We start from the raw sequence: 144,179 nt of genomic DNA, 5'->3' as shown, positions 1-144,179 counted from the left end.
GACCTGCCAGCTGACTGTGGACATATGAGTGAGCGCAGTCAACACCACGTGGGGCAGAGATGAGCCATCCCAAATGAGCCCTGCCTAAAGTGCCAACTCAAAGACTCATGAGTGAATAAATAGCTGTTGTTTTAAGCCACTAAAACATGGGATGGTCTATTATGCAACAATAGACAGCTGAGCCAAGATTTGAACGCCAAGGATGTCTGACTCTGAACCTCTTCTGGGCCCAAAGCTGTGACCCATCAAACCCTAATTTGATGCTCCATAACTGGTTTTGGTCCTGCTTGCTCCTCTCCTAGTTCCAGCTCTAGGCCTTCTGATTTTCCTTTGCCCCCTCCCCCCACTCCCCTTGGACTGTCTGCCTTACATTCTTTCTCTTTGGGTCCCAGTTCCCCTTCAAGACTGCCCTTTCTGCTCTTCTTTGAGCTATCTTCCCGGTAATCTTGGTGTGGGGCTCAAGTTCTGGTCCTCCCTTGACTCTCTAGGCCAGTGTTTCTTACATTTTAGTGTGCTTAAAAATCTTCAGAGGATTTTGTCAAAATGCAGATTCTGGTCCTGGTGGTCTGGAATGGGACCTGAGATTCTGCATTTCTAATAAGCCCCTAGATGATGCTGAGGCTGCTTGCCCAGGATCACATTTTGAGTAGCAAGGTTATTCTGTGAAGCAACTATCCCCCTGCTCCCTCGTTCATATCAACAATGATCATAACTGATGGGGGTCGTGGCCGGACTCTTCAGCCGAACAGGGAGCCTCAGCTGTGCACTGATCAATGATCTTCATGCCTGCACAGAGAGGAATCTGAGGTCACGTGCTGCTATGAACTCATCATGCTTAACCCAGGGAACAACATAACAGAGAGGAAAGGCTAAATGATAAAGATTCCATTTTTGAGGCATGCATTCAGTAATACAATAAGTATTTACCAAACACTTATGCTAAGCACTATGTGGTAGTATCTATGTGGGGAACCTCAGGACACCCTCTTTTGGGGGCCTGGATCCCCTAAGCAAATACCATTTTATAAGGAAACTTTCTTTCTCAAGTCACCAGACAGTCCACCGAATTAGATGAAGCCTGCGGACTTTAAATATAATGCTGGTTGATGCAAATTTGACTGTAATACAGCAATTTGGGCTTAGGAGCCAATGTTGTGTTTGAAATGTCAGAGAGTGGTTAGCACTTACCTGCCTATATGTGGAAGAATGACACATCTTAAAAAATGTGTGCCTGGGCAGACCACCCCTGTCTTAATAAGAGCAGGGAGGCACAAAGGTAACCTCGTGAATAAGGCCAGATACTTGTCTTATTTGATCTGAGCCCCGGCAGTCTTTGCTTAGGGAATACAGGCCCCCAAAAGAGGATGCCCCAGGGCTCCCTAGACAGATACCACCACCTACTGCTTGGCATAGTTACTTGGAAAAAGTTTGTTGTATTATTGAATGAATGTGTTGAAAACTATCTTTTATCCCTTTTTCTCTTTTACCTTCTGAGGCCTCCTACAACAAGTGCTGTCTCTCCCCTAAGTTGATGAAGGAACTAGTTTCCCTGGGGACCAGTCAGATGCAAGAACAACCCCACCCTCCTCTGACATCAACGTCATGCCCTGGCCTGGAATGGTGAAGAACTATAATTCTTACTTCTCTCTCCAGTCAGGGATCCACCTCCTTTCTTTCCCCCTGTGCCTCAAGAAGAGCAGAGTGAGATTACATCTTGCCTTGTTTTACCCATTCCTGGGTTTGCAGTGCAAAGGCCTACCTCTGGAACTGTAAACTTAACCTTTAGCTAGCCTAACACAGGTAGGCAATGAAGAAGCAGTGGTGTGAGACAGACACAGTCCCTCCCTTCTCGATGACCTAGTGAGAGATGCAGAAAAGTACCTGGGAACTAAAGATAAACACACCACAATGGGGAACATACCGTGTTACCGTAGCAGTGCTTAGGAAGGACAACCACCCTAGTCTTGGGGATGGAGGGGATGGTTGGGACAGGAAAGGCTTGCTTAGGAAGTTGTCACCTAAGGTGGGTATTAAAGAATGAGTAGCATCAATCTAAGCAAAAAGGAAGGGAAGGGTGGTAAGAACATCCTGAAAGAGAAAAGCCATTGTCTAAAAGAAGCTTGAGCAAATTGTTGAATCAAACTCAAATCCAAGTGGCAATGCAATACGATACGTGGACAGAAGCTCAGTAGCTTGGTCTCGGCTGAAGATGGATTTGAGGAAGTCCCTGGGGCCTTTTTAGTTTAAACTAGGTATACCTTGGGCCGGGCCGGTGGCGCAGTGGTTAAGTTCGCACGTTCCGCTTCTTGGCGGCCCGAGGTTCACCAGTTCAGATCCCGGGTGCGGATATGGCACCGCTTGGCACACCATGCTGTGGTAGGTGTCCCACATATAAAGTAGAGGAAGATGGGCATGGATGTTAGCTCAGGGCCAGGATTCCTCAGCAAAAAGAGGAGGACTGGCAGTAGTTAGCTCAGGGCTAATCTTCCTCAAAAAAAAAATTAAAAAATAAAAAAAAAATAAACTAGGTATACCTTATCATTGTTTATAGAAAAGAAATAGAATGCAAAACATGCTGTTTCTTAGTATTTGGAGCATGCTCCATTCTTTACAACTGCGCTCACTCCCAGAAAGTGAAGGCCACACTGGAAAGCTTCCCTGGGGAATACGTGATAGTGGACAAAGCTGGGCTGGTGTTTACCTTCGCTTCACCTGCAAAGAAAGGATTTGCTAAGACAATGAATAGAGCAACTGAAAGCAGGGCATGGACTCAATCTACTTCAAGGACATATTTTATTCAGCATTTTGTAACTACACTATATGCAAATGATGTTATGCATTAAATTAAAAATCAGCCTCACCTAGTCATCAGAGCAAGCAGTGGCTTAACATCTACTGGGAAACATTCAGCCATTATAAAAATAAATTTGAATTCAATTATACAATGCAGCGTTTCCTAAGTATTTCTATTAAAACTTTGTATGAATTCAGCCTACCTCCTTCTAACTCATCTGACCGGTGAGTTTCACCAAATTTGATGGATGCTGAATTGCCCGTGATGACTTATATTCTTCTTAGCCTTGCGTATGGAAGGTTTCTAATTTTTCTGATATTATCAGTTTAAGCCAGACTATAACAGTCAATCAAAATAAGCTCATTTATTAATACAAAACTTAGGCCCAGCCTCTTTACCTAATTGTCCTATGGAGAATTTATTAGTAGAACAATTTTTTTTAAATGTTCAGCAAAAGGTATCAAGAAATCATAAAATGTTGAGCTTGACAGTAGCTCAGACATTTTTTAAACTTGAAGCCCTCTTTTTACACTGAAATAATTAATATCTAGAGAAATGAACTCATCTCCCATAAATTCACAATTCTTAGTCAAAATATCAGTATTGGTTCCCCTTGTCTCGTCTGCAACTCTGAAATTTCAAAGGCTCTTAAAAACAAAAGTTGTTTGTTTTTTAAGTTTAGTGCCAAAACGTATTTAATAGCAAAACCTGGCCTAGGCCTACATGAGGCTATGTATCCCTCTTAATATGAATATTCATACATGAATACATTCATGCATACATTCATTCATGAATATTCATATATTTCACTGAAGAAACACAAATGCGTTTGATTATGGAAAGTTTTCCAAGCTTTCGATGGAGTGCAAATGCAGCATAGAGCCTTTCTACAATCTGAAGAATTCTGGATTATAAAACATATCTGGTCTCAAAGATTTTGGATAAGGTATTATGTATTCCTAACAATAGGTATTAATTATTGAGCATTTGCTTTGCACCAGATACTGTCCTAAGATTTTAGATGCATTTTCACAATCTTAATCTGACACATTCCACTCTGACCTCACCTCCTATCTTTCCAGTTCACTCTTTCTAGTACGCCAGTTCCTCCAGTCCTTCCAACCCGTGGGGCTCTCCAATCCACTGGTCCTTCCCTGCATTTTACTTGAGGATCTGTCTTTTCCCCTCGCCCGGCTTAAACTCTTTGGTCAATTATCATGCCGTCACTACTCATTTCATCACTCCTGAAATCCCTTACCACTCTTGCTTTGTCACACTTACTTAGCAAAACCACAACCCTGGCAAAACCCAACTCTTTGCCTGTACCGGAATGATTGAACATATCTGATGAAAAACTCAACTGTGCTGACCGGCCTCATTTTGAGCTCATGATCATTAACCCTTCAGTGGGCCCTTAATGCTGCCTGACATTTATAGTATGTTCCTCCAGACCATTCACTCTCCTATTCTCCTAGAGAACAAGTTCATACTTTCTTCTCCCCCCTCACTCTCAGCTGATTACTCTGCTTCCTACTTCTCTAAGAAATTTGAGAGAACCAGAAGAAAACTTCCACAGACTCCCACAACCACATCTACCCCCCTACCAGCAACTGCACCCACATCCTCTGCCTTCCTGCCTGTTACCATACAAGAACTCGCTGTGTGTCCTCTGAGAGCTGATCCCTCGCACATACTCAAGCACATCCCTCCAGTAACTTTTTCTCCTCTTTCCTGCACCATCAATATGCACTCAACTGGATCATTCACGCAACTGGATCATCAGCACACAAACCTGCAATTATTTCTCCCATAGCCACCTCCCCTTCCTCCTACCATGACCAGTGATCTTTGAGAATATTGGTCAATTTTAATTAAAAAATTTTTTCATATAAAATAAAATATTGGTCAGACAGGCTCACCATAGCACTCCAGGTTCTGAGAATAGCCTCAAGGTCCTATGCAACTGAATCTGCAGTTACTTCTTCCCTCCATGCCACACTAGCTTCTTTGCTCTTTGCTCTCAAACATGCCTGGCACCCTCCTGCCCTCTGCCCTTTGTACTGGCTGTTCCCTTCACCTATCCACATGGCTTACTCCCTTGCCAACTTCAAATCTTTGCTCAAGCATCACCTTCTTGATGGGGCCTACCCTGTCTACCCTTGTCTACCCTGTATAAAATTGCAACCACTCCCACCCTCCCACATCCCCCAACTCTGTCTTTGGAACTCTTACCTGTACTACTATTTTCTTAGCACATAGAACTTCTAACATACCATGTATTTATGTTATTATGTTTATGGTTTTGTTTTGGTTATGATCCCATCTCCCTATCCTTGCTAGACTACAAGTGTCACAAAGACAAAATCTTTATTCTGTTCACTGATGCATCCCAAACACCAAGAACAACTCCTGGCACGCAGTAGGCATTCAGTACATGCTCATTGAATGCAATATTTTACTTAAACTTTACAATAACCTTATGACTTAGGTTTTATATTATCCTTATTTTCTGTATGAAGAAACAAGGCTGGGAGAGGTGCCCATGGTCATATCACAAGAAAGTTGACAGCTAGGAATTCAGTCTTTCTGACTCTACAGTCTGCTTGCTAAATGGCCATATCCTGTGGCCTCCCTACCTTGTGGCTGCCTCAGGGTTTGGAATAAACACGTTGAATTACATACACCATAAATAAACCACCATCCAGTGCCCCAGCATCTTACTATGTCCCCTTGGGCACACAACAGTTTGGTAGTTTTGATCTAAGGTCAAATGTTACTCAATTTACTTCCTTACTCCAGAAGACAACAGACCAAAAAGCCAGCCAAGGGCTTGGTTTTCACTCATGTATCCACTCATTCCTTCAGGGTATATTTATTGAGCACCAATGTACTGAGGCTACACCAAGGACGGTTGATCTGGATGCAGTCAGTAAGCCAAATCTCCCCCTTAAACCACCAGGAAGGAAAAAATGCCCCCATCATTTTTGGAACTAAATCCACAAATGAAAGATGATCTTTTCTTGAACTTTATCAGAATAGTGCTCCCCTCAGCCTAGAAAGAGCCTCCGGTCCCAGCCCCTAGGGCATCCAACCCGGGGAAGTAAAAGGCCTGCCAGCTGGGGCCAGATCGGGTATCTGCTCAGTTAATGGCTGATAGCTTGCTAGTTCTGAACAGCCTTGTGCTGGAATTTGGAAGGAATGTGTATAGTGCTCAATATGAAGCTCAGTTTGGCTTCAGGGACCATTTTAATTAAATTAATTATCTCTAGAAGAAACACTTAGTGCCGCTTAAGCCTCAACAATAGGTACTTGTTCTCATTTCTAATAGGAGTCGCCTTGTGCAGAGTTCTCTTGGTGAGCTGAGGACAATACCACCACCAGATATTTAAGGGAGCCCCTCCCCTCTTGTTCCCTTTCCTTCTCTTTTGCTCTCTCTGCACACACAGTGAAGGGGCTTTCAGAGAAGGACGCAGAGCCTGCAAGATGTAAATGTCTGGAATCTACATGAGTGTGCCCTACCACTTCATGGACTTTCCTAACTCATCTATGTCTTGCATTTTAGTTATGGACCCTGAGTCATACTGCCTTGCCCTGTATGGTTGGTATTTCCAGGAAAAAGGGTCCCATCTTAGTGGCCCTTGTTGTTACCCTAAAGGAAAATGTGTCACCTCTTCTCTATTATGTTCTCCCCTGCTCCATTTCCGCCTAGTGTTTCCTTGTTTGCAAGAACTCCAGGTTGATTTTTTTTAAGATAACGTATACCTGCTTCATTGCAAAAAAAGATTAGATCTGGCCCATTTGTTTCATTCTACCTAGTTTTTTAAAAAAAATTGCAGTGCAAGGAAGTAAAGTCAGTCAATATCTCCCCTGCCTCAATCTCCTCCCCTGCCCCTCACAGCCAGCCATGCCCCACAACCTTGTCACCAGAGAAGGGAGGGTGAGGGTAGGGGGTTCCCTTTAGCCTCAGATTCACTCTTCAGAGCTGTGTATTATCTTTCAGGGTGCCTCACTTTTTTGTGAGAAAGCCTTGACACTGTGGGCATTTTTTTTCATTACAATTGCAAGGGAGATGCTCAAAGCCTTTCTGTGCTGTACTAAGCCCTCCTCCCTGAGCCTTCCCTGAGTTTGATTTACCCTCAGCAGAACCGTAAATGGCCTCTATTCTTTGGTGGCTCTCCCAGTGCCCAGTGGACATGGCACACAGCAGAGAGCCCTGAAGGCAATCACTACGGTACACTGATGGACAATGGCACTATTAAGTGTCAGAGGGGCTGGTTTGCTGGAATGAGTGCAAAGTAAGGACCAGAGCTTGTCAAATTAGCTTCCCATAATAATAGTGTGCAATGATGTTGGAAGAGATGGCTAAAGCCCAGGACACAGGCTAAACAGGTCCCGTCCATCTGTGACTATCTAGTTATTATTTAGCAAGTAGGATTTGGTCTGTAGCATAACTGGTAACTCCACTATTCCGGAACTAAAGTGATAAGTAATAATGACGGTCCAGATAATTTTAAGCTTACTTTTGGTATTCTAATTCATTAATGATGAGCAATAGAGAAAAGAAGGAAAACAGATTTATTTTATCTCACATAGTTATTTAAGGGGAAAAAATTTTGTTGTAGTTAAAATCTCATGTCTAATTGTTAATGTTTTCTTTTTTTCTTGATGATCCCTTTCCAACCTATTTGGCAAAAACTGTCCTGTTGTTTTGAACAGATAGTAAAATTCCAAGTCTTTTCAACAGCATGTGTTTACAGATAACAATCAAGTGGGTAGACCATGCACAAATGACCACTTTTAAAGTTTTTGTAATCTGTCTCATTACCATCGGTTTTGTACCCTAACAATAATGACTAGAAGACTATCCCCTCCCTCAGATAAGGAAGCAGAGACGTAGTAAAAATTAACAGCAGAGAATGCGGTAACGGATTCGATTGAGACAGCCCTTAATTCATGAACTGCTAAACTTTGCTTTAGCCCTTGAGCTACCCATTTCCTAAAATTAACTATCTTAGGATACAGAAGTTTCCATAGTTGAAAACAAATTTTGAGTAGGAGAAACAAGGTGAGTTCATCACCCTCTGCTTTCCACCTGTAAATGCTGAGCAGAGTTCACTCAGTACACACACGTTCTTACACCAGGAAATACATTTGGATTAACTGAGACTAAGTTTCACTATTTCATTCACTTGAAAAATTAAAAACAAAAACAAGCTTATACAATTTCGAGACAGAAGGATTATTCTCTGGTGGGAAAAGCGAGTATTGCATTCTTGGGACTATCTTCGAAACTCTACTTTGGACAAACACAAAAGGCTAGAAACGTTTATGCTGCTTCTCTTTCCTGTGCTTTTCTTTATGGGACAGTCTGTGTGTGGTCTAAAATCATGACCTGTCAGAGATTTACATATTTTCAAAGTAGACTCAAGCCTTTGCCTCTCTTCACATCACATAATACTGTGGTTTTACCTTTTACCAGTCCCGTCAGGGAAGTAACCGGGTTTATTCAAGTAGAGTCAAGCCAGATACTCAAATGTGTGGGAGATTTTTATGACAGTGTCTCTATTTTTTGTTTTGGCCTATACTAATAACTTACTGATAAGCTTCCTCACTGATGTTTATTCAAAGACACTATTGTCCTTCTTTTCATTCTGAAGGGGTGTGGAGACTGTTATTTTTCAACAGCGGCTGGTGTAGACGAAAGGAGTGACACAGCTTCTCAAAGTAAGGAATGAGGTAATGAAGCCACGGACACACAGAGCATAGGAAAAACAAGGCACATTTTCCCAGGGTCAAATTGGTGTAGTAACACCAGTTTTATAAAAAACAAATATGGCTACAAAATTTATTTATTCAACAATGTTCATTGAGCACTTATGTGTCAGTCAACGTCTTTGGTGCTGGGAACTGAAATGGCCAAACAAGGTCCCCAATCTCATGGGATTGATGTTCTAGTAGAAGACATATCAAATGACAAAAATATGAATAAGATAAATGTAGACAGTAAAAAATATAACAAAGAAAATAAAGAGAGGGGCCAGCCTGGTGGCATAGTGGTTAAGTTCATGTGCTCTGCTTTGGTGGCCAGGGGTTCACGGGTTTGGATCCCGGGCACAGACATATGCACCACTCACCAAGTCATGCTGTGGCAGCACCCCACATAAAACAGAGGAAGATTAGCACAGAAGTTAGCTCAGGGGCAATCTTCCTCACCAAAAAAAAAAAAAAAGAAAGAAAGAAAAGAAAATAGGTAGGCAACTGACTGGGTAGAAGGGCTAATTCAGACTGACTGGTTGGGAAAGGTTTCACTGATGAAGGGACATTTGTGCTGAGACCTGGATGACAAGAGGAGTGAGTCGTTCTAGGCAGAAGGGACAGTGGATAAAAGGCTCTAAAGGAGGACTAAACTTTGCCTTTTTTTAGTAACCAAAAAAGACCATGCAGCCAGATGGGAGTGGGTGAGACTGGGTGCTGGGAGGTAGGAAATGATGTCAAAAGGTAGGCAAGGGCCAAATTATGCAGGAAGTTGGAAGAACAGTTAAGAGGCTACTGCACTAATTCAGGTAAGAATGGACAGAAGCTAATGGAAGCTTAGACAAAAGTGAAAGCAATGATATGGAGAGAAGTTAATGTCCTGAGGATGTATTTCTGAGGTAGAGTATGGGAAGCATGGGAAATGAGGAGAAATGACAACTCCTGCGTTCTTGTCTTGAATATGTGAGTGAAAGGAGCTGCCATACACTGAGATGAGGAAGAATGAAGAAAAAACAGTTTTCACAGAGGAAAAACCAGGAGTCCTCCTTTGGCCACTTTAAGTGTGAAATGCCTGTTATGCAAGTACAGAAGTGTTAAGCTGGCATCTGGAAATCCAATTTTATAGCTTAGTGGAAAGGTCAGAGCTGGCAATATAATAAATTTGCATATAGATAGTATCTAAACCACAGGATTAGATGAGATTGGGTATAAAAAGAGAAGAGCAGAAGTCAAGTCCTAGACCTGAGCCCTGGAGCACCCCAACATTCGAGGGTTAAGAGGAGGAGCTGGAGCCAATGGGTGGAGCAAGGAGCAAGAACCTGGGAGAGCATGCTCTCAGAGAAGCCAAGAAAAGACAGTGTATGAAGAGGATGGAATGGTCAACTGAGAAAATGCTTCACACACAGAGAAGTCACTACTGATTTGGCAAAGTGGAGGTGTTTGGTAAACTTGACAAGAACATTTTCAGGAGTGGGTGGGAGGGGGTAACCAAAATCTAGTTAGGGTGAGCAGAGGTAAGCTGGAAGGTGAAGACACTTTTGAGAAGCTTTCTGTGAGGTGTGAGAGAAGTGGGAGACGGGATGTGAGGTCCAGGGAGAGTTTTATTTAGTTTAAAGATAGGAGGCAAAAGAGAATGTTTGCTGATGGAAAGATCTAGTAGTAAGAGAAGGTTGGCGCTGGACATTTGAAGAGGGCAGTGAAGGTATGACAAAATAACTTTGGTGAGTAAGAGAACAAACATATTTGGGAAGCATAGGAAGATCTTTGGGCAGTAACTATTTGACACTTGTGGTAATGAACTGAAAAGAAAATTCATCAGCACTGGTTCCAGGCTTTTCTCCTGCCCCATTCAGCTGATAGGTGCAAGCACAGAGTAGGGGATGGTTGTGTCTAAAACAAGTAGAGACTCCTAGGTGACGATGACAGAGGGAGAGCAGATAGAGGAGCTGATGTAAGTACAAAGCAGCCATTGCTAAGGACAGGCTTGGATAAGTTGAACTCCTAGTGCAATACAAGATGACGTTTGATGAATAACACAGACCTGGAGTCGAGTTTTATCACTTCCTAGCAGGGCAAGTTATTTAACTTTAGCTTAAGTTAACACCTCCTCTGCAGAATAGAGCTACTAGCGTTACGTCCAGGATTTCATTATAACTTTTGTACAGTACTTCAAATAGTACTTGGCATTGAGTAACTACTCAATATATCTAAGTTTCAGTTCTGCTTTCCAAGCACTATTTCTTTTCTCTTCCTTCCTCAGTTATTCAACAACCATTTCTTCAACACTTCGTCTGTGCCAGGCATTGCACTAAGTGCTGGGGATAAAATCACAAGGCTAACAGGGACCTGCTTTCATGGTGTACCAGGGAACACATATTCTATAAACTACACTCAATAAATATTTAAGGTCAGTCATGATAAGCACTATAACGGTCGACAGTGTTACATAAAACGAAGATGTTGGAATTAGATTTTAAACTGTCTTTCAGTTCAACTTTTGTAAAAATGTTCAAAAAATCTGTTGGGAGAAATTTAACAGTCTGATTTATTCTTTTTGAGCATGAAAAATACTAACTCAAAGTCTAAAACATAAGAAAACTCTATTCACATAGAAAAGGAGTAAGAAGGGGCTGGCCCATAAGGTTGGAACAACACTATCATATTAATCTCAAAAGTAAACCAAACTGTTCATCATGCTAGGGTCAGAAAGCATTTGAATTGGGCTCAAAATTATAATTCCTTAAGAAATATTTTTGAAGCTTTAACTTTATGCCAGGCATTGTGCTAAGTGATGAAAAAAGAGAAAAGCAGCCCCTGGCATCTGGGAGCTGGCTTGTTACTATCAGCTGGCCTCAGTGTTCTCCTGTTGGACACAAACTTAATCTCGCAGGGCACTAATATCAGGCAAGGTCACTCTATGACCCTGCTGAAATGAGACAAACAGATAAGAACTCTTCATAATTTTGCCTAAGTACAGATAAAAACAAAGTCACAGTGCAAAGCACAAAATACCAAACGTGCCCCTCTCCCACCTACTATTAGTGACTACTACTTCTTTACCAATTACAGCTTTAACTTCTCTTCATCTTCCCACCTTCTAAACAAGATCCATTAAGATACCCAATAATAGAATTGCCTCACTTTCTGAGAGAATCTAAGTCCAGAGCAAACTCTTGCTTCCTTGAAATCTTCCAAATCACCTAACATGAGCCCAAATACTACAATAAGGCCTTTTCAGCACTCTGAGTGAAACACCCCCACTGATTCCCCATTGTGTGCACTCTAGTTTCAACAAGCAATAAACCCAATTTTGTTCAACTCCTTATGTGTTTCTGGTGGGTCTTGGTTGGGTGGCATTGCCAGTGGAATATATACACTATATGGTTTAATCCTCACAGTTATTTCTTGAAACAGGTCTAAATCTATTTCACAAATGAGGAAACAGAGGCACAGGGCTGTTAAGTAACATTTCCAGGGTCACACAGCTACAAAGCGGCAAAGCCAGAATTAGATTCCAGGTTTGACTCCAGAGATTCCTTGATAATGTCCCACATAATTATGCAGAATTGTCAGAAGGCTAGTCTTTCAGTTAAACAAAGGGTAAAACCATTTTCAACACCTCCATTCCTTTCATCTTACTTATTATTTGGTCTTATTGCTAAAATAGTTAAGTTCTCTAAGGAATTTTGACTCGTTAGCTTTATAGGTTAAAACAGATTAACATTGGGGCTTGTTTATTTTGGCTTATTTCAGGGTCAGAGTGAGCTTTATCAATTACAGATCTGATCAGGTCCACTCACCTTCTAAAAACTCTTCCATAGCTTCAGGTTAGAGTTAAAATTTCAGCCTGATTCACATGTCCTTTCTCCCTTTTCTGGCCTTATCTCTTGATGCTTCTCCACCATTCTTTAATTTAACAGATAGTTACTATGTACCAATCTTCCTGTTTTCCAGTCATGCAGAACCCTTCAGTTTTTGAACGCAACATATTTCTCTCTCTGCCTTTGCACACATCCATTAAGTTTTAACAGATCTTTTGAAATCACCTTAACTCTTTTGAGGACTTCATTGACCTTCCCATCCAAAACAAAATTTATTGCTCCTTTGTAGCCCCACCGCACCCTGTAATTCCCTTGATGACTGGCACTTATCATACCATATTACATCCTTATTCCTCTAGCCTCAACTCTTCACAAGCAGAGAGTTGTTACTTCCCTTGATAGCCTTTGTACTTGGCACAGTTCCTGGGCATGGGCGAAGCTTAGCACATTCTTTGAACCCTTCCTTCATCAAACCAATTTAAAGTATAACTCTATTAAGGAGAACAATTCAAATGTGTCCAGTCTCATTAGTAACATATTTCTATCTCTGTTACCTGGCACTCAAATCTACATTAATCATTCAGTAAACTGTGCATTAGCCATGAGGGTGGACAATTGGTTTGCAGACTGTTTTCCTAAGATCTTTTGTGGATTGAAAGAAAATTACGAGCTGGATTTTTTTTCTCACCCAAGAATAGAAGTTCAACAGGTCTTTAGGTTACAGCAGCATCATTTCTCAGACGTAAACCATGATTTTTTTTTGAGGAAGTCTTCATCTGCTATTCCAAGCTACTATTTACACAATTTGGGTACACACTATAATAAATCTCTTTGACAACTAATAGGAAAATAAATACTAATAACAAAAACAAAAACACCTCATGATATAATAATGACTTTGTGGAATCAAACTGAAGAGAATGGAAACTAGCAACCACTCTCTTTTAAAAAAAAAACTGAATTCTTTTTTGTTTCAGGAAAAAAGGATTAACTAACCATTTATTTAAAAAATGTTAAGGATAAAATTGGGATCAAAGAAAACGCATGCTAAAAGTGGCATTAAAATGACAATAATAAATTTTTGAAATTTGTTTTCTCTTGTTTTTAAGAGATGTCTTTGAAAGGCATTGAGTAAATAGATTTGCTGTAACAGTAAATTCTATCTTGTTTGAATTATATTTGACATTCTCTTTATTTCTATAGATTTGTATTAAAAACTTTAACATTTACATCTAGCAGTCTCAAAAAAATTCAAAGCCTTAAACTCTCTCTTGTTGAAGAAAGCAAAATATCTGTTTTGTCAAAACAAACATAAAAATAAAACTTAAATTCTGAAATCTAAACGAACGTCATTCCAAGGCAAGACTACTAAGGACTTTCTGTCTCTGGCCAACACTTTGAATTCCTTATAAACAAAAATCGATTTTCTTTTATTCCTTCTGTTTTCAGCTTAAATTACCCCAAGTGATTTTAAACATCACCCCAAAGCATACTTCGAACAAATTTCAACATACTATTTAAGTCGCAGGTTTCAGTATCGCCAGCTCCTGTACATCATTTCATCCTCCTATTTAAGTAAAAACATTCTCCAGTTGATTTTGAATGATTTAATAAATTTCATTTGTGATCTTGATACAAATTCATTCCAAGAATGCAATTTTGATAAGTAAATCAGAGTAGTTCAATGGGGAAACAAAGGAGATAACCAAGAAACCGTTCGTGTTTACCCATCCACGTTTGAAAATCTGGCATTCAAGAATCACAGTGCATTTGCAGCATAGTTATAGGGACTCCAAACTGTTTGAAGACGACAGTGTGAGAGACAACTGTCAGAGTTCAGTAATCTTGCAACATCAAAAGGCTATATTCTTCACTGACGGCTGCTTCTTCAAGAAGAGAACTCCAAACTATGTAAGTTTCTGAGAGTGCTCCAGGCATTCAATAAAAGAAAAAGCACATTCAGAAAAGTATTAAAAATTCCTGTGATTTTTAAAGTATATTCTACAGTTTTCTTTTATCAAAAATATATCTGAAGCTAATTTTTTTAAGCTGCTAAATTTTCAAACTGGAAAAGAATAAGTTCTTAAATGAGAGATTCTGATCAGAAGCCTTTCAGTCAATAAAAAACAATTTTAGATGTTGCAACTTTTCTGCAATTGAATAGTTAACACACTTTAAATTCATGATACACAATTTTACTCCCAGAAAATACCTTCTTCAATCATGGCCTAAAGCCATAATGTCATTATTACAGATGCCAATAATTAAACATAGGGCCCTTCCTATCATTTCTCAGGCACCTGCCTGTCAATTACCCTCAACTGGCAGCCTGCTGGACAGGCAGCTCCCTTGAGCACAGAGTTCTTAGTTACAACATTTAAATTCATTAGTCAGCCACTATTTCCTCTACAACTTTCAAATTTCTTGTAACTTCACAGAACTTCCCAAAGTATAACATGTTTGAAGGAATGGCAAACTGGAGTTGAATAATTCTATCTTAATTTTTAGTGAATATTAATTATCAAATATTACATTTTTATACTGTCACTCACTATCAAGATGGTTGATTTCTACCCATGTGGAGGAAGAACTAGAATGGCAAGCCTGTGGTTTACTACATAGCTGAGCAATGATCCTTAGAGTGCCTTTCATTATCCCAAAGCATTTATTACATAAGAGAACACTACATGGAGTTTATGTGCATAGATCTATAAATAATATAACGTAGGGTTCACAGAAATTAATGCTATGACATATTACAGTTACCTTACACTTTAAAATAAGAAGGTAAATTAATGGTGAGGAAACAGGATACAGTTAGCATTACATTATCGTTTGCTTGGAAAATGCAATGAGAACACACACACAAATCAGTATTTGTAGACCTGCCTTTGTAATTTAAAATGTTAATGAAATGTAAATTTTTTCAGTACAAAATTCATGAATGTTCATCTCTAGGCTGCATTGTGTTCGACCTTGTTGGAGTCCTTTTTTTATTTTATTAGTACCAAAAGTCCCTCATTGTCCATTTCTCTTCCATCTCGCCACCACCAAAGAAAATACATTTGACAATCACAATTGGAATGGTGGCAGTAAAACATAAAATAATTTTAATTTAGAAAACAACACACCCCTCGCATTTTTCTGCAACAAAATCGAGTTTTTGGGTTCCAAGCTATTTATCATGAAGAGAATGTGTTTAATCTGATGTGAAGTTGGCTACCCAGCAGTCTAGTCAGGCTGTCGAATGTTTAACTCACAGTCTGGTAGGCTGCCAGCCATTCTAAATGTTTTCACATGGACTAGCAGTAAATGATTAAATGTCTAAGTCATAGTTCTCAGTTTGGGCAGTACACAGAGATAAAATGTCATCGCTTATGGAGATAAGCGATTTTAGGTTTTTTGGTTCAACAATTTGCCTTTAGGTGCTCTAGATACTCTTTCCAGTTACAGAGAAGTAGTTTTGTTAATGTTTTCCGGATTTTTCAAATGATCACTTCTAGGATTTCTTTTAATCCCCAGATTTTCGAAAAGGAAGATTCTATTTTTAGTATTTATTGCAGGAAAGACCTCACATTTGTGAACTAGTGGTCAGTGCCTGGGGTTTTAGTCCTGGGACTGTCACTAACAATCTATGAGACAAGTGACAAACTCCTTAGGTCATTATAAGGTTAGAATGGAAAGGGAAGATGTCTTACCATAATTGAGAAAATTCTTCAAAATATACCTACTCTCCTCCCCTCCCTTCCCAATTCTAATGGGGAAGGGTACAGCCAAGTGTATTTGAAAAAACAAAAAACTCTCCAGCTGATTCTAATGCACATCTCCACTGGATACTTCTGGGGTTTCTTCCAGCTCTGAGACTGCACCTTTTTAAAATGGATGTGGGCTACGAGCAAGACTCAGTGCTGACAGAACTGGGAAAGAAGACTGTGCTTTCCCACACACGTCCTTTCTTCAAAGCTCTCGTTCCTGGTGCAGCTGAATGTTGATGGTCTTGGTAGTATTTAAAAACATGCCATGCACTTATAAACGACCTAACTCAACTTTGCTCTAAGCAGTATACAGATGAAACGGCAGTGAGACAGTCAGGGCAGAGTGGTTGATTTCTCACACTTGCATTCTTTGACAAAATTACCTTCCAGCAGGTAGTAGTAGGATACAAACAGAAGACTACGAAGAGTTGGCTTTTCAGAGTTCACAAATCTTAGAATACTTCTGGTAAATTTTACCTATCACTGAAAAATAATTCCATGAGAGTTCCTGTTACATGTGTGATGCCCAGAGTGAAACCATACTGCTTATGTTCTATGCATATGAACACAACAGATTTGCCTACCTCTTCAGGTCAGGCTTTCCAAGCATAAGAATTTTAAACCTTCAACTAATTTAAAAGTCAGTTTCAATAGATTCACTCTAATTTGAAGAAAAATAAAGCTCTCAATATGTAGTATAAAAATATTTGTTTCTCACAACCTTTCACCTATAATTAATTCTTAGCTATTTTCCTCATTCTTACAATTCTTAACTTTAGGATTATACCATGGGAGAATGGTATCATTAATATAGAAACCATTGACAAATATAGCCAGAAATATCAGTTGAAAATATAAATTCATCCCTATATTTTTCAACTTTAGTCTCTGATCTGTAGCTAATTTTAAAAGCTTTAAAAATATTATGGGATGGGGCTGGCTCGGTGGCACAGCAGTTAAGTTCGCATGTTCCGCTTCTCTGTGGCCTAGGGTTCGCCGGTTCAGATGCCGGGTGCAGACATGGCACCGCTTGGCACATCATGCTGTGGTAGGCGTTCCACATACCAAGTAGAGGAAGATGGGCATGGATGTTAGCTCAGGGCTAATCTTCCTCAAAAAAAAAAAAAATATTACAGGAAAAAAACTGCTCAGAAGTACACGTAAACCAAGATTTGGGGATATAAGACAAAAATTGTTAGTCTGGAAACTGGGATTTTATCCATGAAGCACAGTAGTTGATAGGCATCTTTTGGGGGGAAAATCTACTGAAAATGCACTATAAGTATAGGAATTAAAGATTTCCTTTTCAGATTTTTTTTTATAAATTTCCTATTTTCCACTGGTGGCAGAACGCCTCTGCAATTTAAGCTTCTTGCCCAGATCATTCAACATTAAAGGACTGATAATTTAGACTTTTATTTTGCTGAGGTAATTAATAAATTGTTTTGACAGAAACAGTCATTTTTCATCTCCAACTAATGCAGGCTTGTTCTTTTAACACTTGAGATGATTCCCTTGTGATCAATTTTTAATTTCCTCAGATTTGTGTAGCTATTTTTCCTCATAGTTTCTGTATTATTTTTGACACTTCTAACTTAAAATGTCTAAGCTTCCTCAAGTTACATCAGTGCAGTATTTGTGTTCTGATTAAAAAACAATATACCAGGCTGTGTGAACAATGTAAACCACTAAAGGGGTGTGACTGTGCCACAAAGGTAAGCCTTGGCACTTCCAGCGACTGCAGCCAAAGCAAATCACTTCACTGGCTCAAGACATGTCTAGCTGGACTCTCCTGCCACTCACAGACAGAATATTTGAGTTTTATAGTAGAAAAGTCTCTTTGGAGTTTAGAATATGATACAAAGTAAGAAGCATATAACTAAAACTTTCAATTTAATCTAGTTAACATCCTTCTCACCTAGAAAGACATACCAACAATATTTGAATATGCTAGTCCTCACAACCAAAGAACTGGTTCACTCATTGGGCTTCCTTTGAAGGACAACTTAAGGTCATAAGGTATAAAAGTCTAGCCTGTCACGCTTGAGGAAGGACTCAAATCGAGATCTAGGAGTGAGAAAGAATCATGTCTTTTCCACCTCAGAAAAACAGTTTCTCACTTTTTTAATGACCCTATATTAGTCAGTGAGGTAATCTACGATGTGCCAGCCTGGGCTCCAAAAAGTGGGTGGTCTTTACAGAGGGAGGTGCTCACTCACTCTACCTCTGGCTGGAGCCAGTTCCTGCAGCTGGACCAAAGGCAGCCCACGGACTACACTCAGCACATTTCTTCATTTCTCACTTGAGTGCCCTTCTTTAGTTCCCTTTCAACTGCCCACTTTATATCGGCTTCATTACACCACCGCTCCATTTGTAATGTAAATTGGGAAACTCGGGGAAGTTTTTCTTTTGGCCTTGTCTGCGGAAGAATACGGAGAGGTATTCAAAACGTATTAACACAAATCAATGGCACCAATAAAAGCAAAATCTCCTTAGCAACATAATCTTGATTGCAAAAGGAGAACTGAGAGCATTTAGCAGAACAGTGGCCCACATGGAATACGCATTTGTCTGGAAGAATCCAGCACAAAGCCTAAAAGAGAGATTTTGAAAAAATCCAAAATTAACTCACAGGGAACAGTTACTCTTTTTTTCAAAAGTACACAATTGGCTACATTAAATCTATCGTGTGCTTTTGGCTCAGCAACATTGTATCACACCGCTTTGCAAACTGAAATTACAACACCCTGCATGCTTCACATGAGTTACAGGGTGTTTTTTGTTTGTTTTGTTTTTTGAGGGGTTTTTTTTTCCTTCGTTGATTTCTTTAGTAAAGCAAACAAAAAAGTCTCAAGAAATATTCATCTCACACACAATGCAAAGAAAACTGAATGGCTATCTAACAATATCTAAGACTGTAGGTACAAAAGGTTAGGCTATCTTTTAGGCTTTCTGTGATGGATTCTAAGATAGTAACCGCAAGCAGTAGTAGCATTTTTACTTAGGTCTCCATTTGTGAAAAAGGAAACTTAATGCACTTCTGAGAACTCTCACATTTTTCTTGGCAGGATAAAAAAAAGCAAATGAAAGACTAGAAATTCAGAAAATAAGGAATCAATTCTTTTCTAACTATGATATTGAGATGATTCAAGAAAACAGAAATGAACCACAAACACAAAATTTCCCTCTTGGTTTTTAAAAGTTTCAAATAGAATCAATGGTCAGTCTGTATTTTAACTGTAACAATCCAGGTGAAGGTGGTAAAAGCATCTTTACTGCCTACTGCAAAAAGATGTCTTAGTGAATCATGCATGTGTGTGTGTATATGCACATGCATATATTTTTTTCCATGTATAGGAAACTATTTTTTAAATGTTTGCACTAGAATTTGGGTCAATCAATTAAAATGAAAAATAAAAGTTTGCATGACAAATAGTCACTTGATACAATGCAAGAGAAAAACTTTAAATACTGCTAAATATGTGTATTTACAGAAGTAGTGATTAGAATTATTTCTGCCTCTTTCTGAAAGCTTAAAAACCAATGCTAAACCTAAACAGGATAATGAAGAATCCTATTTAAAAGCTGTATTGGCTTTTAAAATTTAGAGACAGCTTAAATACGATCTTTGGAGAAAAAAGGTAACGCATAAGTTGTATTTTTTTCTTATTCTTTTTTCCAACTATAATGCAAGTTCATGAATACATAAAGTAAAATTATAAGTTTACTGTGCATAGTCCCTAAACTTATATTCATAATGTCAATTATTTTATTCCCAGATATTTGTACAGGCCATGTCTACAGAAGAAAATACGTGTGTACATATTCATTCATACAGTCATTTCAACAGATATTATTAGTTTGGTCAATTTTCTTTAAAGTGATTTGATCACTAAGTTCCAGACTTCCTTTTGCAACTTCACCTAAATTGGTTTAAAATTTTACGTAATATACTATGGTCTTTAAAGACCAAATGCTGTGAACTAGCCCGTATTTTAATTTTGAGCAGGGAATCATGTATTGAAGTCACATGTTACAACAGACCCACTTAAAGACAACAAAAAATCCAACTAGCGCAAGCAAGCAAAGAAAAAGTCAGAAAAATCCCCTAGTTCAAATTAGGTCTCCATTTGCTTACTAGAAAAACCTTGTCAACGAAGATTTAATTTTACAAAACTAAATATACTACAACCAACATGGGACCAAAAACCAAGCCACCTTAAATATAACCCATCTACATATTTCTTCACAGTTATGAAGGCCAACAAATTTGTATCTAACCAAAAAACCCTCATTTTAACAAAAACAGGTCATGTTTGACAATGGCTTTAATTTCTTAATAATGAAAGAAAAATATTGTATCTTTAAAATTCAACTGTATATTTTACCAAAGTTATTTTCATTTTTAAAATGTCACTAGACTACCTGAATATAACTAAAATTACCTGAAAGCATAACAGGGACCCTGATCTTGGGTCTGTATAATTGCTCACCCATCAGAAGTTTCTGATGACTTATTTCATTTGAAAACTATTCCATGCTCATTAAGGACATAGGAACAAATTCCTATAATCGCTTAGTATTTTTAATTGTTTGTCACACAAATTATAAAAGATAAATAGAATATTTTATTCAAAGGACATGACAGCAGAAGACGACTATCTAGAACAATATTTTTTCTTTTTTTAAAAAAATAATTTCCATTGCAATACATAAAGAATGTGTAAAAGGATGCATAAAGCTGTGTGCAGTTCCTGGCCATTGCATAACCTTCCCCCTTGTAAACTAAAGTGTAGGATAACAACGCAGATATTTCTCTCAGCCAACAGATTTCAGCACACTGCTTTCCAATCATGTCTGCCTTGCTTCCACGGCCAGTTTCATAAAGGGTAACTCTTCTGAGAGAACAAAGTGTCATTAGCTCCAACAAATGTAAAAAGAAATAGAGACTTAAGAAGGGCTTTAATAACTTCAGTTAAAACAGACTTCTGTTTATGAAGACTTCATGGCAATGCAATGAGATTGCTGTAATTACCTAAGTAAATAAGTTGTTACTAGAAGAGAAGGAGGAGGTCTTTTATTTAGTACAAAAGGTTTCTTGAGGGAATAGGATACTCTTTTCCTTCTAGAACATTTTTAATGTATATAGTATTTGTCAAGAAAGAATTGGAACTAAATTAAGAACTAGTAGGACAGGCAATAGGAGAGAAAAACCTGCAGTTTGAGAGTACTTTGTGGTCCAATAAAGGAGAGTAGCCAAAACACTGACCTGTTAACATCTCTTGAAGGGTGGCTGACATTATCTTAAAAAAAAAAAAAAGCAATAGATAGCTTATCTGTCAAAATTAAGACTGTCTGGTGTGGTTAGTTCATTGAACCATTTCTGAGACAAAGAGCTAGGAAAGTAATATACTATTTTTCATAAAGAGAAAAAAAGCAATCAACTCTCAAATTCAGAGCACCATGTTTATGAAGTAGAGGAAACGTTAAAAAAAAAAGGCATGATTTTGCTTAAGTATACACAATGTAACTATATTTTAAAAGATCTTATTAGAAACTGTTCTCAAGTATTATATTGAACGTTTACCTGACTTTTAAACATGCAAAGCATTATTATAAGTACATGTAAGGAGTACTCACTCTAACTCGTTAATATTAAACACAAAATTCGATAACACAAGTTTCTTCTGACATTGTAAATAAGTCAAAAAAGCTACTCAGTCACTACTATTAAACATCTAGCTACTTACTTTTATACAGGACTTAATAAATAATGGCAAAATAAATGATTAAAAAATATGAGGTAGTCATAGTATCTTCCTTTTGTGGAGATGAAAATAAAAGCAAAGAGGCCAAGTAACTTGATGATCTTGCAGAATATCAGAAATGAATTCAAAATCAGGATTAGCATTCTAAATTCCTGTTTTCAGTATTGTCTGTTAAGGCTACAATCTCTGTTGTTTCAATTTGTCATGGGGTGGGTGGGCGGGGGGGTGGAGAACATTGCTCCTGACTACAGAAACAAACACACAGAACGATATTTAGGCTTTTCTTAAATTACTATCTAAAAATCTTTGTAAATGTACAGAACAAGATAACCCAAGATTTAAAGGCAATCCCCTTCAAATCTCAACTCATATAAAATAACTCCTAAAAATAACATAAAGTTAACTATTATATCTGTGGAAAATTAAGAGTTACTTTATTTCATTTTTAAAAGAGTATTTAAATACAAACTATTATGAGATAATCAATAGTTTGGTTTAGAATTGGCCTTGAGCCTATTCTTTCTGCCCTAACAAGATATAAATCAAGTTTCTTCAGAAACGGTGGTTTGAAAAGCCTCAGATGCAACCATCCTATTACTCCCTCCCTGGAAAGTCTGGACTGATAGGGTCTGTTGGAAAGGAAAACATCAATTGTACCACTCACCAATAGGAAATTTAAGAAACTCCCTTGTAAAAATGCAAATACCACCTTAGCAGAATTGAGCGAGTCAGCTATTCATTACTTAATGTGACTGACTCACTTTAATTGCCCTTCTAAACACCTAGCCAAGAATGCAAAGGAATAACATTGTTACTGGGAGCTTTGGAGAAGGAAGAAAGAAAGGCAATTCTGAAATATGTCCATGCCTGGATGAAGACTCTGGACATCAAGAGGGCAGCAAAAGGACCCACAGCGCTTCAGTAGGATAGGAGAAGGAAAGAGGGTCCAGGACCAGATGTTGGAATTCAGTCAAAGACAGTTTAAACACACTGTACTTTTGATTTGGTACTACTGACCAACAGTTGAGCCACAGCCAATATTTACAGTGAAAAACCAGGCATGCAGCTAAAGGTTATAACTGTGAAGCAGAATACCATAAAAGTTGAAAGTCTATGTACATAATGTTATATAAAACTAGTGTAGTTTGAACTCATGCAACTGTGGGTCCAACTATACATGTTACTATTTAATACCATTCTTCTATAACCAAAGATTAATATAGATGATGTCAGTTTTATAGGGTTGGTCTGTGTCTACTAATACAAAGAAGCAATCAGAAGCTCTCTACAAATAACACTGAAAACACAACCATGGAGAAAGTTGTGGTTCTTCCCGGTTTAAAATTATTCAATTACAAAACTAGTTTTTATTGTAAGAAAAAGAAATCGTTGTTTACTACTATTCAAGGTTTGAACACTTCCTGATTTTAGGCCAAAATTACATGTTTGTATTTTAAATGAATGAGACCTAGTCATTAAAGTGGCTTAACAAAGCATCTGATGACCATTTTATATAGGTAAGGTGACCCACTTGTGAGACAGAGGCAATATCTACCTTAGAAGTTAAATGTGTGACTTCAGTTCTACTACAGTCATTAGGTTTTGGAGTATACATTTTAAGTCAGATACACAAAAGTCATGTATTAACAGGGTTTGCAAACTATATTATTTGATAAAAGAATGTTTCTACACAGGAATAGTGGACTGACTGTAAAATGCCAGTGATGTATAAACAAAGATCATAAATTATTCACTTAGCCTATGTAAAATCTATACTTTAGATTTTCTGCCGATCATACCTTTTCTTGAACAGTTTTAAAAGAACCCATGGCTCATGTCTCACAAACTTCAAACCATATAACAGGAACCGAAGAAACATTTCCTTTGGACTGATGTTCACATCACGTATGCATCTCCAACATTTCCAATTCCCAGTAACATGGGCACTTAGATTCATGATTCAAGAAAGGATAAGCCAGAGGGCTTATACTGGGGGCTACTAATGAAAACCCAAGCGCGGGAATCTAATCACTCTAGGCGTAACTGGCTTATGGTAACGCCACATATTAAGCAGTCACAGTTCTTTTCTATATATATATTAGAAATATAAGAGTGCACATTTCTAGGGAATCTCAAAGCAACTGACACATCTCTCAAAATTAGAAAAGCTTTTAAAAATTCTATACTTAACACAACTACAAAAACTATCTTACTGTTAAAATATTCTTATGGGACTAAAATAATTTTAAAATTATAATTTACGGAAGACTAATGACAAGAGAAAAAATTATGTGTAAATAGCTACAGTTCTTCCTACCAAGCTGATCAATATGGTGCTCTATAAACTTACAAAATTTCAGATACGGAACACTGTGTTGCATAGTCTACACAGTCATCACATTTTTCTGCTCTTTCTGAATCCTGAGGCTAAATCGCATTCTCCAAACAATAATCTTTCACACTGAAACTACAGAGGAATTCTAGAGTTTTTGAATAACATTACCCTTCAATTGTACTACTCTAAGAGGGTCAGACACACCGTAGACACAAGGTAAATAAAGTGAGAAGTATTTGAATTCTTTGTACTTTGAGCTCTTCATAGGAAAAGTGCTTTATGAATTCAAGTTGGTAAACGTTTTGGGGGGCAGTGAAAACAAATAATTCTCAGACCAAAAAAAAAAAATCCTAGTTTTTAAGATAGTTCCTAATGTCCAATATAGGATATAGGATATAAGATACTGGCATTCAGCTATTCAAATTTATACAGAATTACAGTACTTTGGAGAAGTACAAAGAAATACTTTAAAAAAATACAGGTATATAAATTAATGAAACTGGTATTTAAAAGATTTAATACAAGGAAAAAGGTATTATATAGTGGTACCAATTCTTAATACAAATTATTAAGCATAGTTTATATAATTTCAAAAGTTATTCACATTATTGCTCGATACCACAGTTGTATGGAACAAGTTCTAGACACACATTAAAACTTGTATAATTTCAGGCTTATAAAAACAAAAATTTACACATAGGCCATTCAGAAATTTAGAAAAGTTTTAAAATGCATGGAGATATACAACCAAAAGGAGAAAAAAGAAATGTATGTTTGTATATATTTAAAAGAAACAAGCTGATCTGATTTGAACTTATATGTCAAACTCTCAATCAAAAAAGTACATGTAATTGTACTGAAAGCAAACTAGTAGATAAAAATAGTACTAAATATGTCCTCCAATTCTTAGTAATAATCTGTTCTAACTATCAATGGGGGTATTAAACACCTGCTTATTTTTAATTCTAAGACTTTTGCTTTCTTTCAAAAACTTTTCAGAAACATATATCTGTTCCACAATTGTGTTACATTGGGAGAAATATTTTCCTTACAAATTTTTAAAAGGAGTATTTCCATATTTTTGTATAAGATTTGATAAACAATAAAAAATAACCCAAATAAGGCCATTATTATCTTGATCAAAAATACACACAGATTGTAATGCTACTATATTTTGTGATCCTGAGCTCTAGTAACCATTAGATGCATGCATACCATTCAGCAATTTGTCTATTCTAATAAAAATAATTTAATCCTGCCTTACTACCTTTGAAGACAGAAATACTTTCAAAACTTTCTGATAGGTCTTCATAATGTTACAGATATTTCTGCTGTAAACAGAGCATTGGGAACTATATGAGAAAGAATGTTAGGTTCCAAAAAGCTATTAAAGAAAACTTACTGTTTGAAAATAATAACTATGTTAAATTTTAAAAGGAAGAAAAATAATACAAAGAGTGTGCTTGCTAGAATAGATAACTAGAGTGTTACAAAGGTGTTTTTCTATATTAGGAATTAATAAATAAAGGAATGTGTACACCTTGGTGATATAATAAAAAAGGCTGGCCACTTTTTATGCTAAGTTCAAATGTATTTTTTTGATAATACAAAAAAAGTAATCCTTGAAAATCAGAATACATAACAGAAAAGAGCACAATAACTTAAGTATTAAACATCTGTATGAAATAACTGTTGCAAAGTTTGACAAAAATGCACACTTAGAACATGCGGTTATTAAAAAAAAAAACAGAAAAAAACACCACACGATTCTGTAGAACCAATGTTATGTCACCACCAGGAGAGCACCAAGCAAGGCACCATTGGAAAGACAACATACTTGGAAAGTCTCTATAAATAAAGTAAACGCTAATCTGGTCGAAAAATCGGTGTCTTTGGTAAAAATTCTATGAGGATGACCTGTAGAAGGAGAAAAAAAAAAGTTTTAAAAAGATTTAAATAGATTTTTACCATTAAAAAATTTCAGTTATATTCCATCACTTAAAACAATTTTGATATTGCCACTGACACACAGGAGAATGCATGGATGAATGAATGAGAAAATGGAGCCAGCACTTACTGAGAACTAACTATATATAATATCCAGTGTTCCATACTATATAGATCTATTTACTCTCAACAACTTTTCTATGTGGCAAGTATTATCATTCTCATTTTACAGGTGAGGAGACTGATGATCTGAGAAGTCTATCACCGCGGATTGTGGAGTCAGTATTTGAACAAAGGACTGTCTTAACTCCAAAGCTTTGCCCTTTCCACTGCACCATGTGGCTGCAGCTGACCCACTATTTACTTCTTCAGGCTTTCTCACTTTTATCTAACTCAATTCCATGGGTCTTTAGGTTCTAGACTTGCTTTCATTTTACTGTACCAGGATATGTGATCTCTAGGTAAAGGGTACTGGTCCCTTTATTTCTTTTTCTTTTCCCTTTTATTGTTGAGGAAGATTCACCTTGAGCTAATATCCATGCCAATCTTACTTTATTTTTTAGTATGCGGGCTGCCAGCACAGCATGGCCACTAACAGAGCAGTGTAGGTCCGCACCCAGGGACCAAACCTGGGCCTTGAAGTGGAGTGTGCTGAACTTAACCACTAGGCCACTGGGTTCACCCTGTTTCTTAATTTTTTTTTAAAAGCCCCTTCTTAGGTTAGCAAAATTAAAGGCTAAAATTTGTTCCAAAGGACCTTTTACTAGGAAAACCAACAGAAACAAAACATAGTAACACAGAAAGACGCAAGTTGACCACAGCTCATTTTTATTCCAAACTTAAACTGTCTTAAATTACAATCAATTCTTTCCCTTATTCCAACTCTGTATGGAATAGACGCTAAACAAATACTTATTTGATTTCCACAGTTCCCAAGTTTGGTGAACTCCTCATTCTTTTTCAGAAACTATATCTTGATATGACCTCCAGGTTTGGACACTCTTCTACATTCTGGACCAGAAACCTTCATTTTCACTCTTCATTCTCCTGGCTTTTGATCTGCCTCAATAAAGAAGAGACTTCTATATCTGGCTCAAAAATATTACTCTCCTAGATTAGCTATCACTACGCCTTAGGTGTCACCTTTGCCACTCTCCTGACCTGTTATTTGCCTATAAAATGTTGACTAGCTCCTGTCTAGCGTCTTTAGTTGAGGTAGATCCCGTTTCTCAGTTTCCTCATCTGCAGAATGGATTGGACTAGATGAGAAGATTCTTTGCAGCTCTAAAAGTTGATGATTAAAGTTTAAACTACTATGAGTCAACATTCAATAAATACTTTCATATGTCACATATGTCCCCAATCAAGCATCTTGACAATTTCAGTATAGGCATTACAATTTACAATGTATATTACATACTGCAAAATAAAGGCTATCTCTGACTATATTTGAATTATTATTAGTTTTTAAAGAATATTTCACACAAATTCTTTTCCTTCAGAAGCCACACACAGAACCTGACCACTTGTCTCGCTTCTTCTAAGTCATACTGCTCTACCATATCTGATAAAAGCAAAGTTGGTATCAAGCTGGTATTTCTTCTAGACTGTCTCCAACATTCAAAATATAATCAAGGAGACTTATTTTCCTTTAACCAACAAATGAAATTTCTGTAAGTTAAAAAAAGTTGAGGTTAGGGGCCGGCCCGGTGGCGCAACGGTTACATGTGCACATTCCGCTTTAGCAGCCCAGGGTTTGCCAGTTCAGATCCCGGGTGTGGAAATGGCACCACTTGGCACGCCATGCTGTGGTAGGCATTCCACATATAAAGTAGAGGAAGATGGGAATGGATGTTAGCTCAGGGCCAGTCTTTCTCAGCAAAAAAAAAAGGAGGGGGATTGGTAGCAGTTAGCTCAGGGCTAATCTTCAGGGGGAAAATAAAAAAGTCGAGGTCAAAGAGAAATACATGGTAAAAAGGTCCCAATTCATTAGATAAGGAAGCACTCTTTTCTTTACTATCTTAACTTCTAAAAATCATTTTCTAGAGAGTTTTTGAAATTATGTTATTCCCCCGTTCAACTCTCACAAACATACATACTCATAGAAAATTTAGAAAAAATATATTTTTTAGCAATATATATTTTATATAAATATAATATTTTTTTACTACTCTTCTGGATATCCTCTATGATGATGTGAAAAATAATATAATGGCTTTAGTAGAAGTGTTTAAAAATTCATGATAAGTTAAAGGAAACTATTTTACAAACAAAGCACATAGCTCAGAATGTTTTGGAAGGTTAGTAAATTAAATCATCTTTAGTTAATAAAAGAATGTCATAAAAATAAACATGAATATAATAAGTATATTTTATGAATGAATGACATTTATATAGTTCTATCTGTAAATAATAGCACTGGGAATAACTTTTATGTTTTCCTTTCCAAGCAAATTTAGAAATGTGCAAAATAAATAAATAAAACCATTGGTTTTAAGCTTAGTGTTTGAGTTATAAATATAGCAACTATCTTTCCACAAAATTCTTTAAATCTCCTACATATCCATCCATCCCCCAAAACACATAAACTCTTTTATCATCTGTGATGAAAATACAAGACTAGCATTTTCATAGGTCAATCTCAAAACAAGACTTTTTTGTTATAATAAGTATCAAGTGTCTTTCTCATCATCATAATTAACATGTTTGATATAATGGATAATGATAAAATCTACATTATTTGGTTCACTGAATAGAGCTATTCTATGAAAAAAGAGACATTTTAAAGATGTCTTTTATGTTCAAGACTAGAAATGGGATTTGACTGTATGATAATGAAAGAAAGGGAAAATGCTGCAGAGAAAAATCATTTTATGATAATTTCCAACTATTTAAGCACTGTTTTAATCAATCTTTAATACACACACACACACACATATATACTATCTATGATGGCTATATTGTTTCAAAGAATAGACAAAATTTATCAGAAATGATGTGCCAGGTACTTCACAAAGGCTATGACTTTAATTTTCAACGATTAACTCAACTTCCTTAGATCTTTTTCTCTTAATATAATAACCTTTACATATCTAAAATAAAACATTCAAGCTCAAAGTAGAATAAATAAAAATTCATAATTTTCTATAGTACTCTGAACTTCTGAACAGGAGAAAAATTGTTCAAGTAGATCAAGGAGTCAGTAAATTAAATCCCATACTGAATAAGTTCTAAAAGTCATTGCATACACGGGCCAATTAGATCTCTTAAAGAATAAACTCAGGATGAGCAACATCTCATCTCCTGCTTACTTTTGATAGAATTTTTGCAAAACAATATTCTAATAACACTTTGAAAGATTCTTTAAAGGCCACGGAGGTAAGGGCAGTTAAAATCTATAAAGTCTAAAGGTTTCTTAAGCTCCAACGGCTTGGCTGAAAGGTTTTCTTCCATACTTGGAAACTTGATTAGCATTATATAAAAAAGCCATATCTGACTTGCTGCGTAACCAAAGTTGTGGTTATTCTTTATACAGCATCTAAAATTTCACACTCCATCAACACATGTTCAGGCTATTTTATCTTGGCAATTAATTTATTATTTTTCAGAACACAGTGAAGCCTTGTTTTCAAGTCATTCATAACTTTATAAATCAGTCTTGCACATGAAACCATGCATCTGTGAACCGTAGAAAATCCTTGCGCTCAGGAGATTAAGCTCCTGACACCTTTGCTGATTAATAATCATGGAAAGAATAAGATCAGAAGCAAAATAAATGATCATTTAATAGAGAAACTCACAAAACAGCCCTTTAACTTACATATTCCATCATGTTATTCGTTTCACATTTCCTTTTGCTCAGTCTCCAGTGCAAGCACAGCTAGACAAGTAGGAGAGTAAAGGAAGAAAAATGAGCTCTATTTTATTGCAGCACACAGACTACCCCATTTGTCCACCTTTCATATTTTTAGTTCAACAAAAGCATCTGTTTCCATACTGTGCAATTCAGACCCCAACAGTACGAAGCTGCTCCCTGTGGTACTCACCTTGTGGTATAACCTATTGTTTTCCCATTCTAATAACTTCTCAATCGATCTTCGTGTCTGGAAGACAAATGAGAAAAAAGTTTACTCTTGACTGGTTTTAGAAAAACTTTGTTTTGCAGCTGCTTTTTGTGTGAAAAGGAGAAAGATATGAGACAGTGACTGAGTATAGGGTGGTCTAGTCTAGCACTAAATAGTAAACTGAACAGAAATAGTACTCTATTTTAACAAAGATATGGCTTTGTTTCTTAGCATTGTATCTTCTTTTTAACTGTTTCAAACTTACTAGCCTCTGATTTAAAACTATCCAAGTCTAAAAAGCTAATGTTATCTACCAAATACATACATTTAAATCCCCATTTCTTTCAAAAACATTTTTGTGATACTTAAATAGTACTAAAAGTTCTTTAATATATATTTTTAAACAGTGGGTATTTAGGTATTAATTAACAAAATGCAAATGGCCTTTAGGGTAAATTCAAAAAAGAAACAATTAAAAGTTAAAAAATCAATTAGCTATTAAATCAAACTAATTTTCACATCATACTTAAAAATAATATCCAAATTTAAAAGCTGGTTTATCTATTATTCCACAAATAAAGATTTTCAAACAGAGGCAAAACTGTATTTAAACCAACAAAAATTACAGCAAAACCAATTCTTAACTCAATACTACTGCTAAAGGAATCAACGAGAAATTTATATTTAAGATTACTTGATTTCTGCAATATATGCTATGTGGCATGAAAGGTTTCTTGCTTGGGAGTATGAATAGGAGAGGATAATTCATGATGCCAGGTGTTAGGATGAGACTAACAGAGCTGCAGGTGCAAAAAGGACAGTGTTGCCACAAGAATCAACTGCAACTTGGTGCAGCTGCAGCTTCCTTGCAAGGGAAGGAAAAAAGCATTTTAGCGCTATTAATGTGGCACAACTCTAAACAAGTACTAATAACCAAATACGAAAATTTGCATGTCAAGGAAGGATGAGCTAGGTGAAAAATTGTTATGATCAAGCTGGTTTTGAATAGTTTACTGTTACATAATAAAGTGTTTAATATTTATTTAAAGTATTTATTGTAATCTAGTTACCATATTACCTTTAGCATGTTGAACATACTAAAGACACACCACAGTCATGTAGGTGCCAATTATAATTCATAACTACCAATGACTTAGCACCACTGCCTTACATTTTCTAAGCTTATGTGATAAAAATCAGAAAATCAACTAACTCTCTGGGTAATAATACACCAATGACTAATTTATTACATTACTTTTTTTGAACAGTATTTTTGGCAAGAATTTTAAGTAAAAAAAAGTGCCCTTGTTAACAACGATCAGCAGACCTCACTTGTTTCTTTGTAAAGATAGCCTTTTAGAGGCAGCTCTCCTTTTAAATGAAAATAGGGCAGCAGTTATGGTCACACTTTTTGTTAATTTAGTTGCCAGTCAGCCCCAAATCAAAAGAAAATAAGGCTGCAGAGTGTAATTAACATTCAGTTCAGTCGTTTTGTCCCTTGTCTAGCCCCCAAGCTTTGTTAAAATTGCCATCTGAATGCTGAAGGCTGTAGGGAAATCGATTTGATTCTAATCGCACCATGAAAAGAACATGATCTAACTGCTTTCAGCCCTCCGTAAATCTGTACTAGGTCTTTAGCACAATGCAACTTCCAATTTAAAAAGCACTGAATGTCTCGTCAATGACTTTGTGAAGAAAAAAGAACAAGGAGCAGACATAAAAATTCCAATAGTTGTTTAAGCATTAAACTTCATTTGCATCACAGCGAACCTGAAAAGGGCTGACCTCTCAAACCGCCTCTCAGGTCTATGAAGTTGTAGCCTTGACAAGCTCACATTGACAGAGCTCATTGACTCTGAAAGGCTACTCTATCAATGGTGAAAAATGGCAATAGGTTCTACTCTGAGCAGGCATCTGCCTGCCCACCCGCTGCTAAACCAATGGCAAAACCGATTCAAAACCTGAATCTACCTTGTAATCTTCCTTTCTGGGACCTTTTAATAATAGATTAAGATTACTATACAATTTGAGGTTTTACTTTTACTGATGGTTTAAAAGGGGAGGGGGTGAAAGAACTAGGGCGGGAGGAACAAGCCTTCCAAGTCTGTTGTCTTATATTAATGTATAAAAATTAAAGCTTAACATTACATTCTGCAAATATTCATTACTCAAAGAAAAAAAGCGTAGTTACCACCATCATCATTTCATCACAAATTTAAACCCATGCTATATTTTAACGAGAATGGGTCTCATTATGAATGGATCTCATGTTGTATATGGTATATACACAAATGATCAATTTAGAAAATTAAAAATATTTACTTTAAATAAGACAACTACCAGTATTTGAGTAAAAGATAATTATACAGTATAAACCTTACATTCCAAAATATTTATGTAGGGATTCTGAATTTACTCTTTGCCTCTAATTAGGAGTTTAATGATAGGGCTTGGTATAATTATTGTATCTTACAATATTTAAGAATTCTAAACTAAACAAACCCTGGTATGCCATATTCTGAATAAGCACCTAAATATAAAATATTTTTACACACTTGACAGTCTGGAGTAGAAGCTATGAAACAGCACCATCTAATCTTGCTATAAGACTTCTTTCCTGCTTGACAGGTGAAAAAAAAAGCACTTGCACGTGCAGCTTAATTAATCATTGCACTTGACATCTCAATGATTTACAGTGAGGAGCAGGTGAGAACATACAAAACCAGAAAGGAACCCTTGATCTGAGTGGAACATTTCTAGCACACTAAGGTGACAAGTATATAGATTCTAGCAGTCGTTAAAAAGGAAAGAAAGAAAGAAAAGGAAAGAAAAGAAACTGTACCACAAATTATTTGTTAGTAACAACAAAAGCTCAAATTAAATGGAAAAAAAAAGCTTTAACTACTGAGAATGTTTAATATTCTGCAATTATTTTTAGTTAACAAAATCAAAATATATTTTCAAGATTAAATACAATACCTGTTTGGCAGATACTGAAAAAATACATGACACTTCAGCATTTATAAAAGCTATTTAAAAGCCTTTAAACATGAAAAGAAAGTACCTTATAAATTGGAGTCATCTAGAAATAAAGTTAAAAGCTCACGTCCACAAGGTTGTCAGATAGCTATTTCTAATGTAAGATTCAACGCTGTCAAACTCTCTAATTACTACTGGACAAGCAAACCTAACCGTATAAAAATCTGTCCTTAGTTTTTAAAAGTTACTATCAACCACCAAATTCAACATAAATTAAAGCAAACTAATATGCATCAGAAAAAAATAGTATGTATAGAGTCGTCAATACCAAATACCAAAAAGAAAAACTCATCTGTCAGTATTCTAGGCCAGTAGATTTCTAAAACGAAGTCACCTTAATTTTTTAAAAGAATTTGGCGCTTGTGAAAAGTACCAGATTGATAGTCATGGGAACTAAAAACCTTCTATTTAACTGAAAGAGCAGGGGAAAGGGCAGTGCAGGCTGCAGAGCAAGCTTCCCTACAGTGGGCCTTAATCCTCTTCAGTGCTCACATCCTGGGGGGAGAGGACAGGTTAGTGGTTCTTTACCAATGAATCCTCAGTCCTGCATAAGATGATCAACCAGAAATCTAATTTTATCATGGATTCTTATCTTTAATTAAAAGGACCAAGACCAGCAACTCACACCATGCAGGAAAAACAAGTTTTTTATGAGAATGACATCATGCCACTAACCTGACCTGGAAGAGGATAGCTCCAAGCATCTGGGCTCCCACTCATCTCCCTCATCACAGAGCTCACTTTAACTTTTTTCCCCACACATTTCTTCATTTCAACACCTTACTAATTATATTTTTCTCACTGGTGAAGTAGTTCTAATATAACCATTTAGCAATGTTAAAGCAAAAGTAAGACAGATTCAAAAACATCACTTCAATTACTAAGTAGACTTATTTATTAAACTTGAGTAACAAGTAGTAGTAACAGAAGGACAGAAATTTTGGCTTCTATTTCTATTGCCTTTGATTCCTTTTAAATTTTTGGTAGAATTGTGGAAATAAGTCAAAACATGAAAACTGCAAGAGAAGTAAAATGGCCTAGATAATTCACAAAATGGCTAATTAAATAATTATTAATCGATTAATATTATGTATGACATACCCCTATCAATTTCCAAAGAAGCATCTAAAGTAAGCTTACAACACTCAAATACATATGAAACACACAGAAATAGTAAGTTATCACAATTGAAAATTAGAGTTTCTTGAAAATTCAAATCTGACATTATGAAGAAGCATTTTTGTAATTTTTATAAATATAATTTTCTAAGAAATAAATTATTATTCTCTATAAACAATTACGCACCACTAGATATGTCTTTCAGGGCAGTGAAGACTCATCCAGAAAATCTTGAATGTATTACTTAGTTACCACTATTACTTAACAGTATATTCATTACCAATGATCATTTATTCACAATCAATTGTATGAAAAATTAGTTTTTCAAAGAAGTGGTTTTCTAGAAGTTGCTAATAAAATCAATGGAAATCTCATGGATTTTAAAGTACTTAAGGCCAAATAAAAGATGTTAAATGTGGAAGCTATAACAAAATTTCTCTGAATTTTCCCCAAAGAAATAGCAGTCTTTAGAACATAAAGATGCTAAGATACATTAACAAAATGTATAAATAGAATATCTCACTAATAACTTAAGTTCAGCTATTTAAACAAACTAAAATTTATTTGAATGGGATTTATTCATAACATCACAGAATGTGAAAGTGCAATTTTATTTTTCCTTTTCTGCTTTTTCTCCCCAAATCCCTCCAGTACACAGTTGTATATTTTAGTTGTAGGTCCTTCTAGTTGTGGCATGTGGGATGCTGCCTCAGCATGGCATGATGAGCGGTGCCAAGTCCGCAGCCAGGATCCGAAATGGCGAAACCCTGGGCTGCCAAAGCAGAGCCCTCGAATTCAACCACTAGAACTTAACCACTTGGCCACGGGGCCAGCCCCATGAAAGTGCAATTTTAAATGTTCAATTCTGGGGCCAGCCTGGTGGCGCAGCGGTTAAGTTCGCACGTTCTGCTTCAGTGGCCCCGGGTTCGAGGTTTGGATCCCGGGTGTGGACATGGCACAGCTTGGCAAGCCACGCTGTGGAAGGCATCCCACATATAATGCAGAGGAAGATGGGCATGGATGATAGCTCAGGGCCACTCTTCCTCAGCAAAAAGAGGAGGATTAGCTAATCTTCCTCAAAAAAATAAATAAATGTTCAATTTCTTATTTAAAACAAGTTTTAATGTTAAACTCGTAAGTTTACAATGAATTAAGCTTTAATTAGAATAATGCTTTGAATGCACTGATAATCTCTTTTTAACTTAAGTATTTTTTAAATATAGACTATACTTATCTTTTGACATCTGTGCAAATTCAGATTGCTAAAATAAGCGAAACAAAAATGTTCTTAGTTATAAGTCATTATAAGGAAAGCATATAGAATTTTAAATATACTTATTTTAACAAGAGAAAATTACTTGATTCACCTGTTTGTTCTGAATTAATATAAATCTTATATTGCTGTGATATGCAGAAAATTAAACAGCATATCTCAGTATTATGATACATAAAAAAATCTGGATTCACCAAAAAGACAAACTAGAATATAATGAGATTTCCTAGAAGAATTTTTAAACAAATTCCCTTCCTGTACTTAAAGGCTCCTTTTAAAAACTTTATGTGAACGTTAACTTTTAAATAATTTAGATAAACTAAAACATCCACCAAAGTATCACTAGAACAACTCTTTTAATACTGTTTTTTAAAAGTAATATTTTTAGAAGATAAGCTATACAACTGGAAACATTTTGTGTATCAAAAATAATTCTTAACTTACTACTGAGCAGTGACTTACAGGTACTAATCTTAAATAAGGTATGCTTAAACACAATTTCATCAAGAGTTTCTGACCTAGGCTGGTAGTTCTTCACTTTTTTAGGTTACTCTGACTATTTTGTGAATGATGAAAAAGGCACATATGCACAAATACACCAAACGTTGCAGACAATTTTAAGGGGGTTATCCACTAACCTCTGATAACATATCAGAAAATACTGATGTCTCAAAAAACTAATTTAAGTTTCATTTGACAGCAGAAAATTAGAAACATTGTTCATAAGACAAATGAATTTCACTAAGCTAATATAACCAAAAATATTACTATCGGCGATTTTAAAAAGCTACATAATTACAGAGGAGGAATCACTGGTTAGGACCAACATAGAAAACAAAATCACCTGCTCATGGATTATAATGGACAACTGGAGAAACAAAAAGGGGTAAGGAATAGTATCAGTCAATCCTCACTTTGGGTTGGACGCCATGCTAGGTGTCTTCCCTTTGTTACTTTATTTAATCTTCACAACAAACCTATAAGACAGCTTGTATTACTTGCATTTTATATATTAAAATCACGGCTTAGAGTGGTTAAGAAACAAAGCGACACTAGGAAATGGTGGAGCTAAGATTTGAAACCAGGATTGTATGGCCTTCGATATCATGCTCTTTCCATTATATTATAGAGCTATGAATTTGTAACTTGTTAAACAACATGTCCATGACATGCAAGGTATCTAAGCCACTAAGTAGGCTGTCAGCCTTAACAACCAACTTACTCTAAAACCAATGTTTTTCCAGCTCTAATAATCTGTGCTTCTAAGGTATGGGAGATACCCCTTCCACTCTTTTCTGCGGTCTCAATGAGATTTATCAAAAGTGTTATTTTATTTTTGTTTATATCTTGTCTTGTGCAACAAAACATGACTTGAGGTATATAGTCATGTATCACTTAACAACAGAAATACGTTTCGTTAAGCAATTTCATTGTTGTGTGAACATGATAGCGTGCACTTACACAAACCTAGACGGTATAGCCTACCACAGTTCTAGGCCATATGGTACTAATATTATGGGACCACAATCATATACGCAGTCCGTTGTTCATCAAAACATCATTATTCGGCCTATGACTGTATTTCTCCTTTATAGATTAGGTAAATAGGCTTACAGAAGTTAAATGGTTTGCCCAAGGTCACACAACCAGTAACAGTAATGATAGGATTCAAACTCAGACCCACAAACTTTAAACCCAATGCTTTTCCATTTTGGATCAGCAAGTATAATTATTTTTAACTTACATCTGAATTATGTGACATCAATTTATAAATCCTTCAATTCAAGGCACAAACATAAAATGAATGCAATGTCCTCATAAAAAGTATTGGTAACACAATTTCAAATGTGAAGAAATTTCAAACAAAATGCTGAAGAACAAGATAGAAACAATCATATCACTCTTTCCCTCCAAACATGCAAAAAATGGCCTAATTCTTTACATAAAGCAAAGGTAACTGGAGACTTACACTTCTGGGTAGGATGCAGTAGCTAGTGTCAAGCTAACACTCCTAACACAAATAGAAATAGACAAATTGAAGAAGAAAAAACTTACACTATTTGTAAAACATCAGAAAATTCCAAAAGCAACAAGGACTAGATGACATAAAATCCAGAGAAGGAAAGAGCCCTTCCTAAATCATTTGACGATTACTGGCCATTTCCTTTCTTTGTTGATTTTAAGGGTAAGCTGAGGATCAGGTCTGGTACAACCAGTGGGACTCTACTGAGGGAAGGGAAAATCAATAGAACTTCGGCAGGTTGTGCAGCGTGGCTCAATGTTTTAGAAATTAGATGTGCCCTAAAATGCAATGCCAGTTTTCCCTAGAGGCATTATTGAGTTCTGGGCAGCAGGGAAGGGTGGGGGAAGCCAAAAAGGCAGAGAAAAATTACCTAGTCTCCCAGGGTTTAGGAGACAAAATTCTGCGAGAGGGAGGAGGATCTCCAACAAACAGGATTGGTCTCCAGCCCTCAAGACACTGGAACCAGCAGGAGACGGAAGGGGAAAAAGCCAAACTCAAAATATCCTAAGGGTACAACTTTTAGGGCGGAGGAGACAAAGACCTGTCAGACCAATCAAAAGTCTAGAACGGCCATACTTGGGAAACGGAAAACCAGAGGTGGACTGAATCCTACTAAATGTGCAACCCAGCTCAATCTCTGATTAGACCAAAGTGATCATTCCCCCACCCCGACTGCCTGATAGAGGAAAGAAGGAAGCCTTGATTGTGGGAGGTTTCACCTGAAGCTCCTATTTCATTTTCTGTATAATTATCTAGCACAAAATAAAATGTAAGAGGCAGGACAATGTGATCAATAATCAAAAGGAAAAAACCCACAGAAACAGACCCACTGATAATCTAGGTGTTAGTGTCCGTGGACAGCACTTGAACTATGATTAATATGTTCAATAAAATAGAGGGACAAAATGGGTGAGAAGATGAAGAGTTTCAAAAGAGAACTGGGATCTATCATCAAATTGACATTCTAGAAGTGAAAAACAAAACAATTGAAATTAAGAACTCATTGGACAGATTAACAGAAGACTGAACACTGAAGAAAGGTAAATCTTAGCACAAACCCCACACCAATACTATGTTCTAAATATTCAGAGAGAACTGAATGCCAACCAGCCCCTGGCGAAACGCATTTTCAGAGTCTAACCCATCTTTAAAATCCCAGTGCCACCGCTGTACTTTTAAAGCTCACAGTTCAATTTATGTCAGTATTTTCTTTTATGATGAGAAGTTAGTAACATGTTTTTATTCCAATTAAAAACAAACTGTCAGTGTCATTCATACAAATGGCCATAATTTATTTAGTTTATATAAGAATCTGTTTTCTAAATTTCAAGACTAAAGTATTCTTTAAAATGAAACAGCAATAAATATATTCCTCTGGTTATGAGAAATCTTTTACATGAGATTCCTTTTCCAAAGCAATTGAAATAAGATTTCAAAGAGGTTAAACCTATTTCTTTATGCTGCATTTTATAATATGGGAAATACTGAGGCAGGAGCAAGAAACCACATACTGAACACCTTGGAGTGACATAGAAAACCCAACTCTACCTTAGGTGAGAGTCCCTGCCCCTCCTATCCTGCGCTGACCCCTCGGACAGCATTCTCAATCTAACAGTAAATACATAAGTTTCAAGGAAAGACATAATATTAGAACAAAATACTTTACCATAAATCATGTGCACTTATTTGCTAGGAAGTGAGAACCTGATAAATAATTTTTCAAAAATAGGTATGTTGATACTTACTTGTTTTTATGAAAGTAAAACAGAAGCAAAAGCAATACATCAACTTTTAGTTATCCAACTGGAATTTGTATGAAATCTGATTAAAATGTACTTTTCTCCTGCATCAACTTTACTCGCTCTACGGCATCCTTTCTTTACTGTGAGTTTGTATCTTCAAGAAACATAATTTATTTAAATCTTAGAAAAAAATAATTGGAAAGATAAATCTGCTGAAAAACTAAAAGTATTGCAAAAGCTGATATAAAATGCTTGGACATGGTTAAATCAACTGGATAAACTTAAGTAAACTACAACATCCTATGGGCCTGAATTTCCTAACTGGTAAAATAATGATCTTTTAAGTATCTTCTAAAGCTCTAAAATCCCTCTGCTTCTAGGTATAGAATCAAATTATGGTAGATAATTAAAAAATAGCTTGATTTTGTATCCTTATCAAAGAGTGAAAAAAAAAAAAGCATGAGATTTGGAACTATAAGCCTGGGATTCCAGGCACAGCTTAGCTTTGTAGACTGCGGGACCTCAAAGAGATTACTTAATTTCTGAGCCTCATTTTCCTCATCCTTAAAATAGGAATAAGATGAATGTCTAACTCTTAGAATTTAAGGAAGATTAAATAACACAGTACAAGTAAACTGACTAACAGACTCCTTGGCATACAGTAAGCACTTAATAATTATTAGATGTTATGATACTTACCACACAGGACTGTTGTTAAGATTACTTTAAAAGAGAATGTGTAGATTTCACAACATACACATATACCAAATCACCATATTGTACACCTTAAACTTATACAATGTTATATGTCAATTACATCTCAATAAAGCTGGGGAAAAAAGAGAGAACGTATGGGATAAATCTTATGTTAAATATTCTTACCAAACACACACACACAAAACAAAGAGGGAGGGAAGGAGGAAATTAGTGGAGGTGATGGGTTATGTTTATGGCACTACATATGATGACCGTTTCATGGGTGTATACTTATCTTTCAGTTCATCAAGGTGTATAACATTTAATACATACAGCTTTTTTGTATGTCAATCATACCTCAATTAACAAAAAGACAAAAAAAATCCAAAAAGAGAATGCATATAATATGCCTTGCTAATAGCAGGTGTACAATAATAATTATTCTTCTCTTCATGTGCTCCTTGGAGTCAATTATTCCACTGCATATCACTATAGATTTTACATTTTATAGCAAAATATTTTAACCTATGTAAATATCAGGAATTTAGCAATTTGGAGTGACTTGTCTTGTAAACCAAATGTCAGTATCTTAAATTACATTAAAGTAGGTGTAAAAGTCAAACATCCAAAATGATGTGAAAGGTTTTCTTAAATATAAAGTTAAGATGCTTCTAATTTAAATACACAAATGTATAATTCAAGTTTGCTTCTCCCGGTTTATATGACATAAATTTCTGTAAATCATATTTTATATTGCTAACTACTATCACTGTACATTAAAACAGCATAAAATTTCCCCCACAGCAAAGATCAGAGGTTCCTGAGAAACCTCTGTAATAAGAGCACGTGAAATTCAAGAAAAAAAAGGATTCTGAAGACTAAGAACATTATTGACCACATGAAAGCCCTTATAAACATTTTTTTATATTTACAGAAATAAAGCAAATTGAATAGCATTCTTTAAAAAAAGTTAGCATTCACTTTCTACATCTTCAGTCAATAATAATTGCTGCCATAAGAATACATTTCTTTCCTCATCCCTTGTTCACTAGAAACTTTTCAAGATTCTGCCTTCACCAAAATTTCATTAAGATGCTTTTAAGGTTTTTTTATTTATTTCATTATCTGCAATATGTTAGAGGCGTTTTTTTTCTCTTTTTCTTTTCTTCTTCTTCCCAAAACCCCCCGTCAGTACATAGCTATACATTTTAATCATAGGTCCTTCTGGCTGTGCTATGTGGGATGCTGCCTCAGCATGGCTTGATGAGTGGTGCTAGGTCTGCGCCCAGGAACCGAACCAACAAAACCCTGGGCCGCCAAAGCAGAGCAAGAGAAATTAACCACTGGGCCACAGGGCTGGCAATGAGGCATTTTTCTTTATTTAATTCTTCATCCAAATGTTCAATGTCATTCTCATTTTATGATTCAGTTTGACTACAAATGCTCAAATCCCAAACACAGAGTAATCAGAGTTCTGAAAGTTCTGGGTAACTTTTAATACTGTCATATAACTGAGTAAGTATGTTTCAAATTCCTCCCATATACAAATATTCGTAGCATTTTGATTATTATTCCCCCAGGTTCACTTTCCATTTGAGTTTCTTTAAGTCTTAACAAGGCTGCATTCTCACTCAAAAACGTCTTCTCCTGACCTCTCTCATTTGGATTTTCACCCCTTAGTGCAGCCCAACCAAAGTAACTCACAATTATCGGATTACTAAACTTGAGCTTGAAAGAAAATATATCCAGAAGTAAATCTAAGCATACAACTTAAAGTAAAAAGAAATATAGTTAGACAGGATACAGGTCTTTTTCATCAAAGTTTCAAAAACTAAATAGTAATTATCTTAAAAAAACCAGAGAAGTAAAAAAAAAAACCCTAAAACATCTATATGAAAATATTTCACTAAAATGTTAATTCTTTAGATTTGAAATAAAAATCAACACTGAGAACTTCTTTACTTAAAGCGTGGAAATAGGGATGTTTTGTAGACCTACACAGCTCAATGTTCAAAGGATTATAGATTTTCTGAGCTGGAAAGTATACCTGAGACATCAATTAGCCTCTTCTTTTCTCAGATTAAAAGAAAAAGAAAGGGGCAGGAGGGAAGAAAAACTCCAGGCTCAGGGAGGTTTTATACACCTCTCTAAAGGTCACCCAGCTTCAAAACAATGATCTTTTATACTTTATCACATTCCCTCTGCAGAAAAAAATATATGTTATTTACTCTAAAAGACAAGATCTTTTTATTTACTTAGGAATCTTGTTTTGAATAGTAAGGACCATATCTTCTGAAATGTTATGATTTTACTACTCAAGGATTTCAAAAGCCAAAGAGTACCTTCATCAATAATATTTATTGAATACAAAGTAGAAAGCGAGGCACTGGGCATGCAGTAGTTAGCAAGACAGATACTGGGAAGAATAATAATAAAATGATAATAATAGCAACTGTCATTAACTAAGCACCCACTATAGACAAAATGCTATATTAAGTACTCTACATGCGCTTGCTGTAATTCCTTTTTTTTTTGAGATACCATAGCTCTTAAGATTGCATGTGAGATGAAGTTTTTTTAAATTTTTATTGAGTTAATGATAGGTTACAATCCTGTGAAATTTCAGTTGTACATCATTGTTTGTCAGTCGTGTTGTAGGTGCACCCCTTCACCCTTTGTGCCCACCCCCAACCCCCCCTTTCCCCTGGTAGCCACTAATCTGTTCTCTTTGTCTACATTGTTAAATTCCTCATATGAGTGGAGTCATACAGAGATTGTCCTTCTCTCTGTCTGGCTTATTTCACTTAATTCCCTCAAGGTCCATCTATGCATGTTGTTGCAAATGGGACCATTTTGTTCTGTTTTACGGCTGAGTAGTATTCCATTGTATATACATACCACATCTTCTTTAGCCAATCATCTGTTGATGGGCACTTAGGTTGCTTTCACATCTTGGCTATTGTAAATAATGCTGCAATAAACATTGGGGTGCACAGGACTTTTGGAATTGCTGACTTCAAGCTCTTTGGATAGATACCCAGTAGTGGGACAGCTGGGTTGTATGGTAGTTCTGTTTTTAATTTTTTGAGGAATGTCCATACTGTTTTCCATAGTGGCTGCACCAGTTTGCATTCCCACCAGCAGTGTATGAGGGTTCCTTTTTCTCCACAACCTCTCCAACATTTGTTACTATTTGTTTTAGTTATTTTTGTCATTCTAATGGGTGTAAGGTGATATCTTAGTGTAGTTTTGATTTGCATTTCCCTGATGATCAGCGATGATGAGCATCTTTTCATGTGCCTATTGGCCATCCGTATATCTTCTTTGGAGAAATGTCTGTTCATGTCTCCTGCCCATTTTTTGATCGGGTTGTTTGATTTTTTGTTGTTGAGTTGTGTGAGTTCTTTATATATTATGGATATTAAGCCTTTGTCAGATGTATGACTTGCAAATATTTTTTCCTAGTGGGTTGTTTTTTGTTTCAATCCTGTTTTCATTCGCCTTGAAGAAGCTCTTTAGTCTGATGAAGTCCCATTTGTTTATTCTTTCTATTGTTTCCCTTTTCTGAGAAGACATGGTGTCCGAAAAGATCCTTTTAATACGGATGTCAAAGAGTGTACTGCCTACATTTTCTTCTAGAAGCCTTATGATTTCAGGTCTCACCTTTAGGTCTTTGATCCATTTTGAGTTTATTTTGGTGAATGGTGAGAAAGAATGGTCAATTTTCATTCTTTTACATGTGGCTTTCCAGTTTTCCTTGCTGTAATTCTTAAAACAACACTGCAAGGATGAGATTAACTCCACTTTAGAGAGGAAAAAACTGAGGTTTAGAGAGAGTGAAATGATCACTCAGAGTAAGTGTCACTTTCCAAACCAGGTCTTTCTAGCACCAAAGTGCAGGTTCCAGCTACCACATGTTGCAGCCTACTTCCCTATTCCTAAGTGAATACTTCTTTGATACAGGACTAAATACAAATAAGAGTATAAAAGGGATGGAAATATATACTACTTACAACAAACCCACATACAGAGCACTTTTAGAAAGCCACACAATTCTGGTCATCATTTGTAAGACAGAGATTAAAGCACTAAAAGAAGAAGGTAAGACAACTAACAAGATTAAGAAGTTGGTATATAAACAGTCTAAAACTTAGGCTTCTTCAGTCAGAAAGGATAATGGCTGAGAGCATATATTTAAAAAGTCTATAAAGTGACAAAAGTTGAGATGATATATATGTGCAAAATCTCAGAAGACTGAAAGTAATAGTTACTTTAGGATGGAAAACAAACGAAAACAAACAAACAAAAACATTACAACACAACATACAGTAAAATTTTGAAACTTGTTTCCTCAAAAACTCAGCCAGACTGAAAGCACGTACAAGTCACAGAGAATTCACTTACTTGGACATCAATTTTCTAAACTATAATACTACAGGTAAGGCACAATCAAGAAGCAAATTATAAACAAAAGTATAAACAAAAATAAGCTTTTGCAAAGCAAATGCCATAAAATTAATTTAATAAAGCTAAAGTATTTTATTTGCTTATAACCTCCTCAGCCTCTTACAAAGAACCTACTAAAAGTCTGAGGTTTCCTGTTTTATTATCTTCTAAGCACTTATCACTATTTGTAGTTACCTCATTGCTTTTTGTTTTTTAAGTCTATAAGAGGAACCACATTACCTCTGAACGGCACCTAAACAGCATCTAAAACAGTACCAAGCCCACGGTGTGGCTTCAGGAAATATTAATTGAATTCACGAATAAGTAAATTCCAGAGAATGGCACACTAGCAGCACAACAAATGGCAGTGAAAACCAGCAATTTCATAAGACACATATGCTTATCTTCCAAGAGTATCAAGTTTACTCAATAAGCCATTTTAAAACACTTTCTACTGAAACAAATATATGTTATATAATAGAATGAAAAATTCAAATCAGTGCTTGAGATATAAAACAAGGTTTCAAATATATTATGTGACTGCACAAGGCCAATTCATGTTTCTAGACCTTAAGGACACAGATTTATTGTCTTTTATTATTAGAGCTACTTCATGAAAAATATGACAAGTACTCACAAACTTAAACTTTCTCTACATCACCTAGCCAATTCTCCAAATGGACTATATGCTCTTTGAGTAGATCATTAACATACATCTTTCTATTCCCAGAACCACGCATGGTACTTATGTCAAAAAATGTTTCTATAAAAAGAAGATATTCAGACTCTCACTTTTAGCAGAGATGCAGCAATAGGCACCAGATTTACCCTCTGGCCTGAAACAAGAAAAAAGAGACATAAACATATGAAACTGTTTTCAAGACAATCGACAACAGACAATGAAAGAGAGTGATTCCTCAGAGACCAGAAACAAATGACACAGACCCTACGATTTCCCAAGCTTACTGATGTAAGAGAACTTCCAGGCCAGTGAATGGAGGGAGAGTCCAGACAAAGTCTAGGGACTCCCTGAGTTAAGGAGACAGAGCTGAGAGTCTGGGCAGACAAACGCAGCTAGAAACCACAGAACAGAGTACTAGAGAGGAGAATGTTGCACAGAGAATGAACTCTCAAGGTCTGCAGATAGTCCCTACTGAGCAGTAAGGTGAGCATCGAGCAACACATGCAGGTAAGGAAACTACCAGAGGTGGAGCAAAGAACTACTAGAAAGAATTAGAGGCAACAGTGCCCAAAGCTCACAAAGATCCAGGACAGTGCCTCTTTCCATCAGCCAGACTAGAAAACATCAGAATTCACAGGCCATTGAGTAGAGTATCTAGAAGGCTCTTGGCTCACTAGTGGGAAATAACTAGCCCTAGACTAAACGCTGCTCTGGTTCCTCAAGAAGCTGAACACAGAATTATCTTATGATCCCATACTCCTAGGTATATACCAAAAAGAACTGAAAATAAGTATCAAACAAATATATGTACACACATATTCATAGCAGCACTAGTCACCTTTTGGGGGGGGAATAGCCTAAATGTCCATCAAGAGATAAATGGATAAACAAATTGTGATATATACATACCATGGAATACTATTCAGCCATAAAAAAGAATGAAGTATTGACACATGCTAGAACATGGATGAACCTCGAAAATATTATGCTAAGTCAAAGAAGGCAAACACAAAAGGTCACACATTGTACAATTCCATTTACATGAAATATCCAGAATAGATAAACCCATAGAGACAAAACACAAACTGGTTGTTGCCAGGGGCTGGAGGGAGAGGGTAATGGAGAGAAACCACTTAATGGGTTAGGGGTTTTACTTTGGAGTGATAGAAATGTTGGAATTAGATAGAGGTGATAGCTGTACAACACTGTGAATGTACTAAATGCCAATGAATTGTTCACTTTATAATAGCTAATTTCTATTATGTGAATTTTACCTCAACAAATTATTGTTTAAAAAAATAAGGCAGAAAATAAAAATGGAAATAAAGAATTGATGGGGGGAAAAAAACAAATAGAAAAATGAAAGACTTAAATTTAGCCATATCAATAATCACAGTAAATGTAAATGGTCCAAAATCTCTAATTAAAAGGCAGAGATTGTAAGACTGAATAAAAAAGCAAGACCCAACACTGCCTATAAGAAATGAACTTTAAATAAAGGCACAAACAAGGTCAAAGTAAATAGATGGAAACAGATATGCCATGCTAATGCTGATCAAAAAAAAGTTGGAATGACTATATTAATATTAGACAAAACAGATTTCAGAGAAAAATTATTGGAGATAAAGGTCAATTTCATAAAGATAAGGACATCACTCCACAAGACATCACTCCACAGAGTAGACACAAAACCTGAAAGTTTATACACCTACTTAAAAAGTGACAAAATACATGAAACAAAAACTCTAAGAACAGACAACCCCACAATTACATAATTACAGAGATTTTAATACTCCTCTCCTGAAAATTGAGATAACTAGCAAACAGAAAATTGGTAACATTATAGAAGATTTGAACAACACTATCAACCAACTTGACCTAACTGACATTTAAAAACACTCCACCCAATAACAGATGAATATACATTCTTTTCAAGTGTACAAAAACAATTTATCAGGATAGTTCATATTCTGGGTAATAAAACAAGTCTTAATAAACTTAAAAGGATTTAAAACATATAAAGTATTTATATAACTACAATGAAATTAAATAAAAAAATCAATAACAGAAAGATCTCTACAAAATCCCCCAAGGATTTGGAAGCTAAATAAAACACTTCTAAATAATGCATTGGTCATAGAAGAAATTAAAAGAGAAATATAAAAGTAAAATGAATTGAATGAAAATTAAAACACAGCATGTCAAAATTTGGGCAATATATCTAAAGCAATACTCAAGAAGGGAATTTATAACACTAAATACCAGAAAGGTCTCAAATCAATGCCCTTTGTTTCCACCTTAAGAAACTAGAAAAAGAAGAGCAAGTTAAAGCCAAAGTAACAAGAAAGGAAATAATAAAAGTCAAACTGAAACCAATGAAACACAAAACATGAAATCAATGGAAATAATCAACGAAACCAAAAGTTGGTCTCTGAGAAGATTAATAAAATTGATAAACCTCTAGCCAGACTGGCCAGGAAAAAAAAAGAGTCAAGGGATAAATCAGTAATTTTGGAATGAAAGAGGTGATATCACTATACATTTTAGAGATAGTAAAAGAATAATTAGTGAATACTATGAACTACATGCCTATTATTCAACAACTTAGATAAAATGGACAAATTCCCTGAAAAACAGAAACTATGAAGCTCAATCAAGATAAAATAGATAACCTGAAAAGTCCCATATCTATTAAAGAAATCAAATTTGTAGTTAAAAAACTTCCAACAAAGAAAACTCCAAGCCCAGATGGCTTCACTGGTGAGTCTTCCAAAATTTAAGAAAGAAAGAATGCATATTCTGCACAAACTCTTTCAGAAAACTAAAAAAGAAAAAATACTTCCCAGCTCATTTTATGAGACTATCATCACCCTAATGCCAAAATCAGACATTATGAGCAAAGAAGACTCCAGAAAAATATACCTCATGAACACAGATGTAAAACTTCTAAAGAAACTTTTAGTCTATCAAATCCAACAAAAGTATAAAAAGAAAAACAGACATGAGCAAATAGTGCCCATCCTAGGAATGCAAGTTGGTTTAACATCCAAAAATTCAATCATTGTAATTCAATATATTTCTAAACTAAAAAGAAAAACCATACAACCATCTCTAAAAAAGCAGGAAAGGCATTTAACAAACTCCAACATCTATTTCTGATAAAACTTCTCTGAAAACTAGAATAAAACTTCAAGCTGATAAAGCACATCTACAAAAACCCTACAATTAACGTGATATGGAATGATGAAAGTTTGAATGCATTTCCCCTAAGATCAGGAGCAAGACAAGAATATCTGTTGTCACTACTTCTAATCAATGTTTTTTCTGGAGATTCAGAAAGTCAGTGTAGTGAGGCACAAAAAAGCAACAGAAAGCATCCAGATTAAAAAGAAAAAAGTAATACTGTCTTCATTGTAGACGACTGTCCATGAAAAATTTCAATAACTCTACCAAAAAGCTAATGGAAGAAACAGGTGAGTTTAGCAAAGCTATACTCTATCAAGGAAAAATAAATACTTGAAAATTGAAACATATTTACTATTTAAAATAGCATAAAAGATAAATACTTATGGATAAATCTAACAAAAGATATACTAGACAGGTACACTAAAAACTACAAAACACTGCTCAGAAAAAATTTTAAAGACTTAAGTAAATGGAGATACTGTTTCTTGGGTTAGAAGATTAAACATTTTTAAATGCTAATTTCCCCAAACTGATCCATAGATTCAACGCAATCCAAACTAAAATCCCAACAGGATTTCTTTTGTAGAAAATGATAAGCTGATTCTAAAATTCATATGGAATACAAACAACCCAGAAAAGCAAAACAACTCTGCAAAAGAAGTACAAAGTTGGAGAACTAACACTACTGAATTTTAAGACACAACTATAAAGCTACAACACTCAAAACAGTGTGGTATTGGCATCAAGACAAACAGATCAACAGAATGGAACAGAGCCAAGAAACAGATGCACATGTATTCCTACAACTGATTTCCAACAAAGGTACAAAAGCAATTCAGTGAAGAAAGAATAGTCTTTATAACAAATACTATTGGAACAATTGGATATCTATATGCAAAAAGAAAAATAACTTCAATTCATACACACTGCACCATATAAAAAATTTAACTCAAAATGAATCATAGCGCTAAATGTAAAACCTAAACCTATAAAACTTCTAGAAGAGACATAGGAAAAAAATCGTCATACCTAGGCTTAGACAGAGTTACTAGATATAACACTAATAGCACAATCCATAAAAAACCCAATGGATAAATTGGGATTTATTAAAACTAAAAACTTCTGCTCTTGAAAGCACTGTGAGGGAATGAAAATACAAACTACCTATTGGGAGAAATCTTTGCAAAGCATATACTTGTATCCAGAATACATAAAGAATTCTCAAAACTCAACAACAAGAAAACAAAAAAGGGGCAAACAGTTGGAAGAGATGATACTTCATCAAAGATACATAAATGGCAAATAAGTATAAAAGGATGCTCAACATCATTAGTCACCAGGGAAATGAAATTAAAACCATAATGATAACTCTACGCATCTATCAGAATGACTAAAATTAAAAAGATTAACCATACTAAATATCAATAAGGATGTAGCAGAAGAGACTCTATCATTTCCTGCTGGTGGGAATGTAAAATAATAGCATTATTTTGGCAAATGGTTTCTCAGTTCCTTAAAAAGTTAAACATATATGTACCACATGATAAAGCCACTCCATTCTTACGAATTTTTACTCAAGAAAAAAGAAAGTATATGTCCATAAAAAGACTTGAACAAGAATATTCACAGCAGTTTTATTTATAGAGACAAAACTGGAAAAAACACAAATGTCCATCAATAGGTGAATGGATAAACAAATGTGGTATATCCATACAAAAGAACATTATGCAGCATTAAAAGAGAATGAACTATTGACCCAACAACATGGATGAATCTCAAAAAATAATTATGAGTAAAAGAGGACAAAGAAGGATACATACTATAAGGTTCTATTTATATAAACTCTAGAAAATGGAAACTAATCTACAGCGTCAGAAAGCAGATGAGTAGTTGTTTGGAAGGGGTGGGGAAGATTACAAGGAAAACAAGGAAACTTTTGGGGGTGATGAATATGTGCACTATCTTGATGTTTACATGTATATAAAAGTTACATGTGACAAAACTCATCAAATAATACACTTTAAACATGTACAGTTTATTGTTTGTCAATTACATCTCAATAAAGCTGCTAAAATATAAATAAAAATTGTAAATACATCATTAACAAGATACACTATATTCGATGCCATAAAATAAAACTAACACATGAAAAAAACTGAAACCACATGAAATATGTTCTCTAATCACAAACTAGAAATCAGCAACAGAAAGCTGTCTGGAAAACTCCCAAATATTTGAAGATTAAACAATGCACTTTGTGATAACACATAAGTCAAATATGAAGTCTCATGGAAAATTAGAAAATATTTTTAACTCAATGAAAATAAAAACATGGCATATAAAAATTTGTATGATGTAGTCAAAGCAGTGCTTTAGAGGGACAAGTTTTGCTTTCTACGCTTATATCAGGAAGAAAGAAAGCTCTCAAATCAATGACCTCTTACTCCTACCTTAAGAAACTAAAAAAATAGTAAATTAAATCCAAAGCAAGGAGAAGAAATAATAAAAATAAGAGGAAAAATGAATGAAATTGAAAACAGGAAAACAGAAGAGAAAACCAGGACTAAAGCAAGGAGTCCACTCTCATCACTTCTATTCAACATTTTACTGGTCCTACCCAGTGAAAAAGGAGAAAAACAAATAAAATCCATGCAGATTAGAAACCAAGAAATAAAACTGTCACTATTCTCAGACAACATAGTTATCCACATAGAAAATCCCATGGAATCTATAAAAACATTCCTGGAATTTGATAAGTGAGTTTGGCAAGGTCATAGGACATGATGTCAATATACAAATATCAATTGCGTTTCTTATGTACTAGCAATGAACATTGGAAATCAAAATTTTAAAAACATACCATTAACAATATCACCAAATACAAAGAAATACATACATATAAAGCCAACAAAATACATGCATAATCTGTATGCTATGCGGAAAAACTACAACACTGATGAAAACGATCAAAGAAGACCTAAATAAATGTAAAGGCATGCCATGTTCATGGTTTGGAAGACTTGTTGTTAAGATGTCAATTTTCCCCAGATTGATCTATAGATTCAATCCCAATCAAAATTCCAGCATTTTTTTTTTTTTAGATATTGACAAGCTGATTCTAAAATTTATACGGAAAGGCAAAAAAATTAGAATAGCCAAAACAATTTCAAAAAAGAACAAGTTTGGAAGATTTGCTCTACTTGACTTTAAGACTTACTATAAAGCTCTAGTAAACAAGGCCATGTGGTATTAAAATCGAGACAGACACAAAGAGATCAAGAGAACAGAAGAGTCGAGAAATAGAGCCACATAAATATGGTCAATTGATTTTTGACAATGTACAAAGGCAATTTAATGGAGAAAGGACAGTCTTTTCAACAAATGGTGCTGGAGAACCTGGAGTCATATGCAAAAAAAATGAACTTTGACCTATATCTCAGACCTACACAAAAACTGACTCAAAATGGGTCATAGATCTAAAAGTAAAACGCAGAAGAAATGATAGGAGAAACATTTTGTGACCTTGGTGTAGGCAAAGAATTCTTAGACATGATATCAAACACACAATCCATTTTGTAAAAATTGATAAATTGGGACTCATTAAAATCAAACACTTTTGCTCTGCCAAAGACATTAAGAGAATGAAAGGACAAAAGCTAGAGACTGGAAAAATATACTTGCAAGTTACATATCTGACAAGGGACTTATATTCAGAACATATAAAGAACTCTCAAAACTCAATAACAAGAAATAACTATTGAAAAATGAGCAAAATATCTGAATAAACACTTTAAACAAAGAAGATGTACAAATGGCAAATAAGCACATTATAAGCCGCTCAATACCATTAGTCATAGGGTAATGCAAATTAAAACCACAGTTAGATGCCACCATATTTACAGAATAACTAAAATTTCTAATACTAATAATATCAAGTCCTGGCAAGGATGTTAAGCAACTGGAACTCTCATATCTTGCTAATTGAAATGTGAAATGGTATAGCCACTTTGGAAAACAATTTGAAAGTTTCTTATAAAATTAAGCATACATTTACCATAGGACCCAGCAATCCCACTCCTAAAAACAGAAAATTATGTTAAAACAAAAATATGCATAGGGATGTTTACAGTAGCTTTATTCAAAATCACCAAAAAGTGGAAACAACTCCATGTCCTTCAACTGGTGAATGGATAAACAAATTGTGATGCATCCATACAATGGAATACTACTCAGCAATAAAAAGGAATAAACTATTGACACATGAAACAAAATAGATGAATCTCAAATGCACTAGTTAAATGAAAGAAGCAAAACCAAACAGGCTACAAATACTGTGAAATTCTGTTTATATAACATTGCAGAAAAGGCAAAACTGTATGGATAGACAACAGATCAGTGGTTGCCAGGGCTTAAGAGTTGAAGAGGGGGGCCAGCCCAGTGGTGCAGCAGTTAGGTTCGCATGTTCTGCTTCGGCGGCCGGGGGTTCGCCAGTTCAGATCCTGGGTACAGACCTACACACCGCTTGTCAAGCCATACAGGTGTCCCACATAAAGTAGAGGAAGATGGGCATGGATGTTAGCTCAGGACCAGTCTTCCTCAGCAAAAAAAGAGGAGGATTGGCAGATGTTAGCTTAGGGCTTATCTTCCTCAAAAAAAAAGGGAAAAAAAAAGAGTTGAAGAGGATATGACTACAAAGAGACAGCACAAGGAAGTTTTTTGGAGTGAGAGAACTGTAATGTATCTTGATTATGGTGGTGGTTATGGAACTCTATACATTTGTCAAAAATCAGAACTGTACGCCAAAAAGAGTGACTTTTATTGGATATTAAATACTTTTCAAAAACAGGCTATGGCATTTTTCTTTAAAAAGGAAAAGGCAATTTGGAAGGTCAAATAAATAATAATAATCATAGCACATACTAAAAACAAGGTCTCCAGAATAAGACCAGGTCATAAAAAGGGGCACTCAGTTGGGGATGGGTTTCAAAGGCAAGGCAGAAATAGAGTTATCCAAACTAAACTATTGAATAATGTCAGGAAAGTGAAAACACTGAGCATATAGAGTATGCCCTTGGTCCTGATTTGTCTTAGAGTTTGAGACAATTCTAACTGAGAATTTCACATCACAAATGAGGACCAAGAGAGGTTCAGAGACTGGCAATCAGGTAGGGTTTTAGCTTTTATTTAGACTAGTACCTCTAAATCAAGGGTTCTTAACACAGAATACCAAGATAGAAATCCAGGAATCTATGAAGGTGCATGGAACAAAAATTCACCTTTATTTTCACTAACTTCTAACTGAAATTAGTATATTTCCTTAGGCTATGAATGTATGCAACTAACTGTGGTAGATTAAACAGGACCTGTATCTTTATCACTCATAGAAATCAGAGATTTTTCCTATCACATCATATTACCATGGATCCTCTGGTATCTTATTTTGTATGCATTAATAAAGAAACATTTATAAATCATATATTTGAGGTGTTTTAGTAAGTTGACAACTATATTTTACATAATTGGTTTCCTTTATAATCTTATGTATTTTATTGTATACATTTAAAATACATTAAATCTTTTAAAATACAAATAAAACATTACACTAAGAAGGGGTTCATAAGTCTCCCTAGACTACCAAAGGGGTCCATGACAAATAAAAGGTTAAAAATCCCTCCTCTGAATTATCCTGCCCCCATCTTACAAAGCACCCCTTTTTCAGGGCCTCTAATACCCTTCACAAATGCATGAAATGTCACCTCTCCATGGTTAGATAATAGTTTATACCCAAGACAGGGAAAAGCGCAGCTTTTTTCAAAACAGTAATCATATCTGTTTATGCTCACTAGATGGTAGAGTCCATATGAACATAAAAAATACATATCCAAAGACAGACCTTAGACCGAATACCACAATGTTAAACGAAATGTACTTTCTGAAACTACAGATGAGAATAGCCTAAAAAAAAAATCTATCTTATGTCTCAAATAAAAAGGAATTTAATGAAAGCATCTGAAAAATGATCTTAAAGATGTGTGGAGAAGGGCAGGAAATTTACTTTTGTTTTCTAAATCCTACATTTTGTACACATTGCAATATCTTGCTTACTCACTTATATGTAAAAAAGCAGAGGATTCCAAAACTTCAAAAAACAAACAAACAAAAAATCAGATCACAAACGTTTCTAGAGCCATAAACTCTTATGATTCCTTGGGTTAAATAACAGCAAACTGCCAACCAAGTGAGATATAGCAGTCATTTAAACAATGGAAATGCCCACACAGGAGGAGGGCGTCAGGGGATCTAAACTATAAGAGCTACAAATTCAACTGTGGATCCAGGGACAACCAGAGATTTAAAAGAAAAAAAGAAATACTATGGTCTGAAGACGATCTGGTAAGAACTATGGGAAAAAAAATACATTCTTGGAGAAAAGTAAGTATTACAAATAGTACAGTAAATATTATAAAAGTAATGCTACTACTTATCTCCTTCCTATCAATAAAATGTACTAGTTAAAAAATTCTTTGAGTAGGAATATACCTCATATTTTATAATAGGAACAGAATTTGCTTTTCCATATTTTCTTTCATTATTTGATGACAAAATGAAATGCAGCCACACAAAACCATTCATTCAGTTTCAACTTAACAGTATTTCAGGGGCCAGCACCGTGGCCGAGTGGTTAAGTTTGCACATTCCACTTCAGCAGCCCAGGGTTTCGCTGGTTCAGATCCTGGGTGCAGACATAGCACTGCTCATCAGGCCATGTTGAGGTGGCATCCCACATACCACACAACTAGAAGGACCCACAACTAAAATATACAACTATGTACTGGGGGGATTTGGGGAGAAAAAGCTAAAAAAAAAAAAAAAGAAAGAAAGAAAGATTGGCAACAGTTAGCTCAGGTGCCAATCTTAAAAAAAAACAGAGTATTTCATTTTTATACACATAATTACATAATTTTAAAAAACTTTAACAAAAATGTAATGCATTCAATCTACACTAATTTGCTACATCTCTACCCACAACTTGGAAATTTTTTATTATAAGCAGTCAAAATTATGACTCTTCAGACCATTTTTTCTGATTACAGAATCACAATGTATTCATCATAGGAAACTTGTAAAATAAAAAAAAAGTCCTCATAATCTTAACAACTAGGATTAAGCACTATAACCATTTTATTTTTTCTATGGGTACTATCTTACATATTAGTAATAATGCTATTATTAAATATTTATTAGACACTTACTTGAGTTATTAGCTAAGAGCTTTACAAACACTATGTTATTTTATCCTTACAATAATCTTCTTCAAGTAAGTAGGTGAATATTGTCACTTTACAGATATGTCAACTAGAGTGGACAGATGTTAGAAAACGTGCCTAGGGTAAGAGATAAATAGGAGACCCAAACCCAGCATTTTCAATCACTACACTATATCACCACCGATGTATATATGGAGAATGTTGTATTCCACTCTACTCTTAAGTAACTTCCTATGTCATAAAAATTATAAATATAATTTTTAGATGACTATTTAATATAACAGCATGTGGACATACCATAATTTACTTACTCACTCCTCTACTGGATCAGGTTATTTTTGTATACTATTCAAGATGGTGCAACCCAATCAACACAAAAAATAAAAACTAAATAAATGCAAGACTTGCTTGTCTACTTCTAAATTTAAATTAAAATATATAATTCAACTTACTCTTTTACTGAGGCAAATAACTGGCCACATACTGCAACCTAAAGTGCAGCAGCAACAAAGGCAGCCACAAAGTAGCCAACGGACATTAACAGGAAGGTTCTTCTTAAGACAACTGTTAACTCTGTTGATGCTGGCTTTAAATTCTTCAGGAGCTACCTAAAGAAAAATTTTAAGAAATAACAACACTGCAATATTAATGTCAATAAACATGTTTCATTAGAATACATTTTTCTCTAATTTGTTAGAAAGATTTTAGTTTTGAGGCATATATAGTACCTAAATAACTGAGAGACACTCACTTTTCCAGTTAACGAAGAAGGAAATTCAGATTCAAATTTGTTGCTCAGTCCAAATCTATTTTTAAAAAAAGAAAAATATGTTACTACACGTCATTGTTGCAAAAAATAGACCATTTAACTTAATCAAAGGTCTAGTAAATCGAGTACAACGTCATATACAAAGTAACAACGGAAGTCTGACACACAAAAACAACCAGCAATTTATGAACTGTAACAACGAACTTTGGTAGTTGAATCAAAACTTTTGTAGAAGAGGCTGAGAATACAGAAAGAAATGACTTCTTTGGGGGTATCTTCATGAGCCAAAGATTAACGTCCAATTTTGGGCACATTGTCCAATTTTGTCAAAATTACTAAGATTCTTCCGACTAAGTAACAGAAAGCTAAAATCTCTGCTGTTGATTACTCTTTAGGTCAAGAGCCTTTGTTAAGGCTCAAAGCAGTAACATGTCTAAGAATGCAAACTGATTAGTTAGCATTTTCTGAGATCAGCATATTTACACTGCTATTACAGCCAGATAATGCTAACAACACCTGGAACAATGCGATAGCTGCCCTGGCTACTTACACTTTCAAGTACCCAAGAAATTTGGTATACAGACCCCCAAAGAAATGGAACCAAGGTAGTGCATTTTAGTATCTTTAAGCTTTTAAATATCTGCAAAGATCATGAGGATTGATTGGGTACTTGATTATTTCTCTGCATAAGTTATTAGGAAAGAATAAAATGCCCATAGACACATTGGTAACGGCAGATTGTACCCTAGAAACAAAAACTGAGATACTTAAACATGACGATTTTTATTTGATCCTGGAGCCAAAATTTTTCTTCTAGTTTTATTAAGATATAATTGACATATAACACTTTATCAGCTTAAGGTGCACAACATGGTTTGATACATGTATATATTGTGAAATAGATTACCACAGTAAGTTTAGTTAACATCCATCACCCCACTAGTTAAAAATTGTTTTTCCTATAATGAGAACCCTTAAGATTTACTCTCTTAGCAACCCTTAAATACACAACACTGCACTTGAGGTAGCTGGCAGTGGTAAGAGGGATCCCTTGAGATATTCTGTATGAAACAGCTGGCCAGGTCAGCTCCATCAGTGGAGCTAAACAGGGAAATCAAATCAGGTGGGCTGTGTGAAGGCAATGAGTAGTGATGGAGACTGGCTAAGTGGAGGGATACTGTGTGTATGTGCGTGCATGTGTAGTGCCATGGGTCAGATCCAGTTGATTACTGTCACACTAGAATGCAGACCCACTTACAATTTTCTAAGAGGAGCTGGAAAACCAGATTTGTATGCAAAACTTCCCACCTTTAAAATACTGTACAAGTCAAACAAAACACTTCTGTAGGTCAGGTTGTGGTTTACATCATGATCTAGACTGACGCACATGTGGATAGTGGCATCTGAGACCATTTTATCACCATCTTAAGTACTTTCATATATTATGTAATAGCAGCATTGAAATAACATTTATCTGTCTTTATAAACAATGGATACTACTCATGAAAAAGATTACACTACTATTACTAGGTCCAAGTCCAAGTTCTTTTCACACTAAATATAAACTAGCAACCAATACTGTTTAATATAATTCTGGCATTAAGGCCATTCTCTTTTTAAGATTGGAAAACTCTGAGCTAAACCTATTTTCTGTCTATGTGCGGGCCTCAGAGTAATGCAGCTCTACTTGAAAAGCCCCTACAGATAACTGACCTCCAACCTTAAAGGTCCTTGCATGAGGAAGAGGTGTGAAGTGCTTGCTGACAGCTCTCAGTGAGGTCTCTAGATAACGTACTTCCTTTTCACCTATTTCCTTTAGGGAAGGTGCATGCCGTCCAACAACTGTTTACCAAGCATTCAACCTTCTAAACTATAAATTTCCATCTCTTGTGTTATCTCCCTTGGTCTGAAGATTTTTTCCTTCAATCAACAGTTTCCATTTCAACCACGTTTATTATTGCAATTAATCATCTCCTTCCAACTGGTCTTTGAGATTTTTTAGAGCAGCAACAACCAGATACCCCCCAGTCTCCTGAAGAGAAATGTCTTCTCCTTCCATCCCTAGCCATTAGACATTTAAAACAGATTATTTTATTGAATACCTATAGCTTGCCAGGTAATAAACTAAGTTGGAGGGAGCAGTCCAGTATGAGTTTAAACCCTAATTTCCTGTCTTCCCAGAGTCTGGATACTCCCTTATTGACTGAGCAGCTAAGTGTTAATGCTTTGCCGAGGGAGTACCACCAGCTAATTGCCCTGCTGTTCTCGCAGGTCAGGGTTTCTTTTAAGTCAGGCTAGTAGTTAGTTATTCTTCTGGGTAAGAACTGGTAGCTCCAAGAACATTGTTTAGGCATTCAGTTCCTCTTCAGTCTTACTTTTTGTTAAGTTGTATCTTAGGAACAGATAGTAATCCCTTCTCTTCCTTTATATCACCCCTAAAAGAATGTCCCAAGAAAAATCACCCAGTGACATGATTCACACTAGATATAGAGTGCTTAGCTTTCCCACCAGCGATTAACTCGGTGCTGATGATTTTTCCATCCCCCCTTGCTTGTGTTTCCCACCCACTGAACAATAATACCTGGAAGGAGTGTCAAGAAGATGCTGCTGTTGAAGGCCTTGGAGTCTCCTAGTCCACAAAAGCGAATCCCAACTGCAATTTGCTTTCCCTTGGAAAATCTCTAAACAAGACCTTTAATATTCAAATCAAGTACTTCAGGAGCATAGACAGAATGAACCTTGAAAATCAGGCACCCTTTCTTCATTTCCATTTGGAATACAGTACTTTGCTACATGGGTATTCAAACATTTGGTGTCAGCACCTTTTTGCTCTCTTAAATCCTTGAGGGCCTCAATGAGTTAAGTTCATGTGGATGATATTTAAAAATATTTTGGATTATGCATTAGAACTGAGACATCTAAAACATTTTAAAACTTTATTCATAAACGAGCCCATTATATGCTAACAAAAATAATATTTTTACGAGAAATTATTTTTCAAAACAAAAAACTTGAGTGAGGAAAGTATTGTTTCACTCTTTCACATCTCTTTCATGTCTGACAATGGAAGACAGCTGGATTCTCACCTCTCTTTTTGCATTCAATCTGTTGTGACAGGCTCTTTTGGTTGATATTTATGAGGAAAACTGGACCTTGCCAGATATGTAGTTGGAAAATTGTGTATACTCTTCTTTGATACTATACCAAAACTTGAATAAGTGGTAGTTTCTCAAGACTTTTTTACAAAGTAGGAAAGTGAAACTGTATCAATGAACTTTTACAACTCTGTTAAACTTAAATCCATTGGTATATCTTGGATTTTGAACACTTTTTTTTTTTTAACCCATACCTGATTTCATAACTTCATGCATTTATCCTTGGGAAAATATTGGCAGACTGAGTTATGCAGCTCTCTCAAATGTTAGCAGGCTTCATTGCGAGTTAACAGAATCATCATATTCATCACTGATCTCATCAAAAAAGTCTTTAAGTATTGGAAAGCTATCAAGCTCACAGTGGCAGATATAAGTTTTCCAAATTCTGATTTTCATATGAATACTGGAATTTTATTATTAATAACAAATGCTATCACTTGTTTGCCTTGAAGTGACAATCTTGCTTAATTTTTAAAAAATAAGAGGCTGAATGCTAACTAACCAGCACTATATAAACAAAAGAAAAAATGGTTCATTTAATTTGAGCTACCACCTACATCTTACAAACTAACTTCAAAGCATATTATTTTCATAGATGGCTTTTTTTCTAGCTTTGAATGTTATTGGTGGAGATAAGCAGTGGCTGTGAATTTTTATAGGTGTCTTTGGTACACATAGGCAATAAAAGCAGGAGAAGGAAAAATGTAGGGAAAAATGGGGAAGGAGAAGTAGAAGAAAAGGGGAAGAGAAGAAAAAAAAAAGAAAATGGGAATTGGCAAAGTGCTACCAACAAGTGTCTCATTTATCATTCAATACCTATTAATTGTCAGTCCATTAATGAAAGAAAATGTAGACATGTGCTATACCTATATCTATTCCTACCACTGAAAGGACCTTTTCTTGAATCATGATTAACATACTCATGGCATTAGAATTAATAAAAGATTTAAACTATTTTCAAAGAATGGCCAAGATAACAAGAAGATAAAATACATTAAACTCAACCTATTTTACTCTTACCTATAAGTTTACAAGTCTACTAGTACTTGGAGAAAAGAGAATTCACTCAAATTACAACTATTAAGCATCTTGTAAATAAGACATCATCATCACAAGGTTCTACAATAGAAGGCTTATACAGCTTAAAAAAAATTTTTTTTTGAAGAAAGAAAGCATGTACAAGGCCAATTTTTACTTTTACATAACTTGAGATAATTTTGAAAGTTCATGTAATACACCTGGTAAAGCTTTGCAGAGGGACTACAACTTTACACCTAAAGCTAAATGGAATATTGAAATAGTCTTGCTTTATCATAGCCCCCATACTTTTTCATTTCACTGTCACCTTGTTCCTACAACCCATAGCTGTAACTCAAAGTGTAAGCTACTCCAGTCTTCCTCTCATCCTCCGATTCACAATCTCCCTCTCCTGAGAGATCCTTCCCCCTCCAAACTCCTTTTAATATTTAACTTTGGAACCCCTAATCTGTTGATCTGCTACCTGGATACCTCCTTAAGTCTTGTCTTTAATTTTTTTTCTTCATTTTAACCAAAAATCCTGTTGACATGACACCTTTTCCCCAGAAAGCCTCAATTATAGCTCATTCCCTGCAGTCCATCTTCTAGAGTTCATCTTCCATGTACCCATAATATCTTACTACATTCTCTCTGGTACAGTCCTTATCATATCTTATTATAATTATGTTAACAAGCCTAACTGCCTACCCTGATAAATAATGAGTTGTTTATGGGTAGGTATGGTATCTTAATTATCTTTATACCCCAAATGTCCAGCCCAATGTCTGATAAATATTCAATAAATATTTGCTGAATAAATCATCAATTTCCAAAACAGAAGAAATATCTACATTCCACTAACTCTTCATTGCAAACTCCCACACCATTGTTCTATAGTCCTCTGATGTCCATGATTTCTGGTTATATCACATTGTTCCAAGACCCAACCACCATTTTCAGCTTCCAGGTCACTCCTCCTCTGTTGAGAGTCCATAAGACCATCCTCAGGTTCAGTAATTCACTAGGAGGACCCACAGAACTCAGCATATAGTTGTACCCATAGCTAGACTTATTAAGGCAAAAGGATACAAAACAAAATCAGCAAAGGGAAAAGGCACATGGGGAAAGATAAGAAACCAGGAGCAAGCTTGCAAGAACTCTTCTCAGTGAAGACACAAAGGACATGCTTAATTCCTCCAGCAACTAGTTTTGACAACATGTATATGATGTAGTCTAGCAGGAAAGCTCATTCGAGACTCAGTGCCCAAGGCTTTTATCGAGGACTGCTCATGTAGGCACCCTCTACTTAGCATGCACCAAAATTCCAGACTCCCAGGGAGAAAGCAAGTATTCAGTATAAACAACATTGTTTGTAGAAACAGTTTAGGCACAGTGAGCCATTCTTATCAATTCTGAAAATACTGGGAAACCTCCCAAAGTCCAAGTTCCCAGACACCAGCCAAGAGCCAACACTGCAAGCAAGGCTTTCTAAGGATAGAAACAGCAAGCCTGCTATGTTAACTCTTTTCTGCACACCTTCATACTCTGTAAGGACACAGACATTCCTGTCACAGTTTTTCTCTTCACCATGACTCTTGTCTTAATCCCAATTAGTTCAATATTCAGCACCAGAACCTAACTGGTTACCTGACCTCATCTATTCTGAGGAAATTCACCTCTATTTAATTCACCAACTCACTCACTGTGAAAGTCTGGATATTGTCACCATTTGGAATTGTACCGCCACTGAAATTTTGAACTGCAGAATTCTTCTCTTAATATTATCATGAATCATTTAATTTCTCCCATCCTTACCAAATTTGTTTTTTTGTCTCTGGTTGTAACCTACTACTTACCGCTCCTCCTTGCTTTTCTACTCCATATCAGCTCCCTATGACTCCACTTCCTTCCTTATCTGCCAGAACTACACAGTCAATCAATTGTCACCATACTCGAACAAACATCCTTTATCTTCTGCATCTTTAGAGTATCTCTCTTCAATCCAACTGAAATGTTTACTTCCCACTGCCTGGAGTTACAATAGAAACATCACATAACTATTATAAATATATTATTTCTAACTTCAGTTGGGTTAATATTATGGTAATTTTTATTCATTCCTAATCAGCTCCCTACTCCACACTTCATAGTTGTTGCTCCTCTCTCTGCTGAACCTTATCCTCACAACCCACATTTTTTGCAGATAACCATAGTTCTTAGCTTCAGCCAGAGAAAAAAGACCTTGAACATAAACTGCCCTGCCTTCTCTCCCTTTCATTTTTAGATTTACCTATGTCTTCAGTATCTTTACCATCTTTCTCAACAGAGGCAAGCTTCCCAAAGCTAACCATTTGCTCCTGGTTGCACCTCCTCCAGTTTCCTCTGCAATCCACTGTATTTCTCCTGCTCTTCTGGCTCCTTACACATAGTCTACAAATCTTCATAAGTCAACCCAGGCTGAGAATCTGAACCCATACGTCCTTCTCCCTTAATGTATGATGGCATCCATCTCTTTTCCTTCCTCATCCAATGTGTTGAAAGAGTACTCTACATTCACTATCTACCTCCCATTCATTATTCAAACTACTACAATCCAGGTTTCAATCCACATTTCTCTACTGATGAGACTGCTCTCAACAGAGCAGTTGAAAACAACTGTTTTCAGCAAGTCCTTCTTCATAAAGCATGCTTCCTCCTAGCAAAGAGCCTGAGTGTCAGAGTGAGGAAGGCCTTCTGTGGCATCGGTTACAGCAAATGCCTCCTTTGCTGTCTTTTATTTCTGCCAAAGTCTTTTTTTTTTTTTTAATTCTAGGCCAACAAAAGACTATCAGATAAAGTTTTAACAAGACCATCTCATTTTATTAAATGGATAAGAGAAGTAGCATTTCATGCTTGTTAACATAACTGAAAAATATCACTTTCAATGATTCTGATGTGACATAAATTACTTAGTTTTGATACTACCTTAGTTCTGGTTTTGGGTTTTATTTTTTAAGTTTGGCAGGAGGTGAGGTTTGTTAGCAATGAAAATGAGATATATGCTTCAGCTTAACTTGACAGCATTACAAATTACTCCTTTTATCCATTATGTTCCTTCAAGTTCAGTTTTTAAATATGGTAAAAATAATTTACTTTATTCTAAGTCAAAGTATAATTAGCCCTGAACAGTATTGGAAAGGACAAATTTCATCTTATAAAATGATAATTTGACATGCTTGAAAGAAGAGCAATGAGTAGGAAGCTGGACTTTCTTCTAACCTAATAACATAACATTCTATTAATCCAAAAAGCTGGAAGTAGCATTTAATAATTTTAAAAGATATGATTCAAGGTGGGTGGCATCTTAATTCAGTTATTTACAAAGACTAATAAATAAAATAAAACTAAAAAAATATTTTACCTTGGCAAGAAGGTCTTAAGATGGAAAATATCATGCACTGTCAGTGGAACCATACACTGTTATAACCATTCCAGAAACCAATTTGGCATTAAAAATATTTATACCTTCGTCACAGTAATTTCTCTTTTAGGAATCTAGCCTAAAAAATAATCTGGAATGTGGGTAAAAATATACATATAAATAAGTTCCCTAAAACTTTACTCACAACAGAGAAAAATAAACAAAATAGCATTATGGGAATGCTAAGTAAATTACAGTATCTTAGTAAACAGACTATTAGATAATTATTAAAAACGAAGTCTGCAAACGAGTACCAGAGAAAGTACATATAATATACTGTTAAGTAAAAAAGAAAATACAAACCGTACATATACCATGATCTCAACTGTGAAGAAAAAAAACTTACAGAATGATAGAACTTTCAAGAGTACAATTTGATAGTATGTAAAAAGAGTCGAAAAAATATTCACACCTTTTGACACAGTAATTCCACTTATAGAACTGTATCAGAAGAAAAGAATTTCAGTGCACAGATATGGTAATGAATAATCAAGTATCCTGCAATGTTATTTTGGTGAAGAAGTATTAAAGACATTCTGTTTCATTTGTTGTTTCTTAAAATAGGATCTATTTTTCAGTAGATGTATAGTAATTGCTAAGTAAATAAAAGTATTTTACAATATAGATTATCACCATCATAAATTTTCTTCTATTTGAATCTTTTATTTGGTATTAACTAGGTATTTTATATACATTTTATATAAGTAAACAGGGAGTTTTGGGTTCACCAGTCAATAGTTTTCCTGAATGCATTTCAACCTTTTCTCCAGTATTAGTCCATTTAATCCCCAGTCCTTTTTACTAACATTTTAACTTATTCTATGTTCCTTGTATCTCCTCATATTAGTATCTCTCAGAATTCACTAATGCATTGTTATTTTGAATTAAAATATGTTTTGAACTCATGGTGAATGTTGCCTTTCAAACACAGAACTGCAAGAATCTGACTGCTTCAATTTGGTTTTTTCTGCATTTATTTTCCTTGCTTCAGAGTTGCAGTGCTAGTTTTTTGGGGTTTTTTTTGTTGTTTTTTTTTAATATCCACGGCCAATCCTCTTCTTTTTTTTTTTAAGATTGGCACCTGAGCTAACAACTGTTGCCAATCTTTTTTTTTCCTTTCTGCTTTTTCTCCCCAAATCCCCCCAGTACACAGTTGTATATATTTTAGTTGTGGGTCCCTCTCATTGTGGCACGTGGGACGCCGCCTCAACATGGCCCATGATAAGTGGTGCCATGTCCGAACCCAGGATCCGAACCAGCAAAACCCTAAGCCGCTGTAGCAGAGTATGCAAACTTAACCACTCGGCCACGGGGCCAGCCCCGCAGTGTTAGTTTTAACAGTGAAAGTTTTAAAACGATAGAAATGCCCTACAATTACATTAATTATAATACATCAATTTGAAAAGATACTACACAGCTCAAATTCATGTGTACTAGAGAGAAGCCTGTTACTCTGAGTGCCTGACTAGGAGGAGCTCCTTACACTCTGGCAAATTAGACCACAAATAGTCATCTGATTTAAGAAAAGCTAATCCCTAGGCTGGCTAGCAGCATATGGGATAGCAGAGCCCAACAGTCCTACCCAACTTGGACAATATTAACTAACTCAATCTGATCCTCTTTCTTCAAGTATCTGAATAAGAGACAATAGCTGGTAACATGAAGCTTAAACTGAAACCAAGATACAATAAAGCCATGAATAAGTAGAAGCCAAGAATAAGCTGAAGCCAACAGTAAGCAGAAACTATGAGACAGGGAAAAAGCGGTCTACCAGATCATGCTTCAATAGCAGAAACTAGAACTGAAAGTAGGTAAGTCATTGCGACAGACACTAGACCAGGGAGCAAAGGACACATGCAGAAAAATGACAACTTCATCATCTGAGCTACACTATATCAAAACAATAATATTCCAGTCTCTTTGAAGCCTGGCTGTACAAATGGCAAAGCTTCCTCTCTTCCTTAGTCTTCATGCGTTCTTACAGTAAACTAGCACTGCTTAAGGCCCCCTAGGCAGTTCTGTTCTTTGAAATCCAATAGAGCCTAATATTCCATACTTTTTAAGACTCCATAATGATATTAACAAAAGTTCCCAAAAGGTCAAATGAAAAATGTAGAATACAAAATACTTTATAAGTATGGTCTCAATTTTTTTTTTTTTTTTTTTGGAGGAAGACTGGCCCTGAGCTAACATCTGTGCCATTTTCCTCTACTTTATATGTGGGACGCCTGCCACAGCATGGATTGACAAGTGGTGTGAAGGTCCACACCTGGGATCCCGACTGGCGAACCCCAGACCGCCGAAGCAGAATACGCGAACCTAACCACCGCACCACCAGCTGGCCTCTCAATTTTCTAATAAAAATATTTACATACACATAGAGAAAAACAGAAACAGTTAATCCATCAAAATATTAACAGTGTAACCGTAGGCAATAAGCTTATGGGTGATACTTCACTTTTTATATTTTCACATTTACCAAAATTTCTATAATAACATATATAGTAGTTCCCCCTTATCTACGGTTTTGCTTTCCATGGTTTCAGTTACCTGCGGTCAACTGTGGTCCGAAAATACTAAACGGGAAATTCTAGAAATAAACAATTCTTAAGTTTTAAATTTTATGCCCTTCTGAGTAGCGTGATGAAATTTCATGCCATCCCATTCTGTCCCACCCAGGACATGAATCATCCTTGTCCAGCGTATCCACGCTGCATAAGCTACCTGCTTGTTGGCCACTTAGTAGCCGACTGGGTTATTAGATCGATTGTCACAGTATCGCAGCGCTTGTGTTCAAGTAACCCTTATTTTACTTAATAATGGCCCCAAAGCACAAGAGTAACGATGCTGCAATTCAGATATGCCAAAGAGAAGCCATAAAGTGCTTCCTTCGAGTGAAAAGGTAAAAGTTCTCAATATTAAGTTGAAGGAAGGGAAAAAAAATTGTATGCTGAGGTTACTAAGATCTACAGTAACTTTTATTAGGGTATATTATTATAATTGTTCAATTTTATTATTAGTTACTGTTAATCTCCTACTGCACCTAATTTATAAATGAAACTTGGTCATAGGTATGTATGCATAGGAAAAAACATAGCATATATAGGGTTGCATACTATCTGCAGTTTCAAGGCATCCACTGCAGTCCTGGAATGTATCCCCCACAGAAAAGGGGGACTATTGTATTACTATTTTAAACTAAACAAAAGATTTCTGGAAAAATTCTTTTAATAAGGACTAGGAACAAAATACCAAATGTTGAATGGTACATATGGTAATGGTACCTGTATGGTAAACTGTATGGAGCAAACACCAAAATATTAAATGAGCTATGCCTTTTGGTGATTATAGACGGTTTATTTTTTGCTTCACTAGGAAGTACTACTTTCCAATTTTTAAATAATCTGTATATTTATCATCAGAAAAAGGATTAAACCTGAAGAAAAAAATAGATGATTAAAGAGGTTTTGTTTTTATTTTTAAGTCAGACTGAGGGAAATGAATGTGCAATTGACATGTCTCGATTTCAAGATAATTCTAGTAGTTTTAAACTATATTTTAGAGTATATTTTTAAAGATCTTTAAAGTATGTTTAAACATATATTAAGTAAATTGTAAAGAATTGAGAAATTAAAGAGAAAAAATTCTTAATACAACAGTAGAATCTCAGAATCTAAGAGCTAGAAAGGACCAAAATTATCATTCAGTCCAAATATTTCATTTTACAGATGAAGAAACTAACGCATAAGAGGCAAGTAACTCCGGTGTCATGGCTAATTAAAATGTAGGATCTAGGCTAGAGCCTTACTCTCCAGAACCCAAGCCCAGAGCAATTTCTACTACAGAACAATGCCTCTAATAACTTTCTCTGTAAGCAGAGAAAATGTTTACCTCCTTGAACTAGAAGCTTCTAAACTGAGAAAATACTTGAGAATTGGAGGAAAAAAACTTCTTTTTCCATCAAACAAATTTTAAAATTAACATATATTTAAAAAGTGAATATTCTCATGGATTTAGAAAAAAATCTATTTTTGAGCTTTTCACATTTATACCTAAAACGCCAAAATAAATAGGATTTTGTTATAAATGTTTGTGTTGATGAATAATACAGAGAACACATAAGTGTGTTGCTTTGGTTCCATAAAATAAAAAGCAATTAAGCAAACACACTCTGGAGCCAGAGTGCCCAGATTGAAATCCTGACACTGCCATTTACTAGCTGTGTCACTTTGAGCAAGTTAGTTACCTTTTCTGGGCCTCAGTTTCCCTATTTATACACCAGGGATAATAACAGTGCCTAACTCATCACACACGTTCATACACACTGTTCAAAACAGTGCATGGCATAAACCCTAAATGTTGTAAATGCTTTTATTATCATAAAACAACATAAATGTCTGCTGTGTTTTTATTATGGCTATTATCCTTCTAATAAAGTGGGCAATATCATCATTTAATATCCACTATGGATAACCTGATAAATTAGAGAACATCCAGATCTCAATGACTTCATAACGTACTCTTCAAACAGCTTAGCAAATAGAATAGCCAATGATCAAATTGGCTAATGTTAACTGTCAAAGATTTTCCGACTTTTTGCCAACCTTCTTCAAGGTCAAGGGGTGGCGTGGAAGCAACAGGGTACACAGAGAGGTGCTGGGTTCAGGAAAGTCAGGCAATATTAAAGACTTCATAGCTAATATGGGCCAGCATTAGGCCAGGAATCCACACAGGTGAAACAAAGGTTGAAAAGCACAAAGAAGTTATTGTGGTGAAGAGGGAAGAGTAACACAGTGGAGAGACAGAATACCTGAATTCTAACCCTGTTTCAGATATAAAATAGATATCTTACCTTAGGAAAGCAAATCTCCCTTCTAGTTTTATTTGCCCAAGTAAGACAACTGGCCTCTCAGGGTTATATATGGCCCAAAGGTCAAATGCTGTCCCAAAATTTTTAAGAAAAAAAAAGAAGCTGGGATGGCCTGGTGGCAGAGTGGTTAAGTTTGCATGCTCCATTTCAGTGGCCCAGGATTCGCAGGTTCAGATCCTGGACACAGACCTACACACCGCTCATCAAGCCATGCTGTGGTAGCATCCCACACACAAAACAGAGGAAGACTGGCACAGATGTTAGCTCAGGGACAACCTTCCTCAAGCAAAAAGAGGAAGATTGGCAACAGATGTTAGCTCAGGGACAATCTTCCTCACCGGAAAAAAAAAAGAAAGAAAGAAAAGAAAATTAGCAAGGTTTTCTGAGTTCACATTTTATAGATGGGACAGCTGCTACAAAACAGGAAGAAAGTTTTAAAACTTTATTCTTGTCAAAAAAGTTTGAGTTTTTTTCTCTTTGCAAGAGAAAGCTGTCAAAAGTTTATACTCTTTATCAAGTCTGGTTCATCTCACATTCTGATAGAAGAAAGTATGAAAAAAGAAAAATGTAGCACACAGTAAGGGGGAGGAGGTTGAGATTTAATTTTAAATAGGAGAGCAGGACTCATTAAGAAGATAACTGTGGGGGCCGGCCCAGTGGCGCAGCGGTTAAGTGTGCACATTCCTCTCCGGCGGCCCAGGGTTCGCTGCTTCAGATCCCAGGTGCGGACATGGAACTGGTTGGCAAGCCATGCTGTGGTAGGTGTCCCAGATATAAAGTAGAGGAAGATGGGCACAGATGTTAGCTCAGGGCCAGTCTTCCTCAGCAAAAAGAGGAGGATTGGCAGCAGTTAGGTCAGGGCTAATCTTCCTCAAAAAAACAAAAAAGAAGAAGATAAATGTGAAAGATTTGAAGGAGGTGAAGGAGCTAGCCATTTGGATATCTGGGGGGAATATGCTAGAAAGTGGAACCAGTCAGTGCAAAAGCCCTAAGCCAGGAGAGTGCCCGGAATAATTCAGAGAATGGAAAGGAGTCTATTGTGACTAGAGTGGGGTAAACAACTGAAAGAATAGTAGAAAAGAAGTCAAAGAAGTAATGACAGGCCAGATGAGATAGGGTCTTGTAGGCCATTAAAAAGGACTTACTACTCTAAAGATGGGAGCTTTGGGAAGGGTTGATGCAAAAAAAGAGACATGATCTGATTTACGTTTTAAAAAGATCACTGTGGCAGAGTACCAGGAAGACTGTAACGGTTGAGAGCAAAGGTGGAAGCAGGGAGAAGGAAAGTCTAACTACAAGGCAGAAGACAGACAATGACAACTCATGCCAGCAGTGAAGACGGTAAAAAGCAATCAGACTTTTAATATATTTTGAAGACACAACCAATAGATTGATTTCTTGACAGATTGGATGTGGTAAAAGAGAAAGAAGGACATCAAGGATATGTTACGCTTTTTTAGTCTAACCAAATAGGACGCCAGATCCGCTATCAACTGAGAAAGAGAAGGCTGCAGTTAAAACTGATTTGGGGGAAAGATTATAAATTTAGTCTTGGATATTTTGGATTCTGAGACATCCAACCTGTACAAATCTATAGACTCACAGAATTTTACCTTCCTATAGATGTGACAAGACCTATGAACATATAAACTAGAAATTTCAGATTCAAACTGAACACATGGGTTATGCAGATGGCAAATGAAGACAGCATTTATCTCCTAATGCTGAACTCTGAGCTCAATGCAATTGGCTTTTTTACTTGGGGAGGTGAAGTCACAACTACAGAAGAATTACAGACTTTAACGCATAAAAAAATCACACTTTAAATTCATCTGGCTGCCTCAACATACATCTGAGTATCAATGTGGTTCGAGGAAGAAGGGCTAGAACTGAAAGTGTACGACGTTTGCGCAGAAGATACAGAACCCCTGGAGTTGGAGACACATATATGAGTCCTAGAACAAGTCTAAAAATTTTAACTGTGTGATCAAATTCTGAACGTTTTGGTTCATCTAGCTCTGCGACTGTGTTCATAAACTAATGAAATCAAAGACTTCATTATTTAAATCATGTATTACATTCACTTCATCATAAACCTCATCACTATACACACTTCTATAATATTCTAACATTAGAATTTTATTAATTTTCAATTAAGATTATATTTTCAAGTATTAACAGATGATTACATATGTTGTTAAATAGTGAAAGTTATGTAAACGCATACTGATTAAACTTCATGCTTTTAACTTCTGATGATACAGGAATTCAACTAATCCACCTCAACTACTTCAAATTAAGGAAAAAAGATTTTGTATACCTAATTTATACATATTTTAGAATATTCTTCATACTTACATAAATCTTATGAGAAACACAATGATGATAAATTATTTTAAGAAATAATATGTGGTGGAATTGGTTTATGGTATAGACTACCAAAAACAGCAATTTCAAGTAATGTTTAGAATTGAATAGTTTAGAATAGTTCAGAAAGAAGGCTGGGGACATAGGAAATCCTTCACTGGACTAACCAAGAACTCCACTGTAACTACAAGGCAAGACCAAATAGAACAAAACAAGGAGCTCTCGCAGGAAGCATATATATGTGTGCGTGTGCATGCGTGTGCACGCGTACCCAAAAGTCCAACCAACTCTACCCTAAGAAACTTCATTTACTAGATGGTAGGATGGAAAAGAGCCTTTAAGAAGAAAAAATCAGGCCAGCCCTGTGACTGAATAGTTCAGTTCACGTGTTCCACTTCAGCGGCCCAGAGTTTCGTCATTTTGGATCCTGAGCGTGGACCAAGCACCACTCATCAGGCCATGCTGTGTCCCACATAGCACAACCAGAAGGACCTACAACTAGAATATACAACTACATACTGGGGGGGTTTTAGGAAGAATAAAAGAAAAGATGGGCAACAGATGTTAGCTCAGATCCAATCTTAAAAAAAAAAAAGAAGAAAAAATCATTTTTCCAGGTCTTTGTGAGAAAATTTCAGCCCTTGTGAAACCAATTTAGTTTTAAGTGGAAAGATGTAAAAAGCACAATCTTTTCCTCGAATCTAATGAACAAATCATTGTCAAACACCACACATCTTGTAGCTAAAGACTACCACTTTGAAGTCCTCACTTCAAACTCTATGATGTTGTGGGAAAGCCCCTCTCCACTTCTGCCACATGTCTGTTCTCTTGGCATACTAGCTGCCCTGTGGAAGCAGAACAGGAAATGCAGGCATGTCATCAAGATAGTGTCCAGTCAACAGTAAGGGCAGCCACAGTTCTTTGACCTCACCCTCTAGAAAGCCAAAACAAAAAACAAAAACAAAACAAACAAAAAAAACCCACAACTAGGGAAAGAGACAGCAAAAGCAGCCATTGCTGTGTTTTCCCATACCTCATGGAAAAGCTGTGAAATTTGACAGCTTATGGACAGAATTCTAATACCTCCTCTATCTAAAGATTATCACCCTCGACCTAGGCCACTATCATGTCTCATCTATACATGTTCCAATAGCCTACCTACCATTCTCCCATTTCACTTTAAGCCCTCTACAATCTTTCTGGACCCTTCTGAGCTCACTAACCTCATTTCCAGGCACTAAGCCCTTTGTTCACTATACTCTAACCACAATACAGAAGTATCCTCTCAGTTCCTCAGGCAGGCCAAGCTTATTTTGCTATCCTCCAGACCTGAGGTGCTTTTCACAGGACTCTTTCATCCTTCCTAAATGTTACCTTCTCGGAGAGGTTTTCCCTAATCACATTATTTTCAATCACTGCACTCTATTGGTTCTATTTCATAGCAATTTTTTCAGATATAATTTGTCTATTACCTGTAAACTCCATGAGGGCAGAGGAACTATGTGTGTTTCACTCATAACTGTATACCCAGAGCCTCACATAATACCTAGTACAAAATTTAACAAATACTTTTTAAATTACTTACCAGGAAACCTCAAGAAGACAACTGATAATGAAGGATTAAGCAAAAAATGCTCTGAGGAAACAAATTATCTTAAAATCCAACTATTAAAATTTAAGCATCTGAGGGGCCGGCTCCGTGGCTGAGTGGTTAAGTTTGCACGCTCCACTGCAGCGGCCCAGGATTCGGATCCTAGGTGCGGACATGGCACCGCTCATCAGGCCATGTTGGGGCGGCGTCCCACATCCCACAACTAGAGGGACCGGCAACTAAGATATACAACTGTGTACAAGGGGGGTTTGGGGAGATAAAGAAGAAAAAAAAAAAAAAAAAAAGATTGGCAACAGTTGTTAGCCCAGGTGCCAATCCTTAAAAAAAAAAAAAAAGAGGAAGACTGGCAACAGCGGTTAGCCCACGTGCCAATCTTTAAAAAACAAAATAAAATAAAATTTAAGCATCTGAATCCAGCACTCAGAAGCAACTTCTCTTACTTTATACAGGGTTCTAACAAGGTTGGTTGCCTCATTTCTAACCTACAGCTGACCAATTAGAAAGAAACGAAGAAGGTAAACAGGAAGCAACAAGCCACACGTGAAATTCAAAAGAAGTGCCATTTAGAGAAGACCCTCAAACCCCAAAACACCTCAATGGCCTCTAAGCACATCACTGTATACCAACCTGGTAATAACTGCTCTTGATTAAATGTTTCCTCTACTCAATCACATAATTCAATCTCAGGATCTTATTTTAAAGCAAGAAAGCATATGTCATCTTTTAGGTTGCTTTCCAAGAAAATGGTATAATTAACCAAAAAATGTGCACAAAGGGATAAACATCAAAATACGTGATAAGTGATATTTGCTGAATGGCTACTGTGGTTCCAGGTCATGAGATAAATTATTCCTGACTCTCACACTTAATCTCTGAGACAGATATCATCCCTTCTGCAGATGAGAAAACTAGAGTTCAGAAAAGTTAATGGTTAGAGTTAGGAAGTACCTGAGAGTTGAAACCAATCTGCTTGACGTCAAAGACCACACTCTTGCCAGAGCACCGTCTACTACTTTCCAAATGTGTCTGACATGAGAATCTACCTAAGCTCTTATTAAAAAGAAAAATTCCTATACTCTTCCCCTAAAGATTCTGATTGGGGATATCTGGGGTAAGAACCTAAAATGTGTATTTTTAAAAATGCCCTTAGTGATTCTGATAATCAGGCAAACTTCAGAAATCTTGTACTGGGAGTAAAGCTAGACTGCATAAACATGGAAACACTGATATGAGATATGGTTTTATAAATGGATTCCAAAACAAATTATGAAAACTCACAAAAAAGTTTTACACAAAAGATAATGAGGTACTCAGAGTAAAATACTAAGAGTCTCTGTTGCTATATGTTATATTTGAAGCTTAATTTTATTGAGAATGAAATCTTAAGTAGCTTTATAGTAGATTAGAAAGCTAAGCCAGACATAGATACAACAGAGACTTAAAAGATTCCCTTCTGAGTATACAGTTAGTTAGTCTCATATCCCAGGCCTTTAATCTATTAGGAATATAAACTCAGGTTGGAGTTCAAGAACGGTTCTCAAAAATATTATTCCTTAGAATAATATTATTATTTAGAGTAATGTTACTTAGAATAATAGTATTTGATTATTTATCATCATAAATAATTCCATATAACTTACTTTTCACCATTTCATCCCTGTATTCCACTTAGCTAGTCAAATAAAATTTTGAGTACTAGTCAATTTCACATCTGTTGGTAGGCAGCAATCCAACACTGAATTATTTGGACTGAAACACCATGTGAATCTCAAATACAAATATGGCAAAATTTTGACACTTCAGTTTACTACCATATTTCTCATTTCTTTAAGAAAGTTTACCCACTGAGAAGTTTTAGTAGTTGTCCCAATTAAAATGTTTAGCATTTTTTTCCTTCATATTATCAAAGATATGTTCAATGCTATATTCTAAACCAAACTAGTCTCCTTTCAAATTATAAACAGTAAGAAAAATCTCTGGGAAAAAGAATGTCTGCCTTAATTTGACAATTTCCTCATAATCACCAAATTTTGTTCAAAAACAAAAGAGAGGGGGGGGCCAGCCCAGTGGTGTAGTGGTTAAGTTCACGCACTCCACTTCAGCAGCCTGGAGTTTGTGTGTTTGGATCCTGGACACAGACCTACACACAGCTTGTCAAGCCACACTGTGGCAGCGTCCCACATACAAAGTAGTGGAAGACTGGCATAGATACTGGCTCAGGGACAATCTTTCTCAAGCAAAAAGAGGAAGACTAGCAACAGATGTTAGTTCATGGCCAATCTTCTACCAGGAAAAAAAAAAAAAGAGGAGCCAGTTATCTTTTGAATGTGATTTTATGAGTTCTATTGTAAAATATTGTTTACCTCCATGAGGAGGTACAGAAAATGAAGAAAACAGTTATTCCTTTGGCAATTCTGACAAGACCCATGGATGTATGCAATTAGCTCCCTTATTTAGAGAACATTTCAGACCTATAATATTCCAGACACTATATTAAGTAATGGAGAAACAAAGACCAATAAGCACAATCCCTGTCCTCAAAGAACTTTACAGCCTTGCAGAAAAACATCAATAAGGTCTTCAAAAATCTCAAAAGTTTAATCTTTCAAAATGGAATATGCCTTATAAATTATGCTGGTTGGGGGAAAGGAAGAGAGAATTATGAAGTTTTAAAAAATTGTTTAATTGAAGTGATTCTGTTATTTGGGCAAATCATGTTCGGGTCTCTTGGTGGTGGTAACAGTATCTAGTAGCAGTTTTGAAATACTGATAACATTTCAAGACGGACAATTTTTCATTTACTCTATCATTTGAAAAGTCAATAAATACTAAGGTGTTCTTGTGATGTCATCTACAGAAAGATCCTATTGTACTCCAAGCAGTTTCCAAATTTGTTCAAGCCACATCTGTAAATCTTTTGATTTTCTACAGCATACCTGAGACAAAGATGAGCAAAGAGAGCAATGTCCCACAGCCAGTGATTTAAAACTGGTGCTGAAGGGTAAGGAATTATTTGTAGAGATGGTCGGAAGATTACAGCTCAGAAGAGAGTACACAAAGACAATAATTTAGTGAAATTAGAAGAGAATAAAATGAAAAACAAACCTCAACAAAATAACTCGGCTCTATGACAGAGCTTAATTTAGAAGAGAAAGAGTACACCTGCCCTAGGAAAGCCCCAAGTTTGATTCTGATATGGGAGGGCATAAAGTAAAATAGGAGCAAATAATGTCAGTTATGATAATAGTTGGAAAATACTCACCTAAAACTAGTTTTAAATTCTAATTTTTAGATTAACACATCATTTAGCTCTATCATTGTGAAAAATCAAAGTCAACAAATGATCATTATATTTTGCACAAATTTATTCTGAGGGGTAAAGAACTCCATAATTTAAACATATTAACCAATGTGGCCAATACTACCTAATAAATTAGTTTCTTCCTCATCTTCATTACATGATGAGAAATCATACACACACAAACAGAAAATCTACTTTTAATTGAAGTGTGAGCTCAAGCCTTTTCAATCACATGTACATAAATATTATGCAACGATAGGAACTTATCACTTTCCTCCCTTCTTTCAAATACCACTTTTCCTCAAAATATGCTTCTGCACAAGATTTCTCCCTGTTGGAGCTACCACTCTGTTCCATATTTTCTACATGCAAATCTAATATGAAGGAAATTATTATACTCATCCAGAAGAATGTCAAGAAAGAATACTGATCGTGTTGAAAGCACAAGGTATAAGTCTGACTTGGGGTCAATACAAAAATATTTGTATTAAACATGACATTAAAGCAGACTTTGTTTAGGCAAATTATACATTGTGCATCCTTACGTCCCAAAAATCTGATTATGCCCCCAAACCAACCAAGACCTGCCTGTGTAGCAAAAAATGGAAGGTAACTTACTTTCTCACATCACTATAATGACATGCCAAATCACGCCATATTGAGTATACAGTGATTTCTAAAATAAGAGTAATATTGTAATGCCATATATAAAGTAGGGAGAAAAAAAGAGTTGAAATATTCAACTATAAAGGTCTACTCAAAAGTGAAATCTGTGAAAACACGGATTACAGATGATTCAGTTTACATTACCATTTACTTTCAAACTGGTAAGGGAAGACCGCTCTGACCAGCTCCTCAGTTAAAAAACGGTGGGGGGAGGGGGGCAGCAGCAGTGATAAGTTTAACCAGTCTTACTATAACTGTTTTAATAGCTCTTCCTCCTTATATTTAAAGGCAAGAAAAACTGAATATGCTCCACAGTTACAGTAACCCATAAGCACCAGTTTCAAAACCTTTATAGGTGCTAACTGGGCTACTCATTGGCATAGTACGCCTGTGAATTATGCATGACAGAGTCATATTAAAAAAAGTTTTGTATTACTATGCTTATCTATGCCATCACAAAACAGGCTTAGGTTTTCAATGCAGCAAGATCCCTATTAACTCTCATCAAAATAGTTCACATAGTAATTTAACCTCATATAAACTGCTAAGAAATGGGAAAAAACAGACTAAAGTGAATCACTGTTAGGTCTGAAAATGGCAGTTCAGATTTCTTAGTACTCTGCTTTACATGTCTGTTTCTCAAAGTGGAACACTATAGGTGTGAAGGATAATTAATAAAGGCTGATATTTATTGAGCGCAGTACTACACAACGTGATGAATTCTTTGCATGTACTGTCTCATTTAATCCTTAATAATCTTAAAAGTTAGGAACTATACTATCCTGATCTTAACTGAAGAGACACAGATAATTTACCCAAAAAGTGGCAGAGGACAGATTTGAAGCCAGAGTCCAGAACCAAGGTAATATGGAAGAGCAGGAAGTGTTTGAGGGAGATCACAGAAATACTAACTCTCAATGTAGAAAGGCATCCCGTTTACTGGTAGCATATAGTTCCTCCTTATCCTCTGGAATAGTGGTTTTCACTCTTGGCTACATATTAGAATCACTTGTGGGACTTTTTTAAAAACCATCCATTCCTGGGACCCTCACTCAGATACTTGGCCTTCAATTGTCCTGGCCTAGGGCAAAGACTGGGTTGGGTTTTTTTAAAGCTCCCCAGGTGATTCTAACGGGGAGCTAACATCAAAACCACCAATAATTCTCTCACACCCTGTTAACCTCTCTGAGTAGCCAACTACAATCAAATTTACTGATCACCTACTTGGCTCTGAGCACTTCACCTACTATATTTTCCATTTACCCAAGAGTGCTTAGCTTTTCTTTTCCTTCAACAGAGGAAACATTACAACTACAGCTGCCCCTTTCTAAATAACAAAATTTTGCCAGCTTTCTTTGATATGAGGAATGTAGGGGGAAAGGTGGGCGGATAGCATGAAAAAGTTTGAAAATCCCTTCTTTAAGCACCCATATAATCCTCAGGTTTAAAACAATGTGAAAAGGTCCTAAGAGCCAAACTAAAAATTAAATGGCAGGCTATGAGTCTAAAAAAGTTCTGTGATGTATGTTAAAGATTTAATATCTATGATATTTAGTGACATTTCTTAATTTTGCTGGCAATGACAGTTACAACACTAAGTAAGTTATTGTGGTGATAAATTCCATTGTCTTCTCATGGCTCTGTGACAGTGATTATGCAGTGTTTTTACCCTCTTAACAGGTGCTAAAGAAATCAAAGAATTACATCAGGATACCCAAACAACAGTATGTCTGGTCATATCATGTACTGAGAAACGCAAGGATTTTGCTGACAATCTTATATGGGATCTTATACGAGATGTCTCACTGTTGGACTCAAACTTATTCCCTGCACATCCCACTCACCCTATACCAAAAATATTATGAAAACTGTTCCAGACCGTCTCAGACTTGCTGGCCCTTTTATTTCACCCAAGGTGAAGGGTGAAAATATCTGACAAGCAGGGAAGTTTGATCTATGATTTGAATAAGCGATCTAAAATGAAAAAGAGTACAAATACTTCAAGTTGTACCAAACTCGACTTCTCGGAGAAACATTACAAAACTTCCTGCTTCCGGACAGCTCATTATTTGGTTCAAGTTTTCACATTCCTTTATTAGTCATAACCTTTCAGAAAGCTCTCATTCGCTATTGTTTGAATAATATCAGACTTCTAAAACGTTGCTAACTGGACTTACAGAAACCCTTACCAAATGAAGCAGCCACCCTAGAGTTCATGCCCCATGGAGGGCCTTAGATCACAAAGAACCCAACCCTCAGTAACCTGAGCAGAGTGTGTCCATCACCTAGATTTGTTAAAAAAAAAAAAAAAAATTAGTTGTAAAACATCTATAGTGCTGCATATCTTACATACACGTTCCTCTATACATTTTTATCACATACAATGACAGAACTTGCACGAGCTCCGCAGAAACTGACTCTGCGAGAAACCAGGACGACCTATGGGTATGTGCGAAATGGACACCACGACCGTGAACCACTCGTTACCGATTGTCACTGGGGTCTCACACGGCCAAGATCTGGCCTTTGAGCCATATGTCACTAGGCTCAGAGGCACAGACGAGGAAAGAGAACCACAGGGCAACGGGATGAGACAACGAGGGGGAGGCACCTCATAAATACGTGTACTTCCACCCCGAAGCCGAAGGGGTGGCCCGAAGGGCAGACCCTAGAGAAAAGCCCTGTCTTCTGGGACCCGTCACCGTCCCGGGCCTGTAGGGCCTGCTGAGAGGTGGGTGTCGGGGAGTAAGGCAGCGTCTGTCTCCACTTCGGAGACCTAAACAAACGAAAATACGGCAAGTTCTCACTTCCTGGTCGCCTCCTCCTCCCGAAGGCCCCCGGCACAGGCACAGGACAGACGCCGCGGAAAGAGGGCTCCCGAGGAGGAAGGGCCCCCCCTCAGCCCTGCACCTCCCGTCCTCGCCCTCGCCCTCCTCCGGGCCTTACACGGTGACGTGACCGGAGCCGCGGACCACCACCGGGTCCGGGGAGTACTTGAGCAGCTGCTCCTCCAGGGCCCGCTCCTCGTCCTCCTCCTCCTCATAGATCTCGTCGAAATCCGCCATCCTGAGCCTCCGAGGCCCTCTGCCCGAAGGGGCCTGACTCCAGGGGCCGCGGCCGGGATCCGGGCTGGCGAGGCGGCGGAGGCTGCGGGGAGTCGCTGCCGCGGGCTCAGAGGCCGCGGAGTTCGCTCTTGGCTGTCTCGGCTCAGGCTACAGAGGAGATGGGGTCCCGGCCGTCGCCGCAGCCGCCGCCATTACCGTCAGCAATAACAACAACACAATGTCAACATCCGCCCAACGGCCGACACCTCCACCAGCTCCGCCGCCGCCGTCGCCGCCGCAGCAGCAACTCAGGCAACCACAGCAACAGCCAGGGCTACCCGCAGCGGGAGCAGCCGGCTACGGCATCGCGAGACTTCCCGGGAGTGCGGGCGGGCGCGTGGGCGCGTGGGCGCGCGGGCTGGCGGGCGGGAGCGCGCACGTGAGGCCTCGCGCGCTCCCAGGCCGCCTTCCTTCCCTCCTCCGCTTCCCCCCCACCGACGACGCCTTGGGCGCGCGCTCCCGCCGGCCGGGCCCCGCCCTCCAGCAAATGGGTCGCCCGCACGCTGAAGGGGTGGCCCGGCGGGCCGGAGGCGTTGACCCCGATTCACATAACAGAGCTCGGAGTGTCTGGTGGGGCGCTTAGTTCCCCAAAGTAATCTCTAACCAAAACAAACAGCTAAAAATAAAAACCCGGGTGGAATAGAGAATTTATTGTGCGTGTGATTGCCAGTTTATCTAATAATCGAATCTCGCTTTTCGTCAGTTTTTTTAGTTTGTGATGAGAACCAGAGTCAGTACTTCCCCAGTTAGAGGAGCCCAACAGGCACACCGCAAATATTTTTGTCCACCATAGTACAGGACTTTTCAAAACATGTCCAAATTCAAACATCTTGACCCATCATCCCCTTAAATATAGTCCAATATGTGAGGCCAATGACGCTGACTTGTTTTTCCTTACAAGAAAAGTCATTGTAGTTACGCTATGAAACAAAATTGACAAATTCTCTGGACTCCAGATACGACGATGCAGTTTCCTGCCCCAGTTCCTTCATCAACCATAACCTGTTTTCTTCCATTAAAATCTTAGGGAATACCTTTCTCTTCCTTTCAGCTCTTCTCACGAAAGGGAAGGGGAGCTGGGAAAGAGTTTAATGGATTCTGCTTGCCTTCCTGGACCTCTGGTAAAGTCCTACGGGTCACCTTGGGTACTTGGTTTCATAGTCAAGAACCTGTCCAGGCATCCAAATAATTCCAGGACAGGAGTGGGCTCCTGAGAGAGCCCTGGACATTGAGCATATACTGTGGGGAAAAGGATAGTCATAGTGGACCCAGCGCTGGTCAGACTGTTCACCAAGTACAGTGTTTCCATCCTGGCAGTTCACTTTACGTGGGTCATTGTTGAAGTTGAGAAAGTGCAAAGGAGGGCAATGAGGACAATGAGAAATGCCAAACAATCTCCTTTTGGAAATGGTTGAAGTAAATGAGCATAGTTAGCCAAGAAAAGATGAAGGAAAAACACAGTAATGTGTCAGACTTGCTATGTAGCTCCCCAGAGGACATTTATTCATTTATTCATTCACCAAATGTTTACTCAGTTCTAACTATGTGGAAGGCACTGTGCAAGGGTGGGTGTGTTTGTGTTTGTGTGTGTGTGTGTGTATGTATGAATGAGACACAGTCCCTGCCTTCCAGCAGCTTGTTTATCACTAAGGCAAGCAATTGTAATTCTGTCAAGTCCTCCCAGAGGAGTATACAGAGAGTGCTAACAAAGCACGCAGAAAGGAGCTCAGTTTGGTGGTTAACAATGGCCTCTGGAGCCTGACTGCCTGCATTTGAACCTCAGCTCTGCCCCTTACTCTGTGATCTTGGACAAGTCACTTAACCTCTCTGTTCCTCATGTGTAAAATGAAACAATACCGCACTGGGCTGCTCTGCAGATTAAATGGATGAATATATGTGAAGTGCTTAGAAGTGAGCATGGCACGCAGTAAATACAGGATGACAATAGGAGATCTCTAAGGCCCCATCCAGCTAATCAGTTCTATGAGGTTCAGCACAATTTTTTGCTTTATGTAATGCTTTACTTTTTATGAAGCACATATATAATATATCATTTGATATTCCCCAAGAACCCTGTGAGGTAACCAAGGAAGATGTAATTTATTCCTAAGTTTCAGAGATGCTATGTGACTTTCTCATGGCCAAATGGCTATTTAAGAGTCAAACTCAGGGCGTCAACTCCAGTGCACTGGGTAGGCCAAGCTCCTGAATTTCCTTCTTGGCAAGAACCAGGCAGCCAGTGGCTTCACTCAGTTAAAGGAGTGGCTTCAAACAGGAGGGTGAGAAAAGGAAACAAGAGGAAGGAAGGTCAGTGTGTTCTGGGCATGGCCCACACCCTGTGTGCTGTGACTGAGAACTCACCTTTCTGTAGAAACAGTGGCCAAGATAAGGGGCTAGTGCCCCCAATACCTAAATCATCATGTAGCTGACAAATTCCCAAGGGCAGAGGAAGTCATGCACAGCTCCTTAAATCTCTAGCACTTTCCACAGTTCCTGCTTCTGAGAAGGAGCCCAATAAATGTTATCTGAATTAAGATATATTGTTTCTAGTGCTATTTCCAGAACATCATGAGTTAATTAGACTTCCTAGGACTGTGAGAACCTCACCCTTATCTTAATGCTGGTTCTGTGTGGGGGAACTGTTCTTACTCTAAGATCAGTTCAACAGAGAGATCTTTGTAACTCCCACTGCCTCAGTGTAAGGCAGGGGCTGTCTTATTTTTGCTCTTCCTATTTTGCTGTTCTTTTTCCTGCTCTGAAAAACCTGTCAGAGCCAGCAAAAGGGTGTGGGATCTGGGAACGAGGCCAAGAGGCTGAAGGAAGATGAGTCAAACATTTCCCCGATGATGGTTGACATCATAATCCCAAACTTCACCCCAACCCCTCAGGGTCCAGTTTCCCGTCGGACTCCTTCCCCAGTCTCTTCCTGAGGACAAACTCCCCTTCTCAGTATCTTTTCTCTTAGTGTTCAGGTGCTCTCCGGCTCTCTACTGTATCAACTTCTCTCCATCTGAGTTCCCCTTTACATTCCTGCTTCACACACTTTCATGTTTACCTTCAGACCAAAATGCTCAAAACCAAACAGGATAATGCCTCAGGGCCTCATGAGGCAACAAATCTTCTGTTGCTTTTAAGGCAAATATTCCTAGATTTGAAAACTTCAAGTTCTGTCACTACCTAGCTGAGTGGCCTTGGGCAGATTCAACTTTCTAAGCTTCCTTTTCTTCATCCTGAAATGGAACCTATGTCATGAGGTTAGCAAGGATCAAATGAGGTAATGCATGTGCTGTGGACTGAATTGTGTCCCCCAAAATTCATTTGTGGAAGCCCTAACCCCAATGCAATGGTATTTGGAGATAAGGATTTGGGGGGTAATGAGGTTTGGATGAGGTCATGAGGGTACGGTCCTCAGGATGAGATTAGTGCCTTTATAACAAGAGACCAGAGAGGTAGGTCTTGGTCTCTCCCCCCAACTCTCCCCTTGGTGTGAGGCAGAAAAAAGACTGCCAATTACAAGCCAGCAAGTCGGGCCTCACCAGGAGCCAAATCAACCTGCGCTTTGATCTTGCACTTCCAGTCTCCAGAACTGGGAGAAATAAATTTCTGTTATTTAAGTTACCCAGTCTATGGTCTTTTGTTATGGCAGCCTGAGCTGACAAAGGTGGCATGTAAACCCTCATTTGTTCACTCATTCATTAAACAAATATGCATTGAGTTATTCCCATGTGCCATACTCCGTGTCAGGAACTAGGGTTTAGCAATAAGGTAGTAAACAAAACACAGTCCCTGCCTTCATGGAGCATAAAGTCCATTGGGAGGGCTGACAGACAATTATAAAAATGGTTAACTATTAGAATTGTGATCAGTCCTGTGGAGAAGAAGAGGGGTGTCCATGAGATTAGTTAACAGACCTAACTCACTCTGAGAAATCAGAAATTCTTCTCTGGGGAAATGACATTTAAGGTGAGCTAAGAAAAAGTATGAGGGTGGGGAAATAGAAGAGAGGAGAAAGTTCCAGGCAGCAGAAACAGCACGTTTGTCTTAATTAGTTTGGGTCGCTATAACAGAATACCATAGACTACATGGCTTATAAACAACAGAAATTTATTTTTCTGCCCTCATGACCTAATCATCTACCAAATGCCCCCATCTCCTAATACCATCACGTTGGGGGTTAAGATTTCAACATGTGAATCTTGGAGGAGCACAAACATTTAGTCTATAGTAATGTTTAAAGACCCTGGGGCACAAAAGAGCATGACCCAAATCAGGTACAAACCAGAGCTAGTGAGGTTGGACCATAGTGAGGAAGGCAGAGACAAACTGAGATGGGGGTGAAGAGGTTGGGAGAAACTTGAAGGCCTTGGTAAGGAGTCTGAAGTTCATCCTAAAAGTAAAGGAGATACACTGAGGATGTGAAGCCAGGCAGTGACAATATCAGAAGTGCATTTTAAAATCTCCAAATGGGAGACCAGTAGTCCAACCTACCCAGCATGCATCCCCACTTCTTCTCAAACAGTACACATCCCCCTCTTCTTGGATGATTTGCGGTAAGTTGTATCTCTCCCACTAACAGTACATGTGATTGGGTTAAGCTGACCCCATCCCCAATTCCAAGAGTGGGCATGTGACCTAGGACTGGCAAATCAGAGAGCATGGGGCACAGTGATTGGTTTGAATGGACATGTGATTCAGACAGAATCAATGAGATTCAATAGCAGAGCTTTTAATAAAACTATTGGGAAGGTGGGAAAAATCTCTTTTTCTGTGAATCTGCTAGGAGCCATGTTGCTCTTGCAATCGTAGAAACTGCCCGAGAATGATGACAACACTGAAGAAACTAGGGCCAAGGGATGAAGCAAACATGACTTCGTCCTGATGACTGTGTTTGAGTCACCTGAGTTCAGCCTCACTTAAAGATCTCCCAGGTTTGTAGGAGAGGATAATGAATTCAGTTTGTGGAATGTGAGACACCCAATGGAGATGCCTCGTAGAACATAGATAGACAGAGATATTAGATAGACAGATGAATAGATGTGTGGGTGGATGGATGGATAGACCAGACCAAGGGGGGAGAAGGGAGAAACAGAGGGAGAAGCTCAAAAGAGAAGTCTTGTCAGGAAATAAATACATTTGGGATCTATCAGTTCATAGATGGTAAAGATAGCCATGGAAGTGACAAAGATGGCTCAAAAGCCAAGAGGTGAGATGGCCCGGAGAGAGAGTGAGAAGATAAGAGGATCTAAGATGAAGGAATTTCAGTGATTAGAGATGGGGAGAGGAGGAGGGACTGGCAAAAGAAATTGAGAGGGAGCAGCCAAAGTGGTGAGAGGCAAACTGAGAAAGTAAAAGGAGAGAAAAGTTAAAGAAGGAGGTAGTAATCGTCCATGTGAGATTCTGCAGAGATGGTGTAAGATAGAAACTAAATGGTGACCACTGTATTTAGGAGAATAGCAAATCCTGGGGAAGGACTCAACAAGCAACTTGACAGAGCCAACACAGAATCCCTTCACTCTACACACACATAGAAATCCTAGATCAAACATAACCATTAAGAAAACAGTAGCAAAGGGGAGCATAACTTGCCTCTCCTTAGGTGTGGACTATGTGTAGACACTTCCTTCCAAACAGTGCAGTGTAGAAAGCAGGGAAGACTGACTTTACAGTGGCGACACCTGACAAACACTACTGCAGCCAGGTAATCAAGATCAACATCAACAGCCACAAATCCTGTTGATAGTAGGTACCTCTGTTATGATATGATGAAAAGAGCACTTAGGCTTTCTGATCTTCCTCCCCAAAACCCATAACCCCAATCACGAGAAAAACATTTGACAAATTCCAGTAGTGAGGCATCCTACAAAATACCCAAACCATTCTCCTGAAGACCGTCAAGGTCATCAAAAACAAGGAAAGCCAGAGAAACTGTCACAGTCCAGAGGAGCATAAGGAGACATGACAACTAAATGTAATGTGGTATCGTGGTTTGGATTCTGGAACTTAAAAAGGAAATTAGGTAAAAACTAAGGAAATCTGAACAAACTATGGACTTTAGTTAACAGTAAATGCATCAGTATTTGTTCCTTAATTTTAGCAAACATACTGTAAGATGTTAATAGAGAAAACTGAGTGCAGGAATATAGGAAACTCCCTGTACAATCTTCTCCATTTTTCTTAAAGTCTAAAACTGCTCTAAAAGATAAAGTCTATAAAAAAATAGTAATACTGAAAAAAATTAAAAAATAGTAAATGTAGAATTCAAAAGAGAGAAGAAACTTTGTAGTGTGCCAGAAGTAAAGATAAAGCTTAAAGCTTGAGTGATAGACTCGTAGACGATCCCCTGGGCTGGGAAGAGGAAGAGTAAGGGGAATTACTGGACCAGAAGTAGGTCCCAGCAGTTAAAGGCAGGAGGTTTTGTTTGTTTGTTTGTTTCATCGAGGTCACATTGGTTTATAACATTATGTGAATTTCAGGTGTACATCATTATATTTCCTCTTCTGTATAGACTGCACTATGTTCACCATCACAAGTCTAGTTGCTGTTTGTCACTGTACACATGTGCCGCTTTACCCCTTTCACCCTCCCCTCACCGTATTCTCCTCTGGTAACCACCAATCTGTTCTCTGTATCTATGTGTTGTTTGTTTGTCTTCCACAGATGAGTGAAATCATATGGTAAATATCCTTCTCGGTCTGACTTATTTCACTTAGCATAATAACCTCAAGTCCATCCATGTTGTCACAAGTGGCAAGATACATATATACAATGGAATGCTACTCAGCCCTAAAAAGGCAGGGGTTTTAATATCCATGCTGTGATAGGAGACTTGGCCATGGGTAGGTTAAAGGCAGGACCACAGCATCCAACTAGGACGGGCTACAAGAGAGAAAGCAGAAAAACTCTGCCCATGGGCCCAAGGAAGCAATGTGGAAAATATTTCTCTTGGAATTCTGGTTTGAAGAAATATAGGTCTCTGATGAAAAATCAAAGCCCCAGGCCTGTACTCTGCTTGACTGCCATGTCTAAATTTACACCAAGCTTGTGATACAGGAATGGTCAACCTAAGAAACTAGTTGAGGGAGGGGTCATATCTAGCATATGATTTCTGAAAAAGGCAAATGGATGGGACCTAGAACACAGTGTCTAGTAAACACACAGAGTATGTTAGCTATTTTTCTTATTACTCTGTCTTTATTAACACTTAACAAGTGGGTTAGAGATAATAATACTAACAATAATGTATGATTTATGAAGTTCTGAACCTAGTTTATTTGGATGGGGTAGATGTAGTATGAGGAAATGGCTTCAGGAGAAAAAATATTCAGTGTCAGCCGTGAGCAGCATCTTCCAACCATGAGCAGCATCTTCCAGCCATGAGTACTATCATCCTAGGTGTGAGGAAGAATTTTAAATTGCATCAAGCAGGTTTTTTTCTTGTTTTTCAAAATATGCTTTTTGGTGAGGAATACTGGCCCTGAACTAAGATCTGTTGCCAATTTTCCTTCTTTTTTTTTTTTTTCCTCCCCAAAGCCCCAGTACATAGTTGTATATCCTAGTTGTAAGTTCTTCTATGTGGGATGCCACCACAGCATGGCGTGATGAGTGGTGCGTAGGTCTGTGCCCTGAATCTGAACCAGTGGATCCCGTGCCCCAGAAGTAGAGTGCGCAAACTTAACCACTCGGCCACGGGGCAGCCCCATCATCCCTATTTTACATATATGCAAACTGAGGCAAAAGGAAATTAGGTAACTTGGCCCAAGGCCACACAACCAGAAAGTGGTTGAACCAGGAGCTGAGTCTAAACAATATGTTTCCTTGCCCCATGATCTTCCCACTGTGCTCTACAGTCTTTTTTTTTTTAAAGATTTTATTTTTCCTTTTTCTCCCCAATACATAGTTGTGTATTTTTAGTTGTGGGTCCTTCTAGTTGTGGCATGTGGGATGCTGCCTCAGCATGGCTTGACGATTGGTGCCATGTCCACGCCCAGGATCCGAACCAGCAAAGCCCTGGGCTGCTGAAGCGGAGTGCGTGAACTTAACCACTCAGCCACAGGGCCAGCCCCTGCTCTATGGTCTTAAACACCAGCAGAGAAATATTCAGATTGCTTCCTTCTATCTTCCCAATACCTACAAGAGTGCCTAGCATATAGTCATTGCTTTATAAATATTAAATAGATGGCTACACGTATGAAATAATTCTGTTTTCATTTTTCCCTTGATCATCTCACACTGTACTTATATACTTAGTTCAATGTCTATCTTCAATTATTTTTACAATTTATCTGTAAAATCCATGTGGATTCTCTTAGATTACCCTAGAATATCTATGGCTGCTCAGTTGATTTAAACCAACACTGTAAATATGACATACAAGTTATACTGGATCTTCCTCATGCCATCTTTTAAATTCACAAACGTCTGGAGACTACTCCTAAAATCATAGGCTCATAAAACAGAATGGAGTCCAGAAGTCATCTCATCCACACTGGTCTCCAAAACCATGCTTCAGTCTCAATCATGTGGTGCTTCTTTCTCTATCGAACATCTCCAATAACTATATTAAATATCTGTAGCTTATTGAACATATACAAAAATACTTTATTACGTTCTGCCACAGTTCTTAAAGATTAGTCTTTTTCAAACTGGAGTCTAGGACTGTGTCTTGGCTATTTTTTTTATTCCAAGCCCTTGAATATTGCCTGTAGTCCAAGAGTCATTCAAGATATCTTCATCTGTTAATTCTCTGGGGAGACACAAAACAAGCTTACTCTTTCTTCTAGGTGACAGTCCTTCAAATAGGTGAAGATATCTCTATCTAAAATCTTTTTTCTTTGAGCTAAATATGCCCATTTACTTCAATCATTTTTCCTCCAAGAAGTAGGTTCAAGTTCCTAACACTACAGAGGCTGCATCTGACTGCTATCAACTCTGTTTGGTCAATAGCTCTGTTTTTTATTATCTGGGGCTCAGAACAAGACGTAGTGTGATTTGACCAGTGTGATAGATAGCCTCCAAGATGATCCCTAATGAGCCTCATCAGCTGGTATTCACATCCCTCTGTAGTCCCCTCCCACAATGAATAGAGCTGACCTGTGTGACCAATAGGATTTGTGAAAGTGAGACTATGTGACTTCTGAGGCTAAATTATAAAAGACATGGCAGCATCCACCTTATTCTCTTAAATCACTCACTCTGGGGGAAGCCAGTTGCCATGTCATGAGGACACTCAAACAGCGCCTTAGGGAGGCTCACAGGGAGAGGAACTGAGGCCTCCTGCCACTCTTATGAGTGAGCTATCCTCAAAGCAGATGCTCTAGCCCTAGCCAAGCCTTCAGATGACTACAGCCCCAACTAACATATTGACTGCAATGCTAGGAGAGACCCTGTGCCAGACCACCCAGCTAAGCCCCTCACCACTTCCTAACCCACAGAAGCTGTCAGAAATAACAAATGTTTATTGTTGTTTTCAGTCACTAAGGTGTGGGGTAATTGGTTATGTAGCAATATAACCAAGTCATAAGAAAAAATAAAAAAGGGACCAGCACTTCCCTCTTGACCTGGACAACATAAGAAACAGTAGAAAGGCAAGGAAAAATAGATTGAGTAGATTGATCAAACTATTAATTTTTAAAGTTTTGGAGGACGGTGTGGCCCCACGGCCGAGTGGTTAAGTTCGTGCACTCTGCTGCAGGCGGCCCAGTGTTTTGTTGGTTCGAATCCTGGGCGCGGACATGGCACTGCTCATCAAACCATGTTGAGGCAGCGTCCCACATGCCACAACTAGAAGGACCCACAATGAAGAATATACAACTATGTACCAGGGAGTTTTGGGGAGAAAAGGAAAAAAATAAAATCTTTAAAAAAAAAGTTTTGGGGGGATTTGTGTGTCTGTGTGTAAAAGTTTCTTTGGTATCTTTTTTAGTGAAGTTATTTTACTTATCCCTCTGTAGTATCGCCCTAGTGCCATTCTTAACTTATATAGACACTCAATACATGACTTCTGAAATATTGGGCTTCATCTTGAAGGCTTGAGGAGCACAACAAATTTTTGCTCCTAAATGGGTGTGAAATTTTCACCTCCTAAATGAGGGTGAAAATTTACTCTCTACCCCTTTGAACTCTCACTGGGAGCCAATGAGCTTCTTACTCACCCATGTTAAGATTTTCCTAAACTTCTTTGAACATGGTACATGGAAGAGTTGGATTTCATAGTTATAATCGTGGTGGACTCCTCATGCGATTAAGTTTCGGCAGTACCCAGCTTCACATGGGAACTTCGAAGAAAACTTGCCCTATGCCCTCTCTCACTGCTCCCTCCCCACCCCACCACATACACACTGGCCTTGCTCTGGTGTGTTTTCACTCCTATCTACCTTTTTCTTATAATATTTTCTCATATCACTTTCTTTCTGAATGTCTGCATTTTACATTCACACTTTTGAACTTTCTTTTCTACTTTCATTGACTAGTATGTTTCAACCTCTTCTTAAAACCTGTGTTACATGGGGCCGGCCTGCTGGCACAGTGGCTAAGTTCACATGCTCCGCTTTTGGGCCAGGGTTCCCAGGTTCGGATCCTGGGCACGGACCTACACACTGCTCATCAAGCCATGCTGTGGCAGCATTCCACATAGAAGAAGTAGAACGGCTTACAACTAGGATATACAACTATATAACTATGAACTGGGGCTTTGGGGAGAAAAAATAAACAACCTGAGTTACTTTTATATAGAACTAAAATTTTAAAGATCAAATTCTCTCAAGTAAGTTAACTTTAGGGCTGCAGTATCCAAGGTATTCTGTTGCTCCTAGTGATGTGAGGCACTTAAGGAGATGCGTGAATAATTTCAGGCTTTGGGAGACAATCTACTAACTCTGTACTTGGTCTATTTAAAGATATCAGTGTGTCCTTTGAAGATGTAATGCACAACGAAGTAAACTGGAGATTCAGAAAATTAAACACACCTTACTTACCAGGAGAATAACTTAGACATGGAGGAACAAGATAGTTCTAAGTAAACTTCTTCAGAAGTCCTTCTATTATCTTTTCTGTGGTAGTTAATTGCAACATTTGGAAGATATTTGGATACGAACGTGTAAAAGAATGGAATGTCTCTATTCAGAAAAATAAGGAAAAAATGAGGCAAAGAAAAAAGACCATCTGTAAGCAGAAATAACATTTAATTCTGTGTTGGCCTAGTGGTTAACACTTTACAAAACAATTTCATTCATAATATCTCATCTGACCCTCACAACTCTCCAGTAAAATAAACAGAAACATATCATTCCTATTATATAGACTTCAGAGAAGACTGAGTTAAATGACTTATTCAAACCTAAATGGCTCCTAAAAAGCTGAAATACAATTAAAATCTGAGACTCCTTTTGTTTCTGTGCATAAGTTCCCACTACAAGGAAGGGAAGATAAATCAGAAGGAAAAAATATAAACTTAATGAGAAAATGAGGCTAACCATTTTTATGCAGTATAATGAGGAATTGCTGAGTGGTTACAAAAATTGTCATTTATCTCCCCAAACATTTAACAATCCCAGGATGATATTTAAGACGTGGGAAACTGGGTTGACTCAGTACCTGTTATCCTCATCTGTGCAGTGGAGCTAATTATAGCACTCATTGCATAGAGTTGTTGGGAGGATTAAATGAAATTACATATGTAGAAAAAAAGGAATTATATATGTAAAAAATAATAAGTACTCAATAAATGTTAGTTGTTATTAGTGATGACAATGTTATATCACTCAGGGTGGATAGAATACTGGAATAAAGAGGAGATAATGCATATGCATTTTCATGCTGCATTATAATCAGTCTATTCTTAAGTATCTTCCTTCAATTCTCTTATCTAGAGCATGAGGACAATATTCCTTTCTAGCTGCCTCTTTCACAGAAACAATTCACCATGCTGGACCATGTTCTGAGCACCTACAAATCCCTGTAGAAATACAAGAAGATGCTGCAACCATTCCTCTCTTTCAGTCTTTCTTTCTGAGCAAAGCCATACTCTCGGGTAGTGGAAAGGGTTTATGAGTGACTAGGCATCCATTCAGACCTGCACAGTTGCCAGACAACTTAAGAATTCAATGAGTGAACTGGAAGAAGAGTCAGCTTGATGTTATTGTTTACCAAGATTCAAATGAACAGCTCACATTATCTATGAGAGGTTCATTGAGGTAGCAATGCATGTGTCATCTAAGGAATGGACAGATTATTTCCCATGGATTAGCATAATGATTAGCCGTGAGAGGTTTATCCACAGGAGATGCTTCCTCTGAATGTCCCAACAAGTCTATTGTGGCTACTGCTCACTTTAGAAGTCATCCTTCCTTGCCCAGAGATCCTACTCAGTCTGTTAAGTCCCTGTAAGTTCATTTCCACAGCAGCCCTCCTGCCACCCCACTGCCAACCATGAGGACCTGTTTAAGGACATGTCACATGAGCAGTTGATCATTCTTGTTAGTATCACAGCGCTGATCATTCATGATTAGAGCATGACTGTTGACTAAATCAGGGTCCATTTGGACTCATCTACACCCTGTGGCATCAGCATGTGGTTCTATCCTGTCCTGCCTGACTTGAGATGCTTTAGGAATGATGTAACTTGGCAAACAAACCAAAAATCAAAAGCTCTTTAAACGGTAATCTCAGATCAACTAGGAGAGATGCCAATCAACCCATGAATGTAATGTTTCCCACATGTTGATTCTATAATTAGTGCCTACTAATACAGGTTTTTTTCAGGTTACTGAGTTTACAAACTTTTGGTAGCTCAGGACCCTACCATCACACACACGTCAAATGTCGTTTTGATAAATGTCGTTGCCAAAGGGTCAGATATTACTTTCCGTTCTCATTCCTAAGGTGATCAAAGACAACATTTGGATGGTCCTGTTGAGCAGAGCAGTTCGGTCAGATTTAATTGAGTCAGATTAGGCTCATACCATTAGCGAATAGTTCCACAATCCTTTTTAATCCCCCTTTTGTTTCTGGATCATCATTAAAATAGCATAGAAACAACCTAACATAATTCGAATTATGTTTGTCTGTAGTGAGCCTATCTTTCATTTTTCTGTCCACTCAACCTTAAGAGATCTTTTTGTGATTTATTAACTACCATCTTTATGTTTTCCTACATGACATTAAATTATACAATCTTAGAAATTTTACTGTATACTTTCTCTCCCAAGTTAGTGTTAAAACTTCCCTTTTTAGAAAATTGATTTTTATCCCTCCTTTTTGTTTTCTTCTACCTTTTCCGTATTTTCTTTCTCCCGAGATATATTCTTTCTTTCTTTCGACCATAATCACAATGGCCTCTTTTTTTTCCCCCTTCATTTCCTTAAGTAATATCTCAAAGGTGTTTTAATCACTCACTGAAAAACTGTGTTAAAAATGTAAACCACCTACCATCTTTGAAGATTAACATTTAATATTTCTTTGGACTTAGACTATATAACAGTAGATACAAAAATATTTTTTTAAATATAGGAAAGATCTTTGTCAAAGGGATGCATATTTTATCCTCTCTGCGACATTGGCTAAAGGCTATAGTCTGTCAAAATGAACATTTTGCAATGTGAATTTATTCTGAGAAAATCTAGTCCTGTGAAATGCTTTTAGAAAAAACAAAGGAGGAGAGTGTTTCTTCTTTTCTTTTCTTTTCTTTAGTGTCAATTGCTATGCTTTGTTTCAATTAGCAAAATTAAATTCAAACTGTCTTAATAAATAAAGACATTTATTGGCTTCACTGATGGTTAGAGTATAGAGGTGGGGCAGTCAAAGTGCAATTTGATCAGACCTCCAGCTCCATTTCGGGACTCTGTTTATTTCTGAGTATTAAAGTCTTCCCTCTTCTCTGCAAAATGACTGCAGTAGATCCAGCCCTCATATTTACACCTCACAGTCTCCAGAGCGTGAGAGAGGATCAGAGTTCTTGAAATCCCCCCCAACAGTTCTGAGATCTGCTCTTATTAGACCTTCTCAACACATGCTGCTTACCAAGCCAGTCACTGTGGAAGGGATAACATATATGACTGGCTTAGGCTAGATCACATGCTCCTCTTTGGAGCCATACATAGCGTCAGCTTCCCCAGAATTCCAAGGCTGAATCCAAACACTATGAATGCTGTAGAAGCAACCAACAGGTGACCACTATAAACAAATCTGGGAAATACTGGCTTAGACCCACTTCTTAATTCAAGCACAATCTTGAAAATGGAGAAGACTTAAAATCTGGAGAACAAGCATGAAGAAGAGACAGGCTCCATGAGATTTATCATTGCTAAAACGTAGTAAAAGGAACTGTTAGAACATGAGCCCCATTAGGAGAAAATTTTATCTGTTATGTTCACCATTTTTCCCGAGTGCCTTGAAGAGTGCTTGACATATAGTCAGCACTCAATAAATACTTGTTGAATTAATGAAAAAACTGGTTTCTAATGAAAGGTCTTTCATCTGAACTTTAGCAAGCTTTGTTCACAGAGGGAGAGAGGATCCACAAAACTCTAAGTAAGCCCCTTCTGAGGAAATGGACCTGAGGAGGAGCAATTTTTCCCATTTTCCATGAGGTTGGCTTTTCAGTTGCTAAGGCAGATCCTACTTTCCTTACTTCCCCGTCTATCCTTACCAAAAACAGTCTGCTGAAGGAAATGGAGCATCCATGTGTTCCTGCAACCTAAAAGAGCCTATTTAATTACAGCATTCAGTACATGGCCCTGTACAAGGAGAAATAGAAAGAGATCAAGAAAATGCCAGAAACTGTTTTGGGTGGGGCGGGGGGGGGGGGGTTGTGGTAAGGAAGATTGGCCCTGAGCCAACATCTGTTGCCAATCCTCCTCTTTTTGCTTGAGGAAGATTGTCACTGAGCTAACATCTGTGCCAATCTTCCTCTATTTTATACGGGATGCCACCATGGCATGGCTTGACAACCGGTGCTAGGTCTGTGCTGGAGATCTGAACCAGCAACCCTGGGCCGTGGAAGTGGAGCGCATGAACTTAACCACTACACCACCGGGCTGGCCCCCACACAAACTATTTTTGTCTTTCAAAAAACAAACACTAAAAACATGGTGCAATGGCAAGATTACCAACTGCAGAGTCTCAAAGACATAGGTTTGAATGCAGGTTCTGCTCTTTACTAATCAAGAGACCTTGGGCAAATTACTTAACCTCTATGAACCTCAGTTAACTCATCTGTAAAACGAGGGTGATATGCTCCTCGCTTTACTGTGACAATCAAATGTAATGACAGCAAAATGCTTAGTACAGCGCCTGGCACGGAGATACTCGCTGAATGATCGTTACTATCATTATTATTCTCATGATCTAAGAAACTTCAGATTTACTTAGTCAAACAGTCCATTCAACTCAACCACCTCTCTAGGTGATGCTGAGGGCTAGTCTATAAGATATTGCTCTTTAAGATATTATAGTTACTACATATGTAAACACTGAGGAATTTTGGATGATTTGCATTTCACCATTAGGAAGAAAAAGTTCTATGAAAAAGCTGTAGTTTTGAGGACGATTTTAAAGATTAAATGTTGGATAGATGATTGAGAAAAGCATAGAAGTACTTTAAGTGGGGAAAGGTGTCAGTAGGAAGTCCCCAGTATGGGGCTGTGTGTACCATGGGTCACAAACAGGCCCTTCTGGTTGAAGCAGAGAGGTTGATCCAGAATGTGATAGAATGAGAGCAGTTAGTTAGGTAATGAGGTGACATGGAAAATTAACAGGACCAATAAAAAGTTATAGCTGGCAGTAAATGGTGATACTGTATATGATTTTGTACATTTATTTATCATCTCTACCTCCTTTTTCCATCTACATGGGATCTCAAAGATGAGCAATCTTCTTTCTGAAGATGGATATGACAGACCATTTTGCAAGCACTTTAAGTCCTTCAGCAAACACAAACAAACATCCTGCGACGTGGAACAGTCACTTAGGATTCTGACTCAGACTGGGAATCTGAGCAATGCTGTGGTAATACACCAGGACCAGGAACAGGCCATAAACATCTACCTGCCTTACTTGATGGGTTCTTGGCATGTTAAGTTGTCAACAGGCCCTGTGGAGATAAAGTTGAGTCAATCAGAAAATGTCTAAAGTCTACACAAAAAAGGAAGCCTTTGGGAAAGAAAACAAGGCAGGGTGTCTGAATTCTACATCAGGATTGCCCTACTTACTCTATTTCTGTTAGATGGGAGGGCATGAGGAAAGAGTGCTTAGGCCAACTTTCTAAGGCTCCTGGTTGGCTATAAGAGGCTATGTATAATTCTAATCCCATATTCACACCAAACCACCTTACAACTGATTTAGTTTCCAAATCCACTGCATTCTGGTCCCACTGCCAAGTGGTAAGTACTTGATTACCCCTGCACAGACAGACCAAGAGATTTTTACAATTTCTGAGAGCAGGGGAGTGAGACTCTGGAACAGACTCAGCATTCAACAAATATGTTCAATACTATGTGCCAATTATCCGATAGGCACTATACCAAGACTACAACCTTGAGGCTTTTCCTGACCACTGTTCTAACCATCACCTCAACGCTCAGTAATATCATCTTATCTTAATGCTGCAACTATTGTATATAGTTTAAATACTATAGGCTGATACCATTTTTATTTCCAACCCCTATTTCTCTTAAGTTCAGATCCATATTTCTAACTGCTATTATACATCAAAAATTTCCCTTTGGCTGTTCTGACAGTACTTACAACTCAAAATGTCTAAAACCAAATTGTTTATCTTCTTTCTCTTCCACTCACTCTATCTACAAGCCCATCCGAAACAATGAAAACTGTTTATCTTCCATCTGTAACCACTGTATTTGTTAACACCATTGTCATTAACACAGATGCCTGAGCTAGAAATCCAATTCCTCATGGACTCATTCTTCTTTCTGTACCCACATCCCATCTATTTAGTAACAAGGACTGTTCATGCTCCCTTCCGTATGACTCTTGAATTTATCCTCTGCTCTCCATTCCCACCACCACTGATTAATATGATTCTCATCGTCTCGAGACTGGACTTTAAGAATTTGCTTCTGCCACTCATATGAGGAATTTAAAAATGTGGACAAAGAGAACAGATTAGTGGCTACCAGGGGAAAGGTGGGGTGGGGTGTGGGCACAAAGGGTGAAGTGGTGCACCTACAACACGAATGACAAACATTAATGTACAACTGAAATTTCACAAAATTGTAACCTATCATTAACTCAATTGAAAAAAAAAGGAATTTGCTTCTGCTTTCTCTCTCTTCCAATCCATCCTTTACAATGATTATAATATAACCATTTCAACTTTCTGTTTAGCATCCTTCAGAGACTGTCCATCTAATATAGAGATATCTCATACTCCTTCACCTGCCACTCAGACTCTGCTTTCTGCTGCTAAGCAACCCTTGATGTTTCTCTCTCCTGAATGCAGCTATTCCACCTCCACATAACGCATATCCATCTTCCAGGCCTGTGCTCACTAACAAACCCTTGGCCTAGAAGTCTATTCTCTCACTGTTGTTATTATTGTATTGTTTTTAATCTGAGCATATCCTGTAAATAGTTCAAGGCCCAATCAGAGTCCCTGATGCCAGTGGGAAGAACGGCTCTCTCCTCCATGGTTCCATAGATTGTTGAAATTACATTATCACACACCTATTAGAATTCATTGAGAGCTGTTGTTAGATTCTATACCTAGCACACGTAGGCACTCAGTAAATAATGGTGAATTAAACTGAACTGAATTTCAATAGCAACTATAGCTCTATTTCCAGAAGTTCCTCTAACAATACGACTCAGGCCTTGTATTTAAAAGCAGCCATTATTCTGATAAGCTTTGTCTTTTACTGACATCTAAATACACTAAGAATCCCATGTGGTTAGGGGTCATTCTACGGCCAATATAAGTGGTATTGTGATTACTATTAGGTACATTGTTTAGAACACCATTACCTTGCCTGATCTCAAAAAAAGTACAGGTAAAAAGCCCCCTCCAGAACAACAATGACGCAGTTAACTTTGGCTGCCATCACTCCTTTCTGAACCATGCCTTCTGCATTCATAATTAACGTCTCTGTTGCTTTTGAGCACCTGGAACAGAAAAATAGTGTATGACGGAGACATGTATTAAATTCTAAATGGAGATGGCATGGAGATAATCTGTGAATAACCAAACACTGAATTAATATTTCAATAAACAAATTGTTCTTTTCCTTTTCTTGTCTCAAAATGTTTAAATTTTCCCCATTCACATAAAAAAGTAACAATTTATGCCATTCAAGGGATAACAAAGAATTAACTGTCATTTATTTTACTACATGTGAACATCCTTGAGGAAAAAGTATTGTCTTTAAAAATTTGTTCAGAATTGGTAATTTTGTATTTACATCAATTTTCTGATTTTTTTTGGCTTTTTACTTGACATATTACTTTTTTTTGACTACTTTTGTAGTTCAATATGACAAATTCTTGCTCTAACAGTTATTGATTAATAACTATTGACATACCAATGCTCTCAGAAGGGGAGGTCAATTATGACTAGTATCTGTGGAAGACAATGGTGCTGTGTGTGCCCAGAGACTGAGGGACATTGTCTTGCTCAATCAGTTTGCAGTCAATGAGCTCATCAGCTAAATCTGATGGACTGACAGAGAACCCAAACATGAGGAAGGAACTGTAATACACTGATGAAGGCAGTATGTTGGTTTGCCCAGAGCAGTCAGACAAGGGAGGGCATCCAGCCAAATCCAGAGATTCAGGCCAGACTCCAAATGAGCTCTGGCTAACAACAAGACAATATCTCTTGTTTCCAACCCCATGCAAATTATAAAAACAAGAGGATGTGGCCATTGTGCCAGCTCCCCAAAGCACCACTCATTTAGCTGGGGCCTGGGCAGCTACATAATACTAAAGGCAGACAGAGGAGGGAGGACCCCAGCCCTCATCCCAGGGCCAGGATTTAGAAGAATCTACAGTGAATCCAGTAACCTATTAGTTTTCCTCATTTAGCCAAGAGGTCTAGAATAGAGAACTTGTCTCCCACTGAAAAAGACACTCTGATTTAGATCCTAGTTCTGGATCGGACTTGGGCAAGTCCTTAAATCTCTGAATACCTTATTGTGGAAATAACAATCAAAATAAAAAGTCTTGGGGCCGGCCCATGGCCGAGTGGTTAAGTTCGCACACTCTGCTTCAATGGCCCAGGGTTTCACAGGTTCATATTCTGGGCAGGGACACAGGACAGCTCATCAAGCCACGCTGAGGAAGCGTCCTACATAGCATAACCAGAAGAACTTACAACTAGAACATACAACTAGGTACTGGGGGGTCTCTGGAGAGAAGAAGAAGAAAAACAAAAGAAGATTGGCAACAGATGGTAGATCATGTGCCAATCTTTAAAAAGAAAAAAAAGAAGCAAAACAAAGTCTTCTCTAGCTTATGTAATTGTGCAGATCCAGTGACATAACACATTTAAGACTATTTGTTAACTCCAAAGTTCTATGTAGAGGTAAGATAGAGTGGTGATTAGGCATCTGCCTAGAACACTGGCCTTCTTTCAATCCCACATCAAATATTGATTGAGCACCTACAGCGCCAGGAACTGTTCTCAGTGACCCCAACGGACAAAAATATCCTCCAGGAGCTTTCAGTTTCACAGGAGGTTCAGGCAATAAACACATAAACTCAGTATGTTATATAGTATGCTGGAAAGTGCTAAGTGCTATAGGAGAACAAAACAGCATGGTAAGGGGGTTGGGAGTGCAGAGGGCACAGGAGAGGCTTTGGTATTTTAAAAAGAGTAAGAAAGTGCCACTGGAGGGAAGACCTGAAAGTGAGGAAGTGAGACTTGTCGGTGTAGGGAAGAGTTCTCCGCAGAGGGGAAGCCAGTGCAGGAGAGAGCCAGACAAGCAAGGAAAGCAGAGTGAGAGAGTAGGCCAATAGGAGAGGAAGTCAGGGAGACAGCCACGGCCAGACCATGGAGAGGCTTTTTGGCCATTGTGAGGTCTGTGATTCTTGCTCTGATCTGATCTGACTTCTCTTTTTAGAGGATCCTTCTGGCTGCTGGGTTGAGAACAGACTACAGAGGCAAGTCTAGGAAGAAGGAGCCCAGTCTGGAGGCTAGACTGTGATGGGGACAGTGTGGTAGTAGTGGGAGTGCTGACAGTGGTCAGTTTCTGGATATGTTTGAAGATAGAACCATCAGGAATTTTTTTTTAATGAATTAAATGTGTGGAGAGAAAGAGAATAGTCAAGGAAGATTCCAAGGGTTTGAGTCTGAGCCACCAGAAGATAAGAGTTGCCAGCAACAGAGAGGTGCCCATATGAAAGGGCACTGGAACTCCTCTCCCTTTTTTCCTCCCAGTTGCCAAGGCATCTTCCCACTAAGGTAAAACTGTGGCTAGAGGAACAAAATTGAGATGGTCCTACTTGGTGACTGCTAGAGGGAGAGACCACTTACACCACTTCTCTCTGGACCTTAGTTGCTCTAGTTGTAACATAAGATGGGTCAGCTGAATAATGGCAAAATTCCTTTTCAGCTGCTAAGTTCACAAACCTAGATTCTGCAACCAATTCTCACACTTTTCAAGATGTCTTTTTGATGTATTTTTTCTTGAAAAAAAATCTCAACAAGGAAATTCAATTTTTGAACATGTTCTTTTGGTTTAAAATAAAATTATTTTATGATCCTAGTTAAACATCAAAAAAAGAATCTTAATAAAACAGCCTTCTTTAAAAAACAAAATACGCCCTGCAATTGTTTATACAGTACCTTGTTCCAGGGAGGTACATGGCTAATCAGGAAACTTATTTCCTATGTCATATATCATCAGAAGTTTGGCTCACAAGGTTAAATTACAGCACACATTTTGTGTCACTGTGAAAATATTCCCTTTCACTTTCATGGTACCTGGGCGGACTAGAAATGCTTCAAGGCTGCCTTAAAGGACATTCGGCTCCTGTGGGTGCTTGCTGTCTTCCCCCAAGACTTCACTTACCCTTGACAACAGCACTATTGATACCATTGGTCCAGGAGGAGAAGCAATTATTAGAGAAAAATGAAAACCAAACATGTGATATAGCCTGATGCTAGACAGGAATGTAATACTATTATACACAATTTAATTTAAATCCATGGATAATCTCTTAAACTTTCTAGCCCACAAATGCAGCATCTCCCCTTCTCCACAACATTCCATCAGTCCTGGGAAACGTCATCATCACCATCATCATAGCTTGTATATATTGAGCGTCAACCACGTTCCAAACATGGTGCCAAGGGTTGTTGCAACTTAACTCATTTAAAGCTCACAGCCACACTTTGAGATGGGCCATTATTATTACCATTGTCAAGGGAGGAGGGATTCACACCCAGGATATCCTAACCCCTAGCCCAAACTCAATAGTGCAGTGAAACTGTTGAAGTTGGAATGGAGACAGACTGCACGTGCACTTACTTCAATGCATTGTCTTATTGCTATCACTATCTGTCTTATAAGCCCTCCACGCCCCTCTGCTTGAGGGCAGAGACCAAGATTTATGTTTGTATCACCAGCAGTTACACATGAACAGAAAGCCCTAGGGAAGCCCATCTTGTTCTCCTGGTTTCCCCCACACCTAAAGGAGAGCCTAGCATACTGAAAGCACTCCATAAATGCTCACTGAGTAACTGGACGGAAAGAGGATCCAGAGAGTGAGCGAAGAAACCAGGGGCAGGTGAAACGGGCCCGCAGGCGATGCTCCCAGCGTCCCTCCCGCTTAGAGCATCCCGATTTGGACGTGAGGAGACACTCCCGTCCCCTCCTTCAGTGACGTCCCAGATTCCAAGGCCCCAAGCTGACTCTGCACTCAAAACAGCGGGGCAGAGCAAAACAGCGCTGGCTCTGCCCGCCCCGGGGTAGGAGTGAGCCCCCGAGGGGCGGGGCTCGAGGAGATGCGCCCCACGCACGTGCCCCCTCTCACACGCAAATGTCCCACACACGCTCTCTCCCAAATCCACACTCACACTCACACGCCCACACCCCCACCTATACTCTTCACACGTGTGGCCCTCGTGCATACACATTCTTACACAGGCACACAGCTTCGCACATACTTACATTCGGACGCTCACTCACACTCTTGACACACGCTTGCCTCCACATCCATCCTCACACACTCAGTCTCTCTTATTCGCACATTCCTATGTTCACACATTCCTATATTCACACACACTTAGGCTCACAACCCCCACTCAAGCTCTCAAATATCTACACTCTTCACTTATACACTTACATATACGCACACGCTTCTACTCATACACTCTTCACCTCTTCACAAGCTTGCAGACATATACATTGACTATGCACACCCCCTCACGCACACACACACACCGTGTCACACTCCCACGTACGTTCACTCCCCACTCACACACTTCACACGAGCTTGCGCACACACAGGATCCTGTTCAATTCTCCCCCCTAGCTCTCACGCTCGCGCATGCGCACCTGTCGCAGCGGGGACGCCGCGAGCGCGGGCGCTGGGGTGTTCGGGGTTCGGGGACCGTTGCCGGTGGAGGTGTTTTCAGGCTGTGGATTCAACGCGATAGCTTAGAGTCGCTTCGCTTTCCAGTGAGAAACGGGTTAGCCAGGCAGAGGGGGACCGAGGCCAGAGAGCGAGACAGATCCCGGGGAGGAGGAAGTGGTGGTTCCCGCGCCGGCGGGGCGGGAGCTCTGGAGCGCCGCGCACAGCCTCGGAGCCTGTCGACCGCCGTCTAGGGAGCGGCCTCTCCGGCCTCTTCCAGCTTCTGCCTCCCTCGGCTCCACCCGCGGCGGGGGGGCCCGGGGGAGGACTTCAGGCCGGCCCTGGCTCCCGCGCCCAGTCGCGGTGGCCCAGGCGACACAGCGCACGCGGCTGTGGGCTAGGGCGAGAAGGCGAACAGGGTCTTAGCGTTAGAAAGACCTCGGGTTGAATCCTCCCGCTGCCACTTCCAAGCTGTGTGGGCTTGGACAAGTTGCATAGCCTCTCCGTGCCTCAGTTTCCCTGTCAAGTGAGGAATCCATCGTTCAATAAATATTTTTCTCACTCCCAATATATGCCAGCTCCGGGCTGGACGTTTGACATACATGGGTGAATAAACAAAATAGACCCAGTTTGTGCCCAGGTGCAGGTTGCAGTCAACTAGGGACTGGGGGGTACGCAACCAGCAATGAAGTAAACCAGCAGCCATATGTATTGATTATGATGAAGGCTTTTGAAGTAAAAGAACAAGATGTTGCTTTCAACCACTCAAATGTCTTTCAGTACTTACTATGTTCTGGGCGCAGGAGAGCAAAAACAATCACATTCTCTATCCTCATCCCAATTCCCATCTGTGCCCTTTCTGTCATATGGGCCATATTAGACTGGCCTTTATAATCTTTAATATATAGGAAAACCACACTACCCAAGAAGTGGACAAGAAACAAGTAAATAATAAAAGTATCTACCTCACAGGGTCATTGTGAGAAATAAATGATGCATTAAAGGCTTAAGTCATAGCCAGTCACATGGTAGGTACTCAATAAATGCTAGATATTAGTAGGAGATAGTATTGCCTAGTGCCTAAAACTCAAGGCCCCCACATTAGACTGACCGGGTCTGAATTCTGGCTCTGCCATCTCTAGCTCTGTGGCCTTGGGTAAGTCTTTGAATTTCAATAAGACTCAGGATTATCATCCAAGAAACAGCCATACTAATGGCATTTTATCTGGTAGGGCAGTTGTGCGGATTAATGAGGTCATGCAAGCAAGGCTCCTGATTCTGGGCCAGCACCCATTGAGAGCCCAGGAAGTGGTGGCTATGAAGATTGACATACACCTGTTTCCTCCTCTGCAAAACAGGTCAGCAAAGCTGGAAGGTTCTCCAGTTCACCGAAGCCGTGAAATTTAGGGCACAGTCCCAAGAAGGGACTGCCAGGATGAGAAGTCTTTGACAGGGGTAGGGAGGTGGAGGTGGCCGCAGTTCCCCTGGCAGGCCCAGGTTGTTGAGGCTGCTGAAGGGAGACAGGTGCGCCTCGGGTTGGGCACCATCGGGACACTGCAGAGGAGTCTTGGAGAGCAAAACTCTGCCCAGAAGAGACGCACCAGGACAGAGAGATGATTGGGCAGCGGGCTCCGGCTTCCGGGTTCCTTGCTGCAATGCCCAGGGCTCTGATACCTCATTCCTAAGCCTCCAAGGGCACATGGACCTGCAGGTCCCAAATAATAAAAGCAAGAGATGCCCTGAGCTCTTACGAGGCACCAGACTGGTGCTAAGCAGCCCTTATTGCCTCACAAGGACCCGAAGGTGGTGGGCATTTTTCCTGTTTCACAGATGCACAAACTGAGATTCTTCCACCAATCTCCCTGGCCTCCTTTCCCTTCTTGCGATTAGCCAAGAGAGAAACTCTGCCCCGCTCTTGTGCACGCCCTTCAGTGGCCTGCACACATTCCCCGTCCCCCTTTCCTTCCCAGGCCAACACCAGTTTACTCATCCTGTGGGTCACTTCAGGCTTCAGTTTTATTCAATCCCAGAGCCATGTGGGCTTTTCTTTCGAATTCTTGCTACCTTTTGTAATTTATCAGCTTTGAGTTGATTTGTTGATTCATTTAACTCATTGGAAACTCCCAGGGGACAGGTCTTGTGCAACAGAATTCCCTAGCACGTGGAAGGCACTCAATACACACTTTCAAACTATCAATTACTGAACGATGTTCAGAGAGGTTGTTATTCTCTTCAGGCTCCAGGATAAGCAGGAGTAGGAGGTAGGATATATCCATTATTTCTCAACCCTCACCTGCATCAGAACCACGTCAAGAGTTTGGGAGGGTCTTTTTGTTTTTTAAATTCTGACGTTCTGGCCCCACACCATTAAATCAAAATCTCTAGGGCACTGATATTTTTAAAACACTCTCCAGGTGATTTTTGTAGATGACCGAAGTTGAACAACAGAAAGGCCAGATGGCTAAAAATTACAAAGTTTCACTCTCTTTTTGGTAACTAAAAAAAACAAAACTGCCTTGAGTCCCATTACTAAGCAGCTATTTCTGCCCAATGCTTTCAGCAAACTTAGGCCAAGGGAAGTGGAGAATTGGTATGCGTGTGAATAATTCAGCCCCCACCTTACACTCCCAATTTCACCCTCCTGACCAAATAAAAAACGCCATCTCTGAAAAAGGTAGAAAAAAAAAAATGGCAAGCACCAAGGGAACTGGAAAGGGAGGGAGGAGGTGGAGCATTTGCTTCAATTATCCGGATAATTGTTCCCCACCTCAGGCCATTGTTACCGAAATGAAACAATATTCTATTGGATACAGTCTTGGCCTTTTCAGGCGTGCTCCCCGCCGCGCCCAGCACACGCTGGGCACCGAGTAGGCGCTCAATAAATTTTATTCTGATGACAGAGGAGAGCTTTAAGGGTGAGGGAGGGATGCCTTGTTACGCTTAAGGATTTGGGGGTGTGCGAACGTTAAGGTGAAGTGGGGAGCAGAGGGGCTGTGCGGCGCCCATTCGGGGCCATCAAAAAACTGTTGGGAGGCCCCGGAAACGGCAGTTCCTGAAATTCGGAGCCAAAATCCTCACTCCTTTCCCAGAAGCGTCCCCCACCCCCTTCTCCGAGGCCGAATTGAACTCTTGCGCCTGTGGTGAGCACAAAGGCGAATTCAGGTTTCTCAAAGGCCCATCCGCTCTGAATAAACACTAGGGAGAAGCAAGATCATTTATTGGTGATGGGCGAGCACAAGGCTCGTAGCCTGCCCTCTCGGCGGAACGGCCTCGCCCGGACGCGCATTAAAGGTAACAATCTTGGGACAGCTGAAGGGGCAGCCGGGCGCCTGAGCCCCTCGTCGCTCAACCAGCGCAGGAATGTGGGTACTGACTCTCAACTGCCCCTCTTTCATCCCGCCTCACAGCTTTTCAAGAGGGGCTTGGGTTCTCTATGAGTGTGTATTTGCTAATTACAGCCTCGGCTTTAATGAGATTCTTTTAAGTCCCCCAAGCCCGTTTGCAGGTTGCAGCCTTATCTGGGGACCCTCGTTTTCCACCCTGGCTACACATCCTGTGAACAATCGCCTCTCCGGCGCCTGAAAGGAGAGCGAGCGCCCCATTTCTGCTGAATGCACGTCTCAGTTCATCCAAGGCTGGCGGGCTTTTGATGGCCACAATGCAAGTTACGCCCAAAGAGTGTCTCTTTGGTCAGATCGACAACGCTTGGCTTCACGTTTGCAAGTTAAACGGGCAGAAACCCGGCTGAAACTCCCACGCCAGACGCCGGGGACATTTCCCTCCGCCTTGCTCGGAGCAGAACTGGGGAAGAGGTCTGGGCAGGGGGAGAAAAAATGGGGGGGGGGGGGAGTTGTTAGGAGGGGGCGCGGGAAAAAGACTCCTGATTCTCAGCCGCCATCCAGAAGAAGAAGGGGGGGGGGGACCATTTTCTCTAGCATTTCCCTTCTATTTTTATTTTTCCATTTTGCTTTGTTGGCAGTTTTACCCAAACAACGACAAAAAAATAAAATGAGAGCGTTTTCTCCTTGCCTTCACCTAGGTAGCTGCTTTCCTCCAGCCCCTGAAAATGTGACTCCTTCATAAAATCAAAATTTATGATTATTCAAATGTTGGGGACTGTGAAAAGAGAGGAAGAAAGAGAGAAAATTAATATTGCAGCTGTTCTTCTGATTAATGAGAGATAATTGCTCATGAAAAGTCACCCCTGTGGCATTTTGTTGTCTCCTGGATCTTTGTTCTTTTCCACTATTATTGAGGACTTTCTTGAAGACTAAGCGGTTCTTTTCAATTTTTGGGTATTCAGAAAGGGTTGCCTGGTTACAGAGAATGGGGAAATCTCGGGCTATATCGGGTAAGATGTGCCACAGACAGCAATATCACAATGCCACTCGGAGAAAAGGATGGATACAAGTTAACGATGCGCTTTCAATAAAACATTCATAGACTTGTTCACGCTTTGATAATGACCTCATTAAAGGGAGCTGGGGGCAAGTAAGTCCTGTCTCCTGTTTGTGTTCAGTTAACAAAACCCAGCTTTGAGATCATTCATCGCTTTGGAAACTAATATGAAATCAATGTAAGAGGAGCAAATAAATCCGAGGCGGCCCCGCCAACTCCTGGGCTGTCCCGCCCTGTTCTCGGCCTCCGTTTGGGACAGGAGAACCGTGTGGGCAAACGCAGAAACTGAGAGAAAAAAGGACTAGGGATGGGGGTGGGGGGGTGCACGAGGGAAGGCAAAGTGGGAGCTACAGCCAGAAAAAAGAGCTAAGCACATCAGTGGGTCAGAACTCTAGGGCCTGTTGAATCAGCAATGCTGAGTCTGCGCCCTTTACCTTCCCTGACTTTGCCCATGAAAGGAAACCGGAAGAGAGAGAAGGAAGAAGGGAACGTGGGTTTCAGGTCAGGTGTGACCCAGGATGGGGGCAAAGTACTGGCAGACTTTCTGAAAGCTGCAACCGAGAATTCACATCTCAAGTTTGAGCTGGAAGGAAACTGCTCCTCCAGGCTCAAGTTAGAGAGTCTAGGGGTAAGAAGGCAGTGTCTCTGAACTGCTTTGGTTTCTTCTCAATTGAGGGTAAGCGTGGGGTGTCCTGACCAGGGAGGGGCGGGGGATGAAGGAGGGACAATTTTGTTACCTTTGCATTTGTGACACTGTCTTGCACTCAAGGAAGACAAAACCATCCTCTGTCATCCCAAGCAAGAGGGAGGAAATCAAAGGATTCCCACCCCCTTAAAAGAACTAATTTTCTCCTTGAATTATGAAAGCAATGGCTTAGGTAACAGCCTGTACTCTGTACCCAACTGCTTAATACCAAATAAATCCTTCCACGTGGCTCCCCGAGTCGTGGCAATTAGAGCTCATTATAGGCTCATAAGAGCTCTCATTTCAGGGATTACTTAATGGACGATGAAATTTTATCGGACAGAATCACTGAGAAATAAAATTGGGTGGCAGCAGGGGCACCATGGGAGCATGCCAACGGTCTGCTTGGGGTCCACTCCTGCTCCAAGCGGGTTCGAGATGCTGCTGTCTTGGGGAAGGGTCCGGCTGGGCAAGGCCAGCCACAAAAATGCCCAGGGACTTGGAGGGTAGGCTTCGTTTGGGGAGGGGAGACAAGGCACAGTGGGGCAGGCTTCTGAAGATGGGGCTGCAGTGGAGGAAGGGAGAAAGAGGGAGAGAGAGAGAAAGAGAGAGAGGGGAGGGAGACACTGAGAAATCCAAAGAGAACTAATGAGAAGAGTCTGAGAAGATGCTCCAGTATGGAGCATGACCCCAAAATACTTGCTCTTGGGGGGCTCGAGCAATTAACCAAGTACTACAAAAGGTAAGTTTCTCAGACACGGTCTGCTTTCAGCCTCAGTCTGGCCCCAGGCTGCTGGTCCTCTTGCAGCCCTAAGCGACCCCATGGGCCTCTCACTTTCTCAAAATTCCTTAGCACTCCAATTGCATGTTTCTATAGTCAGACATAAAATGACTTAGATGCTCAAGCTTCATCTTTTGGATTCTCTAAAATAAAATGATCCTCACATAAGCACAACTTCCAGCACATTAGTATAAGAGTTCTTCCTAGGGGCACACCCAGAACCAGCGGGAGCACTGTGACCCAAACTGTTAGCCCAAAACAGACTTTGGATAACCTCCTTAACCCAGAGTGGGGACAAAGAGAGAGAAAACTATTACTCTCAAAGAGGCATTTTATACATATACATACATATATATTATATATATATTTGCAAAGTGAATAAATACATATAAATATATATTATGTAAAATTTTAAGTGAAAAAATATATATACTTTGCAAAGTGAATGTAGAAATCATGTCACCTATTTGGACAATTTAGGCCTGTAAAAAGCAGCCTGCCACGAAGCATCTCTCAGTAGTTGAGCTCCCAGTCTTCTTTCTGGAGCTGGAATGATTCCGGGGACTGCCTGGATTCTCCTGACACTAGTGAGGGAGGGCGGGCTGGGCAGGCAGGCTGGGTTGAGGCTGAGCATCTGCATCGGCAAACCTTGTGGTACAAAAGTAGTTACAGCTGAGCTGCCCTGAGTTAAGCCCTGAAACTCCTTAATTGTTGTCACAAGATGTTGGATTAGCACATTTCTGGAATAGCTGTCTGTTTACACTCTAGAGACCCACCGTCCACTAACCGCTTTCTAATTGAATTCTAATCACATTCAAATAGCTCAATAACCAGCCTCAGCTGCAATTCATAAAACTTTAATTGCCATCCATAAATCCTGGGCTCCCCAGAGCGGGGCGTCCCTACAACCCAATTACACTTCTCTAGCAGGCAAGAGAGAGGGTCACAGAGATGCAGAGGGGAAACAGGAGACAGAAAGAGGAGAGAGGAAGACAACCCAGCCTCCAGCTGAGAAGTGGTGCTCCCCTAGGATTTGGGCGCTTGGTTCTTGCAAGCGGAGGGAGTCCTGTCCCCAAGTTTCTTAGCACCATCGTGAACTCAGGCCTCAAGTGTGCTGTTTCCAAAAAAGGATCCGACTTGTTGCTCACCCTCCCTACTCTATCCAGATTTTTACATGGGGAAAGAAGAGAAAGCTGTCATATCTGCCGTTTGCTTTCCCAAAAGATCAACAGCCCCTCTGGGCAGCCACCCTTTCCCACACACCCACTGGTATACAAGTCTTCCACTGGACCCTCTGCCAGCCAGAGAGACTTCCTTTACTAAGCAAGCCACTTCTCCCATCCAGAGGCAGGATTCCTTGAGTGCCTCAGTTCCCTTCAAACTTTTGGGCTTTTAAAGGGGTGGGGAGTGGAGAGTGCTTCCTGGATAGCCTGCCAGCTGCCCTAGAACTGTAAAATGCAGAGGGGCAGGAGATCGCAGGACCCAGAGCAAAGGCCTCCCCCAAACCCTGCCCAGTCTCCAGGCGGGCTGGGGCTTGGGTCTTCTCTCCAAAATCCTTGGGATGGAGTTTGTAGGATTGGCCTGGAAATACAGCGCTGAAACCCTTGGAGAAAGAAAAGAGGGACTCTTCAACGTCTCTCTCTGAAAAAAGGAGGAGCTGCCCATTAGAGGCACAAGGAAGGGTCGTTGTTTTGAGTGGCCCCAGGAAGGCTCCAAGTGTAAAGGCATTTTAGAGCTTCTCAAGCATGAGAATGAAAAGCTGGGCAGCTTCTTAGCTGGGAGGCCTCACTGTTACGCCCGGGATCCGTCACGAACTAACCACCTGAATGACCTCGGCCAAGTGCAAACCCTGGGGAACAGCGCGTGTGTGTGTGCGCTTCCGCGGCCCAAGCTGCACTCCGGGACTGGGCCTCTGCCAGTCCGCCGCCCGCACAATTCTGCTCCAAACCTCAGGCCTCACACTTTACCGTGCCTCAGCCACCGCGGGCACCGAGGAGCAGGGCGCATGGGGCATCCCTATTAAAAAGCCTCCAAGTCCCCACCTGGTGCGCTTTGCGGCCGCGGGGCACGGATGAGCTAGACTGGGGCCTAGGCTAGGGAGAGGGATGGGATGAAGGATGGAGCTCTGCAATTTCTCGAGAAAGCGTGGAGAAAGAGGGGGAGGAGGCTGGCCTCCCCGCGAAATTAACAAAACCTACACTTTGCAAAGTCTCCCCCATCCCCCTCCTCCGAGTTCTTCCCCGCCGCGCGCCCGCCCCTCCTCGCCGCTTCTGTTGTGACTCGGGCAGCCTATCCCGAGGGTGGGGAGCTGCCGAGGAGCCTGAGCCGAGCGGTACTCCGCAGCATCACGTGCCGGGGTGGGGGCTATAAAATCCCAGAGCCGGGGCGCCAGGCGGGGGACGTGAGGACCAGCCCTCTCCAGGGACCCCTTTGTTCGCAGCCCAGACGCCAACACCTCCGCGTCCCCAAGGGCTTGACCGCCTGCGTCCGCGCCGCGCCCGGGGCAGAGCTCAGACCAGGAAAGGGGAGGGGGCGACTCGGCCGGCCGGGCCCTCCAGCCACCCACCCCTCCCGACATGTCGCGCTCCTTCTATGTCGACTCGCTCATCATCAAGGACTCCTCAAGGCCCGCGCCCTCGCTGCCTGAGCCGCACCCTGGGCCAGATTTCTTCATCCCGCTGGGCATGCCGTCCCCATTGGTGATGTCGGTGTCCGGGCCCGGGTGCCCATCCCGCAAGAGCGGCGCGTTCTGCGTTTGCCCGCTCTGCGTCACTTCGCACCTGCACTCTTCTCGTGGGCCGGCGGGCTCTGGCGGCGGGGGCGCAGGGGCCGGGAGTGCAGGGGCCGGAGGTGGCGGGGCGGCTGGGGGCGCCGGGGCCCTGCCCCTGCTCAAGAGTCAGTTCTCTTCGGGTCCTGGGGACGCGCAGTTTTGCCCGCGCGTGAGCCACGCGCACCATCACCACCACCCGCCGCAGCACCACCATCACCACCACCAGCCCCAGCAGCCCGGCTCGGCCGCTGCCGCAGCGGCTGCGGCGGCAGCGGCAGCGGCCGCGGCGGCCTTGGGGCACCCGCAGCACCACGCACCTGTCTGCGCCACCACCACCTACAACGTGGCAGACCCGCGGAGATTCCACTGCCTCACCATGGGTAGGGCGGGGTCTCTGGGCACCTGCGCGCCGCGCCTTCCCAGCTCCCTGGAGCAAACTTTCCGCCTTCGGTGGAGGAAGTGGGAGCCCGGGGGGCGGGGTGGGGAGAGAGGAGGGGCTTTTGGTGTAACTGTGGAGTCGTCCCCAGAAGTTCCACGAAGGTGGAAGTTAGCTTGCCAACCTCTCAAACTGCCTGGTGCACTTCATTCCTGGTACCTGGTGCCCAAGTCTTGCGTAATATCGGGGCCTTTGGGACTTCGCGCTTGAGGGCTGAGAAACGGGAGGTTAACTGACTGAGGTTCGGGGTGGCTGTGTTTGAACTCAGATGTGGCATTCTGGCCTCGGGGCTGGCTAATTAGCGTTTCGATGTTTTTGGCTAAGCCCGCCTATCTTTCCTTAAGGCTTGAAGGGAGACGGCCGGGCAATGCCAGCCCCCACCCCTCGTTTAATCCTCTGACTTTACGGCCCGCACATCAAAGGCCTTCACTTGCTTTGGGCGTCTCTTGTCCTTCCCGACTAAGTAACGATGTGCCATGAAATGGGAAGGGATGAGGGATGGATACAGGTGTTTGGTTGAGTGTCGCGGGTGGGTCCTTGAGAGGCGTCCTTCCCACGGGATGGCACGTGAGTGGGAGCGCCTCGCCGGAGAATTACCTCTTTGCTCTCTCTTGGCCGGTCTGCAGGGGGCTCGGACGCCAGCCAGGTACCCAACGGCAAGAGGATGAGGACAGCGTTCACCAGCACGCAGCTCCTGGAGCTGGAGCGGGAATTCTCTTCCAACATGTACCTGTCTCGACTCCGGAGGATCGAAATCGCCACTTACCTGAACCTGTCGGAGAAGCAGGTGAAAATCTGGTTTCAGAACCGCCGGGTGAAGCATAAGAAGGAAGGGAAGGGCACGCAGAGGAACAGTCACGCGGGCTGCAAGTGTGTCGGCAGCCAGGCGCACTATGCGCGCTCGGAGGATGAGGACTCCTTGTCGCCGGCCTCAGCCAACGATGACAAGGAGATTTCCCCCTTATGAGGGAGGGCTGCCCCTCTTTCACCACCCGCTTCCGGCAGCCCCCTCAACGCCAAGGCAGGCACCAAGGGCCCAAATCCTCTGCTATTCCATGGTCCCATCTGGAAAGGAACGGACCCGAGAGTTCCTGGGTTGTACATGCCGCGCCTGACCCTTCACGCCTTCTCCTTGACCTATTTGTTGAGGGCTCCACTCACAGTTATAGATCGTTTTTTAAAAATGTACATAATCTAGATTCAACTCAGTCTGGTCATAAACAGAGAAGAAACAGGGTTGGTTTAAGTTTAACACTGTATAGTGGTTTTTGAAAGCGCATGTCATTTCCCCTTCCCTACTGTCCTTCAAAACGTGATCAGAACACGGGGTTTCTTGATTATTTTGTTGTTCTTTTAAAAATGAAAGTATTGAATTGCGAATAATTTAGAAAACTAAACCCTGTAGGTCTTGCTTTCTGAAAATTTGCCTGGGGAGAGTTTAAAATCCAAGCCCCTGGAAGTCCCTTTGTATGTGAATAGTTTTATATAAAATTTATATTTATATTTATTTAAATAAATGAAACAAAATCAAGGTTTTAAATTCGTGGTGTTTGCTCTCACCATCTTCCCCAGTCTCTCTCTCCTCCATATCTAGAGAAAGGCATGGGCAGGAAAAAAAAGTATCTGAGAATTCAGAGGAAAGTGTTACTAAAACTTGGGAATGTGGGTCTCCTGGTTGAGGGAGTTTGTGGCTCTGTGGGATTTCTCTGTAACAGGAAACTTCTGCCAAGAAGATGCTTTCAGTCATGATGCTGCCTCCCGGATAGTACTCCCATCCTCCAAATAGCTAACCTCCTCACAGTTGACAGGACAAATCACTCCATTTAGAGTGACACTGACAACTAATGACAGGCAAACCTTTTAATTCATTTAGTAGGGAAAGTTGAAAATCCCTAATCTGAGATTTATATTCTGTGGCAGCCCGCCCGCTTTGTTCTTCTTCCTCAGCTCTCTCAGTACTAAAACCTGAATTACGTGAAGGAATTTGAATAGTCAGAATAGTTTTAGGAAGAGCTACAATCCATCAAACAGGTTGGAAGCAAATACATGAAAACTTACAAATGATGCTGCAAGTGACTACAAATATTACGTTTCCTGATTGTCTTGCTAAGAAATTAGCTGGTTTCCTCAATGTAGAGAAAGCAAAAGGTCAGGGACAGGGAATTATTCTGTCCAAAGATTTACATTCTCATTTTCCCAAAATAGTTCAGAGGTGCCTTCTGGCTCTTGGGTTTTTTTTTTTTTTTTTGGACTAACTTTAACCTAAATTGGCTCCCTTCTAGTCCCTGTCTTCTCATCACCTTGCAGAGTGAATTCCTGCAAGCCTGGCCCTAGAAAAGACTTACTCTGGCTCTGTAGGGCCACCTGGGTCTCTCCTTAGTGCAGCCAGGGCCTGTCATCTAAAGGAGAGAAGTGAAGCTAGAAACATGGAAACTAGGAGATCTCATTCCTTGCAACCTGAGTTCCACTGACTCCCACTGCCGTTCTTTCTATTTTCTGTAAAGATGCCACCTAAGGGGTTCAAGCGATATGAACTGTTTATAACACATACGCAGACTTCTTTAGGTCTGATTTACTTTAGGTCTACAGGAACTGGAACCTCAACAGGTGGGGTTGGGGCTCTAAAACTGAGGGCAGAAAGCTAGTTTGGCAAGAGGGAGAAAGGAGGGAGGTTTCCCCTCCCGGAGACACACTCTCTCTCTCTCTCTCTCTCTCTCTCTCTCTCTCTCTCTCTCTCTCACACACACACACACACACACACACACACACACACACACGGAGCATCAGGAGGCTTAGAAGGAAAGTTCCCCTTTCAGACTCCCCAGGCCCTGAGTCCACTGCCATGCTGGTACCGGGTAGCGGCCGGGGCAGGCAGGAGGGAGGAGAAACCGCACGGTGTTGTGCTCAATAGGGAGCTGCCGCCGCTTTGTGCAGCGACCTGGGCCTGGTCCTGCGCAGGGGTCACAGGCATCCAGCTTGCTGCTGCCTGGGCCTGGGGGGCTCAGCGCCTGGGTCTGTCTCTCACGCAGAGTCTCTGGCCCCTCGCCGGCTCGCGGCGAAGGGAGGAGGCGGCGGCCGCTGCCTTTCCTGAAGATCCCATCTCCGTCCTTTCCAGTGAACAGCCTCTCCGGGCACTAGCACAGGGGCAGGAGGAAGGGATTTTCCAAGCGCAAAGAACGGGCGTTTAAGGAGAAGTACTCCTTCTCAGGAAATAACAATAAGGACAAGGAGCCCTCTTGGAGCCCAAATGCCCAAAGCGAGGCCTCATCTGGACGGTGGGCAGACTCCGTCCCTCTCGCATCCACACCCTGCCCGGCCACTCTGTTGCCCCGCGCTCGGGCCGGCTCTCCCCAGGTCCATACCCAGTCGGGACCGGAGCCTCTGCGCCGCACTCGGCTCCCCAGTGCCAGACCCTGCGCCGGGAGCGCGGAGCCATCCACTTGCCACACCCAAGGCTGATGCTTCGCGGCGCGCCCAGCTCCGCCGCCCTGCGAAGGAGTCGCGGCGCCAGCCCTCCCCGCCTGCCTTTGGGCTGCGTACGTGGTCTCAGTCTGTCTCCGTACTGTCTTTGGGGACATTCCTTAGGGAAGAGAGAATGAACAATGGATCTCCCACCAGAGGCAAAAAGATTCAGGCAAAGATACCCATCTAGAAGTTGGACATTCTCCGAGGAAGGGCTCTCCAGGTTTCCCAGGGAGGTCCTCCTTGTCTAAGACATTCGGTGCCCAGTGGACCTTCTTGTCACTTTCAGAGTGGACCATGAGGTCTCCTTGTCTACTAGGGTAGATTTTACGTTCCCTCCTCCCCCAAAATCAGTTGATGTTTTTGAAGTTTGCATATCACAATAAGACTTTGGGAACCTGTCTGATTTCAATGGCCCCCAGTTTCACCTTAGGTCAAGAACACCTGAAGCCAACACTTAGACACACAAACTCAGACACACAAATACTCTGTGAAACAATCTTGATATGAAACACTCCAAGTGCAGTGTCCCCAGATTTATTAAAGAGGAATATTGAAGATGTGTTGTTAGCAGTGCATTGGGTTCTGGTTGTCCCTCAGGAGAGAAATCAAGAGAAACAACAAATCCGAGTAGGAAACTAAAAGTTTATTAGCTTGTGCACAGAAGAGGCACAAGGGAGCTGGTGCGGAAAGGAAAGGGGCAGGTGACTGTCTCATTAGGGAGTGGGATATTAGGGCTTCTTATTAGGCAAAGGCTGGGGAGGAGGACCTTGTCATGCATGTAGAGGTGGTGTTTTTCCCTGTGCCTGCGCTGATGACATACCACCATATGCATTGCATATATCATTAGCTTGCTAACTCTCCACCCTGGGTGTGATTTTTACTATGCTAATGGAGCTAGGGTCACCTCCAGTGGACTCCTGGTGCTAGGGAGCATGCTTCAGCCAGGGAAAGTCCCATGCTGTGGAAGGTGGATCTTGGTGGTCTCTATCTGATTCTCCTAGCTTGAGGATTGGTTAGGGGCCTCATCTTGTTAGGCCAGGGGACTTACACATGGCCCTGTCTCTTTAGGCTGGTCCCTGTCTCAGTGTGAGGTCACCTTTAACAGTTTTACTTCTTGGGAAGACTAGATGCTAGCTTTTCAGTGTGCCTCCGCTTGAAAAACAGAACTTTGTTCCCCCAAAACATGGCTTCTTAGGGGCCTATAAACACATAATGGAAAGAGAGAAAGAGAATGAAAATGAGAATTAGAAATGAGGACCTTGCTCCACTGAGAGAAAAGAAGTGAGCAGCAGGAGCTGTTTGTGTGGCTGAGTCCACCTCTTTGAGAACACGTCCTGTGGTAGCTTTAAATAGGAAAAGAGGTGGGGGCAGGGGAGAGGGGATGGAGGCCAGGAAGGATGACCTCCTGCCATCCTGCCCTGACTCATTCCAGACATTGTGAGCAAAGAGGAGGAGCAGAGACCTTTCCCCTTCACCCTACTACTCAGTGACCAACACAAGCCCAAGGCCAACAGCCTAACACTGATAGCGGCACTCAGCAAGCCTTCTTGATTGCAAACCATGCCCAGAGCAAAAGGGATCCAGCAGCCCATCCCTGGGTGTCCATGGGCCCAGGTGATAGAGACACTGATGATGGTAGACCACGCCCCCCCCTTATTCTGAAATGGTCATCATAGCTTAGGAACCCCCTCCCCCCATCCTCCCAAGGATATCCAAGGATGTTTTATGAAAAACAATAACTTGGGGATGTGAAGTCTTTGATTTCTGGCTTCCTCCTCTCTAGCTTCACCCTCCTCCCCACTCCCCACCAATTCTGCCCAATTACATCTGATCAGGATTAGAAAGTCAGTTTGCTTGGCTCACCCTGACTGTGGTCAGAGAATTGCCAGAAAGGTGATTGTTATAACTCAAAGTAGTCACAGAGGGCAGCAGGGTCTGTATGTGTATGTGTGTGTGTATGGGGGTGGGAAGGGTGAGAGAAGGAGAAAGAGAGGGAGGAGAGAGAAAGAGAACTCCATTGATGGTGGTCATGTATGTGAAAAGACAAGAGTGTTTTTCACCAGATTTTTTTTTTTCTTCCCACTTCTACCTTGCCTGGAGACTCCATTCTCTTTTCAGTGCACTTCTTGGGAGATTTCTCTCAGGGAGGTGGGGAGGTGCTCAGAGCTGGGTTGAGGGAAGGAGAAAAAGCTGAACATTGAGTGAAGAGGGAGAGAGCTCTGGGTAGGGTCTCAGGCCCAGCCTGAAGGGTGTGAGGAGGGGAGGAGAATGACCCTTCCAATAGAATCTATTTGCTAGAGGAAACTGGGTTTAAAGGAGCAATCACTGCTTTAAAAGGAGCTCCTCCCATCCTCTCCAAACAGCCTAAAGCTGTCCTAGACGATGAATGCGGCTCAGTGCATCAAAGCAATTGTTCCTATTTTCATTATTCACAGGGAATCTTTGAATGTACCTGTTAAGGTGACAGACCTCTTAAAAGGGAACATTTTTTCCATGCAATTAAATAGTGCATTTACTAGGCTTCTATTAACATAATTTAATATAAATCTATTTTATAAATCTTTAGGCTCACATTACTGAAAATTGAGCTTCTCTGAAAAAAAAAGAAATGCCCACCTCTCTTCCCTAAATTAGATGGAATAGAATCCAAAAACTTGTTATTCTAAGCCAGCTAGAAATATTAAAAGTAGAGAAATCTTTTGTATTGTCTTTGTTAATGGTGGAGGTGTGAAGAAAACAGACAGCTTGTCTCACAGAAGATGAGAAATTGCACAGGGGCGCAGGGCTCCTACACCCAAGGCCCTGGACCGTGGGGTGGGTAACACAGGGAGGGGCCAACAGGAACAGGAACTTCAAGAGATCTCCTAGGAACAGAGCTGAATCAGGGCTCAGATGAACAACCAACCAACCCTGACTCCTATTTGGAAGCAAAGTTCTTCTGTTTGGGGAGAGAAAATCCACAGCCTATGAGACCTCACAGTCCTGAAAGCTGCTCCATGTGGTGGTAGATACCCTTGTCTGTTCCCATAGCTGGACTCCCTGTTCTCAAGTACACCCTCCAAAATTCTGGGCGTGCCATTGTCTCTGATAATAGTGTTCTGTGTGCCCTTATGTTGACGTCAATGCCTCCCTTCTGCACTGGGCATTGCATTTCTTCAAGCTGAGCTCTGTGTTTTCCTGAACCTTGTCCTACCTTTGTTGAGCCTTCCAAATCCCAAACCCAGGAAGGCCCCAGGGGCTCCTCTGAGTGAATCCTGACAGATCGGAAGTGTGTGCTGTGTGCTTAGGAAAGTAACTAGTTTCAGATTAATGAAGCAGTGACAATTTCAATCTGCTTAAAGGCGGAGGTTGGCACTGCCCAGGCCTGAGCGTGGGGAGCTCTCCAGGCTGGGCTTTATATTGTCCGCTTTTCTGAAGAGCAGACAAAGATGGATAGAGAGACATTGAAAAGCAGGGGGCGTATTTCAAACAGCCCCATAAAGAGGGCTGTCACTTTAAGACAAGAACCATAGTGCTTTGATGACTTTGTATTAGCTGCACCATTTCAAATAAGGAACTCAAGTCTCTAGTGAGAGGGAGGAAAAAGGAGATGGAGAGAGGGAGAGGGAGGGAGTAAGGGAAAGAGAAAGAGAGAGAGAGGGAGCATGCAATGGAGAGAGGAGGCAGAGAGAACAGAGAATGTAGCAATATTTAGCTACATTCTCTACACAGCTCACACATGGCTGTGTGAGCACTGCAGCAGGACTAACTCTTAGGCAACTGCTTGATTTTTGAAGTTCAGGGAGAAACCACACACAGCAGGTGCAGAGAAAAAAGGCAGGTGGGAGCTGCTCCCGATGGGAAACAGCTCCCTGCCCATGGGCAGCAGCCGGCTCCGAGGAGCTCACGACAGCTTGGCCTCAGTTTGTTGGGAAGGGCTGGAGAGGGACGCGCAGCTCGCGCAGCTCGGCTGGCCCCAGACCGCTGAGGATTATAATGGAAATTTTTGAAAGCGTGAAAGAGAAAGAATAGGAAGGAGGGGGAGGGCAGGCTTTTGGAGTCCACCTTCACAAAGCGTAATTTAAATTGCTTGGGGTCAAGCAGCAACAAGCCACCTCCCCCCTTTCCTCCTTAATTAATTAATGACCACGATTAATTATTAGAGTCCTGCATCTCAAGACTTCAAAATGCCTTCGTCCAAGGGCTGATGAGCTGCTTGAGCCAGACACGTGGTTTTAACTTGGAAGAAGGGAGTGGAGAGTTGGCAGCGTATTTGTTGTCTGTCTTCATCTCTGCTTCCCTCTGGGTCTCTCTCTGTCTCTTTCTGCCTTGGTGTCTCTCTCTCCTTTGTTCTCCAGGGCAATCTCCCCATCCTCCTCCAACCTCCCCTGGCCCTACCTCAATCCTCCCAATTCCAGGACCCCAGGTGTCTGGTAGGAGAGGAGGATGCCCTGTGAGGCTCCCACCTGGGGCACCGGCATCTCAGAATTCCACCGTGTCTGGAAGTGACTGTGTAGCAGTATAATTTCACTGGCTGGATCAAGAGTTATTGACAGCTAAGATTTTTTTTCCTGCCAAAGAAACTTTTTTTTTTTTTAACGATAGGGGAACCCGGACAGGGAAATCATGCCGGCTTGGAAGGCCTGCAGAAGGGCTCCCCCCACGGTGGCACTGGAGAGAGAAGCGTTTAGTCACTGTTTCATTAGGCACTATTTGAACCTTGCAACATGTGGTAATTTCTGGGGCAAGCTGAAAAGGGGGGATTATGTAGGAGGGACACAAGGAAATTAGCGAACGGTTAATTTAACTCGTTTTCTGCTAGACTTTTCGATACATTCCTAATTGACTGAGGGGCAGGTGAAGCTCCCGCCCCATGCAGGCTCATTCACGGTGGGAATAAATGGTTCTTTTTCAACTCACACTGCTCACAATATATCATCAGGGAAAAGACATGCAATGAATATGTTGATTTTTTTTTATTAATGGAATTACACCCTGCCATGCAGGTGTGAGGGTAAAAACCTATACTGCAATGAAATAAGATTAACAATGAAATTAGAATTTTATTAGCTTTATATGTCACGTAGACCTGTATTTGAACTGTCAAAACAAGCAACAAGAAAAGATATTCTGAAGGCAGCCCTGCCAATCAACTAGCAGAAACGGAACAGCATCTTATCCAAATCATAATCAGCTTCCAGTTCCCTTAGCACTTCACTTGGCTCTGATGCGGGAGGCAAGTGGGCGGAGGGCCCCCCGTGGGTACCAGCGTGGTCTCTGGAAGCGCAGGTAGTAGATGGAAAACACCACTTGGGCTCACAAGAACCGGACTGGAGCAGGCCCCAGCCGTGGGGAGAAGGGCTAGGATGGCCCGAGGCCGCCAAGAGGTCAGCCGGAGGGCCGGGCCACCGCGGCCTGTAGGCCTCAGGCTTAGTGTCCCCTAAATCAGCTGCCCGGCTGGCCGTGACCCGAGGGACTGGAGAGAAAAGTCGGGATGCGAGGCTCGAGGCAGAGGAGGATGACTTTCGGAAATCGGACTGAGTTTTGTTACCCGGGGGCCCCAGGAGCTTCGGGGCAGCTACCTGGGTCTGGCAGGCGCAGAGGTGCCCTATGCAAATAGTTCGCTATTAGGCGAGAAAGAAACACTTCAAATGCCCCTTTGTAACCTTCTATAGAAAATCGAGGTACTCTGCATGACAAAGCACAATTAAGCTTTCTATTCAGGAGTTCTGCAGCTGGTAGCCCATTGGGAAAGTGGGAGGGAACGCGAATATATTAATAGTGTGGCAAAAGTTTTTTGTGTGCGTGTCCTTTTCTGGGTCGGGGGTGGGGAGGGGCAGTGGGTGGACCCGGAGGGGAAGAAGGCTCAGCCTTGGATCCTTGCCACCTGAATAACATCGTCTCTGCCCACGTGGAAAGCCCCGCTTGTCTGGCAGCCAGGACTTTCTGAATGGTTGCCGCGACCCCCCGCGCGCCGAACAGGGCCGGGCGGACCCGCGGGCACCAGCGCACGGGCGGGGCGGGACGCGTGCCCCGGCCTAGCCTCCTCGTCCCCAGAAAGCTGGGCCGAGCCCCGGCGCCCAGCTGTTCCTGGTCACCCGCGCAGGAGTGAGGCTCCCCAGTCCTGGTGCTTCGCCCAGACGCCGCGGCAGGTGGTGCGCATCGGAGCGCGGGAGGGGATGCTGCGGAGGGAGAGAGACGCGGGAAGGGCAGAGGCAGTTTTCCGTTCAGCTCCAACTTTTTCCACCCCTTCTCCGTAGTTGAGGTTCCTTTCCTAATAGTTCATTTTCACAGTCCGTAGGGAGAATTTTTTTTGCTTCTTAGTGAAGAAGGGTCCTTAGCCAACTTTGTTGGTTGTTCTCCGTTTGCCCCTCGAGACCCATTTGCGCCTTGATCCGGGTCCTGATTGGCGCCCGCAGACACTGATCTTTGAGGATTGTGTGATTTCCTCTATTAACTGCATCACCTGCAGCCTCTTGCCTCTGGCTTCCGTTTGGGTTTGGTGACTGAGTGGTACTACAAATACCAGAACAACCTGAGGAGAGAGAAGAAGGCCTACCGGTTATTCCCGGGGAGGCTGCATTGCCCCGGGTCTGGTAGTTGCTGCTACCGTCCAGAAATTCCCTTTCACTCTGAGTGCCTCTTCTCCAAAGCTACAGTTCTTAATCACGGTCCCCTTGGACCTTCATGGAAAAGGGTGGAAATGTCTTCCCGCTTCTACTAGTCTCTAAGCCCATCAGAATTCTTGTTAGTTCCATCGGCCTTACACACATCTCTGCAAATAGCCACTTAGTTAAAAAGTTTCTTCAAAAGTTCCAGCTCAAAGTGGCTGCCTGGTGGCTTACCAGCTATGCTATGCTTGAGTCAATCTCTTCTATATTAGGGAGCGCGATTGTTTCCTGATTCTTGCTGGGACGACTCCTGGGAGAGGAACTCTGTGCTTTGGCCCATTCCATTTTCAGACAGCTTTGGCCATTAGGAACACTTCCTTGTACTGACTCAGGATCTTCCTTCATGATTTCTATCCATGGGTGCAACCTAATTCTTTCCCCTGCGGCTTCTAGGTGTCTGTCTTCTTCCCGATTCCCAACTGTGAGGTCCTTGACGACAGCAACTGTGACTTTCATCTCTATATCTTCAGCATTCATCACAATGTCCAGCACATAGTAGATGCCCAATAAATACCAGCTGGGTCAGAGCACCATCTGCTTCCAAGTTTCCACGAGTTCCCTCAGGCATGGGGGTTAGAATAGATATCTTTGTAGCTGTGTATACATGTATATGATAAATATATGATAAACATATATACGTATATGGGATAAATATAGATAGGATGTAGAGAAGGTTCTGGAATCAGTCTGCATGCTCTACCATTTACTAACAGTGTGTGTAACCTTGGGCAATTCACTAACTTCTCTAACTTTCATTTTCCTCGTTTGTAAAATGAAGATAATTAGCAGTATCTTCCTCACAAGGATGTTGACGACTAAATAAGAAAATATATATGAAAATATATAGATGTTTACATAAGATAGAGAAGTTCTAACTGAAAAAGTAACTTTTTTAACCACGTTATCTTTTTTATGTGTGTGTGAGGAAGACTGGCCCTGAGCTAATATCTGTTGCCAATCTCCCTTTCTTTTTCTTCCCAAAGCCCCAGCATATAGTTGTATATCCTAGGTGTAGGTCATTCTAGTTATTCTATGTGGGATGGCACCACAGCATGGCTTGATGAGTATAGGTCCATGCCCAGGATCCAAACTGGCAAACCCACGGCCGTCAAAGTGGAGAGCATGAACTTAACCACTCGGCCACAGGGCTGGCCCCTGAAAAAATAACTTGTGAGTAAAGACCTGAAGGGAGTGTAGGGAACTGACCGTGTGGTTTGCTGGGGCGAGAAAATTCCAAACAGAGGTAGCAACAAGTGCAAAGGCCCAGAAACATGCCTGGAATAGTTGAGAAACCAGGAAGAGGCAGAATGACTAGAGTAGAGTGAATGAGTCCCTAGATGAGAGAAGGGAGGTCAGAGTGGTGATGGGTGGGTCCTGTAGGTCTTTGGAAAGACTTGGGCTTTTATTTTGAGTTAAGTGGGGAGCCTTTGGAGGGTTTTGAGCCGAGGGATGATATGCTATAACTTATTAGGATGAATTTGGTTCCTGTGTTGAAAGCAGACTTTCAACAGGCAAGGGCAGAAGTAGGGAAGTTAAGAAGCTGTTAAATTAATCTAGGTAGGAGATGATGGTGGCTTGGACCAGGGTGGAGGTGATGTGAGTGGTGAGAAGGCATCGATTCTTGGATTTGACTTGGTAGAGTGGCCAGGATTTGCCGACAAACTGAATCTGAGGAATGAGAGAAAGAAAAGGGTCAAGGTCTTTACTCCAAGCACTTAGAAGAAAACAAATTGCCATTAAGAAGGATATAGTAGCAAAGTTTAGGATATGTTATGTTTAGGATACGTTAAGATGACAATTAGACAATTAATGGTAAATCTCGAGGCATGCAATCAAAGCATATCAGGCATGAAAAGAAGCAGCAAAATATGACAATGAGAAGAAAAATCAATCAATAGAATCAGACACAGGAATGACACATTTGGTAGAATTAGCAGACAAAGACATTAAAACAATTGTTATATTTAAAAATCCCCTTCGTATATTCTAGAAAGTAGAGGAAAGCATGAACATGATAAGGAGGGATCTGGAAGTTATAAGAAAAGAACGGAATCAAAATTATGGGATTGAGAAATACAGAGTATGAGATGAAAAACACACCAGATGTGATTAATGACAGACACTGCGAATAAAAGGTTAGTGACCTTAAAGACATAAGCATAGAAACTATCCAAAACAAAATATAGGGAGATAAAAGACTGAAAAGAAAGAACAGAGCATTAGTGAGCTTGGACACAGCGTCAAGTGGCCTATTCATGTTATTGGAGTTCCAGAAGAAAAGACAGAAGAAGGGACAGAAAAAATATTTAGAGAAATCATAACCAAAATTTTTCCAGATTTGATGAAAATTAGAAATCTACAGATTCAGAAAATTCAACAACCTCCAAACAGAAGAAATATGAAGAAAACTACCCCAAGGCACTTCATAATCATAATTATAGAAAGAAAATCCTAAAACAGCTGGGGAAAAAGACATATTATGTACAAAGGAACAAAGATAAGGACTAGAGTAAATTTGTCATCAGAAAGAATGCAAGCCAGAAGCCGGTGACTTCTGTCTTTAAACTACTGAAAGAATAAAAGTCAATCTTGAATTCCAAACTCTGCAAAACTATCTTTCAGAAACAAATGTTAAATAAAGACTTCTTCAGACACATAAATGCTGAACAATTCATCATCAGCACACCACTATAAGGAATGTTAAAGGAAGTCTTTCAGGCAGAAGGAAAATGATATCAGATAGAATCTGCATCTACCCAAAGAAATGAGGAGTGCTAGAACTGGTAAATATATAAAATATGTTTTCTAAAAACTCTTTAAAAGATAATTGACTGCTTAAAGCAAGTTAACATATTGTGGAGTTTCAAACATACAGCTGATTCTTGTTATTCACAGCAGTTATTTTCTATAAGATTGTCACAAACAGTGAGTATGTGAACATGAAACACTGCTCACAGGAGGAACACAAGGTTACGTTCTTGTGAGTCTGTGATCATATTTCATCAACCAATCAATACGTAAGCTGGTGTTCTGTATGTTTCTGTTTAAGGACAGTTTATGTAGTATGTGTTGTCCACGTAGAGCTCATTAACGTTTACCTCACAGCCAAAGCACTCACTATAACTCAGGTGTCTTAGTTCTTTTGGGCTGCTATAACAAAACACTGTAGACTGGGTGGCTTTTAAACAGAAATTTATTTCTCACCATTCTGGAGGCTGGAAAGTCCAAGATCAAGGCACTGGCAGATCCTGTGTCTGGTGAGATCCCACTTGCTGGTTCATAGATGACCGTGTTCTTACTGTGTCCTCAACATGGTGGAAGAGGGCCAAGAGCTCTCCGGAATGTCTTTTATAAGGGCACAAATCCCATTCAAGAGGGCTGCATCCTCATGACCTAATAACCTCCCGAAGACCCTACCTCTTAATACCGTAGCATTGGGGATTAGAATTTCAACATATGATTTTTAGGGGTACACAAGCATTCAGTCTATAGCATCATGCCTGAACAAAGCCCATCTCACACACATAATGCACATCAGCATTTTAGGATACACTAGTGCATTTTAGCACTTGGGAGCCATTTTTTTAAATTGTGGTAAAATATACATGACATAAAAGTTACTATTTTAATGATTTTTAAGTGTACATTTCAGTGGCATTAGGTACTTTCACATTATTGTGCAACAATCACCACCATCATACCTCTCCAGAACTTTTTCATCTTCCCAAATTGAAATTCCATACCCATTCAGCAATGATTTCCCAATTCCCCTTCCCTCAGCCCTGGCAACCGCCATTCTACTTTCCATGTCTATGAATTTGACTACTCCAGGTACCAAATATAAGTGGAATCATAGAGTGTGTGTCCTTTTGTGACTGACTTATTTCACTTAGCGTAATGTTTTCAAGTTCATCTATGCTGTAGCTTATGATGGAATTTCTTTCCTTTTTGTAGCTGAATTATATTCCATATATATGTATATACTACATTTTGTTTATCCATTCATCCATTGATGGATATTTGGGTTGCTTCCACATTTTGGCTACTGTGAATAATGCTGCTATGAACATGGGTGCAGAAATTTGAGTCCCTGCTTTCACTTCTTTTGGCATACAACCAGGAGGAGAATTGCTGGATCATTTGGTAATTCTATGTCTAATATTTTGCAAATTCCCATACTGTTTTCCATAGCAGCTACACCATTTTACTTTCCCACCTGCAATGCCCAAGGGTTCCAATTTTCCCACATCCCTGTCAATGCTTGTTATTTTCTGTATTTTATTTGTTTAGTAGCTATCCTAATGGTGTGAAGTAATATCTCATTGTGACTTTGGTTTGCATTTCTCTGATGACCAGTGATGTTGAACATCTTTTAATATGCTTGTTGGCCATTGGTATATCTTCTTTAGAGAAATGTCTATTCACGTCCTTTGCTCATTTTTAATAGGGTTATTTTATTTTTTGTTGTTTAGTTGTAGTACTTCTTCATATATTCTGGATATTAACCCCTTATCAGATATATGATTTGCAAATATGTTCTCCCATTCTATGGTTTGCCTTTCCCTTTGTTGGTTCTGTCCTTTAGTGAATAATAAATTTTTTAATTTGATGCCCCATTTGTCTATTTCTTTTTTTGTTGCTTGTGCTTTTGACGTCGTATCCAAGAAATTATTCCCAAATCCAACGTCATGAAGATTTTCCCCTATGTTTTCTTCTAGGATTTTTTTATTTTTAGGTTTTACATTTAGATCTTTAATCCATTTTGAGTTAATGTTTGTTTATGGTGTAGGGTAAGGGCATAACTTCATTCTTTTGCATGTGGATATCTAGTTTTCCCAATTGGAAAAACTAGTTCAAGAGATATCCAGTTCAAGAGATTGTTCTTTCCCCATTGAATGCTCTTGACACCCTTGTTGAAAATCATTTGATGTTTATTTCTGGGTCGTCTATTCTATTCCATTCGTCTCTATGTCTGTCTTTATGCCAGTAGCATTGTTTTGATTACCATAGCTTTGTAGTTAAGTTTTGAAATCAGGAAATGTGAGACGTCCAGTTTTGTTCTTCCTTTTCAAGATTGTTTTGGCTATTTGGGTTCCCTTGAGATTCCATGTGAATTTTAGGATGGATTTTGTTTCTTTTTTTTTTTTTTTAAAGATTGGCACCTGCCACAACTAGAGGGACCTGCAACTAAGATATACAACTATGCACCAGGGGGCATTTGGGAGGATAAAGCAGGAAAAAAAAAAAAAAAAGATTGGCACCTGAGCTAACAACTGTTGCCAATTTTTTTTTTTCTGCTTTTTCTCCCCAAACCTCCCCGGTACATAGTTGTATATCTTGGTTGCAGGTCCTTCTAGTTGTGGCATGTGGGACACCACCTCAACGTGGCCTGATGAGTGGTGCCATGTCCGCACCCAGGATCCGAACCGGCGAAACTCTGGGCCAGCACCGCAGAGTGCGTGAACTTAACCACTCGGCTGCAGGGCCAGCCCCTAGGATGGATTTTCTATTTCTGCAAAAAATGTCATTGGAATTTTTATAGGGATTACATTGAATCTGCAGATTGCTTTGGGTAGTACTGATGTCTTAACAATATTAAGTCTTCTGATCCATGAACATTGGATGTCTTTCCATTTATTTATCTTTAATTTCTTTCAGCAATGTTTTATAGTTTTCAGCATACAAGTCTTTTAGGAGGCCATAGTAAATAGCAAAATCACCAAGTAAAAAAAAATACCAAAAAGTGGCAATAATAGACCACAAATAGGATACTTTTTTACAACAAAAGAGATGAAACAAACAAGGCAGAGTATTGTCTTGTTCCTCCTTAAATGGGACTGTGCACCTTGAATGACTCAAATTTTTCACTGCTCTACAAATGTCCACAGATGAATGAAAAAGTGCCATGAGTATTGATTTGGGGGGTTACAAATAAATTTTAGCAAGTAGGTGAATTTGCAAATATGGACTCTGCAAATAATGAAGATTAACTGTATAAAAAAGTAATGTGCATGCAACAATAGTACAGAGGCTGGGAGGGAAAAATGAACTAATACTGTTGTAAGGTTCTTATACAATAGGTACTAAACTATAGGTGGTATAATACCATACTTATAGTATAGGTATAATATTACTCGAAGGGAAACTGTGGTAATAAAGATGAATACTACAAACCCAAAAGGAACAACCAAACCAAGCCAAAACAAAACAGAACAAAAAGAAATATAACTAATAAGCTAATAAAGACTATAAAATGGAATAATAAAAAGTAATGCGAGTGAGATAGCAAGGAATAATGGAACTAAAAATTTCATTAATGAAAGAATAATGATTGAAGAAACAAATAGACTAAATGTGAAGTGTTTTTTTTAATATTCTGAGAAGGACAGACTGGAGTTTCACCTGGAAGGACAGCTGGGATGTGCAGTCTCCGTGCTTTTTCCCCTCCTCCTCCTCTCCCCAAGGATGGTGGTGGGTCTGTCCTCTCCTTCTGTGATCCTAATGACCAAGAGCTTATATCATTGAGGGATAACTGCCCTGGGAGATGGCAGTTTTTAGTGTAGGAAACAATTTTTTCCCATGTGATTAGTATGTGATAATTGGCTGGTGTTACCATGCTGGAATGCTTTGAACTATGCTTGAAACGAACTGTGCACGGCTACTGAGGGATACCATCCTATTTCCATAGAACTAGCTGAAAGCGAACTTCAGAAAACTACTCCTGGGGGTCAGCTCCGTGGCCGAGTGGTTAAGTTCGCGCGCTCCGCTGCGGCGGCCCAGGGTCCGGATCCTGGGCGCGGACATGGCACCACTCGTCAGGCCACGTTGAGGCGGCGTCCCACGTCCCACAACTAGAAGGACATGCAACTAAGATATACAACTGTGTACGGGGGCGGTTTGGGGAGATAAAGCAGGAAAAAAAAAAGAAGCTTGGCAACAGTGATTAGCTCAGGTTCCAATCTTTAAAAAAAAAAAAAAAAAGTCGGGAACAGGAAAAGCTGCCCGCTGTAGCCGTTTTGCTTAATGATTTTCTGCAGGTTCTAGCAAGTCACAAGGAAAGAAAATAAATCAAGAGGTAGCACTATTAAAGAGGAAGAAATTAAATTATATATAATAATTTATAGTATAAGATAATTAGTTACATTATTGATTATATTAATTATAATTACATAACTATTTGTACAAAGAACTAAACTGTTATTCAGACTCAGGGGGAAAGTTTCCCCCCAAATTTCCAGAGTTTGAACTCAGGAAGTCCAGCAGCCCAATAGCATTTCTCAAAACACCTGTTCAGCGGGCAGAAGGCAAGTGCTTTTCTTTCCGTCTATTGAAAATTGGAAAACCTGTAAGAAAATAAGAAACTGTGCAAACAAAATGTAAATCACAGCAAGGACATAGTCACAGGGTGTAAGACGTGTCGCTAAAATGATTATATGTTATTTTAGTTGTTTGCTGGTAAATCGTTTACTCTCAATAATGTGTGAATGTCTGTTTTAACTTCTGAGGACTTGTCAACTTCTGAGGAAGCGGACGTAAGGAGATATCATTTTTAAGTTTTATTTTATAATCTCTAGAGCTTTCTGTTCAGAGGCCTTTCAAAGAGAACGTATTTATAGAACTGAAATTCTGATTACAGTATTCTTTTTAAAAAACAAGAGTGATCTACGTCCATCTAAGTGGATTTGGAATTCATAGACTATCTTGTTCTCTCGTAGGCCTTGAATTTAAAATGAAGAATTGGGATAATATCTTTTTTCCTTGTGTTGTTTTTGAAGTTGAATCTTCCTCAGACCTCTCATGAAGCTGTGCGATATCATAGGCTATATTTGAAAATGAGCTTCACTTTCAATCTTATCGTCAACTTCAAAACTTTTCCCCTTCTTTGAAGCGGGATTGGTGGCACAAAAAGAGCACTGAACTGGAAGAGAAGGGCCCACATGGGTTTTAGCTCTGGCTCCTTTTCTCATGAGCTGTGTACCCTTGGGCAATTATTTAACCTCTCTGATCTGCAGTTTTCTTTATCTGTAAAGTTGAGAGTTGTGAAGGCTAAATGAGATAACACCTGTAGAGTGCTTTGCAAGCTATGAAATGCTCTGCAAATATTGCATTATGAAGCAAGTTTTTCCAAATCCCAGCAGCTGTGGGAGGATTCAAAATAAAAGGTAAAATTTTGTATTATCATTATTATGTGCATTTATGCAATGACTAAGAAGATGGCCAGGATGGTGAAGGATGTCAGGACCTTGTCATCAGAGGTGTGGTTGAAGGAACTAAAGCTGTTAATCTGCAGAGCCACATGCTCAGGGTGCAGGCAGGAGGCATCAGGATTGGCAGCCTGCCTTGTGGAAGTCTTGCTGTATTATTTGGCTTACGATAGTGTCAGATTTTTAAAAATATTTCTGTTTTATTCCGACATGAGTCATCACCTCCCCTCACCCATTTTCCTCTCATTATAACATTTCCTTAATCTAAAAAGCAGAAAGGGCGAAGGCTTACGTCTTCAGATGGGTATTTGACTGACTTCTCTGTGCTTGTAGAATTCTTCCAAAGCCAGAAGAGGGGCAGGTGGCATTTGGATGCAATCTGAAAACAAAACTCAACATGCATATCTTGGGGGAAAACTGAAGAAAATGGAAGTGTAACAAGAGGACAACAGACAACAATGTAACTTTTGAGGCACGTATGGACTGGGAGCTATTGAATGGCAGGTCTGGATGCCCTTGGGAAGTCTCAGAAGAGGAGGGCTCGCGACAAGAGGAGTGGGGAGCGGAGGCCTAGTTAGGAACTGCTCAGGAACGCACAAATGAAGATTGATGTTTAGAACTCCAATTTCCATACTTTCTATTGTTTCTCTTTTCTCATAATAGTGAGTCTGTCTTTCTACGTCTTTTTATTCAATCAAGTAAGACACAGTGAGTTTAATGAGTTTTGATTTCTCCCACTCAGGAAGACTTGTCAATATTTCCTAGGCAAGCAGAAAGCGGCACTCAAAGAGCCCTATTAAAACATTTTAGTCACTTCTGCAGATCCAAAGACAGGTTCTTTTTTGCAAAGCTTTATTCTCTTTTTATGAATTCCTCTCTTTGCCGATTTGTCTTTTGTGATTCCCGGAAGATCAAGCAGCCTACACGACGTACATGAGTCAGCTTTGTGGATCCGACAGGGCAACCTGTTGTCCTGCCTTCATAGTTGTGAAGCTGCAATTAAGTTGTCAAAAATGTTAGCTCACCATCTAATTACAATGTGAACAAGTGGTTGCTGATATCAAACTATTTGTGAATATAGGATTTTTGCACATTTCTTTGGCTAAAGAAGCATCCTTAAAAAAGGAAACTTACAAAATAGTTGAGGTTTTATCAGACACATGAAGATTTCATTTGAGTTGTGATTGGGGGCATCATAAAGAGGGAAGCAAAGTTTTTGAGAGATCTGAGCTATTTCATAGTGTCAATCAACAGATGTGTATGATTATAATAACATCATCGTCTCCGTGGATGTGGCTTCACTAAATGAAAAATAGTACGTTTACTTTATGTAATTAGAAGTTTGCTGTTCTGAGTGCTCCTTTTTAAAAAAATACTTTTATTTTGATTTTATTTTTTCCAGCTTTATTGAGGTATAGTTGACAAATAAAATTGTGTATATCTAGAGTATACAACATGATGATTTGCTCCTTCTTCCATCTTTATACTCACAAATGTGTCGGGGAAAGCTTCTTCCAAATGCAGTGGGTAGAAGTGAATTGCTCTGCGACACCTGTGTGAGTTGTGTGTGGGTGTGTGTGTGAATGGTTGCCTTATCTATACGTTCTAAATCGAATAACTAGGGTTCCTAGTTCTCACGAAACAACATGGTAAGAAAGTCAATTTCAGTTATGTTTTGGGGGAATTTCCCCCTCTTGTTGGGGTCTTCAAAGGATCTAGGTTGGGTGGGCTCTTCACCCCATCTAGCAAAAGGAGAGAAGCCCAGGCTTTACTTGGAAGCATTGGGCTTTCCTGCTGTAGCTCTTTTCTGCTCCATGACTCTGTTACCCAGACCACTTCTCCTCACCTGTGGGACACTGATGCTTTGGGTAGGCTCAGAGACATCATTCCCGTGGCCCTCTCCACTAACCACTGCCTCAGCCGTGGCGACTTTCACTGCTGTTCCCAAAGCTGCAGTGGTCAGGAAACACCTTACTGAGAGGTTGTCATTTGATTAAGACCTGAAGGAGGTGAAGGGTCACCCTGTGGATATCTGAAAGAAAAGCTTTACAGGCAGAGGAGAGAGCCTGTGAAAAGGCCCTGAGGCAGGAACTTGCAGTGGAGTATTTGTGGAGCAGCAAGAAGACCAGGATGGCTACAGCAGAGAAAGTGCTGGGAGGGTAGTAAAGGTGAGATCAGAGCAGGGCAGGGCCCTGGGGGCCACTGTAAGGACTTCGGTGTTTACTCTGAGTAAAGTGAGGAACCACTGAAACGTTTTGAGAATCTGTCAGGCTGAGTGGAGAACAGATTGTTCAGCTTCCTGATGTCCACTCCAATCTTGCCTCCACACTCTGTCTGGGGATTGAGTCATTTGTATTGCACACAGAAGAATGTTTCAGTTGGCCCGTGCTTCAGTGATGGTTCTTGTAACTATGCCTCAAAGAATGTGTCACTGGGAAAGCCAGCGAAGATGGCACTGCTGATTCACCCATCGATCCATCAAACATACAGTTACAAACTTTGAAAAGTGCTATCAAGAAAAAGTTTATGACTGAGAGCTGAGGATTGCTAGCGACCACCAGGAGCTGGAAAGGGCAAGGAGGCATTCTTCCCTAGAACCTTTGGAGGGAGGATGGCCCTGCTGACACCGCGATTTTGGACTTCTAGCCTCCAGAACTGTGTTTATTACACACCACGAGAGCATGCGCGTGTATGCACACACATGCATACACACACACAGAGTCCACAGTGCTTTGACAACATATGATGGAAAAAAAGAGACCTTGGGTTAACCCCTTGAGGAGGTACCTTTCAACAAGATCTGAAGGATGAGTAGGTGTTAAGCAGGTGCGAATGGGGGCAGGAGAGCATGTTTTTGCAGATAGAACACTATGTACAAAGGCTCCAGAGCAGAGGGAAGCAAGATGTGTTCCATTAAATGCAGGAAGGACCGGGCAGGGTTGAGGCACCAGGGTTGGGAGAGTGACCGAGCATGGGGCGGTGCACCATGTAACCAATTATGGCTTGAGGACTTGGCCTTAAATCTTTGAACACTGTATTAGTCTGTTCAGGCTGCTGTAACAAAAATACCACAGACCAGCTTACAAACAACAGAGATTTCTTTCAGTTCTGGAAGCTGGACGTCCAAGATCAGGGCGCTAGCATGCTCGGGTGAGGGCCCTCTTCTGAGTTGCAGACTTCTGGTTTTACCCCACATGGCAGAAGGGGCCAGGGAGCTCTCCGGGGTCTCTTTTATAGGAGCACTAACTCCATCCATGAGGGCTTTGCTTTCATGACCTAATCACTTCCCAAAGGGCCTACCTCTTAATACCATCATCTTGGGAGTTAGGATTTCAACATATGAGTTTGAGGGGGGACAAAAAGATTTAGACCAAAGCAGACATGAAATCTGTGAGCATGTTTCCTGACCAACTGGCATAAGCAAACAGAGAGATTATCAATCAAATCATATTACTGGGTATCCCTTGGTTGCTTTGTGAGCATCTATTTCTGCTCTTCCCTCATCCTGACAGCACCTAGAGTTTCCTTTGGGGAACCCACTCTTCCTTACTGGAGTAGGCAGGTGCTTCAAGCAGTGTGGACCCTGCCTCTAGCTCTAAGGGCACGCTTTGATTGTCCTAAGTCAATCGATGTTTTTTGGAGATGTCAAGGAGATCTCTAGTACATGTCATCTCTTTCCTGCCTGGGTTCTGAACAACTTGAAAAACAAAGCAAAGAGTAAATATGAAGGTCCCGTCAGCACTTTTATTGCCATAGAGGCCAGGGTGGGGCACGTGGCTCAGGTCTGTTGACCAAGTGGACTTACTAATATTCAATTCTAAATTCTGCAGACTTAGACACCAAGTCACAAGCCATGAAGGACTTTGATAGGTCCTGTTACCCAGAGTAACAGAAGACACCTCCTATTCGCTAAGGGACGTCTACTCCCAAAAGGAAGGACAGAACTGAGTAGAACGTTCTCAGTTAGTCTTTACAAAATTACCAGTCAGATGAGTTGATCCATCTTCCCAGAAGCAGAGAGAAGCTGGAGTCACATTAACTGAAACAACATCAGGCGTGGGAAAGAAGCATTTTCCAAAGCAAGCGCCACCTCATCCCTCTTTGCACAGTGGTTGATTCAGGGATGGATAGTAACCCAGGCCTAAGCCAATCAGCCCGTAGAAGTTCCCTAACTTCCAATGGCTTGTTTCACAGAAATAGGACAAACGGTACTAAAATTTGTATGGAACCACAAGAGACTCTGAATAGCCAAAGCAACATGGAGAAAGAAGAAAAAGCTGGAGGCATCACACTCCCTGATTCCAAAGTATGTTACAACAGCATGCTATTGGCATAAACACAGACACGTAGATCAACGGAACAGAATAGAAAATCCAGAAATAACCCTACATATATATGGTCAGTTCGTTTACACCAAAGGAGCCAAAAATACACAATGGGGAAAGGAGACCCTCTTCAATAAACAGTGTTGGGAAAACTGGACAGCCACATGCAAAAGAATGAAACTGGACCACTGTCTTATATCATCCACAAAAATTAACTCAAAATGGATTAAAGACTTAAACATAAGACCCCAAACCATGAAACTCCTGGAAGAAAACATAGGCAGTCAGCTCCTTGAAACTGGTCTTGGCAATGATCTTTTGGATTTGGCACCAAAGGCAAAGGCAACAAAAGTAAAAATGAACACGTGGGGCTCCATCAAACTAAAAAGCTTCTGCACAGCAAAGGAAACCATCAACAAAATTAAAAGACTGCCTATCAAATGGGATAAAATATTTGCAAATTATATACCTAATAGGGAGTTAATATCCAAAATATATAAAGAGCTCATACAACTCAATAGCAAAAAACCAAATAATTCAATTGAAAAATAGGCAGAGGATCTAAACAGGCATTTTTCCAGAGAAGATACACAAATGGCTAACAGGTACCTCGTAGAAGGTACATTGAAAAGGTGTTCAACATCACTAATCATCAGGGAAATGCAAATCAAAACGGCAATGAGATATCACCTCACACCTGTTAGAAGGCTATCATCAAAAAGACAAGAAATAACAAGTGTTAGCAAGGATGTGGAGAAAAGTGAACCTTTGTGCACTGTTGGTGGGAATGTAAATTGGTGCAGCCACTACGAAAAACAGTATGGAGGTTCCTCAAAAAATTAAAAATAGAACTACCATATGATCCAGCAATTCCATTCCTGGGTGTTTATCTGAAGAAAACAAAGCCATTAACTCAAAAAGATATCTGCATCCCCATGGTCATTACAGTATTATTTACAATAGCCAAGACACGAAACAACCTAAGTGTCCATTGAAGGATGAATAGATAGAGAAGATGTGGTGTACACACACACACACACACAAACACACACACACACACACACACACACACCCCAATGGAATATTACTCAGCCATAAAAAATAAAAATCTAGCCATTTGGGATAATATGGATGCCCTTGAGAGCATTATGCTACGTGAAATAAGTCAGACAGAGAAGGACAAATACTGTATGTTCTCATATGTAGAATCTAAAACAGACAAACAAACAAAAACAAAAAAACCCCTGAGCTCAAAGATAAAAGAACAGATTGGTGGTTGCCAGAGGTGGGTGTTGGGGACTGGGAAAAATGGGTGAAGGGGTCAAAAGTTATAAACTTCCACTTATATTTGTCTTTATTTGTATAAAATAAATACAAACTTTGGGATGTAATGTACAGCATGGGACTAAATACTATTCTGCATATTTGAAAGTTGCTAAGATGGTAAATCTTAAAAGTTCTCATCACAAGAAAAAAAGGATTTTGTAACTATGTGTGGTGACAGTTGTTAACTAGACTTATTGTGGTGATCATTTCACAGAGTATACAAATATCAAATCATTACGTTGTACACCTGAAACTAACATAATGTTACATGTCGATTACACCGCCATTAAAAAAAGAAAAAGAGGGGCCTGCCAGGTGGCATAGCAGTTAAGTGTGCACATTCTGCTTCGGTGGCCCAGGGTTCGCCGGTTCGGATCTGGAGTGTGGACATGGCACCTCATGGCAAGGCATGCTGTGGTAGGTGTCCCACATATAAAGTAGAGGAAGATGGGCATGGATGTTAGCTCAGGGCCAGTCTTTCTCAGGAAAAAAAAGAAAAAGAAAATGAAAAAAATTCCTCAGCCTCAGAGACTGGTCAGGATTGCAACAATCAGAGTGAAGTACAAGGGTTTAATCCTAAGAAGGGGCCTTTGGAGAGAAGACCTCTTGCTGCAATCACTTCACTTCCATAAGGGAAGTCAGCCTGAGAACGAAGCTAATGTGGAAGAGCCCAGAGCAGTGAAAATCAGGGAAATACAGAGTTGGAGCCCTGATCAAAATTAGCCTGAAATGTTCCCTGACATTTTTCAGTTAAATGAGCCAATAAATTATCTTTCTTATTTAAGCTTGTTTGAATTAGATTTTCTGTTACTACAATCAAAATTGTCCTAATTGATACACATACATCTCATTTCTTTTAAAACTAGACTCAAATCTTATCACCTCTGAGAAGGTTTCTATAGTTGACCCTCTATATCTTTATATTACCTTGACTGCTGACAGTTCTGCATTACCTAGGGTACCGTATAATTTTTGTATTTAATTATAACTTAGTTTTAGTGTTTTCATAGTATATTTTTTCGTTCTCTTTTTCTTTCATTCTATCTGTGTCCTTATACGTAAAGTATGTTTCCTATAAATAGCATATAGTTGAGTGTTGTTTTCATTAAAATCTTTTTTATTGGAGTGTTACGTCATTTATATTAAATTAGCAACTGATATGGCTGGTTCAACGGCTATTTATTTATTTGTTTAAATCTCATGTCCTTTGTTCTTTCTTTCCTGCCTTTATTTTATTTTATTTTTACTTATTTTTTTCTTTTTGAGGAAGATTAGCCCTGAGCTAACATCTGCTGCCAATCCTTCTCTCCTTGCTGAGGAAGACTGGCCCTGAGCTAACATCCGTGCCCATCCTCCTCTATTTCATGTGTGGGACACCTGCCACAGCATGGCTTGCCAAGCGTGCACAGGCCTACACCCAGGATCCGAACTGGTGAACCCCGCCCGGGCCACCGAAGTGGAGCCCAAGAACTTATGTGCTGTGCCACCGGGCTGTCCCCTCCTGACTTTAAAAAAAAAAATTAATTATTGTTCAGTACTCCATTTTATTTGCCCTATTGGCTTTCTAGTAATACTTCTTGGCATTTGTTTTAGTGGTTATTAGTCTAAAGTCTGTAATATGCATTCTTAAGTCATTTCATAAGCAAGTTACGGCAGTATAGTTCCATTTATTACTCTTCTGCCATTGTGCTATTGTGGTCATATACTTTTTCTCATCTGTTATAATACTTTGCCATAATATTTGCTTTTAATAGTCAATCATCTTCTAAAAATCTTTTTAAGAGTGTTTTATATTTGTTCACATCTGTACCCTTTCTGAGGGCCGTCATGGATTTCTACAGACTCAAGGTTCCATCTGGAGTCATTTCCCTCCAGCCTGAAAAACTTGCTTTAGTGTTTCTCCACAGTGCAGGTCTTCAAGGGACAAGCTCTCTCTGTGTCTGTTTTTATTTGTTTATTTTTTTACTTCAATTTTTTTAAAGATTGGCACCTGAGCTAACAACTGTTGCCAATCTTCTTTTTTTTTTTTCCTGCTTTTTCTCCCCAAATCTCCCCAGTACATAGTTGAATATTTTAGTTGTGGGTCCTTCTAGTTGTGGCATGTGGGATGCTGCCTCAGCGTGGCCTGATGAGTGGTACCATGTCTGTGCCCAGGATCTGAACCTGTGAAACCCTGGGCCACCGAAGTGAAGCATGTGAAATTAACCATTCGGCCACGGGGCCAGCCCCTCTGTTTTTATTTTGCTTTCATTTTTAAAGGATATTTTCACAGGGTATAGAATTCTGGCCTGACAGTTTTTTTTTCCTGGATGTCACTCTATTGTTTTCTGGCTTCCATTTTTTTCAGATGAGAAGTCAACCAACATTCTTATTCTTGTCCTTCTAAACATTATTGTCCCTTTCCCCCAATCTAACTGCTTTTAACATGTCTCTAGGTATAGTTTTCTTTTCATTTATCTAGCTTTGTGTTTACTGAGGTTCTTGGATACATGGGTTGATTTCTTTTAATTTTGGAAATTTTTGGCCATTATCTCTTCAAATATTTCTTTTGCCCTAATCACTCCTCTATTCCTGGATTCCAGCTATCTATGTGATAGATTACTTAATATCATTTCATAGGTCTCTAACTCTTTGTTCTGTTTTTTTCCCCACTATTTTATTCATTCTTCAGTTTGGATAATTGCTTTTGGCCTATCTTGGGGCTCACTAATTCTTTTTCCTGTGGTGTATGTCTGCTATTAAGCCAAACCAATGAATTATTCATTTTAGATACTGTAATTTTTTCAAGTCCTCGTTTTAGAATTTCCATTGTTCTGCTGAAATTTTTTCTATCTCTTTGCTCATTTTCTCCATCTTTTAGCTAAATTCTTTAACGTACTTGTAATAGTTATTTTAAAATCCTTCTCTGCTAGTTCCAACACTTGGATTATCTGTCTTCTTTTGTTATTTTTTTCTCTTGATTATGAGTCACACTTTCCTATTTTTTCACATATCATCATTTTTTATTTTATACATTTTGTGTGTGTTTGTTTATAAGTAATCTTTACTTTTACAAGAAAAGGCAGTTTCCTTTCCTCTATCAGGAAGCTGGGTTTGGGGGGCTGATCTCTTTGGTCTAATCAGAATTTGGGGTTGCTGCTTTAGTTAGCTTCAGTTCAGTTCACCTCTGGTATGAAATATCTTGAGCATGATTGGTCCTTCCAATCTAAGCACCATGAAACAATGAGATCCCTGTGCTTTCCAGGCCAGTCATCAGTGTCTTGTGTCATAGGAGTCAAGCAGATAATTTAAACACACGAAGACATCCAGATGGAGATTGTGTGATCTGCAGGCCAGGAAGCCACAGATCAGCTCCATCCTGTTGATACTATGCGAGGATTTGAGTGTAGGTCATCAGATCCTCTTCTTCATCTTTTCTAAAAGAATCCTGAAATTCAGATCCTTCTGTAACATTTCCCAATACTTAATGTTGGCAAATAATTCAAAATTCTTTTTAAAGCATAGTGCAGCCCTAACAAAATATATCTGTTAGCTTAATTCAATCCATTGACCACCAGTTCTCAGTCTCCAATGTGGTCCAATTTCCTCATATCAGATAAGAAAGCTAAGTCTCCAAAGTACTTAACCTTAGTTTTGCAAAGAGGAGTTTTTGAAGTTAAATATTTTTTTTAATTCTTAGGAGTTAAAAAAATTTTTGGTTTGGTTGCTGGTTTATTATAAGGACTTTTCGTTAGAGATTTAGTAAAGTTAGAACATATAGAAACTGTTCATCCAATCACATGTGGCACATCAAAGTTGGAGGGGAATAATGTTTAAGTGTAGATTTTCCACTGTGAAGATAGGTATATTAGTAGTAGTTTCAGATAGTTAAGGAAATAGACCAAAAAACCCCCTCAAACATAGCAGCTTTTATCCTACAGCCATATACCAATTTTGTCCTGTATTTCCCTGAGAAACATAACAATTTTCCCTCTACAAATGACTTCTGTGGGCTTGGGATCTGACAGAGAACAAGACTATGAGTATATATTCCTGGAAAATGTTGTCGTATTTCAAATTGGCTATTTTTTCTTCATACCAAAGTCTTATTTGCTGTTTATAGAGACCTATTTGTTTCAGCTGCTAACCTGGTTGGAATGACAAAGAAAGGACAATTAGTATTTTGCCCTGCAAACTATTTTAATATTGCTGTTTCTCTAGACAAAGTTTCTCTAAATAAACGGGATTTGGGGTGCTAGGGTGCTATATTTTGTAATTAAAGCCTAAAAATCATTCTTTGTCTTATATTCCTCTTCATACAAATATATATAGCCATCCCTTCCTACCACCCACATGCACAGAATCACAATTCTGCAAGTGAATGAAATGAATATATTTTATGATGTATTTATTTCTCTCTCCAAGCTCTGAGAGAAAAACTGGCTAGAAGCCAATGACCATTAAGAACTCATTTCTTGCCAAGCAGCTACTATTATTTGTTCAAAACATATTCATAGAGTTGCCACTGTAACAACTTAGAAAGTAGATGAAATCACTACCATCCTTTTCCACCCCCAGCAACTTTACATTTCAATGCCTCGCTGAACATTTCAGGAAGAATTAACAGGACTCACATTTTTCTCTTTCAACTTGCAGGCTAGAAGCTTGAATGGGAGGGATATAAAGTCTTGGAAGATTGGACTAAACTCCTTTTCCTTTTCCTGCCTCTCCATGCAGGCATTCTTTAAGAGTCTGTCCTTTTCTTCTTCTTCATGCTCTTCCTCAGAGCTCTCGCTTCTCCCTTGAGATCGGTGATCCCTTTATGTGGACAATTTGCAAATCTCACGTCTCTTTTTTTGTGTGGCAAAATATATACAACATAAAATTTACCACGTTGACCATTTTTTAAGTGTACTGTTCAGTGACATTAAGTACATCCAAATTGTTGTGCAAACATCACCCCATCCATCTCCAGTACTGTTTCACCTTCCCAAAGTGAAACTCTTCACCCAACAAACAATAATCCTCTATTCTTCCCTCCACACAGGCCCTGGCAACCACCATCTACTTTCTGTGTCGATGAATTTGACTACTTTAGGAACCTCATGTAAGTGGAATCATACTGTATTTGTCCTTTTGTGACTGGCTTATTTCACTTAGCATAATGTCCTTAAAGTTCATCCATGTTGTAGCATGTGTCAAAATTTCATTCCTTTTTAAGGCTAAATAATATTCCATTGTGTGTATATACTACCTTTTGTTTATCCACTCATCTGTTGTTGGACATTTGGGTTGTTTCCACCTTCAGGCTGGTGTGAATAATGCTGCTATGAGCATGGGTGTACAAATGTCTATTCCAGCATCTCTTCTAGCAACCTCTGTCCTGAGTGCCGTCTCTACATGTCCAGCTGTTGCTGGGCACTTTCACTGAGCTGTGCTACAGAGATCACACCTTCTGAAGGAAACCCTCATTCTCCCAGCAACTCAGGCTTAAGAAATACAGGGTATCTTTTACTTTTCTTCCATTCTTAGTGTCACTGCCTGAACTTAGTCCCTTAATATTCTTACCTCTTTATATCCTTAATTAATTAATTAACTCCATTAAACTTATCATGTGTTTTCCTGCCCTGACATCTTAGCTATGCCACTTTCTAGGTCTGGAGAGCCCCCCTTTCCTCTGCATCTCTCCCCATTTCCTTCCAGATGCCTTCCTGTGCACTCCAGCACACGCTCACTAACTTCTCCCCTTCCTGGACCTCTTTAGGAATTATTAGAAATCTCTCTTTTAGGCCTTCACCAATAACAGTCTTGGAATTATTTGTCCACTTTCCCATGTATTAGTTTCACAACTAAATTGTATGTGTTGGAGGGCGAGGACTACATCATTTATCCATTCACAGTGACTGAGTATCTACTGTCTTTTTGGCTCTGTGCTACGGTTACAAAGTGGCATGTGACACGCTCCCTGCTTTTAAGATGCTTATATTTTAATGGAGATATAGCACAAAAGCAAATCATTATAATTCAACATGAAAATGGCTTTAGAAGAGCCATGGACGGAAAAGGAATGGCTAACTTTACCCAGGGGAACTGAAGAGGGCGTATATGTCTTGACGTTTCCACCTTGACAAATGGCCCACTGAAAATCACAGAAGGTTGTGATTCAGTGATAATTCATGATTTTCACAATTGACTTTTCCGTTTGCCTAGAGGGCCGTTAACCTTTTCGTGCATTTGCGTGCAGGATCTACGCGTATGTTTTTAACTACTAACTGTTAGGAAAAGTAGTCTGGGCCTACGAAGTTGGAATGACGACTCTCACTCGCAATTCCACTTTATGAGGGACACATAAAACTGCCCCTCCCTCCAAGACAAAGCTCCAGGGTCGGGGAAGGGTCGGGATACAGGGGCGACCTCCCAGAAGCCTGGTTGGTTGATGGGGGAGGGGCGATCTGGAGAGTACAGGTGGCAGCACTCAGGTGGCACTCAGCTCTCAAAAGAAGTCATGGCAAAAATTTGAAAGTTTATGTCATTTTTAATGGGGGTGGGAAACGGATGAAGGGCTATCTTCACTTCTCTTCTCATGAGGCCCGTACCCAAAAGCCTGCTCAATACGGCTGATTTCATGGGTTAAAGAAGGAAAAACCCTTTCCCCCCTCTGAGGGAAATTCTGCCCCTCCTGGGCTGCCATCCCAGCACCTTATGCTGCGTCTACTGATGTTCCCCACCTATGCTTTCATTTATGGGAATGAGGCCATTGATTTCTTCATCCACCGTCTATCCATCCATCCATTTATTCATTCATTCAACAATCACTTGTGGAGCGTATATGTGGGCTCAGGATAAATCCCACAAATGGTGCTTACCTTAATGGAGCTAATAATCTAGTGCAGAACACAGACAAAATAAAGTCAGAAACAAGAATACATTCGAAACTGTGATAAGTTCTATGAAGGAAGCACAGAAGCCAGTGATAGAGTAAAATGGAAAAGGATTGTCTGAGTTTCTCAGAGAAGGGCTTTCCAAGGTGATGACGTCGAAGTTGACAGGAAGATGAGAAGGTGCCAGGCACTCTTCAAGTAGAGGGAAGAGTGTCCTGGGGAACACACTGCAGTGCGTCTAAGGGTCCTGGGGTGAAGGGGCAGGTAGAAAGGGGGAACTAGAGGGCACAGACCCCTTCTAAAGGAGGCAGAAGGACATGGCAGTCAAAGAGTACAGACCTGGCTACCAGGTTGCCTGGTTCAAGCACTGGTCTTTCCTCATGACGCTGTGACCTCATGTACATTGCAAATTCCATGCCTCAGTTTCCCTATCTATCACATGGGGATTAAAAAGAATATCTACCTTATAGAATTTCAAGAGAAGCCATAAACCCAGATTTTTGTATAAAATTTCCCAATTTTCAAGTTTTGGCCACTAATTTAAAAAGGATTTTAAAACTCTGAGCAAGTTAAGCCTATCTGTGAACTCATTGCAGCTCCCTGGTTTGCAGCCTTTTGTTTGGGCTTCCTGTGCCGTGCTACGTAGTTTCAATTTTTTCCCCATGTATAGTGGGAATTCATTAAGCTTACATGGTCTGATCTGCATTTTAAAGGTGATGTGACTGCCTACTAGAAAATGGCTTAGAGAGGGCAATAGTGAAGCAGTAAGACCTGGTAGGACTTCACTGCAGTTTCTGGCAGGACCCCAAAACACTTCAATGACCCAGTTCACCTGTTCAATTTCTTCCTTTTCTATCCCACCCACTGAAACTCTTATTCGTCCAGAGTCATTTTAAGATTGTCCTAGGTGTTCATTAATTTTCTTTAAAAGAAAAAAACAAATATAGACTTTATTTTTTAGAGCAATTTAAGGTTCACAACAAAATTTAGTGGGAGGTGCAGAGATTTCCCAAATACCCCTTGTCCCCACACATGCATAGCCTCCCTCATTATCAACATCCCCCACCAGAGTGGCGAATGTTTTACATTGATGAACCTGCAAGTGACACATCATTATCACCCCAAATCCGTCGTTTACATTAGGGTTCACTCTTGGTGTTGTACATTCTATGGGTTTGGACAAATATCTGATGACATGTATCCTCCAATGTAGTATCATGCAGAGTAGTTTCACTGCCCTAAAAATCTTCCATGTTCCACCTGTTCATCCCTCTCTCCCCGCAGTCCCTGGCAACCACTGGATCTTTTTACTGTCTCCATAGTTTTGCTTTTCCAGCATGTCATATAGTTGGAATCATACAGTGTGCAGTCTTTTCTGACTGGCTTCTTTCACTTAGTTGTATGCATTCATTTCTTCCAGGTCTTTCCACGGCTTGATAGCTCATTTCTTTTTAGTGCTGAATAATGTTCCATTGTCTGGATGTACCACAGTTCGTCTACCCATTCACCTACTGAAGGACATCTTGGTTGATTCCAAGTTTTGGAAATTATGAATAAAGCTGCTACAAACATCTGTGTGCAGGTTTTTGTGTGGACGTACATTTTTGATTCCTTTGAGTAAATACTAAGGAGCACAAGAGCTGGATTTTATGGTAAGAGTATGTTTAGTTTTGTGAAAACCCACCAAAATGTCTTCCAAAGTGGCTGTACTATTTTGCATTT

The 144,179-nt window shown here is 39.7% G+C and overlaps 2 protein-coding genes and 1 long non-coding RNA gene across 3 annotated transcripts; 1 reads left to right on the top strand and 2 right to left on the bottom strand.

Moving 5' to 3' along the window:
• Positions 1-24,727: 24,727 nt before the first annotated feature.
• On the bottom strand, positions 24,728-80,488 carry CHIC2 (cysteine rich hydrophobic domain 2). The gene is made up of 6 exons (XM_008522201.2): positions 79,876-80,488; positions 56,464-56,518; positions 56,165-56,320; positions 30,221-30,277; positions 29,995-30,054; positions 24,728-26,144 (listed from the first exon to the last, which is right to left on the bottom strand). Exons 1-6 carry the CDS (start codon positions 79,992-79,994, stop codon positions 26,094-26,096), a joined length of 498 nt encoding a protein of 165 aa, XP_008520423.1. The 5' UTR covers positions 79,995-80,488; the 3' UTR covers positions 24,728-26,093.
• Positions 80,489-95,821: 15,333 nt separating this feature from the next.
• On the bottom strand, positions 95,822-102,951 carry LOC103552306 (uncharacterized). Its single transcript, XR_545225.2, has 3 exons — positions 102,542-102,951; positions 98,010-98,147; positions 95,822-96,120 (listed from the first exon to the last, which is right to left on the bottom strand). It is a non-coding gene; the product is annotated as an uncharacterized lncRNA (long non-coding RNA).
• Positions 102,952-110,833: 7,882 nt separating this feature from the next.
• On the top strand, positions 110,834-113,144 carry GSX2 (GS homeobox 2). The gene is made up of 2 exons (XM_008522212.2): positions 110,834-111,571; positions 112,254-113,144. The coding sequence occupies exons 1-2, from the start codon at positions 110,998-111,000 to the stop codon at positions 112,592-112,594; spliced, it is 915 nt and encodes a 304-aa protein (XP_008520434.2). The 5' UTR covers positions 110,834-110,997; the 3' UTR covers positions 112,595-113,144.
• The last annotated feature ends 31,035 nt before the right edge of the window (positions 113,145-144,179 follow it).

The sequence above is a fragment of the Equus przewalskii genome, chromosome 3 (assembly GCF_037783145.1).
Source record: "Equus przewalskii isolate Varuska chromosome 3, EquPr2, whole genome shotgun sequence".
Taxonomy (NCBI): domain Eukaryota; kingdom Metazoa; phylum Chordata; class Mammalia; order Perissodactyla; family Equidae; genus Equus; species Equus przewalskii.
This window is presented reverse-complemented; position numbering and strand designations above follow the sequence as displayed.

Excerpts from the sequence above, each read along its gene's own strand:
- CHIC2 (XM_008522201.2), bottom strand. The coding sequence starts at position 79,994 with ATGGCGGATTTCGACGAGATCTATGAGGAGGAGGAGGACGAGGAGCGG. Across the intron at positions 56,519-79,875 it reads GGCTCCGGTCACGTCACCGT|ATTTGGACTGAGCAACAAAT; the intron begins GTAAGGCCCGGA and ends TTTTAAAAATAG. Across the intron at positions 26,145-29,994 it reads CGAATAACATGATGGAATAT|GTCATCCTCATAGAATTTTT; the intron begins GTAAGTTAAAGG and ends CTCCTTCTACAG.
- GSX2 (XM_008522212.2), top strand. The coding sequence starts at position 110,998 with ATGTCGCGCTCCTTCTATGTCGACTCGCTCATCATCAAGGACTCCTCA. Across the intron at positions 111,572-112,253 it reads ATTCCACTGCCTCACCATGG|GGGGCTCGGACGCCAGCCAG; the intron begins GTAGGGCGGGGT and ends GCCGGTCTGCAG.